This window comes from Aplidium turbinatum, chromosome 15 (assembly GCF_918807975.1).
Source record: "Aplidium turbinatum chromosome 15, kaAplTurb1.1, whole genome shotgun sequence".
Taxonomy (NCBI): domain Eukaryota; kingdom Metazoa; phylum Chordata; class Ascidiacea; order Aplousobranchia; family Polyclinidae; genus Aplidium; species Aplidium turbinatum.
Genome location: NC_137486.1, coordinates 1997793 through 2141971, shown reverse-complemented (window position 1 = coordinate 2141971; position 144179 = coordinate 1997793). Strand labels below are relative to the sequence as shown.

General features: G+C 39.9%; 3 protein-coding genes and 1 pseudogene across 3 annotated transcripts; 2 read left to right on the top strand and 2 right to left on the bottom strand.

Moving 5' to 3' along the window:
* Nucleotides 1–5571: 5571 nt before the first annotated feature.
* LOC145784677 (general transcription factor II-I repeat domain-containing protein 2B-like) lies at nucleotides 5572–6012 on the bottom strand. Its single transcript, XM_082596544.1, has one exon. The coding sequence runs from the start codon at nucleotides 6010–6012 to the stop codon at nucleotides 5572–5574; it is 441 nt and encodes a 146-aa protein (XP_082452670.1).
* A 1411-nt stretch (nucleotides 6013–7423) lies between these two features.
* On the top strand, nucleotides 7424–10438 carry LOC145784676 (piwi-like protein 2). The gene has a single exon (XM_082596543.1). The coding sequence runs from the start codon at nucleotides 7424–7426 to the stop codon at nucleotides 10265–10267; it is 2844 nt and encodes a 947-aa protein (XP_082452669.1). The 3' UTR covers nucleotides 10268–10438.
* A 13104-nt stretch (nucleotides 10439–23542) lies between these two features.
* LOC145784891 (fibrocystin-L-like) lies at nucleotides 23543–124139 on the bottom strand. The gene is made up of 90 exons (XM_082596729.1): nucleotides 123992–124139; nucleotides 120376–120453; nucleotides 119844–119976; nucleotides 119454–119559; nucleotides 117731–117933; nucleotides 116428–116618; nucleotides 115074–115174; nucleotides 114536–114713; nucleotides 114057–114235; nucleotides 111034–111205; nucleotides 110716–110910; nucleotides 109876–110010; nucleotides 107218–107449; nucleotides 105297–105432; nucleotides 104689–104878; nucleotides 104257–104385; nucleotides 103894–104025; nucleotides 102938–103005; nucleotides 102590–102780; nucleotides 101974–102157; nucleotides 99526–99685; nucleotides 99268–99420; nucleotides 98975–99091; nucleotides 96244–96474; nucleotides 94357–94543; nucleotides 92689–92912; nucleotides 91186–91368; nucleotides 90630–90802; nucleotides 90038–90137; nucleotides 89825–89941; nucleotides 89506–89663; nucleotides 89046–89206; nucleotides 86725–86846; nucleotides 86301–86459; nucleotides 84830–84937; nucleotides 84335–84556; nucleotides 83677–83840; nucleotides 77871–77955; nucleotides 77441–77599; nucleotides 75925–76090; nucleotides 75532–75640; nucleotides 74508–74645; nucleotides 73925–74071; nucleotides 72922–73113; nucleotides 71640–71757; nucleotides 71395–71484; nucleotides 70818–70945; nucleotides 70517–70659; nucleotides 70202–70299; nucleotides 69130–69288; nucleotides 68400–68631; nucleotides 67459–67717; nucleotides 65631–65769; nucleotides 64213–64361; nucleotides 63118–63310; nucleotides 62345–62498; nucleotides 61579–61791; nucleotides 61081–61204; nucleotides 60574–60723; nucleotides 60294–60396; nucleotides 59909–60092; nucleotides 59374–59543; nucleotides 58863–58952; nucleotides 58487–58720; nucleotides 57472–57575; nucleotides 56409–56544; nucleotides 55822–55991; nucleotides 53790–53959; nucleotides 48022–48170; nucleotides 42637–42802; nucleotides 42010–42121; nucleotides 40289–40415; nucleotides 39995–40171; nucleotides 39564–39741; nucleotides 39149–39303; nucleotides 37123–37294; nucleotides 36403–36486; nucleotides 36033–36141; nucleotides 35498–35594; nucleotides 35137–35264; nucleotides 34111–34230; nucleotides 33486–33548; nucleotides 32132–32311; nucleotides 29966–30196; nucleotides 28817–28872; nucleotides 27388–27533; nucleotides 25927–26099; nucleotides 24759–24882; nucleotides 24279–24378; nucleotides 23543–24147 (listed from the first exon to the last, which is right to left on the bottom strand). The coding sequence occupies exons 1-90, from the start codon at nucleotides 124056–124058 to the stop codon at nucleotides 24075–24077; spliced, it is 13365 nt and encodes a 4454-aa protein (XP_082452855.1). The 5' UTR covers nucleotides 124059–124139; the 3' UTR covers nucleotides 23543–24074.
* On the top strand, nucleotides 107754–108743 carry LOC145784638 (zinc finger MYM-type protein 1-like; annotated as a pseudogene).
* Nucleotides 124140–144179: the final 20040 nt, after the last annotated feature.

Genomic DNA, 144179 nt, shown 5'->3' with positions numbered 1-144179 from the left:
GCCGGTAAACGCCAGCATGGTGCCGTTGAAGCATAGTAACAATGATTGAATAACGTTTTTCTTGATTTCTTCTGCTTTGTTTTTTCTTGGGAGTGTCAATAACGAGGTGTGGTTTGCTGTTTGCTCAGTTTAGTATCTACGCGTATTAAAAGCTAAAGTTCAAACTGACCAGCGTATAGGGATGGGCAAAATAGAATACCAAATATAGAATAACCGGTTGTGAAGCCTAACCGGTTTCAAAATGCATATGAAATCGGATAATTGAAACCGTTTTAACGATTGACTCCGTACCGCTACGTCTGGTCGCAACAAATTCGCTGCAGCGAAAGTAGAATTGTTTATCGATTTAGTGCAAGAAGGACTATTTTTAGTGCAATCCGGCACAGAAAAAATGTACGAGTTTGGTTGTTCGCATTAAAGAGATCTTTCTTGTCAAGCGCAATATTTTTGTGTAACTGCCACATCTGCTTCTTCAGAGAGATGTTTTTCAAGTGCAGGTTTAACTGCCACTAGTGTTGGGCGATATTGGAAAAAACAAAACGATACGATATTTGAAAAAATACTCGATATTTCGATACTTTTCCATATTTTTGTTCTAATTCAGAAAAAAGTTTCTCAGTCTTTAAAATTAGCGTCGGCAATAAAAATGCCGAGGCCACACGAGCGTTTGTAAGGTTAGGTTAGACATTCCTGCCAGTCGTTATATAATGCCATCAGCCATAGATTTGTTCCTTAGCCTAGTCAACACCCTGATGGAGCTCTGAGAAAGAGGTGTGTGGATGGATATCAAAGCATGAAAGCCGCAAAACGTGGATGCTTCATTGCGAACGGCGAAGACGGAGTAGATTTACAGCCAAGCGATGAGCCTCTTGATGTGTCTGTTTCCAGTGATGACGCGACAACCTCATCCTCCGATACAGCATCTGATGATTCCGATTCTGACAGCTAGTTCTTTATCAAATAGACTTTGTGTTGCTCGCAGTATCCCAATTGTGCCGAAACTATGTTAGTCATAGGCGCCGAGTTTTCAAAATAGCGGGGCGGGCGAACACATAGGCTACTGTCACTTCATAAAGGTTATTTTGTGCGTTTTTCAAAAAGGCGATTTTGCTAGGTTGTTGGGCTAGCCTAGTTTTACATTTAAGTCAATGTCTTCTCTAACACGATTTGGAAACAAGCAATAAATATAATTGGTACACAACAACGTCTGGTCCTGGTAATTCAGTTCCGCATATTTTTTGTGATTGGTATGTGCGGGTTGCGGGATGAAACTTGCGAGTTTAATATCAGTGACGTAACAGACGCAACTGTGATGATTGAGATGACAAATTTAGAGCATTTTGGCAGCAGAGTTAATTGATAACGTCGTTTGAGAGAAAATTACTCCTTTGAAGAACAATGCTACAGTTTTTACACTGATTCAACATCTGGCGATGTTAAAACGATGTAAAAGCAGTGGAAATTGCGGTCAGACTTTTGCCGCGAATGAAATTCGTCACAGGTTTGCGCAATTTACTTGATTTATAGCACTGGGCTACCAGTAGCAGAGTGGAGACAAACGGCGCGGCTGGACACTTTTGCTCCTTTAACGACGAATCAACGTTGTTTGACGTTGCATGAATGTAACATTGGCAATAACTGACGAAAATTAATCGCTTAATAGGTCTAGTAGGGCCTATCATATGGCGACAAAACCCTGCGAATAAGGTAAGTAGGCTAGTATCAGAAGGTGGCAGATGGTTACAGAAAATTTGGGACTTAAAATTGCATTAAATTTTTTTTTTAATTCCTGAAATGTCCGGCAGGCGCGGCCCGCCCGGGACTCGGCACCGGTGATAGTGCATACGTAAATCGAGGCAATCTTCTCGCAGGGAGTTTTTAATTTGTTACCGGTACCTGGTTGAGCAATTAACATTATTTTATCATAATTCAACGTCGCTAGATGTCGAATTAATGTAAAACAAACGTAAATTTCTTATTGGGCATTGTTGTTATGCAATATAACCCGCCAAAATATTAAATCGATTTGTGCTGACTCGAATGTTGAATCAACCCAAAATTAACTTACTTTTCCTCCCCGTGAGTTATTTAACGTAAATTACCGTAACAATATGCGTATCGCGTTGCTCGCTTTATCACTACTTTTGGCATTATTACATCACAACAAATCAAACAGTGCGGTCGTGATGGACTACTCTAGTATATTTTTCGCTTTTCGTTTTACATGTTTTGGTACAATTTTTTTCGTAATAAACGTTTAAAGCAATTGCCGAGAGTTCGAGACATTTTCAACTTTTGCAGTTTGGCCTCGGCAATGTTTTTGTAAGGGTTTGCAGTTACGAGTTAGGGCTGTGATAGTTAAAACATTGAACGAAATTTAAATAAATATCGATAGTGAAAAGATATCGTATCGAAAATTTTAGTTCGATATATGACTCAACACTAACTGCCACCAAGGTGAGATCCCGTTTGACAGGTGAACATTTAAAAAGCCTAAATTTGTTACACTGCAATAAGCAATTTTGTGATGTTCATTGTTTTTATAAAATCATTAAAATGTTTTGATGGTAAAAACGGTAAATTATTCTAGAATAGATATTAGGGTGTGGCTGGTGCCGTTATGTTATTCAAATCAGCTCTTCTTTTAGCATACTCTGTGGATGGGTGGTACAAACTCATCTGCAAAATTTCAGCTGATTTCGACAACATGTAGGTGCAGCACACGGGATTTAAAGATTGCGCAATCACGCGGCATCGAAAATAGTCAAAAATCGCTTGTTTTTTTAACAATTTTCAATAATACAAGCATATTTTCAACTATAAAATGCAGGCCTCGAAATTCGTTTTTGTTGACGACGGACAAACGTGTCCGGTCTGAGCAGCTATCTCGGCGGACAAATTAAGTCTCACTGCGGACACACCAGTTTTAACGTCGATCGTCATACTTAATCACTTTATCTTGATAATTCTTCGCCATTTGAGAACCATAGTTACGGTTTAGGCTTTTTAAAATTTCAACAAAGTCACTCTAAAAGGCTTTCATCAAACCAACGAGGTGCACTTGAAGAGTCAAAGCGCCGTGTAGCTGCTAAATATAATATGATGATTGTTAAAATTTTGAATTTTATGGACTTTGTGTCTGATGCAAATAAATAAAAAAATAAAATAATACGCCACATAACTGATTAACTTCCACCTCCGAGGTAGTATAGCTTCTTGCATCACAATGCTCTGGGCACAAGTCGGAAAACTTCTACACTAACGCTATTTTCTGCTGTGCAAAGCTTCACTAGGCTTTTTTCTTTAGGTTTATTTTTGCGTGTCATGTGAGCGAAAGTGACTTTTTCTTCTTCGTTTGAACCTTCTTCGCCACTCCAAGGGTCGAGGGGCTCTGCCTTTTACCACCCTTGGGCAGTGGCGGCGACGCGGTCTAGATGTTTGGGCAGGTGTCGAGCAGCCATTCAATTGATTTGTCATCCAGTTCACGCAGACCACGCACACCATTTGGCGCATGGTAGATGGCGCAATTACAAATGGTGTGGTCTACGGTTTGTTCCTCCTTGCCACACTCACAAATCGCGGATGGAGCCATCCCCCATTTGTGCATGTTCGAGCGGAATAGTCCGACGCCAGTACGCAGGCGGTTGAGCCGCACTCAGGCCTTCCTTGGCAAATGCATTCCGGTTGGGTGGTTGCTGGTGTCGGAGATGAAACTTTGGAGTCTTGAGGAGTTCTTCTTCCACTCCGAGCTCCACAGCGAAAGTGACGAAAAGAATAAACAAAACATTAGAAAAAGCACGATTACTTTTTGCTTTCTCCGTGATGCGGTCACTTCTCCAAAATAGTATCAGTATTTCACGAGATCACGGCAGGCTCGGGGCTATAATCAGCGCAGTCAGGGTCGTCCAGGCATATGCGCATGAGAGCTTCAATAGTATCGATCTTCAAAAACGTGCGCCAATCTCCACGCGATCATTGCTTGTCGTTAAGATACGTAATACCGAGACCTACTCCGTGTCTTCTCTCCAGACTGGCTAACTGAGGGAAAAGCGTAAATGCGCGCTCTTGTTTAGCGATAAAATATGCGATTTCAAACCACCTCTTAATTTTGATTATTTTCGTTGTCACTCATGTTGTCGAGGGCCTTGGTGATTGGAAATTGATGGCTTGGGGTATTGTCGGCCAGATATGTTGAAGCTGCAGCCATATGAGGTAACGATGTGTTGTGATCTTTGACAGAGCTAATCCTTACATTCGTTGTTCCTTTAATATATGCGTCTATCACCTATAAATTTCCTGGGTCTGCTACTATTCGGTGAGTTCGATTCGGTGAGTCCGATTCGGTGAGTCTGATTCGGTGAGTTCCTAACCTCTAACCCCTAACCCTAACTCCAAACCCCTAACCCTAAAACGGCAATGATAATTAGGCTACGGTACCCGATAATTAAAAAAAAAAAATTGAAAAAATCCCCCGTTAAGGGATCGGACTCACCGAATCAGACTCACCGAATCGGACTCACCGAAACGGGCCATTCCGAAATTTCCTAGTAGTAGGTTCATCGCCCTCATTCTCACTTTCAGAATTTTTCCTGGGTCTTTTCTTTCTTACTGTAATACCAAAACTTAAGTTTTGCTGCATCTTGCTGTAGTAACTTACTCGTATTATCTAACTTTGTAACCAACATTGCCTTATCAATATTACTCAGAGATCAAAGCCAGACATTGTGACATAAGACTTGAACTAAGTTGGGCGCGATTAGTGTAGAAGTAGCGGTCGGTGCTCCCATCGATTCTTAGCGAAGAATTCACCTTTGTTACGCTGATTCAATGTCATCAATCGTAGAAGCAACGTAAAAATCGAAAGTTTTCCTGCTTGAATGGAAGCTAAGGGATACAGTATTAAGTTTTTCTAGATGCGCGCTGAGAATGCGATAATTTCGCATTCCCAGCGCAAATTATATTCTTGCAACAATTGTTCGTGCTATGAATGACGATTTGCATCGCTAGTTCCTGCGTTATTTCTCGGCGGACAAATATGACCGATCTAAAGGGTACTTCCTGCGGACATCACATGCTGTGACGGCGGACATGTCCGCCGTGAATTTTGAGGCCCGAAATGTATTATTGGCCTATGTCAAATAGTGTGGTCCTTAGTTTCGTCATAAGAGGATGTGACTGTGTTTGCTGAACGACGCATTACATTTCTGATCTTAACAAGTTGGTTTGGTGGCTGTAAAAAGTTATATACAATACTTTTTAAAAAAAGTAGTTTCATCAATGTCAAGTTTGTCAATGTCAAGTTTGTCAATGTCCGCGGCGCATGCGATGTTTCTCGGGCTGGTACCCCCAAGGGTATGAGTTCGATACTGCCCAGAAGCGTTTTATTTTAAACTAAAATTGCCTGCTAAAAACACTGTCTAAAACAGGGGCGTGCAACTGTTTATCGCAATGGGCCACAACGTACAATTATAATGATGCTGAGGGCCAGTCTATCAAATAACACATGAAATTATATGAACAATTTATTTAATAGAAAAGTACACACAATCAAGTTACACATTGAGTGAGTGATTAATGAGATGTCTGATATCTTCTCTGTCCAGAGATGTTGCCAATGTCAGCTTTGACGGAAGAAGTGGCAACTCGAAATTGACTTGACAACTGCTCATCTGTAAGCTGATTCCTGCATTTTGTCTTGAACAGCTTCATTTTTGAAAAGAACTGCTCACAGCAGTATGTGCTTCCGAAAAGAGAGATAATTTTTCTCGCGTGATTTTCTAGATTTGTGTAATTTCCATACACGTAGCTTCTGTAAAAAGTAAGCAAATCATTTTCATTGTGGGCTCGTTTGAGATCGACGTTAGCTTGCAATTCCAGTATTTCTAATTGAAAGCTAGATAGAATATTTCCCACAACCAGGTCAAATGGATAAGCGAAAAGTTGAAAGTCGGTATTGTGTTTTCGAAAATCTTCAAAGCGAGTTTCAAACGCCGAAGTTAACTTTTCAACCATTCCAACATATTTTTCACAGTCTTGAATTTGAACGCTTCTACTTTCCAGACAAGGAAAGTGAGTCAGAGATGCTTTGCTCAACTGAGATCGAAAGAGTTGTAGTTTTGCTTGAAATGAGGAAATATGTTAACAAATAACAACATCCTCCGATCTAACAGTGAAAAGTATTTAAAAATAATGGGCTACTTGATGAAGAATGTGCGGGCCACGTAAATGGGTACCACGGGCCGTATGTTGCACACCTCTGGTCTAAAAGTTAACTGAACATTGATGAAACCATTTTTTTAAAGAAGTATTGTAACGTTTTACAGCCACCAAACTAACTTGTTGAGAGCAGAAATGTAATGCGTCATTCGGCAAACACGGTCACATCCTCTTATGACGAATGGAAAATTACCCAGAGAGATTTTCAAATTCCAGCAAATTAAAAATACTCTAACTTTATTACTTATATTTGAAAAGACATAAAAAAGCTACTCGAATTAAAAATTGATCACAAAAATGCAGCAGCCTAATAATTAAGTCACTTTGGGAGAAAATTTAGTTAAAAAAAAAGTGCTTCTGGGTAGTATCGAACTCATTCCCTCAGGAACACTGGCTAGAGAAAGATTGCACAAGCCACGGACTCAGTTGAATAAAACTGTTGAATTTAGAACTTATATAGGCACTTTTTTCTTCTCTCGTCTTTCGCTTTGAAAGTAAAAGAGAAGAATGAATACGTCATGACCGGTCAAATAGTGTTTCAGATTCAAAGACCGGAGCTAGTCAAATAGCCACTGCCTATGTCACAAATCACAAATGCAGAAGTTTTGAACCAAGTACATCAAGATAAGGAACTATTGAACAACATAACTCAAAGGCAACTCAAATTTCTCGGTCACATTATCAGAAAGGAAGATTTCGAAAATCTCTGTCTAAGCGGCCGCCTTCTCGGGAAACGTGCTCGTGGCAGACAAAGAACAACATTTATATCCAATTTCAATACATCAATCAGCCAACCAAGAACACTTTGGGACACTGCGCGACAAAGGGAACACTGGAAAAATTTACGAACTGAGCATCTAGTTCATCAAAGGCCGCATCGGCTATGATACTGTTGATGATGTATAACTTTTAAAGTCAGTTGAAAAAAGCTGTTGAAAGTTATATAGTATATATAGGCACTTTGATTTCTATGGCACTCTTATTGACCATGTGTATACTGTATAGTCATGCACACAATCACAGCGACAACCATCATCATGTTCTACCTTAAGGTTGACTCCAGAAAAGTTGAAAACAGTGATGTGTTGTCCTCTCTCAGGTTTTAAACCATCATGCCTGCTTTGATAACTGATCATTGATTTTTTATTTTAGGATATTAGTTTTACTGTAAACATACGAAAGAATATCTTTGTGCTTTTTATTCTTTATGGATCCAAGTGACAATTTGCCGAAGCCTGGCTTGGGTAGAGGGGGAAGAGGGGCCGCATTATATCAACTACTCAAGAACAAAAATGTTCCTATTGCTGGCTCTGCACAAGCTTTAAGTGAACCTAAACCGAAATATGCAATAGGACGGGGACTTGGAGTAATCGCATCTGCTCCAACTCCAAAAGTTCCAGGGGTGTCAGGTAGTGTGGTGTCTAAAGGAGTTTCAATCTCAGAGGCCACTGGAAGGGGTCAAGTATTGCAGTTGTTGAAAGGAGAAGGCCGGGGAAAGCTCATTGCAAGGGGACGTGCGGCATTGCAAACTGAAACATCAGAAGGACTTTTATCTTCAGAACATAACAATGCTTCCAATCATAACACTTCTCACAATGGATTGCAAAAGCATGTAAATGGATACAATAACGGGCTCAACTCCTCAGAGTCTAGCTCTATTTCAGACAGTGGCATTGCTGGTGTTCATGACATTGCAGAATCTTTGAATAAAGTGAAAGTTTCTGGTCTTGAATTGGTGAAATATCATGGAAGTCGTGGGGAACCTGTCAAAGTTAATGTTAATTGTGTCAAATTGAAATGTCAAAACGAAGCTGTTTATCAGTACTTTGTGTCATTTTCCCCAGAGCTTGACAGCAGAAATATGCGTATGATCATGCTTAATCAGCACAGGGAAGTTATAGGTTCTACCAAGACCTTTGATGGGCAAATGCTATATCTCCCTAAATGTCTTTCACAAACTGAAACAAAGTTGAAATCCGTTCGACATACAGATAATTCAGAAGTTCTTATAACTATTCGTCTCACCCAAGCCATACATCCTGCCTCACACTTGCTCATTCCATTTTACAATACTGTCTTGCGCCGATGCATGCACAAAATGGAGATGTGTGCTGTAGGGCGCAACTACTATGATCCTCAATCGCCAAAGAAAATTGACAAGCTTCGACTGAGTCTCTGGCCTGGTTATGTCACAGCCATAAAAACATTTGAAGGTGGCTTGTTGCTGAACATTGATGTTTCCCACAAAGTTTTACGAAATGACACAGCAAGAAACATGATGCAGGATATTTACCAGCAATCTCGCAGTACATTCAAGGAGGCATGCACAAAAGAATTGGTTGGTGCAGTTGTCTTAACTCGGTATAACAATAAAAATTACCGTATTGATGACATTGCATGGAACATTTCACCATCCAGCACATTCACCACCTCGAAAGGAGAATCCATCACATTCAAGGAATATTATAAAATTCAATACAAAATTGAGATTCAAGACATGCTGCAACCAATGTTGATCAGCCGACCCAAGCGCTCGACACAGCGAGTACAAAGAGAAAAAGAAGGAAAGGATATTGAGATTTGCTTGGTTCCAGAGTTGTGTTTTTTGACTGGTTTGTCTGACAAGATTCGCAATGACTTTCGTGCAATGAAGGAAATTAAGGAACACACATGCCTGCATCCCATGGATCGAAATGTGTCTATTGAAAACTTTTTACGACGAGTTGAAGCAACTCCGGAAGCACGAGAAGAGTTGCTCAAGTGGGGTTTGCAGCTCGATAGAACAACGGCCGCCACAACAGCTCGTTGCTTTCAACCAGAATCGGTCTATGTTGGCAATGGGCAACGTTTCACATGCAATGCAAATGCTGACTTTTCAAGGGATATTTGTCATTCTCCTGTGATTCGTCCAGTTAACATTGACAACTGGCTTATTTTCTTTGTAAGGAGAGATGCAACAAAAGCCAGGCAGTTTGTAAACAAGCTGCAAGAAGTGTCAGTGAAGTTAGGGATACGTGTAAATCAACCGCATTTTGTCGAGTTACATGACGACAGGGGTTCATCTTACAAAAATGCTATATCATCAGCCATAACACCTCAAGTTCAGTTGGTTGTTTGTATATTTCCCACATCACGTGATGACAGATACAGTGCGCTCAAAAAGTTGTGTTGTGTCGACATGCCTGTTCCTTCGCAAGTGATTATTTCTCGTACTCTACCTGATGATTGCAAAGCTGCCAAATTTCGATCAGTGACTACCAAGATTGCATTGCAACTGAACTGTAAATTGGGAGGAGAACTTTGGGCGCTGAGCATTCCACTAAACGGTTTAATGGTTGTGGGAATTGACGTTTATCATGATGCTGCTGGAAAGGGAAATTCTGTTGCTGCCTTTGTAGCAAGCACTAATAAGCCCCTGACAAGGTGGTACTCCAGAGCTATCCTGCAGAACGCTCATCAAGAGGTTATAGATGGGCTGAAGCTATGCTTCACAGAGTCTATCAAAAAGTTTTATGAGATCAACCATTGTCTTCCAGCACGAATCATCATCTATCGTGATGGAGTAGGGGATGGCCAGCTTAAGCATGTCGCTGAGCATGAGATGCCACAGATGCAGGCATGCTTTTCAATGTTTGATAACATCAATAACGGCACCTACAAACCAAAGCTCTCCGTGGTTATTGTTTCAAAACGCATCAACATTCGCTTTTTCAAAGCAGGTCAACGTTCCTTAGAAAATCCGGGTCCGGGTACAGTGCTAGACCATACAGTCACTCGACCTAACTGGCCGGATTTTTTTCTGGTTTCTCAACATGTTCGACAAGGCACCGTTTCGCCGACTCACTACATCGTTGTGTTTGGCGAAGATCAGCTCAAAGCGGATCACATGCAACAGCTGTCTTATAAACTCACGCACATGTATTACAACTGGCCTGGCACTGTTCGGGTACCGGCACCCTGCCAGTATGCTCACAAACTAGCCTACCTTGTCGGCCAGAACCTTCGCTCGGAGCCATCACCTAAGCTTTGTGATAGGTTGTTTTACTTATAAACTGTTTCTATTCCATGGTTTTGTGTGATTTGATTTACCACTGCCCTGAGTTGTGACAAGTGAAAAGCTCTTTGAATATGTGTGTAGGGCAGAAGTTTTATGATATTGCTTTTTTGTTATTTGTTGCCAGAGGTGGGCAAAAAGTAGCGCCTCTCCCGCTACCGCTACTTTGGAAAAAAAGTAGCGCCGCTACTGAAGACATTATTCCAACTAAAAAGTAGCGCCGCTACCGCTACTTTTACCAAAAAAGTAGCGGTAGCGGGAGAGGCGCTACTTTTTGCCCACCTCTGTTTGTTGCCACTCTATCGGAAGAGCAAAAAGTGAAAATTTATAATTGTTGCGATTGCAACTACAGTCAGTCTCGTTTCATCGGACCACATCTGGACTATAAAGCCTAAAGTGGTTTGTTGAAGCAGATGACTCCATTATATGGCGAAAATTATTCAGCAAAGTGGATTTCGGACTGACGGAAAGTGATCTTCGTTAAGTGTATTGACTTTAAATTTTTCATTTGTTCAACCATTGTTGTTTTGTCATTAATTGTGGATCTTTCATGCATTGATACGGCTGGCTTAGGTTGCCTGTACATATTTTTTGCTATTATGCTGAATCGCCAGTGTTAAGGGTGCGGCAGATATTACTTGTATTTTCCTTTGTAGTATTGCACAAGTAGTTGCTGCACCAGGGACTGCTGCTTTTGGCATGGTTAATGAAAACGTGGTAAAGGGGGGCAGAACAATTTTGCTGATCACATTTTCTTTACAACTTTATTTTAGTGCAGCGGAATTTGCCACCTCTAGGAGGTAAAGAAAAAGTGGTGAATTCAGAAAATTGACTCATTAACGTCAACATAGAAACACTCGGCAATATGCCTCACACTTTTTAGTTTATGTTGCTGTGGTGAGGTATCCGCACAGACAATTCAATGATCACTTTTCTGTTTCAGGCTTCACGTGAAGTCCATCTATACCGCACTTCAGTTTCCAATAATGCTACAAATAGCCTACTGCTTGCGTGCATTTCAAGTCTAAACATGACTAGCCGAATAATTGTGCTCATTAGAAACTTAATATATATGTCACAAATTAACCAATTATTACACCAACAGGAGTTTACAAAAAGAAGGATTGCCAAAAATATGATTTTTGTTAGCTGAGCGCTACGTTTTCCAATTGATTATAAGATTGTCACATTGACTTGCGTCACATGTGAATACTTTCATTTAGTATCTTGGTTGGTGTTTTTACATTTTGCATTGAAAGCAATTCAATGTTTGAAATGGTGAGATACCGTTTTGTTATTCCCACTTGGTAGATGTGCAACGAACCTTTTACTGAACTCTTGGTACTCAAATTGTTGCCACACCGGTTTGATCTGTGTTTGTTTGAACTTTTCTTAGTTTAAGACAAGAAGTCACATCAATTTACCCAGGAGCGATCCATCACATTCATTTCCGTTATACTTTGTTACTATGTATTTTTACACCAAAATACATGTCGAAACAGTATTTTGGTAAAAAGTGGCCATGACAAACCACCTACGTCACGCGTATTATTATTTCTGAGCATACAGAAAGTCATGTGGCTGGTAGGAACATTTAATGAAATTTTGATTGTGCAAATGCTTTCGCATTAGTAGCTTGAAACAGAAGATTCCATGAAACTTCTTTAAGCGATGTTTTGTAATCGAAAATGATTTGGCAACTTATTGAAGTTATGCCTTGTGAATTTGTTGTAGTGATTTTATTGTTTTATCTTCAAGTTGCTTTTTGTGGAGAAGCTTGTCAGAGATGCAATGGGGGAAATTGAGAGTCATTGACCGTGACTGATGTAGGGAAGCCCCTGATAACAACACTTCACGACAATGTTCTATTCTACCATTTCTAAGGTTGTGAGTGTGATTCATTGACTTTTACCCACAATGATCAATGAGTCATATTCTTTCTATTGGTCATGAGTAGGGCGATTGTTTTTTGACCTAAAAAAACGACAATTTTTGACCTAAAAATTGAAACTTTTGACATTAAAAACTTTTTTTTTGACAAATTTTGACGTATGAAGAACTCAAGTAGTTAAATTACGCATTATTGTACGAAATGCTGTACAAACAGCTGCCGCAAAACGACTTAGGACCTACTAAATTTTTTTTACATGTTTTGAGGTGTGTTGAGCACCATACCAGATTAACCCAAATACTTCACCTAATGGCTTATGATTCACAATAAGTGGACAATGGTCCATTTACGCCAGTATAAAGTGTGCTAAAAAGGTGGTCGCATACTTGATTCAAGTGTTGGGTATGAGAAGATAAGGTTCTCATTGTACTAAGCCTTCGGCACTAAGGAAAGTAGGGTGGCCAGTTCCTTTCTCTCGGCCGCCTTTCCTGCAGCAATTATGCCCACCCAATTTATTACACCCTAGGTAGAGGTGAGCGGTGTTTTCAACAACCAGCTTAAGCCGGGAGTCGAACCAAGTTTGCATAATAGGAAAGCCAATGCCTCATCCCTTGCGCGAAAGTACCATGATGTAGGCTACAAGGTGTAAAATAAAAACCACTGACAGTGCAACCTCTACGACACCACCACAATGCAGTTTGTAAACAACCTAACGCTAAACATTTTGACAAATCTTTGACTTTTTGGCAAGTCAAAAAATAATCGCCCTAGTCATGAGTGATAACAAGTTTTAACATGTTGTGTTAGCAAGGAAACAAGAAGTGTAATGTAGCAGTTAAACCTTGATCCGACGACGATATCTATATTTGTGCCTGCAAGGGTGTCACAATATTGCGCATAGTAACATCACAATTCATTGAATCACAACGAATTTAATCGAAATTTTCTATCTATATGATTAAACGTCACTTGTTCCCCGTATTGCGAGGGTTGGACGCCAACGAATGTCTACTTTGTCTGATGGCATGTCACCCGGTTCTGAGGGTCGACTGAAACAAAATCTTCCAATCGTAGATCTTCCCGAATGTTGTCGAGCCAACGCTTCTTCGGACGTCCTCGAGGGCTATTCCCATTGAAAGTTTATTTTCTGCAATTTTTGTATATCAGGCAAACTAAAACAAGCCCCAGCATTTCTGAACAGCAAATGTTGTTGAATTATGTTCAATCGCCGCAAATTCGTTAGCACCTTGGAAGTGCAGAATGCTGTGCACTCGAGCATAAAACGTCGAGTTAGTCTGATGAGTACAAGCAGTTGGGAGTCCCGCTTGAACCAAAAAAGTGACGAGTTAGACGGATTCTACTTACCACCCAAACATCTAATCATGTGTGTTGTGAACTCCTCACGATTTTGCTCGTGATTATTACTGTACTATCTTTTTCGTCCAAATGTGAATGACGAAGAATGAAATGAGCAGACGCAGTTCAACCTATACAGCCTACTAAGGATCAGGATGCTTCCTGGAAGATAACCAACCTGGAAAGTGGATCATTGACGTATGACCTATTTTTACCTTTGAAATTAAAAACAGCATTTTCAGTAAAATTTTCTTTGATTCATTTTGTAGGGGTTTATGTAGCCTATGGAGCCCTTTTTTAGTTGAGATTGCGTAGTCAAATGCTCAAGCCCAGCACGACGCTGGGAAGAGCGTTCTGACTGATATCGAGGCCATGCTGTTGTACCCTTGGTGAGACAAAGAATGGATACGGAGATTAACTTTCTTTCCTTTCCGTCTATTTTATCTGAATCTTCTACCGCTAGGCATGACCTTGGATATGACGAAAATCAGGATGGAAACATCTTTAACATATCTTATACGAACTGAACTTACCGAGGAACACGGAAGAGTCAAGTTTTTGGCGGCTTCTACTTGAGATGCGATGTCTTCTTCCTAACTCTTCATGTTATGAGTAATAAAGTCCTTCTGATGTCTCTTAAACCTCTGTTCTGGATGTTAGGAGAATTACAGATTTAGATTTTATTAGGATCCATGTATAACGATGCAGCCAAACGAATCAATAAATAATACATGCAGGTTGGGCAACAATAAAATTTATTTAGAGTCTTTGCCGTGGTAAAGGAGGCTTCGTCAATACTTGTATTCAAATAGAGTCTATTTAAAGAGTATTGATGAAGCCACTTTTACGACTACGAAATTCCATGTTATACTCGGAATTACTCGTTAACTTCTGCCACGAATATGCATTTGCTGTTGTCACTACCGTATGGTTTCGATTGCTTCATTACTGCTCATATTACTTTCTGCCAGACAACAAATGGTACATTGAATGGTTCAGCTGTTGTTTTTCTGACAACAAAGGAAGTTCGCTCAAGAGAAAAGACCAATAACCATGTTTTCGTGATTGCTCACCATTTCTATGGTCAAGATGGACCATGGGGTCACTCTGCGTCTATTTTGTATTGGTAACATTTTTCATACTACAGCCGAGATATAGCTCTGAGCTTTCTCTAGTCAGACACTCAGACACACTTTCTAAAATCTACCATTTTCTTTCCCATTTTTTACTTGTAAATCATTTTTACGCGATCAGAAGTTTGTGTGCTACTTCCTTAGCGGCATAACTATTTTACCAAACAAAAATACAGCTATCTTTAGAACAATTTATCAAATGCACAGTGCAATCAAAAAGGGATATAGGCCTAACCCACGGTTTATGAAAAACACGCATTGCACCAATCTTTACTTGCAATGCATGCATAGTTGCTGTTGAAATTTTCCCCTAATCGGCTGCGCACCGAATTGTGGCAAATCGAGTTGCTCGAGTAACCATCTGTCCTCCCCAATGACATGCTCCCCACATCATTGGTTGTGCACCCCGACCAGTCAAACGTTGTGATAAACTTCACTTTAATAATCCATAACTGTTGTCTTGGTTTTTGAATTTCAATGTGTTGCTGATGAATTGTACAAGTGGTCACTAATAATGAGCACTCGACCATGTTATCTATTGGGGCAGGAAAGTTTTCCTATGAAACCACAGCTGTGTGTGTTGAGTGATATTCGTTTCAAACGAGCGATCCGTTGCTGAGGGCCCATATTTTGTCTCTTGTGCTGCGTTGTATCATGACTAAGTTCTATGTTCGGAAAGGATTAATATTTGTCTCACCACAACCGAGTGGACCACCGACCGACAAAGCCCACATCTTGAGTACAAGCCACAGATTAATCTGTGGCGGCTGCAGGAGCCCGGTGTGGTTCATGACATCCATTCTCGTAAGCAACAGCTTTCGTGCTGTTGGTTACATCGTCCGAGTTCCTCAGTGCGCGGTTTGCATTACGGTAACTCACAGAGGTAGGCAGCAGCGCGCTACTTTTGTAGTAGCGGCTCTATATCTTCGGTGGAATAGCATCTTCAGTAGCGATGCTACTTTTTCCCCAATGCAGCGGTACTGTAGAGGCCCTACATTTGCTCCAGTCGTACTTCCGCTACCCTCTACTTTCCAAATAACAAATGTGGTACTGAACGGTGATAGCCTTTGTTTTTAAGATCATTTTGACTTCACAATGTAGCCTACCTGAATAGAGGTTTCCAGTGTCAGTTTAAGACAAAAGTAGCGTGCGCTCTTTTTGAGATATTGTAGCAAAAGCGCGCTACTTTGAAAGTAGCGGATACTCATCTCAGCTCGCATATCATTTGTATGTTGCCTTCTTGAATTGTATGAACCTTGAGCCTGGCTGTTGTAACTCAGTCAATGGATTGTTCGTTGGCAGCAAAACTTAATTGATCGCTTGTAAGTTTACTCTTGCCAATTTCCGATTTATTTTTCAACAGCTTCAAACATTTTGTTATTTGCCTTGTGTTGTTGCCTTAAAAAATGTGGCGTTTTTGTTTTGCTGTAACCATAGGCTACATCACAGTACTATTTTTACACGGCTTTATTTGCTTGCTACTCGTAGGTATATAGGTATATAACGCATGTACGAAAAGGAAGGTTGACGATTTTGGAATGCCACCGGGATTCGTTGCGGTTTCACGAAGCTGTTAGTCCGCCGCTGGTAAATCAATCATTTGAGGAACGATGATTAAGATTGTGTGATGCGGCTCTTCATTTGCCTCGCTTTTTGACAACAATAATTGTAGGCTAGCCTACACGCCGTTGTGCTATAATTATGTGGATGGTTTTAGTGTATCTGCTTTTGTAACTTTTTACCGTCATTGATAAACTTGGCGCTCTGATGTCTGCTTTGTCGCTCTGATGTCTTCGTTGATCACCATGTACAATTTTCATTTTATAAACACAATTCTTTCTTACATGTTGTCGTGTTTTCTAAACTTTATTGTTCATTGCGTGTGCAGACAATTCACTAACTTACGATAGCCTACTTTATCGTGAACCTCCCACCCTCTTAGGGACGGGAAGGTAAAATTTTGATCGTCGCTACCTTTTTCTAGCTGCTCTAGTTTACAAGGAATATGTCGAGAAAGTATTTTTAGAACCTTTTGGCAGCGTCTTGTGCTCAACCACAGGAATTTGGACCGTCCAATATCGCCATCGAGGGTGGATGCCCACCGGAGGCTGCGCATGACGCAACGTATTTGAAAGAATGCAGACCAGGCATAGGTGCAAGCGTTTGCAACCATGAATCAAGATATCTATCAGCAACTGATACCGATCATAACACTCGGATGTCAAGTGACTTATTCGAGATTATTGTAGCTGAAGCCAGTTAAAAAGATTTTACGTGGCTTTACAAATCAATTCAATTTATTTTTCATTGCTGGCTCGAACATGTAGAGAACAGTTGAGAAAGTAGTAGAGAAATCATTTACGATAATCTTAGCTTTTGTGAAGTCCGTTTGTTTTCAAGCCCCCAAAGTGAATAAAACAATTACGCAATAACTAGGAAAGACCACAAAAAGTCCGCTATCACCCTATTTAGCAATTGCTAGTCATACACGTACAAATGAGTCTACATGATGCAGCTTTGTACAGTAAGAATTAACCAGGCATATGGTATGGAGTATATTAGGCAAAGTGATGACAAGTTAATTTATCGTCAGCCCCCATAGCTCGGTTAAATAAGCGCCGGATTAACACAGTAGCAGCTGCTACGGGCCCTGCGCTTGGTGAGCAACACATTTTTTTGCAAAAAAATGTCGAACATAGTTGATAAGTAATTTTTGGCTTGCAAACTAGAATGGCATAGGAGAATATTATATTAGTTGTAGGATTAAATTACTAGTCGTAACGTCTTGCCCCTTCCTAATTATTGTACACTTTAAAAACCGATGATTTCCGCTGGAGGCAACTGCCTGATCGAGTGCCACGATGCTAGTCCTAGTTGTTTCCACTGGTAGTGGAAGTTTTTCTTGCAGTATTGTAACTTACTGCCTATAATCGGCGCTGGACAACGTCACAAGGCATAGGCCTACTCCCATTTCAACACACGGTTTAGTTTTTTTTTGCGAAATCTGCCTGACCTAACACCTGCGCAGATCCAAGAAAGTGCTGACAGACTTTTAGAAGCATATTCCCAGGATTTGGAAGACGGATTGAAAGATGAACTACCTCAGTTTTCAGAATTCGTAAAGCACATTGCTCCTCTCCAGAACACAACTATTTCACTTTGATTAAACAAAACAATATTGACACCACGTTTCCTAACATTGACAATTTGTTAGGCATTTAACTATGTAAGTTATATGATGGTAACTAATTGTAGCCTACTGGAGAAAGATCATTTTCAAAATTGAAATTGATTAAACACTATCTGCGAAACACGATGGGGCAAGAACGGGTACACTGTCTCCTTTGAATGTTGAAAATGACGTTCTAAAGTCACTGAACTCATCTGAAATAATTGCCAAATTTTCAGAGATCAAAATGCGTCGAAAATAATGTGAATGATATTGAAGTTTTATATTTCTCCTTGCCAATAAAACATTACATTAGACTTTTGTTATTTTTGTTGTAGAATGTAGATCAAATCCATAAAATATTCAATTACTTCCCAGTCATTATCTATACATCAAATCAATCTCCTACAGGCCCCGCACATAGTTAATCCGGCACTGGGTTGAATGTGCGACTTTGTGAAAGAAGAAACGTCGGTTCCACTTTTGGAGTGTGCGTTGAAGCATTTCCATGGTTCGCTTGGTTCCAGCATTTCCAGCGTTACTTGGTGGAAGAAATGATATTCCGACAACAAGCGAATTCTTTACTCTTTATCAATTTCGTTGACTGATGGCTTACGTCACTGGTTCAAAGCCTCTGTAAATATGTGGAACAGCCAAAATCAAGCTTTCTCAGTATGAGGGTAGGCCTATGGAATAGATTCCCACAACAAATCTTGTTCAGCACAATTATAACGGTCCATACTCAAACTTTTTTTCAGTGCGACACACTCGGGAGAATTTGCTCCTTACGACGCACTAATGACTGTTGTAAAAATGCTTTTTTATTGCGTTTCGGTTAGCCTATATCTTAGCCTATAGGCCTACTTGTAATTTTATTTGTTTGTTATAAATTATCCAGGCTTGCACCCGGGAATTCTTCTTCTGTTCAAAATCGTCGCAGGTCACATTGTTGGAATGTCATTTTTTCTTGTGTAGGCTACACTGCGGGAAAAAGCATATTCGAAGGTGCTGTATACAAGTGTAAAGGCACTTGTTGTAGCCTACACCCGGGAGTAGAAGATTTAGACTAGGCTGCATGGACGGGAAGGCAAGGAACGCTATCTATGTGTCCACCTTCAGGCGTTACTTTAAATGTCCTGCCAAAGACACAGCCACATGTTCTCAAGCGGTGCCGAACCTGCGTCTTTTCGAACGTCGAGGCATGGCTATATAGCTTATCAGTATCGCTGATGTTGCAGTGGCTGGTAATTAGCGTTGCATATTGTGGACTGTGAGCGTATCTTACTTATTAGGCTACACTATTTTGTGCTCTGAATTTATAAACAGTTTATTAATGACAGATAAATAATAGCCTAAATATGAAAAATAGCTCGCGGAAACCAAGAGCATTGTAGCCTAAATAGCACTCCAAAATAGCACCCCCACCCACTTTTGAAGGCCAAATTTCTTTGAAAATATAGCGAAAATGGCAAATCAGAGAGAGTTCCAAAAAAAGGTCTTCACTCATTTGATGCACACTAGTTTGATTATTATCTTTGATAGCTCAATGATGAAATCCAATCTTCAAACTTTTCTTTTGAGCCCACTATTGATGGGCAGCACGTGTGGGTGTGGTCGCGTGTGATTGGTGGAGCAATCTATTGATCAATCTAATTGTTCTCTATGGTTAAAACAATGATATCATTACATATGCAGTGCATGCACGACTGCACGTAGGCCTACTGTATAGCCTAATGCTGCAGATTATTTCTCCCAGGTTGGTATTATAACAGTCTGTGTATTCTGCCTTTTTATTTGTGTGTACCTACACCGCCATATTTTGTAGCCTACAGCGCTATAGAGCAATTTAACAATTTTGTATTTTTTGACCAAATCGGGGCCAAAAATGAAAAAATTTTGCTGGTTGGTACGAAAGGGACCGTTCAAATATTACGTAACACTATCGAGGGGGAGGGGGGGTTATGAAAAGCGTTACGTTAGCGTCACATCGGAGGGGAGGGGGTTCAAGCAAAACGTTACGTAACGCTTACGAGTTCGGTAGTTTATTTGTGCTGGCTGGTATCGTCGTTTGGATACTAAATTAAGCTGAAAGCATAGGCCTATCCAACAGCACATATTCAGCACCAACAAAATCTTTATCAAGTATCAACTACGGTACTGTAATTCCATACAGGTTCTAAGTGCTTAAAACCTCGCATTGCAAAATTGCAAAGCAGCATTCTTACAGTAGGCCTACTACTATACTTACTCGTATACCGGTAGGCTACCTCACAAATAGCAATGTTTAATTGTGCACAGGAAGTAAAAAAACCTAATAATTAATTAATTGTTTGTTAAAGTGATTATAGTAGTCTTGAACTGGGCACAAGAAACTACGCGTGCAAAAGTGCAAAAAACGTCAAAATTGAAGTTGATTTAATCAGGGCCGGATTAAGGTTTTATTGGGCCCTGGGCTGAGCTGAAAGTGGGGGCCCTTATCAAGTGACATTTTTCGCTAAATATTAATGGTGGAGTGGGGGCTACGACACGGGCCCAGTTTGCATGTATCTGTGGCACCGAGCCCCAAACAGCGGACCAGTGGCGTAGCCAGAAACAAATTTTGGGGGGCCAAATATTTGATGAATTGAAGAGAACAACAAAGTGTTTGATTTAAAACCATCGCCATTTGATGTGCAGTGGCGTATCCTGGTGGGTTGAAGCAATAAAAGTGGTAGGGGGGTTAAAGCGTGCCGAAGGCACGAGTATTCTAGGGGGGTCCGGGGGCATGCTTCCCCGGAAAATTTTTGAAAAATTACACTCAAATAATGGATTATAGCGCTTTTTGAAAACACTTTTAGGGTAATATTTGTATGAAATTTATTAGCAGATAAACAGCTATTAACTAAAGATAGCTCTTACACACGAACGGGCAAAACTGCGGCTAAAACTAGAGAACACTAAAAACTCAGCTACACAAAAATTCAATAACTATACAAAAACCCAACAGAGTAAGCCATTCTGAAATTGCTTCCACAAATTAGTTCAAAGAAACGTAGGCCTAGCCTAAATCGCGTAAATTTTGCGCGATTTACAATTTGCAAAATTTATTGGTGTCTTGCTGTGTGTCTAAAACAAGTCCTTAGGGGTGTTAATAGCCAGATGTCTTGGAAAACGATATAAATTTCTACAAACTTTATTATATTTTCAACAAAGGGCTCAACTTCAGAATCCAAACTCAGAAAATTTGAGGGAGGGCATGGCCCCTTTCGCCCCCCCCCCCCCTGGCTACGCCTATGCAGCGGATCACTTTCTTGTTTGCTCTCGGCTTGCCACCCGGTGCAGTAGGTGGGACCTGTCAGTGCATAACTCCGTTGCGAAAGAATGTGTCAATCTGTGGTGTATCAACGAACTTTAGAAGACTCGATAGAAGAAGAACTGCATCATATCTAACTGACCATCTTGTATCAGATAATGTCTTCAAAACAGGCAAACCGTCTAAGAATTTTGGATGGACTTGCCAACGATGAGTAGACGAGACGAGCCATGAATAAAGGCTTAGCAATAATTCAAAAAGCTCAGCGGCAGAACGGCATGTTTCTACAGGACATTTAGGCTACCGATTAAGTTAAGTGAATGTACTGTACAAGGGACATAATGAGCTACACTACATTTCTCGCGCAGAAGAGCTTAAAGACTGTTATACTTGCCACTCATATTGGCAGCATTATCATAACTTTGACTCGTAATCCGTACCATTTTCGGATATGAAAGTATCAAATAAATACGTTTTTTGTTAAAAAAAAACGAAGAAAAATTGAATAACTGGGGCTGGGCAGGGGTGCTGCAGCACCGCAGCACATATGGGTGAGCCGCCCTTGCTTGTTTGAGATACGAATTAAAGCAGTAATCTCCAGCTGTGCAACTAAAAAAATTAGTAGATTTTTTTCTTTGAGGTGGGGGCCCCAAAAAGTGGGGGCCCTGAGCTTCAGCCCAGTCCCCCCCTTAATCCGGCACTGGATTTAATGGCTAGCTTGTTGTTACATTGTTTCGGCAAGTTGGACATAACGTGGTGTTAGCTCTTACTCTTTTCTTCCCCGCATTAAAGAATCAATGTCAAGTATAGAGTTTTGTTTGTTTGACTTGATCTCAACAAGACTGGAAAATCCTTCTTCACACTAATAAGTGGTAGGCATCTGCACCAAGACATCAATGGCTTTTTGCGCGAGATTTTTGTATTCGGGAAATTCAAGAAGAGAAACCCAACATTCTGTGTAATCCACTTCTCGGAATGAATATTTTTGATTCAAATCAGCCCGTAGTTCCAATAATTCCTCATCCTCAGTTGGTTCTTCATTAAATGGTTGGATAATCCACGAGTTTGCTTCCAGACATTGGTCGTTATCTTCAGGAAAATACGTAGTCAAATTGTCGGCAGGTAATTTCAGGTGACCAACAATAAGGGCAGACAAGTTATCTTCAGTAGAAACGTCCTCAAACTCCCAGCTAGATACCCAGCTTAACACCCAGCTTAATACAGGAAAGTCATTGAAGTTCCTCGACGAAGCATTCTCTTTCCAGAGTACTATTTTCATCTTCAGCGCATTGATCTTGCTAGTTGACCGAAATATATCACCCCCCTCTACCTTGAAGACTGATCTTCACTTGGTTCAAACCAGGGATACCCTGGTTCAAACGATCAAAAATCGACGCCAAGTATGCCAATTTTGCAATCCAGAATAGGCCTATGTCACGAAACTTGGAAGCCCTTGGGTCTCCGTGCAGTGTAAAATGCCTCTAATTGTGCGCGAAGTATATTCGAGCGTATCTGTTTCAAAAGCACAAAGCAGGTTGGCGAGTAATAACCGCACACCAGTAGGTTCGGTTAAAATTTACAAATATGCCAATTGATGTCTCTGTTGTGACTTCCACTATCACAGATCTAATAAGCTGTATACCCTTCTCCAGCTGTATACCCTAGTTTTGATCTGGTATACACTTGGGTCTTGAGTATACAGTATACCCGGTTGAATAGCACTGGTCTAGGCCTACAGATGTTCGTTACGAACCAAACGACTTTAACACAAACCTCTCAACAGGTATGCATCAAGTTCGAACCACACAAGCGAGAGTACTGCTCCAATATATAGAAACATTTTTGAAGCATTGATGACCCCATTCGAAGATGATTAGCATTTCCTTGCGATTTCTTTTGCGCTTTTGTGATTATTAGGTCAAAGTGAATTTTCATTAACTTTGACTGCTGTGCCTTTGGGCCCACCTACTTTTAAAATGGTTCCTCCATGCCTGGCTGGGGTGTGAAAACAAATGTAGCGCCTCTCCGCTACCGCCATATAGAAAAAAACTAGAGCCGCTACTCCAACAAAAATGTAGCGGCGATACAAAAGTAGCGCGCTACTACTCATCTCTGATAAAAACCCAAAGGCTTAGATTGAAACATGGCCATGCCCACATGGTTGCTTAAGCTAACTCTTTAAATTAAACCTCAGTCCTTTGTCTACGCTTGTCATCCTTGATCACCGCCCGTGAGATAGGATATGTTTAGTCTTTTCCTATTGGTCTATCTGCTCATAACCTCACCTCATCCATTCTGATGGAGCCGGACTTCACAATTAGTTATTTACAAACTAACTGTTCATAAAATAAATAATCAGGTGACAAAGATGCTCTTGGCTTCCCATCCCTGACGTCAAGCTTATGCGACTGAAACATCGAGCATAATCCAATACAGTGTAAAGATTTTATTGAAAGTCGTGAAGAAAAAGTTATTTTAAATTCTGTGAAGTGAGAAAGATCTATTTGCTATCAATGTTATTGGTATAGGAATAATGTTGCCGAAATATCAAATGAGTGTTAACAATATTATAAGAATTCGACTTCTGTCACAATTGTGACTCAAACATACGGGCAGTATCTTTACAAAGCTACAAAAATATATTTTTTAAAAACTAAGATATAAAAAATTCCATGCATAACCCATAGCCTACGACCTTACATCATGTGAACAATCGTCTTCAATGGGACAACAGTTGTCCGAGCATGTGATGAACGAAAGTGGTTAGTATCGAAAATATCTACACATGATTTTACATCACAACGTTCTGGTGGTATTGAAAATTCACAAGTTATTTTTATTTGTTTAATTGTTCAGAATTTTCATCCATTTAAGGGCGTAGAAGGCGTGCAGGAAGGCAATACTCGTGGTCATAATTCAGTTCCAAAGTTGTCAGGTCGGAGGTGAAAAGTTAAAGGTCATGATCACGTTTGAACGGGGGTCAGACCAGTACGAGGGGAATAGTACTCCCCGGTAGGTGTAGCCATGCTAGGTGTTCTGCAATGGTAAGATAGTTCGTAAAACCGTTGAAGAGTTTTGTAATTCACTGATTTGACAATAGAACAAAGGGGTAGACTACCTATGCAGTAATCAACCAATCACAAACACGATAGCCAGGAAATACTTACAAAGCGGTGGAGCCTGTGTAAAAGCTGTCGCCTAGAGGAGTTGACCCTCGGGAAGACGACGCATCGAGACATCCTGTTGCTGACACTTTGTTGGATTGTGCTGTAACAAAAACGCCACTTTAGATTTTGCATTCGTCATAATAACGACGTTACAGTTTTATGTATTGTCGCTCTACAACTGCTAAGGTCTTTTAGCGACAGCGCTCATTTTACATTTTATAGCCTATCAGATTAAGGATGTAACTACATTTTTACCCGACTTATCCTCACTGCTTTATACAAAAAGAATACAATCGGTTGGTTACCGCTTTTAAGTCTTCGGTTTGACCCGACTTGAAATCGAACCTAGATCTATCAGCACTAGAGCCAAAGGTGATAACCACTCTGCCAAGCTGGTCGCATCTGTTATAACTTGGTAAAACTGACAGTGAATGTCAAATGTTCTTATTCAATTGCTGAGACGCCATCCAAGACTCATACCTCTCTTAAGAAAGCATGACGTAGCAATGAATGCGGCTGCCAGCAAGATGGCTGCCACCACTCCAACGATCACATACACCCAGGCCTCTATTCCATCGGTGGGCACGAGAGAGGACGTGTTTGTCTGAAATATAAAGGTTGATCTTGTGTGATGGTCACGTCTACGAGCCCGATTGTTGTTTCAGTTGTAGGTTTAATTTTTCTAACAAGGTTCTTCAAAACAAAAGTAGGCTACTTAAATTTGCGTCGACACAAATTGTCTAGGCTTGGTTTCATTTTCGTTTAGATAAACAATTCTGTTTCGTTTGTGACTTCGAAACGCAGACGAATATCAATGAAATATGAAAGCTCCGTAAAATTTTATGTGCGTAATCTTGCATCAGCAGATGCTTCAAAGCTGCAATAAAATTTTAGAGCCGAAGATGTGTTTGAAATAAAACTTTTCAATAATATTTTGATTCCAAAACCAAAGTTACTTTGACTTAAAATTTCTTTGTTTCGGTTTTGTTTCAAATTAAGTTTCTTAATGAAGAATCCATTAAAATTGGCTTTGAACATTTTGCCTTCATAGTCTTGCAATTGTAGCCTATATTCAGAGTTTCGTTTAACAATATATGATAAGTTAATAAATATTAACAATAATAACTATCAAAGTAATGTAAGGTAACAAAAGAAAGCAACCCATGAACTTTTTTTGCTTGAAGTGATATTTCTCTCTATGAAAGGAAATGAAGAAAATTGTTCACAAAGAAATTTATTTTTTCCCAGTCGGTAGGCTATGAGTGTAATGTTATTAATGAAGTAGGCTAAGTTACAGTATATTTGACATTGCCGTGTAAACCTATAGCGCCAAGAAGCATGTTTCATCGTGGATGCTGCGCTACATAAATGCTACCCATGCTATTAACAATATTAAGTCGGAAAAGGAATAAGATGCAACCAAATTTTGTCGCAAAAAAATTTCGTATTGAAAATATTTAAGCCCAAGCAATAACGTTCGAAAATTTCATAACAAAATACAATTTTGTATTCCGAAAGTCAATTTAAATTGAAATGAAGACAAGAAATTCTGTACTTGAACGAAGTAAAATATTTACAACATCGCCAGCTTGGTCTGTTCTCAATGAGTCAGTTAAAATTTAAAGGTTGCCACTGCATGTCACCCCACCTCACTAGTGGTCCCGTAGCAGACGTTATTGACTTCAAAGATGCACGATTGGCTCGCCACAGTTACGCCGGTGGCCGGGAGTTCCCCTTCTAGACCAGTCTGCAGATTTTCCTTCGCGATGTTGATCTGGCCAGCCGTATCAGCCGACAAATCGAACTCAACATTGATGTTTCCTGCAAAGCATAGGACAAAATTGACTGCACGTGTTTGCTCAGATGAAAATAGTAGAAAACCTTATGTCATGAAGGCCCTCATCTTTCAGCAATCATGTCACCAATCAGCCTGCATTGCATTGGGTTAATCACACTTTATTTTGGTATACAGAAAACATGCTGCCGTCTTCAGATGGAAGAAGAAGTTCAAAGAATAGGTTCTTGAAGTTTAGATTTAGCAAAGACTGCACAAAAGCGATGGATGGGTGGAATTCAATGCAACCAAGTTCAGTTTGTCACAGGGCAGCATAGAGAGAAACTTACTCTCTTTTTACAACGCTAGACTTCGTATTATTGTACTAGGTCTAGCTCACTCCACACAGGTCAAAATACGTCTCCCTCAAACCACAGTGGATGTAGAAACAATCAATTTTAATTAACTGAAAACTACTTGACTAGAAAATGTTTGATTTCCCCCTATGCGGTATACCTGAGTTTGCCAATCTAGTATTGTACTGTAATAAATTGATCAATGCAACACGTGAAGGCAAATCGATGTATTCGAGTAGCCAACTTGAGTTCAATACTGTAACATCCCTAGAGAGATACCATGCATAGAAAACTTAAAGGTTGAAGCCATTGGAGAAATATCGTGTTTGATAAGTTTCCTCATTAAGTTTAAGGGAAGATGCTTAAGTTCAGTTCAGTGTGTTTTAATTTCTGACCATTAGGCTACAACGAAAACCAATATATGCCAAACATAGCAAAGGTCTATTTTCAAAACAACGGTGGCAATGGCCATGACATATGGCATGAAAAAGTTTACGATGAGGCAGAGGATAGCCTACGATGCAGGGGGGCAGAAACGAAACTAATGAGATGGTCTTTGAAGATGGCAAAACTAGGAGGCAAGCACAGAGTAAGATTACCAGAAGACAATTACAACTTGGCAAGATGCGGAATGAATAGATTGAAGAGGCTCGAACGCTTGGTTGGAAAAACCACAAAGAAAAAGTTGCAACAGTTGGAAGTAGGAACGAAAAAAGATGTCGCCTACATCAGAACGAAGACATGCGCACTGCGTAAAGGCGGATTTGGACACGGGGAGTTTGAAGAGTAAAAGTCATTAGAAACAGTGCAGTCATAATATATAACTCGTGCCGGGAAACTCATCTACAGAAGAAGACAAAGGAGGTTGAATGAATGGATCAAGATAATTTTATTTCGACACTTTATCTGTGATAACACGATACGATGCAAAATGCAGTGTTCTCAACAGATGATGTTGTTTGAGAACAGATATTCTCACCACCAGTTGTAGTACTCGTCCTCAAATTGCTGATGCGCGCAAATGAATCGATGATTTGTGTCACCAGGAAGTTGTATATGAACGTTTCGAACATCTCAGTCGACTCGAAGGTTCGTGTTCTGTATTGGACACCAGCCACCTCGATGCTGCAATGAACAACGTTGAAATGCCAAGTCATGCAACGCACCAATTCAAGCAGGACTTCAAAATAAATAATTTGGATTTATTTCGAAATGGTGAAAACGTTTTCAAAAGTGCACTGCATGATGTCGGCGCACTCTTGTGTGTTGTTCTCACAACAGGAATCCCATCACGGTTGCAGTGGCAATATGCACAAAGATGATTTTGGATGTTGCAAAATTCAATGGTTTAGAATCTTTTGATGTTTTAATGCACTAATGTTCGAAAGGAAAATTTGTTACAACCGGGGTTTGACCAAACACTCTAAAGTTTTAACTCTTTGAAGGTTGGGGGGGGGGGGGCTGTCAATTCAACTTTTTTGTATCAACAGTTGTATCTCTAAAACCAATGGGGCTGCAACTACGAGATTTCTTGACTTCCTAACTTTTATTCACCTCTATTGAACTGAAATTTTGAGCGAATAAAGGTTATTAATTGAGAGATATAAGGCATTTCTCAGCACATCCTCTGAAATATTTCATATTGTTCAAAATTTTCCCACCAGCTGGATGAAAGTAATTAATTTGGCCCATGCCTCGTTAATCCTAACTCGTTAATCCTAACTAATCCTAAATGCATGTTCTTCATTACTCTACCAAAAAATAATGTGTAAACTCACGCTAGAATTTCTTTAATCGCAAAATAATCCTAAGTCATAAGTCACCTCAACATTTCAACGTATATGAGCACTTCTAAAATTCGGATATGCTCAACGCGAATAATTTTACAAAGTAAATACCAAATTTTGAAATCGTGCCTTATAAAATAACAGAGATATCACTCCTAAAGCATAAGAAGAATCGACAGCCCCCCCCCCCCCAACACTGAGCAAGACTCGGCAGCAGTGGCCGAGTGGTTAGCGCGTTGGGCTTGCAGTCGAGAGCCTGCATGTTCGACTCCAGCCACCCGCACTTGCTGTTGTTTCTCTGGGAAAGAAACTTTACGATAATTGCCTCTACCCAGTGATCGATTTCGAGTAATGGGTAGTACCAAATTTAAGTCATAAGTAGAGTAGACAACCGGAAACAGACGTTGTCGTCGGCTGCAGCGTGGGTCAGGTGTACGTCGGAAGGCGTACACCGATGCATAGCGCTCAAGTCCGCTTTCCCGCAATGCAGGATAAAGATAACAAACAAACAAACAAGACTCCAGGAGCCCAATCTTCAAAGGGTTAAGTTAAAATATTTTAGACTTGAATAAGGCTCATAGACGCAGTTAACACACATTGTGGAAGTGGTGCAGTACTTACCTAATTTTTTCCAGAACGTTGGTAGGAAGAGCGATTGTGTCATCCGGCGAATAAAACTGAAACAAAACAATTATTGCCAACTTGATGTGAGGGGCGCCATTTGCGGGGCCGACTAACACAACTTACTTGAATATTGGACAGAAGTAAACAAGCGGATTTTTTATGATCAAAAAGTAAATAGGGGAAGACGGGGCAAGTTGTGCAAGTCCCCGTTTGAAAGGAAATAAAGAGCGTATTGAATCTTTAACGCCATTATTGTATTTTACCTATAGCCTAATGCCTTTGAAGCACGTGAATCGCAGTTATGTTTTTTGCGCAGGTCAGGCTTGATCAACGATATACGGTGTTTAGGTCTTAGGATCTAAATTCGGATGCAAACGAAATTTTGATTTTTTGGATGGACAGTAGAACTAGTCAAACTTTAGCAGTAGGGGTCAGTTAATAGACATATGATGTAGTTGTATTTTCGCAGGTAAAATTTGTTCGTACATTTGTTACTTTTCTTGAAATCTTTTGTTCTTTAAAAAAAGTGTGGATGGGGCAAGTTGTGCATTTGATGACAGGGCAAGTTGTGCAACTGTTCCTGTAAACCACCTTTGTTACAAATACTGTAGCCTATTAGCCATTTTTACATAGTTTCAAAGTCTGGAAATAGTGAATGAATGTAAAAATAGCTGATTTGTTAAATTGTCTGTACTTTTGCTGGCCGTAATATGTTGCTCAACTTGCCCCTAATGTTGCTCAACTTACCCCATAGTGCTACACAGCTTGCCCCATGGTGCTGCACAATTTTCCCCGGAAAAATAATCCGGGGCAAGTTGTGCAATCGTTACTTAAACTTGAATACAGTGCAAAATAATAAATAAAACCAACCAGTTTTTGTCTTAAAACTTGGCTTATTAGCATGTTTTTGAAATGCAATACTTGAGTCTTCGAAAAAGTTAGTGAAATAAAATAAATTAGATTTGAAAAAAACCTGCTCAACTTGCCCCGCCTTCCCCTAAACCTAAACGACGTGGAATTTTATTGTCTTCGAAAATAAAATTTAACCCTAACTAGTTCTTTTCACAAACGCTTTCAACATTGCGGACTTCTTTTACAACAAGTAGTAGGGTCTGAACCTGGATGAAATGACTGGCACCCACTTACCGGGACAGCCAACGAGGTAGTTGTGATGTCATATAAGCCAGGTTCGGTGTAGACGCGAAACTGTAAGTTGTATTTGTGGAAGCTCTCTGTGTTTGACAGCTGCAAGTTGGTTGTGGTTAGCCTTCCAGTGGAGGGGTTGAATATGAAGTTTGTGGTGGCGGTGGAAGCAACCCGGACTGGATCGTAGATCGACGGATGGTCCAGTGACACACTGGCCTTCCATGTGTGACCCTGCATTGAGAAGAACATGAAATTCAATTTTGTAGCAAATTTATATAGTTAGGGCTGCAACAAATTTCAAGTACCCTTAAGTAAAAATCTGGTGGCCTATTTGAAAAAAATAAAGCTTTGTAAATGTTCAATCACAACGGGAAATCCAAGTGATCTGCATTGTCTAATACACCAACAGCATGGTGGACACCAAACCACAGAACTACAAGGAAGCTTCAGGAGTACAAACATAAAGCGGTGGTTGCTTTGCACCACGGATAAATACAAAATAACAGCAATAAACGAAGATATAGGATTACTTCAATTTTGAACCATTTCTACATGTTTGTAGGGTTTTTAGTCCCGGACTAGCCCCCAATGTAGGGTTTTTGATATCTTAAGTCCCAAGAGTAGGATTTTGAGCTATCTGATAGCCGTAATTTTGTTTATAAAAAGGATAATTTAGGCTTTCTGTCTTTTGGTTATTGAGAGACTCTATGTCTCTAGCTACAAAAAGGGTAATTTAGGCTTCTGTCTAGTCTAGGGGTATGATTTCCTACAAAAACTAAACAAGTAAAATGTAATGTTAAATATATTTTATTATTGTTCAAAGTTACAATTTTGCTATTCGGGGAATTGAGAAATTTCCAACCAATTTAATTTATTGCAACGGGTGTCTGAAAAGCGACATTCTCCCGTTGTGAAATTTACCTTCTCGTTTCAAAGTTGTTCAGTCTATTCGCTTTGCAAGTCTGTCTCTGAGAGTGAGCAGTTTTCAATTCCTCGCTTACTTCATAATATACCGGTAAAGCCTTTTTATCAACAATAGCTCTCGTGAGAGTCAAGGGAAGCGATACCGGTTACATAGTTATGTTGCACTAGAAATACAGATGTGTTGAGCCAAATTTCATGTGAGTGACATTTGTTAAATAGGAAGCGTGACCTAAGTTTCGTGAGAAGTTAGGTTTTGAATTTGCAGCGTTGAAAGGCTTTTTGCAATTCTGTTAAGTTTTGGGTTAAATGTAAAAATATGAATTTGTTGGTTAAAAACATGGTACATGTTACATGTTCAAGCCGATGCAAAATGCATTGGCATCAGCCGTGCGATTGTAAGCTGGCTTGGGCGTACTTTGATAAAACACAAGCAAGATTCAAACTTTAATTGACATTGTACTTTGTCTACAATTGCATTACAATTGCAATATCTTTACATGACACGCACAGGGTGCTAAAAATTTCCCGCAAAGGAAATGCTACTTTGGAAATGATATAGTGACGTCATCATGGCAGGTCAGGAAAATAGGGGCTCACAATTTTTTCTATATCCCAGTAAACGATAAAGGAATTGTTTAGAAATCATTCATTGCTAAAATGGAAATCATATAAAATCTTGTGTAACTGGCTACATGACGTATTTAATTGAAATCAGCCGATAACTTCATTTTGTGGTTGTTTTAATGTCTTCAGTTAAATGCAGTTATTTCGATAGTTATGCAATTCCAGTTTTATGAACTAATCTATTTATTATTGCTTAAAAATTAGGCTACTATTCCATGATTATTTCGAAAGCATAAAAAGCAAACACTGGCCATGTCACAATATTTAATACACTGACAAAAATGAACACCATGAATGCCCGGATTTTATTTAATCCAAATTGTATTGTTGGTTATGATTAGGTCGCTTAATACTTTGGATATAGTTTAAATTGTGTAGTTTGCTGCGTGCAACCAGATATCTTATGTAGATCTTCACCGCATTGAACTTAAGCGATCAAAAAATATTTTTTGTTTGTGCCTGATGGTGTGATATGAATTAAAAAAAAAAAATTCGACACAGTGTCGTCTAATAAAGTTTTTGACACTTTCTTTGGTGTGATTTCCGGTGAGCTTGCATTAACTGATGGTGATGCCCTTGTGCATTTTCTTGATGAATGTTCTGCTTAATCACACCAACCTTGTAGCCTATGTTCTCCAGAGGTTCCCCGTTGGAATTCTGCAGTTCCAGAGTGATGGAAATATCGCCTCCGTGCATCACGTAGTCGCTGCTTTCCACGAAAGCGACACTAACAGTTCGCGCCGATACGACGATCGGGATAACGGCAGAGGTGACCGATGTCGAAAGCGGTTGAGAGATCTATGACGCAATGATATCGTTATAATAATAATTGATAACATAATGCCTGACATTTCCTTCAGCTTCCTTGATGTTAAAATAATAACGATTCAACCAACACCTCTAACTGCATTAAAATTGCTATCACGAGCTGAAGCAAGAGGGTTTCAAAGGCATTGTTGCATCTGAAGCTTTATTGGTGGTGATGGGTGAGAGGGTCACAACCCAGACCTGCATCAAGTGGGGACATGAAGCTTTGCAAATCAGTTTTCCTTTATGCTATTTGTTGCCATTTCATCTCTTTCAAATCGACTTTTTATCACCTCAAGTTATAACTGCACGTTTCAAAATAAAAATTGGTACCAGCCACCCACAAATGCAGCCTGACACTCACAAATGTAACCAACCACCCACAAATGTAGCCACCCACAAATGTAGTCGCACACAAATGTAGCCGGTCCTTCAGAAATGTAACCAACAACTCGCAAATGTGGCCACACACCAATGTAGCCAACCACCCAGCAAATATAACCAACCACAAATGTAGCCACACACCAATGTAGCCAGCACCCAGCAAATATAACCAACCACAAATGTAGCCACTCACAAATGTAGCCAGCCACTCACAAATGTAACCAACCACCCATAAATGTAGCCAGCCCTTCACAAATGTAACCAACCACAAATGTAGCCAGTCACTCACAAATGTAACCAACCACCAATAAATGTAGCCAGTACCCAACAAAAATAACCAACTACAAATGTAGCCACACACAAATATAGCCAGCCACTCACAAATGTAACCAACCACCCATAAATGTAGCCAGCCACAAATGTAGCCGGACACTCACAAATGTAACCAACCACAAATGTAACCAACCACCCATAAATGTAGCCAAACACAAACGTAGCCACACACAAATGTAGCCAGCCACCAAAAAATATAACCAACCACAAATGTAGCCAGCCACTCACAAATGTAACCAACCACCCATAAATGTAGCCAGCCATCAAAAAATATAACCAACCACAAATGTAGCCACACACAAATGTAGTCAGCCACTCACAAATGAATGTAAAAGCCACCCATAAATGTAGCCACCCACAAATGTAGCCACCTTCATTAAGCAAAACATTGAACCAATTTGGAGCCGTTCAAACTCAGTCATTAATCTAGCAATAAGATGGCGCTCACTTGGAAATTGATATTGTAGGATCCACTGTGGGTGATGAGCAAGTCACTGAACCGGGCCACTCCCTGCAAAACAAACCACCGATCAGCTAATTGTCGTTACTGGCGAGCTGCTTGATTATCGCAATTCAAATCAAAGCATTTCATCACTAAGAAAATGTCATTTTAGGCTATGTTGTAGTATTTTTTTAATCATAACCCTGCAAAGTATTTCATGTTCTAACAAACTTTTGAAACTTATTCTGTTTCACTTTTTACTTGAAAATAATAATAATAGGACTTTCTAAACTATGAAATCGGTTGTTAATCGGTCACATCAGTCTAATACTACTACCACACTTCAATGTTTGTGAAACCTCCTGTTTCACAACAGAGACTCTCATATTATGTTAGCGAAGTAAATATTACAATTCAAATTTTAAAAGTTATAAGAATACAAATTCTGTTGTTCCTACTGGCATCCATATTAATTCATGAAAAAGATCATTTGAAGATGGTGGCTGTAGAACAAAACAACTTAAAAACTTCAGAGACTAAGACTATTTAAAAAACTACAAAAGTTGGTTAGAACAAAGATTGTCGTTAACCCTCTTGAAGCGAGCTCACGATCCCGCGAGACAAAACTTACGTTGGAAAACATGAGTGACGCTGTTCCGGTCAACTGGGCCGCTGCGTCTGCTTGGGCACCTGACTTGTCCAAGGAAACGGTGACTTCGAAAACTTCATCAAGAGTGTTGACAGTGTTGCCCTGTATAAAATAAACATCACACTATGATTCAATTTCGAACACATGATGGGGTATAGAATATCTTGCTACCACTTTGGGCCATATGTTGCTACCACACTGGCCCATATGTTGCTACCACCCTGGGGCTGGGCCATATATTTCCAGCCTTCTGGCCCATATGTTGCTACCACTTTGGGCCATATGTTGCTACCACTCTGGGCAATGTGTTGCTACCACTCTGGGCCATATGTTACTACCACTCTGGGCAATGTGTTGCTACCACTCTGGCCATATGTTGCTACCACACTGGGCAATATGTTGCTACCATTCTGGGCCATATGTTGCTGCCACCCTGGGCCATATGTTTCTACTGCTCTGGGCAATATATTGCTACAACTCTGGGCCATATGTTGCTGCCACCCTGGGCCATATGTTGCTACCATTTTGGGCCATATGTTGCTACCACTCTGGCCATATGTTGCTACCACTCTGGGCCATATGTTGCTGCCACCCTGGGCCCATATGTTGCTACCACTTTGGGCCATATGTTGCTACCACTCTGGCCATATGTTGCTACCACTCTGGGCCATATGTTGTTACCACTCTGGACCATATGTTGCTACCACTCTAGACAATATGTTGCTACCACTCTGACCATATGTTGCTACCACTCTGGCCATATGTTGCTACCACTCTGGGCCATATGTTGCTGCCACCCTGGGCCCATATGTTGCTACCACTTTGGGCCATATGTTGCTGCCACCCTGGGCCATATGTTGCTACCACTCTGGCCATATGTTGCTACCACTTTGGGCCATATGTTGCTGCCACTCTAGGCAATATGTTGCTACCACTCTGAGCCATATGTTGCTACCACTCTGGGCCATATGTTGCTACCACTTTGGGCCATATGTTGCTGGTACAAACCTCTTCGTCAAGCAGTGTGACAACCGGTTGTTCCGCAAAGGGTAGATATTCTTCTGTGGTTGTAGAAAGTGGCGAAATAGCCATAGACGTAGGAATAGTGAAAAAGACATCCGTGTTGTTAGTAGGATCTGTTGAAAGTTACAAGCCAAGATTTCAATTTGATAAAAGTGTTGAAAGCAGAAGAAGAAATGCCGCTCCATGCAAATGATACGGCCGACCAACGTAGCACCACAAGCCAACATTCTAAGCGATTAAAACTGGGCTTGCGACATGAAATCAATAAAGTAAATAGTGTAATGCAAACTAATCTACAAAAGAAGCAAAATTGCTCTGCTGAAAGATAAAATATTCTAATCCTTACCTGTCGTCCCGTTGTCCGAAGCTTGCGTCACAGACAACGTTGTAACGTTTGCGCCAAGCATGGAAGACAAGCTGCCGGTTTGGTGGGCTACAACAATCTGCAAGTGCGCCAGAGAGTTACGATTGTAACAGGAATGTTTTAAAAAAGTGCAAGTTAAAAACAATCTAAACTCTCAGCTTTTCATAATAATTACTTCAAAATAATTACAAATATAATTACAAATAATAATTACAAATAATTACTTCAAAAAAGAGCTGATATTTTCCGGATGATGTTTAGAAAATGATTGGAATAAAAATAAACATCCAAAATGATTGAAAAAATATATAAAGTGTGAAGCCATTGGTTGACAGTGGAAGAAACACACACTGTTCTGAAGTTCTGCAGCGATGAAGTTGACGGTTCCATAGTAAATTATTTTCGCAAAATCGTTGTTTCGCTTCACTTGCAAAAATTTCTTGCGACAGCTCACTCCCTTCCAAAGGGCATTAGTGGACACACCTAACAAAATGAGACATCACATGTGGCCACTTACGACTGTTGACCCATCGTTGAGCAGTGCAGCGTTGTAAGCTGTGTCGTTTACTGCTGTGGCGTTGCGGATCTCGTCACTGTACATGATTGTGTACGTCACTGTGTCACTGCTAATCATAAAAAAACAACAGCGGTCAGTTGCATTAACAGGTATCTTTGACACAACAGTCAAATTACCGTTGTCATAGTGACTTAAATGTGAATTCGCTAGATTAAATGACATCTCTGAGTCAGACTCGTCTCGATGCAAACGCCTTTCACCGTTTTCGCAGTCAAACTAATCATGAAGCTTTGTTAGACGGTGCTGCTTGAATAGTTTGCACCAACCACACATCTTCATCACTAGATGGCTAGCATATGTTTGCTTTTACCTGGTGTCTCGCTTTCGTCTTCTAGAATCAGTCTCCCGCACCACTTCCACAATCCGTATCTTGTATGAAGGAACTCCAAGAAGGCTGCTCAAACACACGCGTTACACACTATCAACAATGCAATCGAAGGATGGCTGCCTTCATTTATGTTTGCTTGTTTATTAAAGATATTAACGCAACAGCACATTTTAGTGTAAACGAACATCTAGTGCATGTACTTCAATTGGCTACTTCTGCTGCGTAGGCTATCAATCTTAGCAAAGATTTGATCTGACAGGACAAACAAAACCATGAAGACGCTTGAAGTATCTACCTTCCAAAAATAGATATGTTTTTGTGGTAGTTTAAATCTATAAAATGAACTGATTCTATTTGAATAAGTATTTTCTAATGATCCCCCTTTTAGGGTAAAACAGGCAGTAGAGGTTTTAGAGAGTAGTAACTACTGTATATTTGATGTAATTTGCTCTGCTAGGCTTTTTGCTTAGCAATGAGCACTTTTTGTAGTAGGCTACTAATAGTATTTTTTGTTTATATAATGAACTGTGTGCTTGCAAAATATAACCATACGTGGTCAAGACACAAAGTTATTAGGTACCTTTATTAGAGTTCAAGGAGCACACACCTTCGTTTGCTAAGTTATTTCTTCACAATGCACAGCAGAAAATCGTACACGCACTGTGGTCATTGAACGATTGCCCCTATGTTGGAAAGACTTACTTTGCGAGGTTGGAAACCAGTTTTTCTCCAAAGAAATCATCGACCGAAATCGAGGGAAATCCGAATGCAAGAAAGACGGCAGGTACCGTCACAATGTCGATAGGCTCCGGGCCGCGTAGGGTCACGTAGAGAAGTTTCGTTCCCATGTCCATGTAGTTTGCTCCGTGCACACCTAATTGTTGCAAAGAACATTTGTTGAGTGCATAAGACGATATAAATCGATGGCGTTTACAAACCTATCTTGGATGTCTACAATGTTGTTTTAGGCATTCATCCTTTCCTTGCAAAATTATTTTGGCAAGGTCTTCATGCCACATCACTAACCATACAAGCTTTTTCGTTCGACAACAAAATAATTTTTCGTTGAATGTCACATTTGTATCCTAAATGTTAATTTTAGTGAAGATTCTGCACATAACTATTTCGCTGTCTCATAAGTCTATTTTAATCTCTGATGTATATTCAGTCAAAGCCCCCAAAGCAACAAGTCCTAATGACCAAAGCAAAGCATTCCAACAAATGCTGTTTCTCAAGAAGTTTAACCCTATCTGTAGCGACACGGGGTTTTATGAGGACGCCCCACTCTAGTAGTGAAATATTTCTCAGAAGGAAATATGCTAGAAATTTGAAATTTCTTGACATTTAGTTTTTGTTCTTTGCGAATTTTCTAAACCTAAGCTGGTCATTTTTCTACCTTCTTGCCTTTCACAATAAGCATTTCGTCTCAGGTGGCTAGACATTTTCGTGCAATGCTAGATATATATATGCAGAGATGCACGTATACGCCTTAAATTCTACGCAGCAGACTTGCGGCGTAGACTTTTTGTTTACGCTAACGCTTGCGGCCACATTTTTTTGGATAGTTTGCGCTTGAGGCTACGCCGTAAAGTTTTTGCGGTTTTTTAGCGCATAGCGTCAACGTATACTTTTTAATATATTTTTTTCGCTACAACACGCCAATACCTTCCAGCGCTGCAGTTGAAGGAATGTTTTCAATGGGCAAAGACATATTGAAACCAAAACACAGCAAAATGTCAGATGAACACTTTCAGATGCTTGTGTTTCTTCGTGGAAATTCAAAATAAAATTTGTTTGTTTCGAGTGGTTTATACCGCGTGAATGTTTGGCACCTAGCAAACAAAATTAGTTTACGCTAGTGTATGCGCTGACGCCGCCAACTTTTTTTACAAGTTACGTTGACGCATACGGCGTATGGTTTTTCGAACGTTTGCGTTTACGCTGACGGCGTCAATATTTTTTGTATGCGCGTACATCACTGTAGTTAATGTAAACAATGAAAACTATTAATATTACAAAAAGTGCTCAATGCCAAGCAAAAAGCAAAGCAGAGCGAATTAAATCAAATATATTTATTACTATCTAAACCCTTGACAGCCTGATAAGGACCTTCTGATGATCCTCCTTTTAGGTGAAACAGGCTGTCAAGGGTTTATAATAGATAGTAATAACTATATTTGATATAATTTCATTTAAGTGCAATATCAATGTTAGTGAAATTACTTTGAAATGTAAAAACGCCCAAAAATGCCTTAAATTTATGAGAAAAAGTAATATTTTGTTTAGTTTAGCATTACTTTATGTTATAATTCAAAAATTTCAAGTTTGAAGCTATTTTTGGGAAACTAGAATAAAAACCGACTTTCTGACGTCTTTTCATTTCAAACACTTTATTTCAATAAATTTGTTGGGTAAGAATGTAATTTCTATACGCACAATACTCATGGCTATTATCTTGTAAAATATTTCGGCTGTGTGATTTTCATAGCTCCCGTTATTAGCGATTAATTAGCATGGGGCTAAGATAGCCCGTGACGTGCTTTCCGCGTACGAAAACAGCTCGTATCAAGATAGGGTTAAACAATTTGCGAACTTTATCAGACCAATGTAGAGTGGATGAGGAAGTATCAACATCGCGATGAGTGGTTTGTTATATCACAATGTGCGAGCTTCTGACTGCTGAACAAACAGAAGTTTATCATACCACGCAATGTCGCGAAGAACTCACCAGAATCTATCGGGGGCTTAAACATTCCTTGGTTCAAGTTAGTCGCCGGTTGCAGAGTCCAGAAATCGTTTGTTGCGTCATAAATCGAATTTTGAGGATGAATGTAAAGTCCGGATTCAGCGCGGATGACGTCAAGTCTCTCTGGTCTGGCGTACCTGGTAAAACAAGAACAAATAAACAACCAACCAAGAACAACCCGTTTAATGACCATGGAACAAATAAGACACAGATGGAGATTTACGCAGATGATTTTGGTTTGTTTGTAACAGACAGTGGGAAAACAGGCGCTCTTCCAAGCAACTTCTAAGAGTGCCAATGCAAACCAAACGTGGTCATTTCTTTAAGCAAGCCAATGACTATTTCCAAATTTTGATGAAACAGCTTATGACAGTGTCTCTCGTGTTACGAAGCTTACCAAATAGCCACCCGCATGGTGACGCTATTGTCAACGTTGAGAAGATGCAATCGAAGATGCTTGGGAGCGTATCCAGTAAAGAAAATGTCAAAGTGGTTACCACTTGCAACAATGGTGTAAAAAGTTGAGATGCGCTTCTGGCAAGTGTAGCCTGCGCACCAGCCGTGATCTTGCGGTCCTGCGTTGTTCAAGTGAAACGTCATCACTAACTTTAAGTTTGCATTTGTTCAAATTTAAGTTGAAAATTTAAAAAGGGAAAGATCGTAGTGAATAGTATTTGTGGTAACTGCCCAGCCATCCGTCAATAAATATTCAGGTTAGATCACGCCCTGGTTTTTAACCAGCAAATGAGCACTGAGCAGTGCAACTCCCCTTCAGCTTTCATGAACGACTATCCAAGTAAACATTTGCTGTCTGCGATGCAAACCTACCGTTGTTGAGGTCGATGTATCTGTTGCCCAGCAGTGCAACAGGCGATAGTCGTCTCAGCTCCGTGTCTTCGTCCATGCTTTCAATGACGAGCATCTCGTAGTTCAAAGCGTCGCTACCATGACAATCGTAAGCCTGCCACGTGTCCTTGTATGTGCATCCGGGAGAGCGGATGATACCTGCAATTGGCAATGTGATGTCACAAACAAGCCCGCGATGAACTCCATTTCACTCCATATCTGCGAATACTTTTCAATCAACTTCTATTCAGGAAAGCTTTTACTAAAACGTTTTACCTCGTTTGTCTGCAATATCGGACACGGGAATGCGCGTTCCATCTGTGGCCGTGAGCAAGGTTTTCGGAATGCGGTAATCTCCGAGCCCTCTCGATATCTCGCTAGGATCGTCCCAGCCAAACTCAGCCTGTGCATAAACAATTGGATGAATAACTCGCCTGTATTCCCTCAAGCTGGGTTTTAAACTCCTTAGTTTGTTGCTCAACTCATTGAGCCTTTGATAGTTTGGACGCTTCAATTTATACTACATAGAAACAATTGACGAGCCTTCACCAGTCTATCGGTTATAATCATTCATCTTCATAATTTGTTCGGTCGATTTTGAAGTTCGATAACTTTATTGATATTCTCCCTTCACAGCTCTCGATTTCTCACAACCTCCTTTAGATTTTCCATGCCTATCCATGTCAATCGTCACTGTGTCAAGCCACCTCGTTTTGGGACGTCTTCCTCCGCTGACCAAACAAAGTATGATGTGTTTTTCCAGTGATGTGCTTTTCATGATGTGGCCAAAATAGGAAAGTTTCTGTTTGACTATTCTAGCTTCTAAGGATATATCCGATTTAATTTGGTCCAAAATATGTTATTTTAACTGTCCAAGGAACTCGCAGCGTTCTTCTCCAACACCATCAATCAATTTGTAGGGGAAAGTGGTGTAACGTGGACCAGTGTGTAATTTGGACCAGTCCCCTAACTCAAAAAATAAAAATCGTTTTGTCAGTATTTTTGAACAGCTTGAAAGAAAAAATAATAATAGCCCGGATGTGAAAAACTCAGCTCATTAGGTTTAGAAACGTGGACGGGAGATTGGAATTTGTGGTTTTGGGTATGCTGATGTTATTTTGGGGAGTTGGTTGCTAAGTGCTGAGACGTTATTGGCATGACGTTTGAGTCTGATATGATGTTGGTATTATCTTTAACCTATAAGGAGATGTTGTGCTCAATTACAAGACTTGTAACCAAGTGTGGAAGTCATAGTTGGTAATTTTTAACAGTGCATGACAATGTGTAATTTGGACCAGTCATCTCACCTATGCAGCATCGCGTCAGTTCAAAATTCCCAAAGCTGTAGTGTTAAAACATGTCCATAACACGCTACCAATAAATATGCTACACAAGTGTCAAAAACCATTGGTCGACAACTTGATCTTCCCGAAAATATTGAAGATCAACTGGTCAAACATGTTTTGGAAATGGAGTGAAGATTTTATGGTTTAGGGGCCATAGATTTAAGAAAGCTTGCATATGACATTGCGTCTGCCAATAATATCAATACCCGCTTCAACAGTGAAAAGGGTCTGGCTGAAAAAGATTGGCTTAAGGGATTCTTGAACCGTCATCCAGAAGTTTCATTTCGAAGACCTCAAGCAACTTCAGTTGAAATTACATACTCCAATGGTCCAAAATACACACCCCAATGGTCCAAAATACACACCATATGTGTAATTTGGACCATTTTTGAACATTTTTTATTGCTTAATTATTCTGTATTTTTGTATTGTGTGTGATTTATATTTTCTACACTGGTTTGCAAGTACCTAGACTGAATCTGGGGAAAAAATAATACACATTGACCGGAAGTTGGCTGAGTTGTGCTAATTTTTCTTTAAGGGGTTCAAAATACACACCTTTCCCCTACATAGTTTTACATTAAAAATAACGCCACCTTATCAACTCAAGTTAATTATAATACAAAGACTTTGACATCGGTATGAAGCTACCTGGGGAACCACCGCCCCTCTTCCTCCCAGGAAGCCTCCATCCAGGTCCTTAATCAAAACCTTCTTCATCCCGTCGCACTCCATATCAACGCAGTCCGATGGGTTAATTTTCCTAGAAAAAGGTTTAAAAATTGAAGTCACCCAGTTTGAGATACTGTAGCTCAACAATATTGAACCGGGATTTCTTATTCTTCTTTGATTGAGCTTCTGAGGTAGAGGGCCTACTTTTTACAACTCCAGGTTCACGATATTTCGGGACTACACTGAATTTCATTGTTAATGCAGTTAGACTACTTAGTTTATAGATTATCATGGCTACGGTCACGGTTGGTACGATTCCTTTTCTTACAGGCGCAAGGCACAGGGGTTAAAAATTGCTGTGCTTGCCCGCACAACTGCTTATATTTGGTTGGTTTTGATGAGAGAAAGAAATGTGTTTTATTTGCCCTTCCAGCACGAGAAGAAAAAATCGAGTAATTACGCAATAGAACACATAACAATGCATAAAGAACTGGCAGCAGCGAATAATTTTGTGGTTTTTTAGTCGAGGTGCTGCCTAGAAACCATCTCGCAATCCGCCGATTGGTCGTAATACTCGCAAGTACAGTAAACTGACTGTTCACTAACTTTAGACTTGGACGATTAAAGAAAACTTTGCTCGCGTCTTCCACGTCTAAAATAGTAGATCCCTGGATGATGGTGGGGTGGAAGATGTCCTCATTCGCGGGGTTGGTGTAGAAAACAACATCTCTTGTACCGTCGCTGTGGGATTTGTAGCTCTGGGCGTGAAGACCTGAGGTCGCAATGTAAAAAGTATAGATGAGGCGCAGCCAACTTAACATCACGATGATTATATTGGATATTCTGCAGTTTTTGTAAGGAAAGTTTTCAATCTAATCAAAGTGTTTTGGAATATTACTTTGTCCACGTCATTGTAGAATTGTGTGGATTACAAAAGATATGATCAACTTTATCAATTACTTTTCGAACAAGTCATTGACATGTTTCGCTATATATATGCATATATAAACAATGAAAACTATTAATACTACAAAAAGTGCTCAATGCCTCATATCCTGGTATAGCATGCCTTTCCAAATGCCACTTTTGTAAATTTATCCTACATATCATATACTGTATTACTATATTATACATTAACATATCTTACTATATGTATAATATATCTTATATATTACCCCCGACCGGATAAGGATGATGATTACTATCTGTACTCTTCCATGAATAAGCTACTATACCATTTTGTATAATTTAATATTTGCCAGATAAGAATATATCACTAAGTTACTACCAGCTTGCATCTAACTACTCCCTGATTATTATAAGCTATTATGTTCGTTCAGAGGATCGCTTGACTTTTCGTAAGATTATTATTTAGGTTGGTTTGGAAAAGATGCTTGAAACAACTCAGACACTACATCCTTCATCGGCACTACCAAAGAATCTCCACCTCTCATTAGCGATACCAAAAACACTCCATCCCTCATTGATGCTATAAAGATGATTCAACTCTTATTAGAAATACCAAAAACACGCTGCTATATCATCATGCTTCTTATTCTCTTACATGTGCAGGAAATTAATTTAAAAAACAAAGCTTTTTTAACTATTTTATCTTGATAATGAGCTGCCATATTATGTATTTGTTCTGCAATATATAGGCTACTTAATATCGTTGCTGCGAACACTTTTTTTCTGTATGAAATCTGTAAATAGTCCTTGTTTTGATAGTCCGTTACGTAATTTCAATATGTGTGTGTAACTGTGTATATTAGTTTGTTTTTGTGATGTTGGGTTCAGTCGTGTTCTCATTGCTTTAACCCTATTCGGACTAACGGGTGGACGGGTTCCGTCCATACTAAAAATTTCATCGATTAAGTAAAAGTTACTGGCTCAAATTAGCTGAAGTATTATGACTTTTCCTAAAAATTATTCATCTTTGTTTTAGTAATAAAATGATATTTTTATGTGGTATAGTTTTTTGGTTATCAGCAGTTTTTGACACCCTACTCCTAAAATTGCCAGGTCATCTGAAAAACTTTATCATCTTGTACAAGCAAGTTAGCAAACATTTGTATCGTTTTGTGCTTTCCAAGATTTACTGCGTGACCTACATGACTGCTGACCATTTCGGATTACATGCATGACTGGACCGTGTGCCTTTAACGAAGATATTAGCGATTTCAGGAGATTATGACGGAGACATCAGAAAAATTAAAAAAAAATGACTACTTTTAGCAAAAAAGCAATAGCAAAAAACTGGTAGAGTATGTGTGTCCACTTAAAATTTTAACCAGTATGTCAATAATTTTGCTTTAACTTTGCGAAAAAAGCAACCTCGTAACGTTTTTATATCAAAAGTTATTAGCAAATGAAAGTGTGGATGGAATAAGTCCACACGTCAGGCCATTACCTCACAAAAATAGCTTAGTCCGAATAGGGTTAAGAATTGGCGCTCCAGTTGTTCCAGGAACGAGGAGGCGACTGATTCTTAACTAATTCATCAACTTATTTTAAAGTATCAGGTTTGGTGGCCGTGCTTAACTATATTTATTGATGCATATACCGCAATATTAGATCCTTTCATGCACGTCTTAAACCATTAAGGTTTTGCCACCTTTTCCTTTTGTTAGTTTTGTTACTGTATTTCTTTTTCACAATATCATTTCTTTTGCATTCTGACAAAGAAAAATAAATTGAATGAATTGAGTTGCCAAGCAAAAAGCAAAGCAGAGCGAATTAAATCAAGTATAGTTATTACTATCTAAACCAGTGCTTCTTAAACTTTTTTAGTTTTGTTCACCCCTAGCATCTATCTCCAGATTTCATTCACCCTGGTCTCATGATCAGGGTTGGAAAAAATGTTTAGCTTCCTGGGAATTTTTTAGCGAAGAAATTTTCTGCGGTTTATAATCACGATAATGATGTTATAATTACACAGTTTAGTTTTCTGGCGAAAAGCCTCACGCAAAAAATATATTATAGACGTCCATCTGTAGCTTCATAGTTCCAATAAACAGTCTTGGTATCGTATTTTATTCGTAAGCAGGCATGGCTCACTGTTTGTGTCTGATGTGCCCACTTTGATCGGAATAAATTGGAACAACAATAGCCTAATAGGCTTAATAAATTAGACACCACATGCTTAAACCTTAGATCCACTGACTCACTGAGTCACCGTGTGAATGTCATGAAACAATAATACGACATCACGAGCCGCTTGTTACGTGCGGTACTTGACAAGTTGACAATAACAACACTTCATGCTCGAACGGGTTGATAGTATGTGCATTGTGCATGAATAGCAAATACCAGTAATCAATTACAAAAAGCGATATAGGCATATGGCACAAAAAACGGCCAGACGGCTGAATGCACAACAAGTTTCGCTGAGTGAGAACACAAGACAATGCGAAAATTACTTCTGTAACCTACAAAACAACCAGTCCGCTGCACGAAGAATAACGAAATGCATTAATTAATTTGACAACAAAATCAAAATTACGACGCCAAAACAGCTGTTTTTGTAAATCAAAGAAACCGCAAGCAAGTTTTGCCCATGCGAAATTAATACAAATTCACTACCGGAACATAAAGGATGGTGACGATTTCTTGTTGTTTGGTCTATATACCACAGCAGACACTTGGTACATTTTCGAGTGAACGTCATTAGTACTAAAATGCCATGGTTTTCCTTTGAAATTTAGATTAAGAGCCTGTTTCACGATGCTATTACACTTGCTTATGTGTGGCCCATTCCAGTGAATGAGCAGCTTGTCGCTAATGTCTTTATTTATTTTTTTATTTGTGGATGTTTTTGTAGAGCTTCGGTAGAGAGTTTGTCTTGTTGAACCATAGGCATATGAAGCCGAGCAACGTGATCAAGTTTTTGTACCTCCGCAAACATTTCGAATTTTTTCAACGACACTTCCCAATTCCCATGCTTTTTACGACGCTTTCGGGCGGACTACTGCAATATATTTGTGCAATTGAGCTAAGAACATGCTCAGCTCTGAGGTACCAGTTGGAGGTTGTAAATACGCAGTGATACGAATCTGAGTCGGAACTGCAGTGTGCCAGCAAATTACGATGACGGTGAATGAAAAACGTTAGTAACGTGATTTTTAAGGAAAAAATTTTCGCGAATCGACAAATTTCCCGGAAATGTCATTCCCGGATTCCCTATTTTTCCAGGCCTGCTCGTGATATGATAAAACTATCTCGTCTATATATAACAAAATATTTTTGTTATATATTTTTATTTAATGTTTATAAAAAAAATATTGAAATTTATAAAAAGAACAATTAGTTTTGATTAAATCATGAAAAACTTAGAATTGATTTTGTTTTCGGAAATTCTCATTTGTTCACTGAACAGGTTGAACACCCGGAATATTCGCCCTGTTCGTAAGCTATCATCCATTTCTGACTGTCACAATCAAGGTGCAATGTCTCACGATGGCTTGCTTTGTATCTTCAACGAGCGTGTTGTTTTGGTTGTAGAATTCTGGTGCGATGTGTTATTATCGGTTATGACCTGAAGTAACCTCTGATTACAAAATCTGTATTATGTAAAACGTGTTTTCTGGAATCATTTTCCCTACGTGACATTCTAGAAACTTCTGTTGTTTACATTTAAATGCTGCTTGATAGAACAATGGTTCTTTATGATGTAACCTTACGTAACCTTCTCGAAGTTACTGGACTGAACAACCAACTATAAATAGTGGTGTAGTTTGTGTAATGTTTATTATTATTATTATTATGATTATGAGAGTTGTGCTATGAGTTGTGGATTGGTAGTTGATGCAGAAATTATTGGTGATTGAGACTTGAAGTAATTGAATACAAGTAGATGAGAATTGGTGCTGATATAAATTGTGTTCGAAATTAGAGTTATTTGAGAAGCCGTTCGTTAAAGTCCTTCAAGAAGTCAGATTATCATTTCACTAGTAGAATTATTCGACATTTAATTGACTGCTTTTCGGTTTGACCCATTAAACTACGTCATTGAACCTTTCCAAGTCTTTTTCCTGGTAAGAGATAGAAAGAAATCGTGACACTGACGGTTTACCCCTTTTGTTTGGTTCACCCCTGCACAAATTTTATTCACCCTGGGATGAACCATTCACCTGTTTAAGAAACACTGATCTAAACCCTTGACAGCCTGTTTCACCTAAAAGGATCATCAGAAGGTTCTTATTCAAATAGAATAATGGTATTACTGCCAACCTTGCCAAAATGCTCAAACTGCAAGCAGTGAGCTTTGCGCAATGCATAGCAAGGTGCCTCCAATAAAGTGCTCAATCGGCGTAAGCCAAGAGCGTCCATAACTAATGGTAGGAAAGAACCTAAGTTTACAACGAGAAACAACAATTACAATTGTTTGAATGCTTAAGCCATTGTTAAAAAAGCACTCAGGCGAACAACTACGATATCCCGTATTATAAAAACAAAATTACTATTCAATTTCCTCTTTCATAGTCTTTTACATTACATCATCATTATTATCATCATCAGCCATTTGCCCCTTCTTTAGTAGATGGGGCCTTGTGTTTGTCCCCGCTGGTAGGGGTCAGCCAGTTTTGCAGCCCCAGCTGTACATGCTGCATTGCGTTAGAAACAAACATAGCTGTATTTTAAAGTATAGGCATTTACCCAATAAGACAACTCAGATATGACGATAAAAGGAAATGACTTTCACAATACAATTTTTATGACTTTAACAATATTTCGACTCAAACCTTGTCATACCGCGTGTTTAAATTATTGTGCATATAATTTGCTATATTGTAGCCTAATGATTATACCACTCTTTTCATACTCAAACATGCAGTGTGTCCCTGGCACACTGTAAACAAATTAATAGACACCGGACGAGCAAAACCGCGTCATAAACAACTTCCATCCCATGTCATGTCCTCTGTGATTGTCTAAATGCAATGGAGGTTGAATAATTACTGTTACTCGTAAAACCACAAACAAACTTCCTACCTGTAATTTTTAGTAATCCTCTAATTGTTGGATACTTGAGATTGCCGTGGAAAGGCTTGAACGGGGCCCCATTGCTGGAACTCTGAAACAGGGGAAGCATGATACAGGTCTTGCCGTCAGTGGGCGTTCGAGGGGCTGTTCTGTCTGGCCTGTAACAGTCAAAAAAAAATTGTCAAGTTAACTCAAAAAAAAGATTTTAACCTTCTGGACACGGTTGTTATAATGCAATGCTTGGTGACTTATAACACGCAAAATTACTAAAAGGATATTGTCTGAAATATAACATCATGCAAATAGCGACGTTGTAAAAAGGTGGCCATGCACGTTTGTATAAAAAGCCTGCTTGGATTTAACATCATCTTGGAATAAACAATTTTTTAGGTTTGTATGTTCATTTATTCATCACTAAATCTTTGCAATTAAACTTTTACAAAACTTGCTCAAAACAAGTGGTTCTCAACTTTTTTTCAGCACAGAGGCCAAGTTCAAAACCTAAATTTTGTAAAGGATCGCAACAGAAAAAATGCAGTTTAATGTGAAACTTAATGTTGGCTTTGACTTTTAATAAGTTTCTTAAAACGAGGGCAATATTGAAAGATGCAGTACTCAAAAGCCGGTTGAAATTATGGTTCGTTAATCGGTTGTAATATTTGGATTTAATTCTAATCGTTTTGCTGAAAGCTGCTTCACACACGTAAGTTATGTTGAACCAATTGCAGAGGCACTTTTTCTGTGCATTGGCTATCAAGTGAGGATACTTCCCTCTGGGGCGACTCCAAAAGTAGATGATCACATTTGAATGCTTGTGTCAGCTTCACATCTGACTGTAAATCTAGCAGCTCCAGCTGAGTATCATTGGAGGGTGGTGGTTACGTCTATTGCTGTAGGTAGGCTATTGCAAATATTATCATCAACATATATATAGCCTATCACTTTTGTTGTATCTTGAATGAAACGCAAAGTGAGAAATTGCTCGCAAATGTAAAAATCTGGCGTAACTTCCCTGATAAACTAATTGCTCTGTATCCGTGAAACGTGGTTTCAAAGCAATTTCTTTGCTGGCACGCAAGTTATGTAACCAACATTTGTTCGCGCCATTTTGGGCAGTTCTTCCAGCACAAATAATATTTTGCTGCATTGTTGAGGGTCGTAGGAAGAATGGTTAAGCCCCGCATGCGGCCCATGGGTCTTGGTTGAGAATCACTGCTTTAAAGCATTGCTCTTTTATAAGGAAAATTTTCACATTTATCAATAATGGATTATCAACGTTTTGTTTTTTGCAGACAGTTTTAACACAAAGAAAACTTGCAAGTAAAACGTAACCACTGAGTCATCTTATTTTGAAGGTTAATTTTAGCTAACTCCCTATATGCAGCTGTTTGTAACTTGAGTAATGTATGAAATGATTGTAAATGTATAAAAATAACTTCGAAAATGAAAATTAGATTAACCGTATCTGTTACTGCTTCCTTTTGGCGGCAAGAGTTACTGGCCGAGACCATCAGCCATCTGGCATAGACCTGCATACGTCTCTCTTATTGCTAGTTACTCCGTCGGCTTATATCAAATAACAACGGGAGAAAGTATGTTGGTCAATAGGGTGCGGTGAAAAATTAAAATTTTAGAATTTCAACAAAAAGTATGTCTTAAATGGTGGCCCTACACCTAAAAACATGTATGATGGTGTTTTGGAGTTGTTGCACCCCTAACTGTCCGTGCAACCTTGGAAAGCTGTATGCGGGGGCCCCAAAATCATAAAAAATAGCATAACTCATGATCCATGTGTCGTAGAAAGTTAGTTTTTGGCTCTATGGAATCAGAAACACCATGTTTCTATTTGTTCCAAGAGAACTTTTAACTCTAAGAGCAATAGAATTTAAGTTACGCGTAAAAATCGAATTTCAGTGCCCAAGAGAACGAGGAAAGTTCAGAAATCAGAGTAAACGAAGAGAACTTTTTTCAGCTGGTTGATGCAATTTATTTTGATGGCAGAAAGGATTTAACTCTAACCTTGGTAAAAGAACAAACCGGAAAAACTTCAATGTCTACAAAACTGGAAGAACACTACGTTGTTGTGGGTGAGCCAGAGGAAGTTTATTTGACACACTTTACAACAAGCAATAGTAAAGGATAAACACTTGCTGAAAATTTGTATAATGTCTTGTCAGGAACTGATCTGGAGCATAAACTGAAAATTACTGGTTCTGATGGAACTGCTGTGAACACGGGCAATATCAATGGCTGTATTGTAAACCTGGAGAGACACCTTCAACGCCCATTGCAGTGGGTAATTTGTTTACTTCATTGCAATGAACTGCCATTACGACATGTTTTCTCCTTACTAGATGGTTGCACAAAAAGTCCTGACAGCTTTTCAGGTGCAATTGGAAAAGAAATTGGCGGTTCAGTTTTCGAATGGCCTATTGCAGAGTTTCAGCCACTTCCATATTTCACTTTCCCGACTTTACCAAATGACGTTACTGATGATCTAAGTTCAGACCAATTCTACGCTTACAGAATTTGTTGGTGCATCATTTTAGGAGAAGTGGATGAAGATTTGAGATTTATGAAAGTAGGACCTATCGTGCACTCTCGGTGGTTAATTTTTGGATGTAGAATTCTTCGAAGATATGTTTCAACTTCAACACCATCCAAGAACCTTAGAGTTTTGGCTGAATTTTGTTTGAAAGTATATTTTTCTTCTTGGTTGGACATCAAACTGAACAACAAGATTTCTGATGGCAGCAAGAATATCTTCAGAATGTTGCAGCGTGTTATCAAATTTTCAAATCAGCAAGTAAAAGATGAGGCCTTGAAAACTCTTCAAAGAAATGCTTATTTTGGCCACCACAAAAACATCTTGCTTGCAATGTTGTGTGACGAGGATGATGATATTCGAAGATTGGGTGTAAATAAAATACGAGCATTACAAAATGGCTCTACATTGGGAAAAGTTTCTGAATGGCATCGAGAAGAAGAAGATGTGATTGTTGAAGATGTTGATAATTCCAAACAAGCAATTCGAAAATTTGTTTTACCAAAACTTAATGTCAAGGCAATGTCATATCATGAACTTACTGATTTGGCACTCGAAAGCATCACAGAGCCACCTGCTGTCAAGGACTTAAGTGATGCTGATTTAAACGTGCTGTTTGACAGCCCTTTGAGTTTAAAGCATCCCTGTTACAATCAAAGAGTAGAGAGACATGTCAAGCTTGTTACTGAAGCTGCTGGAGCAGTAGCTGGTTTTGAAAAACGAGATGACATGATACGCCAGCGAATCAAATCAAGAAAACTTATGAAAAAGTTTCATACTAAGCATCAATTTACTGTCGACAAACTCTCTTAGAAAAAAATTTGACAACACATCGTATTGTGTGTCCTGATGCACTGCTTCATCATCATCATCCATCGTCGGTTTGTTCCCCACTAGTGGGGGTGGCCGATTGTTTCCGCGCAGCAATTGTTTTAATCTTTTTCTCCATTTCACCCTGTCCCTTGCATCTTCCTCCTTCAGTCCGACTTTTTTAAATTCATCCTTCACTTGTTGTTTCCACGTTCTTCTTGGACGACCGCGTTTCCTCTTCCCATCCACCTTTAGATCTAGTGCCTTTCTAAGAAAACTTCCCTCCTCCCTCCTTATCACATGTCCATACCATCTTACTCCATTTGCCCTTGCCAGTTGGTCTATGGTCTCTCTCATCTCTAGCATATCCAACAATTCTTCAGACCTTTTTTCCCTTCTCGTTTTCACCCCACACATTGCTCTCACCATTGACCTTTTCCGTTCTTCTCAGGATTGCCAGTTCACTCTATCTCAATATCCATGTCTCGCTACCATATAGCATTGCAGGCCGCACACAGTTCCGATATACTTTCCTTTCGTCCTTAGTGAAAATTTTCTGCCATACAACATTTCCCCACATTCCCTGAACTTTGCCTAGCCCAATCTTGCCCTTGTTGTCACCGCTGCGTCGCATCCACCACTTCCATTTATCCGATCACCCAGATAACAGAAGTCTGTCACTGTTTCGATGCCATGGCAGAACTGCTTATGATTGTGTAATGTATTGCTTATGATTAATGTCCCACACGTTGATTAGTCAAATGACATTTAAAGAGCTTAGCTTAAGTACTGGTAATTAGCCCAAACTACAGAGTTTCTTGTCCCAAAGTATTTGAGCGCATCATACACAAATTTGCATCATTGTTTTGTACAGTATACTATAAGCCAATGCTCCATTATCGAAATTTGAAGTGTAAGCTCAACAGTCAAGCACTGACACATATGACAAAAATGAAAATTTTTCTTGTTTAAATTTAGTCATTGGTTTGTCCAAACTTGTTGGCAATTTTGTGATATTTTTGCCCACAATATGTCTCAAATTTAGATATTTGAGCATAACTTAAATTTTATTGCTCTTAGAGCTAAAAGTTCTCTTGGAACAAATAGAAACATGGTGTTTCTGATTCCACAGAGCCAAAAATTAACTTTCTACGACACATGGATCATGAGTTATGCTATTTTTTATGATTTTGGGGCCCCCGCATACAGCTTTCCAAAGTTGCACGGACAGTTAGGGGAGCAACAACTCCAAAACACCATCAGACATGTTTTTAGGTGTAGGGCCACCATTTAAGACATACTTTTTGTTGAAATTCAAAAATTTTAATTTTTCACCGCACCCTATTGGTCAAAAGCCTTATCTATCACTTCAATCAATTTATTTCGCAAAATATATTCGTGATTGTGTATTTTAGGTAGAAAAGGTGATAAAGACTCAGTTTTTGACCTATTTTCTCCATTTCTTGGTCAAATTTCTCAGTTCACATTTTATTTTGAAAGTCTTCTTGTATTGAACACAGAATTTCATCAATTTTCTTTTTCCGCTTCTGTGCAAACAGTATTCCATGCACTTTTTGCACTACAAAGCAATTTGCGCAAATAACAAATCACCTTCCTAATTATTGTCTGCCAGCGAAGAATGACTCATATCGCGTCAGAGACCGTCTCTTTACCCAGACAGCAAAATCGACGTTGAATCAATGTAAAAATGACGGATTTTGCTGCCTGGGTACAGAATGGAATTTTAGCGCCGTCGCGTTATGATTAACAAACACAAAATGAAACCGCACGCTAATAGTAAACTGTCAATCAAGCTATTGAATATCAGCAAATTTCTTGCATTTCATAACTGGCTGTGACAAAAGGTTTATTGTGAACTTCACAATTATCCGATACCAACATAATCGGGATTAAAAGTTGGGGCAAGAAAAAAAAGTAAAAGTCAAGAAATCTCAGGTTTCTAGCGTCACTGCTTCTATGTGAAATTGCTGAATTAGCAGAGGGCGAGACCATAGGGTCTACGCCAGTAACAGATACGGTTAAAACTGAATATTAAACAAAAGCATTTCTTAGACACCACAAGTCCAAGACATGGTTCTGTATGTTAAGGCATGGATACAAACTTTCTATTTGACAGTATTGTTCCTATAAGGTTGTTTAATTTCTTACTGATAAGGCTAAACAAATCAAACCGAAATTTATTTCACAAAGGTCTGTATAAATATATTGAATGAAACGAAATGAAAACGAAACAGACGAACTTTGCATCCAAACAAATATCTTTTAAAATATTTACAAAGTACTGAACTTTTGTTTCAAACAGCTCTATTTTTGTATCAGTAAGCAAACTCTCATTCCAAAAGCGGCTTTTCAGGATAATTTATTTCTATGTTCGTGTCATCATATAGCTATAGCGTCGTACCCGGCTGCCCTAATCTTCAAGTTATCGTCTCCACTCTCGTCCATGAAGTCGTGGATGGGGTCGAAGTGGGGACTGCGGCCAACACACAACATATCCTCAATCGTAGCAGACTTGTCTTCGTACACGTGGGACAACGATGGCGGCTCGAATATTAAAGGCAAATACCCGACCTTAAGTAAAAATGTTAAGGAAATCAAAATGTTAAAGTTAAGAGTAGCCGGCTTCCATCCGTCAATGCATACAGAAATTCAAACTCGCATTCATGTAGGCTATATTTCGACTACATAGTTGGTGTGAGAAAGACTGTGTGGGCACTATCTCGCGTCTCCCTTGAAATCCTATAGTTGGCCGCTATTGTTAGTGATAGCGCTTAAAATATTTTTCAAATTTGTTTAAAAAGTAGGGCAAGAAAGCTCAAGATTAGACCTGCAAACTATATCATTGTAGGAAACAAATTCACATACGGTACATCATTGTAGCAAAGAGTAAACAACTCTGAAAATTTTCTCAAAAAAGAATATTAAATATGCTGACAATGCAATAGTGGATCTGGAAAACAAATTGGGGACGAACCAGTTTGGACACTGCCAACGTTGATGTCGGAAAAAAAGTTTAAGGGATCTGGGAAGCTTGCCTTCCAGAGAATTGTGAGAAATTTAATTATGTTTTGATCAGTTTGTGTGCAAACATAATCGGAATAATTTTTTCTTTTTTTATCAAGACGTACACTGTGTAACAGCAGTGTGTATTTGATCAAATTTATCCAACTATAATTGGATTTCCAAAGAAGTTTTCATTTGAAATTTAAGTTAGCTTACCTTTCCAAGAATATTTCCATTTAACGCTACAGAAGGTTTCCAAAGAATTTTTCTCTTAAAAGTTTGTAGCCTACAGCTTGGCGTTGCGTAGCCTTTCAACAGGTTAGATTTAGAACGTCAAAAATCTATTTGAGGTGTCCCCATCTTCAGCCATAGTATATACACGGCACAATTTATTTTATATCACTAACACTGAAATTTATCTATTTAATTGTTAACTGGGCTATTTGGGTGAGCAAAATGTTTACTTTGGAATGTTATATCATTTTCTTTGTTTTATTGGACACAAAAACGTTTTTATTCCTTAAATCCACTGCTGAAACTTTATATGTACAATGTCGGTTTGGTTAAGAAAATGTTGTTGAGCGAACGAGAAAATTTTGCAAAAACAGGAGAAAAGTTTCATGTTTTACTCGATTTTAAATGGACACGTTACCAAGTTCTCCTGCTGGATCCGCTGCTGGTTTGCATTAAACTTTAATTTTATTTGCTTTGGTGCTGATGTTTAAATTGTTTTAGTTTATTCATGACACTTATGTTGTGCTACATAGATTGTGAATGGGGATCAGAAACATCCGATTGTGACTCGACACCGTGTTTGTCTTCGTAACAATGCAATGAGCTATGGAGTTCAACAAAATATTGGAAAATCTACTTTTGTTACGAACACGTCAAAAAGTTTTCGATTTAACAATTTTACAGTGCGAGTCTTCCAAATGCAGCAGCCCTCTTTAAAAGGAATTTAATGAATTTGAGCCAATAAAAGCAAATTAGATCTGAAAGTAAGCGCAATAGGTTATGCCCTGAACCACCCTTGTCAACGCTGCTGGCTATCAATATCCAACATTTTTGCCATCATTATAAGAGCGTTTAATGTTGGACCTCTCATTCTATCAACTGTTGAAAAACCAACTAAATTTGTGTGAGCCCCCAGACAAAGATAAGCCTCCAGCCGAGTGTGGAAAGCTGCAAATAGGCCTTGCATGATTTAAGCTATGGAGTTTCGAGAATCTGTGGCAGCCTTTTTATAGCCAAAAGCATGTAAATAGATTAAAGTAACTGGGCCTCTAAACAAGTGTAGGCTCTCCTTGGCAAATGGGAGGGGGTACGGAGAGAGGTTATTGCGGCCCTGGTTGTAAGAGATGTTGATTTTGTCTTTTGGTGACGACTTTATCTGATATCGCAAACACAAATGGAAGAGCCGCGGGGTTTACCGTGGAATCCGCGATGATGGTGTTCCGGATGACAACATTTGTTCGAGTCTGGTGGTAGATTCCATAATCCCAAGCCTTGTATATGGTGAAGTCTCGGATCATAGAACAACTTCCAACACCATCTTCTATGAAGATCTGTACTCCATGAAGGCATCCATGGGCGACGTTATCTACATAATGAATGACAATCCAGACATCAAGTTTCAGCATCTTTTAAAAACCACGTATTTTCAGTCTTCAAAATTATTGGGTAGACAAGAAAGCAATAAATTCAAGTTGAAAGTTGTGGTGGCCAGCATTGCGTCGTTCCAGTTTTCTAATTCAGTAGTAACATGATAAGCACATGCTAGTGATAATTTATGCCGACGTTTGTCAATCAGACCCGAGTGATTTCTTCAGCGGGCTAGATCAGGTCAGCACCAGCTGTCTAACGTGGACGAACAAAGACCGATGTCAATGTACAACAACTAACTACATATTCAACGTAAATTTCCATTTTGAAATACATGCGCCAAATTTCTGAACTAGAAAACCATCAATGGTAGCAAGACAATTGTTGAATGTTCAGTGATTTAAGTTGATCTCACTTGTCCACTTGTTCTCGTCGGAAGCGCCACAAGCCTCTCCATCAACATGGAAGCACAACCTTTCGCTCCCTGCAGCAGTGTTGCCAATCATGATAAGGTTTTGAGCATCACTTACTTCAAAGCTTGCTTGCCAATCCTTAAAACAAACCGTTTCAATTAAAAATAATGTCTTTAATCTGACGAGAGATATGACGTACAACAAATATTTATCCACAAATAGTCAGCAACTTTGCATTAGCTACTTCCAGATAACTCCAGTGATGACGGAGATCCTGAACCGGATGTATGATGCTCTATTTGAAAAGCTGAAGCTATTTAGCGAAGAATGCAAAACTACGAACATGCTGACGATTCCTGTACTGTACTTTCGAAAAGTAAACTACCAAGCTGTAGTTTTTCTTCCGGTCATTCATGCTGGTCAATTAAAAGCGGACAAACATTAAAACGGTTTTCCAGATGTTTAAAGTCACTGGTCAGAGATGTCACTAGACAACGTCAAAGTTAGTTGGGCCTTAGACATGTTTAAAGATTTAGGCAAAATTGTGTCTTGCAGAATGTAGTTCACAAAAAACAAAATTGCAAGTGAAGGAATTAAAACAGGCCTACTGGGGAAGAAGACAGATGGAGGAAAGGATATTTGTTCAAGCTAACAAGCTAAAAAATATAGATCTGCTAATTGGATAACGATAACAACTTGTGAAAAACACAAAAAAAAATGTTTACAATTGAAAAGTTTATAGCAACTGTAAGCGATGGCTATGACTAATATAACATGCTTATCCACAGACGTCTCTTAACTCAAGTAGAATAATTGTATTCGTGTTACAGAAACTCAGTGAAATGACTTTTCTACGATAAATATTTCGGTCACTCTCCCAGTACAAGAAACGATTTGAGTGAAAATCTAATATAGACATCCATTTATTGTTTAGATGCTGTTTGAACCTCTTCAACATATCCAGCCATGCAAATGATGAGCGTCTTGTGGAAGCTGGCTATCTGGAAGTGCAATTAACAATCAGCCGATGACCAAATAATCGTCTGTTCCTAGCTCCTGACCTACCTTGAAGTTGGTTTCTTCATAACGATCCAGGTAAGCCCCGCGGAAGAGTGTCACAGTCACAAGGTTGCGTTCAAGTATATGGTTGCTTCCAGTGATGCGGATTCCTGTAGATAAGATGCTTGGCTATTGTGACATTACAGTTATCTATTATGAATACATAGTCATCATTGGTTAAATAATTACCACAAAAGGAAACTGCGAAAACTCGTGTAGCCTAATTTTAAAAACTAAGAAAGTACCAAAGAAAACGGCACAAAATTAACAAACACTCGCAGGGAAATTAATGAGGTTTTCTTGCACAAGCTTACTGTAGCCTACCTAGTTGAAGTTGTAATGCCAATGTTTCAAACACTTGTAAGCTCCAGACAGTTTTACTCTATAAAGATCTATATTAATAATTCCATCAAATGCAGGTATTATTCACTGAAAACCTTAACACTGTTTCACCTTTGTATTAGAATCATCAGAAGGCTCTTATTCAAATGTTTATTCAAATTTCAATGTAATTCGCTTTGCTTGGAATTGAACACTTTTTGTAGTGTGAATAGTATTTATTGTTTATATTAATAATTCTATTGATTGTACAGTATAATATTACGAGCAATACAAGTCTTTGAAAGGGGACAATATGGAAAAAGTAAATGCGTTTATGGGGCGCCTTAAACAATTCTAATAAACTTGTCAGTGAAAGAAATGCGCAGTAAAAACGTAATTTACAAAAAAGCAAGTAGCTATATTATACAACCGTAAAAACATTTAAAATTTTGCAGCCTTTTGTAGTAAAATTGTAATAGAAACCTGCCTTGAAAAAACTACAATGCTACCCTTACCAGAGAATCAACCAAAGAACTAGGCTACTAAAAGGTGTTAAGGTTCCCTAGTGGGTTTCAGATAATGACATGTTAAAATATCACTCGTCCTTACCTGACCGTTGAAAACAACTAGTTGTACTCAGGTCGGTTCTCTATGGGAACTTGTAAATTATTGTTGTAAAACACGTCACAAGAAATCTCACCGTCGTGAATGGTTCGATGGACCACATTGTCAGCAATCTCAATTCCCTCAGCTCCAAACGTCCCAATGGCTGTGGAGTACCCGTCGTGGAACGCGCACCCGACCACAAAAGATGGGCGGGAAGTTGATACTGGCCCGGTGTTGAGCCAGGCCAACGAAAAGCGAGGATCCCAGACTTCAGTCCAACCTTCTTGGCCAGTTTGAAAAAACTCAACATTACTGAACCGGCCCCAGCCTGTGAAGAAGATGTTGGCAATGTTCTGGTTACAAACTAATAAATAAGAACCAGGCAACTGACATTCTCTGATTCCCAACCCATAACCTTCACTATATAAGATCAACATCATTATTATTTCAGTTATTTCTAAAAGACTTACCGAAGACATCAGTGTTGTCAGAGGTCCGTATGTAGCCCACTAGCACGCGAGCCCCGAACGCCTGCTCATCAATGTTCGGATAAGATGCGCCTGCAAGTCATGTGGTACAAGTTATAGAAACAAATGAAAAGCCCCATGCAAGCATAGTATCATTGAAATTTAATTCCAGGCATAATGCTAGTCGAGAAGAAGGACAAATCCTTGCTTGTAGTCCAGTGATGATTTACAAATCAATTCAGCAAACGCAACTAAACTTGATGTTTTACGTTCAAAACATCAAATTTAACCAAACGCAACTTTGAAACATTTAAATGGCAAAAATAAAAATTAGGTGAGCTTAAAAGACTCGCACACAAATGCTAGACAATAATAAGTTATAACAATACTCCAACCTAACCTACTTTACTTTGGTAAGATACACAGATGTTACCAGTAAATAAAACCAATAAACCGTTTGTGCAAAACAATTGGTTCAGTAACCACCCCAACTGTCACCGGACACAGGTCGTACCTTTGATCTTAATGTTACGGCTGAGTAGGCCGACTTCGGCACGCATGTCATACTGCCACCCAGCAGCCTCGTACGACTCCCCCATGTGTCTGTAGAGAAGGGGCGTCTGCAAGGTGATGGTTACTTGATTGCTGATTGATGTTATGACATTTTTCTCAGTTTCTTCTGACCTGGAACGATATAATTTAATACAAAACAAAATCGAATTTGGATGATGATGAATAACTAACATTCAGTTTGACTGACTTCATGATGTGACAGAAGCTCATTGTGATGGCAAGGAGCTTCCATCGCGTGGAGAGAGCAGGCCAGAAACTTTGGTTTCAAGCTTACATGGAATACCAATTGGTGGTTGGCTAGTTATTTTTACTATAAAAGTAATTGTGATGCAACTATCAGGTAGAATCACTCTTTAAGAGTAGCGTCAATCTTCTATACAACATCCTTCGAACCCGACCACATATGTGGATGCTTGTAATGTGCTGCCGTCAAACAATCGCAAAGCAGCGGAACGGAAGAGGTTGTGATAGCTCACCGGTATCCTGTAGTTGTGATGACTATTTCGTCCCCTACTTTCCAGTCCACCCCATCAGTTAGCGTTATTTGTGTGGAGCCAGCGTTGGAAGTTTCAGCAAGATGGGTCCAGAAAACATCGTGACTTTGTCCATGAAAATCACAACCACCAAAACAACCCAGCGCCTTTGATCCCAACTCCACTCCTGCAAAAAACACTCATGAATCATTTTAACCGCTTTCCTGCAGGTCATGCACTGACAGTGAAGCCGATCATGACACGTGTGACGCAATGCAGTGGCAAATAGTACGTTCATTAGTTTTAGTGAATTACTGCACATGCAGCTATCGCTATTATCATGATAAAAGGATTCTCAAAGAAAAGTAGTTGGCCACCAGCATCTTACCTGGGAGAACCAACCCTGGGGTGTCGTGGTCTCCTCGCAGTTCTATTGTGAGGTCATTTTGATACGGTTCCGCGCTTGAAAACCCGGCAATGATTCGCCCACCCTGAAAGTGAAAGTTATGTATGCAATTGAAAAGGAATACTTACCGAACTACGTGGCTTGAGACTTGTTTCGGTTGAATGATCAACCAAAGTAAATAGAGTGAATAAACGATCTACTTGCATCACATCAATGCCACTTGTGCAATCATCAACCCTTTTCTGGATGTCATGGATGTTACCTTCACTAAGATGTAAATGGCAGAAACTTGGGCGCTCTCTACGAACTGCAGCACTCCTTCCACGGTGATACTGTCGACGTCGATGGTGTCCACGTCAACAAGTACCCAGCACAGGTCGATGTCAGTAGCGCTTTTTTTTATGACGACGGCCTATAACAACACAACAAAGTAAAAGGAACCACGTAAAATTTAGAAAAGGTCGTGTTGTCGTATTGATGAGTAGCGGACTCTCCGTGGTGCCCGCCTAACAACGTCACTTGCTTCTGTTGCTACATTCCTTGTTGATTTTACACTGTTGTGCCAATGATGACACTGTATCCTCTCTAAAAACAATCCATGCTAGGGGCTAGGGACTGCTATCCCTCGTGCTTATCCCTCGCCATCACTACCATATGTTGTTCGTGACCATTTTCGAAGGCGACCAGTGCTTCTGATCTGATACCAGAGATCGTATTTCTGGGTCCATTGTAAACCCAAATACACCAATGAGAGTTAATTATTTCTCACATTTCCGATTTTTTCCATGCATGGGTTGTCCGCTTGCGACCACGCAATGGCATTTTCAGGCTGTTCTCTAGATGGAGGAACGCTGTCCGGGTCCACAGGTCCAATACAGTCCAGATACACACATCTACAACACGTGGTTTGTGCATTAAAACAATTGTGTACTTTTAACAAATGGTGAAGTAAGCACAAAGTAGTAGCCTTCTTACAGTAAGAAAACATCAAAAACACGACCATGTGAAACACAAGTGTGAAAAACGTAAAAACTGATTTAACAACATTTTTCGATTATGGAAATGCATTTTCCATAATGAACAAATAGACCACCCCAACCTTTTTACGCTTACACATTTATTCAAGCACTTCCCTAAAAGCCCCAATAGAACAAATTTCCTTCTTTGTCCATTTAATATTTTAAAAATCATTTTGATGTGACAAATTGCCACTTCAAGAGAAGTGGGCTACAAGCAACTATTGTGAACTTGAATGACAATTCATTACCTGTATATGTTAGGAGTCACAGTGACGTGTCTGTAATCATCATCAACGATTTCAATTGCCGCTCTCTTCCTCCTTGATGATGTCTTCCCGGAAACAATGAATTGAAACTCGAGTGTCTCTTGATCGAACGACCAGTCGAGGTTGTCATTGTCGGCTGTGAGTTCGTCAGTGGCGTTTTCAACCGCAAATTTCTCCACTCCATTGATGGTGATGCTGCATGCAATAAGATTTCTCATCAGAAAGATATGCGGTAGATCTCAACACACAAATACAATCCGTATGCATTAATGCTTAGGCTAATAATAAAAACATTGCATTTTTGAGAAAAGCGTTTTGTTTCAAAAAAGTTTTGGAAGTTATGCTGCCATCACGCGACTGGGAAGCGTTTTCGTACAGAAAAAAAACTAAAAAAAATAATTTTTTCAAAACTTTTAAAGTGGTTATTTATATAACAGAGAGTAGAGAAATCTAAAAATCATCAACAACTAACAGCTCCATCCACAACAGCACGTGCCGTCTGATGATACCAGAAGTGATTAAACTAATCAACTTTCCGGTGCTCTTACATCATTGAACCATGAATTCAACAACTATAGAATACATCACTAAATCAATCTTCATAGCGTCATCAATAAAATTAGTCTGACAACAATCTCGTGAAATCGTTGATGACTGCCATTTCGTGCAAAAATACATTGCTAAAAACAAAAATAAAGCAAGTGTTTCCAAAAAATGTTCCAAAATACAGCATCACTCATAAACTCACACGTCTGGCCTTTGTTTGAGCAGGTGGGAGACGAATATGTAGTCGTCCTCCATGAAGTCATAGTACCTCGCGTTGTAAGTGATGTTGGTGAATTGCTCCCCGTTCTCAAACCACATCAAGTATTTCTCTTTGCTGGGAAGAAGCAGCATCCACCCTGCATGAATAAGAAAATATGATGGAAATAAACTTGAGGACCTGCAGCGGTTACATTGCTCTAGCAACAATCAGATAAAAAAATGAGGAACCACGGGCCGCTCATAAACAACACATGAGAGTTCATGCATCTTTTTCACAGAGTAAGATGGCCATCAGTCCTTGGATGGCATGGCAATGATTTCATCAGCAATACTTAAAGCTTTCAGCAACAAGTTTGTTCTTGAGAGATGTTAATTTGCATAGAATTCAAAAGAATTAAAAAAGTTATGCAAGTTGTTTACGCTATGTTTCAGTCGCTTTAAATAAATGACAAGCGTGTTTCAGTTTCCTTGGCTTCGTTGCAAAGAGTATCTCGCAATGCTTGACTTTGCAAGGCAGGAACGCATTATAAAGTGAAATAACCAAATTATACAATTGCCAGTCGTTCAGCAGTGTTATTGTAAAAGACCATTGTAATAGAATCTTTTCGTAGTTTGCAACACTACAAATCACATTGACGCATGGAAGATTGCAGCTTTGCTTCCGAACCTGAGAACTCATTCTAATGCCGAGGAAATCCATGATCAGCCTAGGTGAAAAGTGGAAAACAATAACAACCGATTTAAGGTAGGACGTGCCTGGTTTGTGAGTAAGCCTCTTCTTTTGGTAGGTGCTGGAAGAGTTTCCGTGCTGGTTGGAGAACCACAAATTGTTTGCTTCCAGGGAGCTTGGGATCGGGTTGTTGAGCGCAATGCGGTGGAAACGGGTGCCGGGAGTGCAGATCGCTGATGGAACAGCCGCGTTAGAGGAAAATAAGTCCCCAGATTGCACCTGCAACATGTAACTGGTGATGAAACGCACTCGATCGCTATTGATTGAATCTTTATCCTCAGATTGGGACTCAAGTTGTCAACCTCCTAATGGTGAGCTCTGGTAATTGATTTTTGCAATCAAGCGAATGACAACAAATCGAGAAAACAATTGTAGCTCACGGAGTTCCATGCAACTCCATCCGGTACAGAGTAATGCCGACCCAGAGCATGCGCCCTTCATGTCTAATAGCCGTTCAGGGCGGGTAACTTCGGTTGTCGTATGGGAAGGCAATACCTTGCTGCAGTTGAATGTGGAAAGCCTGACCAAGTCTAAAATCGACATCTTAGAACAACTAGTGAAGGCCAACCAAGTAACGGCTATTCTACTATCCTCAGATTGAACTAGCTTCTATGAAGAGCTTAATTTTGGCAGTTTCGTATACTTGTAGAAGCAACAAACCACTAACGCTGGGCCCAATCACCGAGATTGACAGAGTGGAGTTTCCGATGGCTGAAGTGTTATTGTTTGTGAATAATTCTGTCCATTAATAGCCGCTGATGAAGAGCAATTCTTAATATGCTTTACTCAAGCGTACATCCCTAGGATCGAACCAGCGCCGCTTGATCGTACAGTTTTTTAGTCCGAAAAGTCAAACGCTATAGGGGCGGACCGGTCATGCGTTATGTCGTATATCGCATTCAAGGCGAGTAGGTCATGTGCAGGTTGATATTTTTATTTGTAATATACTCTTGATTACTCTTGAGAAAGATATCGTATGTTTTCGCGTAACTTCTTTTAGCTACACTTTTAGGTAAGCGTAAAGTTAATCACAATCAGCTAAGCGCTTCCGACAATAAGCACGGTAGTCATCGCTATCGTCACGTAACAAAAGGTTGATTGTGACACCATCGTTATCTTACAGTGCAGACACTGGTGTCCATTAGGTCGGTAAACGGAACTACAGAACTCCCATCAGCTTCTCCAGTCAAACTCCCGTCCAGATCCTTCAGCACGCCCTCATGTTCCCATCTCCATTGCACCCTCCTTGTGACGTCAGTGAATGTGAGCTCTGAGAGAAAAAAACAATGTAAACCTTTGTTTAGCTTTAATCTTTTAGCAACAGGTCGTTTCAGATTAAGTAAAATAATCTTTTGGTTAGTTTCACGGTCTACTGTAAAGTCTGTTTAGAGAATATAGTGCGACCATTGGTTATATGCAATATCCTTGGACCGATGTAAACATCGTTTGAAAGTGTTACAGTTTCGCATTGTGTAGGATTCGAACTACTGACACAGGCCCACTGAACCACCAACATGATAATTAAACTTAGGGCTTTCTATCAGATAACTAGAATTTCAAAAGAGGCAATGACTCATTTATTGTTAGGCTATTAGTGATCAGCAAACCGTGCAAGATTTGGAAGCATCTCAATCTCGTCTTGTACAAGCTTGATTTCACTACAAGCCTTCACTCTGGCTTGTTTCAAGCATCAGTAACTTCAATTGATTGAGTTCAGGATACCCCAAGGACTTTCTTAAACAACCACCCAGACGACGACGACACCAGCAAAACAGACAAACCCCCCAGACACCATATAACCCAATACATTTTGAATTTCCATATATGAGCGACGACGCGGACCGTAAAGCAAAGAAAGTTTTCAAAGACCTGGATCTGCCAGCGCCTTTTTCGACGCTCACGAACCCTCAGAAACGCCCTTCAAAGACCAAAAAAACCCGAACCTTGCCGGCTACAAAACTGCCCACTACGGAACGATGACATATGTACCACCAAGAACTGTGTCTACAAGATCGCATGCAAGAAATGCAGGGAAAGCTACATAGGCAGCACGATTCGGCCACTCCACTCCCGCATAAAAGAACACCTCAGTTCAGACAAAAGTTCGGTCTTTAATCATCAACAACAGTGTCACAGCGACTTTGAATTTACAATAATTGCCCGAGAAAATGACGCGGTAAAATTACGTTTCAAAGAGGCCATATTCATCAGCAGACAAAATCCTAAAATCAACAACCGTGCCGAAAGGGAAGAACTACGTCATCTAATCTACTAATCAACTGAAAACAATTTTGCAACAAAAACGCCTAACAACACAGAAACTCAACAACCAGCAGCCTCAAGCTAAACGAAAGAACCACAGTAAAGAACCACTCACTGACTTCAACACCATTCATCAAAGCACATGACTAGGGAACAGTGTTCCGAAAGCTAGCGCAACTTACTATTGCCACAGCAAACTCGCAGCATCAGGCTAAGACAGATCGTTTAAATCTACCTTGTGAAATCAGTAACTTCGCCAATCTAAACTGCATCTCACCTCGCACCCAGTAGTAGAAACCGCCACAAACGAACGTGCAAGTGCCTGATATGTGGGTCACCATGAAAGCCACGCCACCTTGGTTGAAATTGACGAAGTGAGCCTTGTTCACGTATAGTCCAGGGGCGAATGGCAATATCTAAACATGTTATTAATATACAGTTGATCACCTTGGTAATGGCTCATGACATACCCCAAAGTAGGCCAACGACTTCAGCCATAAATGTATCAACAATTTTGTGGCTTGCAACAAAGAATTGAAATAGGGTAACAACCCGAAGGTGTGTATACCCGAAGGGCAGTAACCTATTTTCTAGTCACATCTAGTGCATCAAACAATCCTTTGCCGGAAAACTTAAACCTATTAATTAACTATTATTGACGCAAATATGATTGATGATGATTATGCGCCTGATCTGATACAGACGTTGGCGATCATGGTCTTCCAAACTTCTTTGTCATTTGAAATCCGTATAAAATCGGTAGTTTTGATTGTCGTGTTTGTGGCGCATTGGTTCAAGCTGTCTTTGACAATCTTTGCTTCTTTTCCCTGCATCATCTCCAATAGTGCTAATTTTTCGAAATCTTTATGTCCAGAAGAAGTTATAATGTACCCAAGATATTTAAATTTATCAACTTGTTTTACTTTAACATCGTAGAGTGTCAGGTTGCATTTTGGATAAGTTGTATTTTTTTAATGCAGTCATGTATTCTGTTTTTCTTGAAATTAACTCTAAACTCATTGCTTTACTTTTATTGACAACAGAATTTAGTAAGTCCTGTAGATTGTTTGCAGATTCTGCTATCAGGATTGTATCATCAGCGTATCTCAAGTTTGTTATGCTTTGTCCCCCAACCTTTACTTTATTCATACCTTCGATGTCTCTCAAAATCATATCAGCTGTAAACGTTGCAGAGGTTGAGAGATAGGACACACCTTGTCTGACGCTTCGTCGTACAGGCCTGACTTCGCTAAGATCGTTATTTATACGTATTGCAGCCGTTTGCTTCCAGTAGAGGTTTCGTATAATTCTGAGGTCGTTACCGTCGATATCAAAAGAATAAAATATTTCGAATAATTTAGCATGTTGAACCTTGTCAAAAGCTGTAGAAAAGTCTATAAAACACAAATAGAGATCCTTGTTCTTTTCTATGCATCTCTCTGTTAACATCTGAAAATTCCATTTCTGGTCCTTTTTCTGCAACAAATGCAAACTGTGCTGTTGAAATTTCTGGTTTTAATTTTGGTCTCAATCTCATCATTATGATTCGGAGTAGGATCTTTGTTAGATGACTCGAAAGGCTAGTTTTTTTGTGGAGTGATCATTCTATGGCTCCAATTTTCTTTGGTAAAGCTATGAATATGGAACGTACCATATCACTAGGGATGTTTCCGGTGTCATAAATATGATTTAAGATCTCAGTGGTTAGGTCCAAACCTCATTCAACTAAAGCTTGGATAATTTCGACTGAGATATTGTCTGGTCCGACTGCCCTTCCATGTTTCGTTTTGTTTATAGCGATTCTGACTTCTTCTTTCATAATAGACTAATAGACTTCCATAGATTTGTTTTCGCGGTTGTAGAAAAACAGCTCTTCAATGTATTTACACCAACATTGTAGAATTTCTTTTTGGTCCAACAAAATTGTTTCATCATTTGCTAATTTGCGATTAATATGATTACAATTTGCTAATTTACGATTAATATGATCATAATTTGCTAATTTACGATTAATATGATTACAATTTGCTAATTTGCGACAAAACTATAGATCTGTTTGAGAGTGTGTTTTGGTGCAGTAAAGACGCAAAAATATAAATACGTACAATTCCCACTGGATTTTTTGGGTTCGTGTCCAAAGAGATGGCGCTGCCAGCTATATGCGCATTTTTAATCATAGCCCCATTCTCCTCGCCCCATTCGGTGCCCTCAATCAGTTTGATATCAATGGCCGAATCTTCATTGTTGACCAACACGAAGTCATTAAATTGGATAGCTCCTCCTTCCACCCATTCAGCTCCTTTCTCACAGTTCCAGGTCGTGAGAGTCCTGAACTTTGCTGGGCTCGGTTGGGTTGAGTCGCACCTGCAAAATTCGCCCATACATTGATATTGGACATCTAACGGTAATAGAATCAAACAAACGTTTGTGTACCTAACACAACATAACAGCAAAGAGTCAGAAAACGTGAAAATTTTGTCCGCCCAGATAGCTCAGTTGGTTTTAGCGCGTGACTTCATGAACAAAGAAGCGTCAAGATGAAGCGGTGCTAGTTCGACTCTCGGGGCTCTCCATTCAGAGGCACATAGTGGATGGAATAATTTCCCGGCAACAAGACTTCAACAATTGGAAACTTCACTCTGTCAATCTAAGTAACCGGCCCTGAGTCAAAAGCCTCTACAAGTATCCGAAACTACCAGGAATAACTTACCAAGGCTTTTTCAGTCCAAGGATAAAGATTCAAATCCAACCAAACCAAAAAATTCAATAAAATTGGGCGTAAAAGTTCCAATTCAGCATTAATTGTTTTCAAAGGAGTTTGTCTCTCGATCAAAAATGACAGACTTGTTTGCAAGTAAGTCTGAATAACTTGTTTAAACAAGCTACAGGTCAAACTTTTTTTTAAAGAAAATTTCTTTCTTTCAAAGAACAGCGTGATGCAAGTAAATTTAAACAACGCTTTAATAACACAAAGCATTGCTGCAAAAGAAGATAACTACAATAACACAAGTTGGGAAACACTGCATTACGTCATATGAACTCTCACCCTCCCCCGACCATAGGATGGTAAGTTTGGAATATCCAGAGTCCAAACCATCCCTGAGAGTGAACCGTGTTGTTTTCGAAAGTCCCAAGCTCCACGTTCTGCTGGCATATGTTGGGGTCAAAGGAAGGGCCGTCCGGGTTCTTGTGCATTCGATACCAAAACCCAAAGTGGGTTCCTCCCGCAGCGTGATTGTGACGTAAAATGTTGTCGGGATTGGTGACCCAGTACGCGGCTGTGGAGTACAGCTCATCATCAAAATCCATTGTGAATTTTTGCCAATAACTCAAAACAACAGACTTTATTGTTTTGTGGCGGCCAGGGAACGTAACCATGCGACGAGCTGACAAACAGCAACTAGTTCTACTTCTGGTGAACGTGGTTTCGAAAATTTTGCAAAAAACATTTCATTCAAACGAAAACACCGGATAAAATTGCAAGGGTTCTTGGTCAATGAGGTTTATCTGAGATCTGGCTTTTGGCAGATTGTTGTAAAGAACCTTTATGCCGTCGACCTATAAGGTACTTTTCTGTACGTTTTCAAAAAGCTGCATAAAACTCCATTCCGCCTCGCCTTGATACGATCGACGCTTGCTGCTACAATCACGTCATGCCATCTGCTTTAAGAAATATTCTGATCATCGTCAAGTGATGCGTTTACCGAATCATGATCACACGTCATCGCTATATTGCTTCAACACACGTCATAATGCAAGTGATGAAATCAGCTTACCGGGTGTGATGTCGTCATTGAGCAAAGACGTGCTTTGACGTACGAATACGGCGAGGTTGTATTGGATGATATTGCCAGTCTCGATGCCATCCTCTATGAAGATGGCGCCTCCCATGATGTCATAAACCACGTTCGATTCCACCAGGAGATTGTGCGTCCCTGTGTGAAGAAAGGATAACACTGGTCTACAAAAAAAAATCTTTTTTTTTTTGCTCCATGAACTTCGAAGATTGATTTAGAGTAATTTTGGGGTGCTGAATTTGAATCTGATGTCAGATTTATCCAATCACGTCAGTTTTGTGTGATATGATGACCACAAATTGTTACTTTTGTCAAAAGTGGAAGATTTGGCGTTGCGTTTACCACCAACATATGCAGTGCTATAACGAAAGGTGAGTGTTAGACAGGCCAAAACAGCCTAAATAAGGTTACTGAACAAGCGTCGTCATAGACCTGCTTAAATCTTTGTGGTTTCATGCAAAACATTGACGGAGAGAGGAGGTCAGTTATACTTTTAGCCTCCCTTTTAGCTTGTTACTACTGCCTTGTTAATAATGTTGCTTAGAAAAAAAATTGGTATCAAAATTATAGTTGGTGGGTGTATTTCAGCTACTTATGCACCACATGGCCTGGATTTCTGGTTGTAGCACAATGTGTATGTGTGATAAACGCAACATCAAATCTTCCACTTTTGACAAAAGTAACAATTTGCTGTTATCATATCTCACAAATCTGACGTGATAGGCAAAATCTCAGATCAGATTCGGATTCTGCATCCCAAAGATACTCTAAATCAGTTTTCAAAGTTCATAGAGCAAAAATTGTCTAGACCAATGTTATCAACTGAACGCGGCAGGACGTAGATTTTATTACAATAGTTACCAACAACCAAAGATTAACTCTAAGGCAATTAACGTACTCGCCAATGTTAACAAACTGAAGAAACTTTTCTTTAAATTTTCATCTTGAGAGCGACACTGAAAATCTTCATCTTTATATCTTTGCATTGTCTTCCATCTTTCTAATCTCTAATAATAAAACATATTAAACAACACGTTGGAGGGACACCTACCGTGGATGGTGATCGCTCGGTTGAAAGTCTTGTGGATGGAACAGCTTTTCACGTACATGCCCTGCACATCTCCCATTAAGTGCCAGTGGATTGGGTACCTGTAAATAATGGCAAACCTCAAACAGCATAGCCAACAATGCATAGCCCAACAATGTACAAAAACTTACAATATACAAGTCACAATAACCTAGAGAAACCATATCCTGTGTATGTTGATGATTGGCGTCAAGAATTCGATGATTGAAGATGATAAATGACAATCATTCTGACAAATTTCTCTTCTTTGTTTTGACGTGATGCACACTTCTGACCTACCGTCCCAGTCTGAAGGCTTGTCCGGCGTATGTCACTTCAATGTTCTCGATCCTAGACATTATAAAGGGGGAGCTTGGTTCTTGGGAGTGCATCATGATGGAAGCACCGAACTGGTCCGAACCAACTTCCTCACCAAATCGACCCTGGAAACCAAACGAACGTTACGAGGTAATTGTTTCATGGCGTCACTAAACAATTGGGTACTTTCTTTGCTTCCGTTCATACTCAGCTTCATCAATTTACTGTGCAAGCGGTTTAGAAAACAAAAATGGAAAACTTTGTGTCGAAATCCTCTACTAACCTGGAAGCAGGTTTGCGTGGCAAACATCCCTGTGTTGAAGCCCTCCTTGCACTTGGCTATCTCATCGTGCCAGGCGTGGTCATCGGAGCCCCTGAAGACGACGTTTCTGGTCAAGAGGCCAACCTCGGCTGGAGAAGACGGTTTGTTAGCCCATGGTGGTTGGTGAGATCCCAAACCACAGATACGGTCATGTGACCACAGATACGGTCATGTGACCACAAATACGTCATTAATGTGTATTGCAAAAATAAAGCAAAATGAAAACAATTTTAAACTTCTCTGCAACTTATGCTTTTCTCGTATAAAACATTTTTCAATATTATCTATTGGTGTAAAGCAAGGAACAAAGTCGGCTTGACAAGAGAGGATGCTTTGGACGGGTCAATGCAGAGGCAGGGTCTGGAGGCGATTGCGGCCCGTGGAAGTGGATCCGGCCACTTTCGGTAACGGGGACGCCACGGATTAAAATAGGACATACACAGTTACACACACACACACACACACACACACACACACACACACACACACACACCTTCATGTGCTAAAAGCAACTCTATGAGTTGTAAAACCAACCAACCTCTGAAATCGACGTCGACACCTCCGAGAGTTTCCGTTACGCCAAGATGTTTGTACGTCAGAGCCTCAGTGAGAGTCAGGGTGCGTTGATCTGTGAATGAACAATCAAAATGCGCTTCTTGCCCACTGCACTGCTGTATGACTTCCACCAGACGTAATGAATGCAGCCCAGGTGCAAGCTTGTCATTGCTGATAAAAAATATGTGACACAAGCAAATGCAAAACAAAAATGTTTCCCATACAAACCTGACGATATGGCCGAGATCTCCATTTCTTCGTTCTCTGATTGAGAATGTCGCAGACCAGTTGTCGCTATAACGATTTTATCTCCGACACGCCAATCAACGGGGATTTGTAGATTGATCTGAAAGATAATATATTGTCATGTTTCGACACGTTGCACCGATGTAACAATGAACCTAATATCGCAATCACAAAACATGTTGATGAACGCCTCACAAATACGCGTCACAACAGCAAATGTGCTAACTAGACATTTATAGATATGCGTATGACTACGTACGAAACATTTGCCTTGGTGGTCTTCCCCGTCGTAACCTACTGCTGTCTGTGCATGAAAGCCGTCAAAAAAGTGCACAGACGGAGTCGCGACGAAGGAAGCAACTACCCTCTTTTATATTGTCAACATACAATCTACACACTCTTGACAAGTGTGGAAAATTATTATTATCATTATGACGATACGTTCTAAGCCCGTTGTCACGTTTAATTTCTCTAAGACTTCATAATTTTAATAACCAGGCCGATTTTTTAAGTTACTTTTTATTTGTTGGGTCACTTTTTTTTGCATATTTTTTGCCTAATCCCCTATTTATTTATCTTTCATTGCTACTGGAGAGATGAATTTACATTCTATGTAGTGTCAAAACTTTTAATAAACCTTCTACTATGGTTATGGCACTGTTCTACTTCGATAAAACAAATTGTGTTAACGACATTTAGTCACTTGTTTTCCCTGCAACAGCTATAACGTGTTTGATTTGACAGAAACTTCCTGCCAGAGAATGTAAAACAATACATACAGTCCATTGTGTAATTTGAAAGTGTGATTATGATTTGAGTACAAATTGAAACTAATTTAGATGCTTTTTTATGTTGAATTGCTGCCATTTTTTTCGTTTTCTTGTTTTCGCAAAATTAAAGTCACCTTTTTGAGTTTTTTAGGTTACAAAAAAAATCGTCCTACTAATAACATATAGCGCCACATCCACAGTGCAAGCTATACTCTTGGGCGCTGCAGGCCTATATGACGATAGTGATGAAATAATACATTCGAGATTGAAAATGAAACCATTTTGTCCCCTGTACTTGAGTCCAGTGTTTTGTGTTTTCTTTGGGTGGTAACTATTCACTAATCACACATGATTTTGGCGGCCAGAAACGTGTGCCAGGTGGAACTTGGCCCTAAACCATACCATGACCCCTACTCCGTCATAGACACAAACAGTTTTATTCTCTATCATTTTACGGATCTTCAAGCAACTGAAATGAATAAATTGCTCTTCACCTCTGTCGCTCCCGCTTCAGCAGTTGACGCTAATCGTGCCCAGGTGTTGTCCACCGGCAACCCGTGTAGGTCCAGAGTACCGTTTCGCACGGCCAGAGTTTTGGCCCCGTAAATGGGAAGCTCGGGTGATCTCAAGTTGCCATACATCACAATCTGAGCTTTCTTCATGAATGGTGAAGCTTCCGTTCCAACCTGAGTGAGAATATACCTTCAACAGAACATACTGTGGTTATGTAATAAGATGAACAATCTCAGGCTGTTTCCACTGGGCCAAACATCCCTGAAGCTCTTCGTTTCCAATTACGCGGGTGCAGCTGTCTCATAATTAATTGTGCTGCGTAAGAAACCAACTAAAATTTGCAGTTTGGTAAAATACAGTATAAAGCATGACTTTGGTTTTGGACCGGACGTGTTTACAGATAGATAAGTATTTCTCAGTTCACTTTCATTTCATTTATGTCCACCACAAGACACAGTAAACGCAGAAGCACAGCTGGAGTTAGAAAATAACAAAAGCAACAACACATGAACATTATAACGTGGCCACAAATTTCATAAGATAATAGACAAGTATGTTGGCTTGATAATATCATCTGCGTGAAAAGTAAATCAGAAAGAAACTGTATAGTTAAAAATAAATTATTCTGTTCAAACAGGTAGTTAGCAATTACTAGCCAAGTGATCAGGGTCCACTATGAACATTGCCCAAAATCAACATTAGAAACACAACTTAACGGGTCCAGGTTGGCCTGTTAAAACAACTAAACCACCGTAGTATTTACTATGAGTCATCAAGTAGACGCTGATGTCTCTCGATCTCAGTTCTGGCTTCCCGATGTTAAGGTAAATTTTAAGTTATACAACGATCCATCAACCACCATGCAATCAAACGATTAAACATAACAAGTGAATAGACTTGGTCAGGTTCACATGGACTTCAGAAATACAAGTGGTATGATCACTTTGAGATGTTAAAGCTGGATTGGTTCACAGTTACGCTCACCTGCAAGAGTCCCCCGTTAGTGATGAGGATGTTCTCAGCGTGCAAGGATACTCCAGCACCATCTTGCTCGTCGAATATCAGCTCTCCTCCGTCGATAAGCAGCATGGTCATCACTGCTGTGTCTGTGTCCAAGAGTACAGTCTGGCCCTGACAGTAAGGTTGGTGTTTAAACAGACATTCTTTTAATGACAAGTGGACGAGATCGACGCATATTGCAGTTACACTCAAACAATTCTCTATCTCATTCCCTACCCGATTGACACAAGCTCACCAAATCCCACCTACTTGTCAAAGTATTTTATTGCTTAAAATAAACGCTTATCAATTACTATGAGATTAATCTAAAAGTGCATGTCAAAATTTAGTACAAAAAGCAATAGTTGGAATAAGGAATGGAACACTTGGATACTGCCATTGAAAAATAGCATATCGTTACACGCCATGGAAAGCAGATGTGCTTACGTCCTTGCAGACACGAGCGTTCAACTCGGCCAATCTAATAAAAGGTCAAAGAGAAGCATATTTTGCTGCATCTTGAATCATTGCAGCCTGTCCATGTCCAAACTATCACACAAATCCTTACTTTTTGTATAACGACAAAGTCCTTGTCAACCGGAAGGCTGGTTCCTCCCCAAGTGAACACGGAGGACCATCGATCGATGTAATAGAAGTCTGCTGCATTTTGCGTCGCGATTCCTTTTGATCCAACATTGACTTCTACCTGTTGAAGAGAACGACATTGTTCTATATTGTTTCAAGGTCCACTTCATTCATTCATCTCAAAGTTAATCACCTTCAAATGAAGTAAAAGGACATTTACCAAGTCGCAGTTAACCGTGATTTTCTTAACGAAAAGTTACTGTTTGCAAAAGCAAAACTTATTTAAGTAGAAAGCAATCTTTTTGTTGATCCATATAAAGTGGAGAAGCAATTTCAAGTTTTGAAGACAGAGGCGCTTCGCCATCTCTCTAAGACAAAAGTGCATCCATCCATTTTCTAATAGCTTTGATCGAAGTATGAAAAACGTTCAACTTTAGCCTACTCTGGGCATCTCATGCTTGGATCGACTCACCTGACGCAACTAAATATATCCAATAATTTAAAAACTAAGTCGATCAACTTCTATAACACTCGGGGACGCAGCTTGGGGTGGTATATACTTTTGAAAGCAAACTCGGGCGAGGATTACATTATTTGGAGAAGTGTACGTATATTCCGAAATAGAAAGATAAATAAAAAAAGAACTAAAATCATTTTTATAGGCTAACAATCATTCGCTTGCTAAGTTAAGCTTTTTTTCCTAACAAGTTAGCATATTAATAATAATTGATAATGTAATATGCCATTTCAACAGCAACGTCGTAAGCCAGCATGTGTTTGATGCAGTGATGCCGCCTAAACAAAATTATGAAAACAATATCTAATCTTAGCCAATCCTAAAAGCTAACCGTTGCCTAAACAATCTTATAAAAAAAACATGACGTTCGACCGGCCTTATTTTGCTCAACTGTTCTGGGCTAACGCAGCTCCGTCAATGAGTCTGGTATTTTTCTGCTCATGCTGCAAGAATGAAATAAGCCTATAAGCTAATAACCTCCAGCACGTACCTTGGCCTGCATGGAACCCTGGTGGGAATTAGTTGTGCAAGTAATCGTGGTGTCGGCTGCTGTCACAACATCACACGTGCTCCCGTCGATGTTTACAGTGGGTGTCGAGCTAGAAAAGAGCAGAAGCGTTATCGTTGCGATATGGCATCTTCTGATTTGTTAATAATTGTGACCAGTAGATACATCTGTGCTTTAATTAACCTCTAGTGGAAAATATCAGGCAGCGCCTTTGATGATTTTTTTTTACTTTATAGGTTTGTAAAGTTGATATCGCGCCCAAACAATCGTTGCATGGAACGTACTTGCCGCCAGTGAGAAAGTTGTCACTGTAGTCAAAGTCTGGCCGACTATGGAAATGTCATGAGTTATTAAAACAAAGACTTGACAACTTACGAAAAACCTGATCCTGTGATAGTGATCAACGTTCCCCCTCCTGTGCCCCCTATGCTGGGGTTTACTGATGTTATCTCTGGGGTCATGCTCGATTGGTAGTGGTATGATATCGTCGTTGAGTAGCTATCTTCTCCATTAGCAACTGTGATTGTACAGTCGGTAGTTCCTGCGTTTTTGCATTATTATCAATTACAATGACTTCAATGGACATGTTTTTTGTTCACGCTAGGGTTTGTACAAGTAGCCTACCTGCACATCAGAGGCTGCAATTTGTTGCTTTGCCTACTGCAAGGTTCCGTTTCATGTTTATCAATGCAAGCCAAAATTGCAAACCAAAGAGAATATTATGAAAAGGTGACTTGTGAAATATTCAGTTCGAAATTCATCTGTGGCTGTTCTAAAACTTTATTGAATTTACTGATGACTTATGACGATGTGACAAACGTGTCCTGATTACAATTTAGATAGTCTCGAAAATTCACAAAAGTATGCATGGGATACCCATAACAACCCACCTTCACTATTGATAGGCCACACTTCCTCTAACCTCAACCAATCATTTAAATTTTAAAGTTATAACATTGTATGGTTTCAGCAAAATATACTGCTACGTGTAATACAGGCTAGGCTAGCTAACACACAACAACATTTTGGTATGTTCCCAAGCCGATGTAATATCCTGCTAAGCCTAAACTCTATTAGTAGCGAGGTTTTGCCCATCCGGGTTTGATAGGTGATCACTGCAGGGCCATTTTTTATGACCTAAAAATTGAAAAATATGACTTTATTTTTAGAGCATCAAATTTTTGCTAATCTCCTTAATCAATAACTCGTTTGTAAGTTTTTACATGTATTTTAAACAACAACACACTCGAACAACTAACAAAACACTTCTGTTTCACTTGAAAATCACTACAAAAGTTCAAATGTTTAATGCATGTACCTACTAAACCAGCTACTAAGTAATAAGAGTCAAAGCTCTGAGCTCGAAAAGTAGCCTACCCTTGGCTCTTAAGATCTCAGCACTGGCTGCCTACTGCAAGTGTTTATAATATTCAGAGACTAGATAGTCTGATGATGCCACAATGCAAATAGATAGGCTATCAAACAGCAAGCGCTATTACTAGGCTACAGAAAATAATGAAACTGTTGCTTCCAATGCTTCGTAAAACTCAGCTTGAGAACTCTCACTGCTTCCCTCATCCACAAATTACCAAATTTCAATGTCTACAGGAGCAGCTGTTTGAACTGCATTTACGAAGTTACTAGGGTTCAATATTCACATTTTAAAGTAAAAATGCAAAGTCATACTTTATGATCTGAAACAGAAAATATGACTTTTTATGACTTTATAACTTCTTAAATTGACCCCCCCGTAACAACGTCGTTGTTTCACTGTTATCAGTTTGACAACTTTCTGTACCACCGAAAAAAATATGACTTTAGTGACTTTTACTGGCCCTAGACTGATCAGTCACTTGCTGCTGCTGACCTTTCCCGACCTGAAAGTACTAACCGTCAGCAAGGTATCCGTTGGCTGGTGTGATGCACATGACACTCGTCGAGGCCAAGGACGCGCCATCTATCTCACAGATGTTGCCACAGATGGTTATGACAGAGTTTTGTGAGAATCCGTTACCGGTGACTTCGACGGTCTGTCCTCCCCCGTAGCTCCCTGAGTTGACATTGCGTCACTCTCATTCAGTAAAATGTCAGTCAGCGTAATCAAATTAAGCTATATCATAAAATATGGGTTAAACACTCCACCATAGCCTACATGCACAATGTGCATTCAGTGCAACGCAAGCATAAAGTCAAGCAATAGTCAGAAGATAAATACGTCGCTGTCCAGTGGTAGGAATATTTCCTTTGCAGCGTGCGTCACAATGCGACGCTGGCGCTTTTCACACCAATAACAAGAAAGTGACAGAGAACTTTTCTCATACCTTCGTTGGGAGATATACTTGTGATAGTCAACAAATATGTGAAAGAGGGTATCACATCGGCTAATCCTTTCCCAGCGACATTGATCTAGAAAAGTATTGTAATTTGACAATAAGTTTTCTTCCCTAAAATATTAATAAGTGAAATGTTAAAATGTTAGTTCTTCAAGCAAAAGAAGGGTGAGATAAAACAACACATTTCAACTCTAGACATTTGTTATGAAGCGCAATTTGAAAGAAGCGCTCCATTCAATGGAAAGGAATACTTATGGCTCACTGGTACAGTTTTAATTTTAACTGAACGATTAGTAGAGTCATTTTCAGAGGATCCGTGACCGTGTTGAGGATACCAAAGTTTCTCAGTGGATTTAACAAGGACAATTGATACTAAAAAAAATAAGCTCCCATATACCTCGCGAAAATGGAGGGAAAGTTGTTATTTTTGACGTTTTTCAAAATGGCCGCCACTGTCATCTTGGAAAACTGATAAAGTTCTATTTCTTGACGTGGATGGCCAAAAATGACAATTTAGATGTCAATTCCCACTAATTTTGGTGTCAGAAACACAATGGAATGGCATAATTCATGATTCAGAGTCCTCTTGACATCAAAATCCAAGATGGCAGACGTATTCGGTCCCCTACTGTATTAAGATTCACTATCACTGCAGGACAAATATGATGCTTTTAAATTAACTGAAAAACTTTGGTACCGTATCGTAAACACGGTCACGGATCCTCTGAAACTAAAATGTAAACCAAGAATGCTGACTGATTGAGATTTCTGTTTACTTTTTGCAGGTTTATTGCTTAAGATTCATTAAGCATGGATAGTAGAGAATAAGTGATGTGCCTAACGCAGGGCCTGAATTAAAATGCATATTATGTCAACAACCGTGTATAGCTGATGATCGTATGGACAATGCATCTGATACAAAGTGGGAGAATCTGAAAAGCAAGACTTTTAGGTGTAAGGAACTTGATAAATTTCAGCATGCCTATGCAGCAATGGAAGGGGACAAGGGGCCTAAAGGCCTATACATGCATAGTAAATGTTACATCCAGGTCAGCAGTAATCGCTATATTCAGCAAGCACAGAATCGTAAACGGAAAACTGAACAATAAGAAGAAGCTCAAGCATCAACTTCAAGTCAACAACTGCCAGAAAATGTGCCTAAAAAGCTTCGTTCTAGTACTGGGGTGGTTCATGATAAGAATCTCTGTGTGTGGTGTATGAAGGGACCACAAAAAACAGTAATCCTGGCAAATCCAAACTTTTGCTTCTGTCAACAGAAGACGCGTGAAACCAGTTCAACTTGCATACAGTTTGTCTGTTAGATGAGCTTATAAGAGAAAGATTGAATACCCTATACTCGCATCTATCCCAGACAGTCGAACGGCGTTTGGATTGGAAATTCGTTATCATCGTGGATGTTGGCGCAATTATGTCAGCAACCCTCTGAAGAATTCTTTGTCTGATGAAAATACAGAGCATCTGCAACAGGTTAATCTTCGAGAGGCCCAAGCAATCTTCTTTCATCATGTCCGTCAAGTTATCTTTGAAAATCATGAAATTCGTACACTGCAAGGTCTACTAATGGATTACAAACGCATTACTTCAAATTATGGATACTATTCCACAGCAAAGTCCAGTTTCTTAAAGGAAATTCTGATCAAGGAATTCGGAAATGACATAGCATTTCATGAACGAGGTCAGAAGAATGTGAGTGAACTGGTATATGATACGAGAGCTGCAGGTTCATATCTTGAGGCTGCAATATCCTCTCTAGGTGTAAGCGACGATAACCTGGTGAAAAATGTAGCTGGGAGACTCAGAGATCAGATCATCAAAACAAAAACTATTCCTTGGCCTCCTCCATACATACATGAGTTAGAAAATGAAGACCTAAATGATCTCCTCTTGAAGCTCATCACTTGGTTAAAGCACCCCACCAAGTCTGAAGTCGATGACACGCCCCCAGTCAGATCAATTGCATCTATTTTGACCAGCTACATCACTGGAAGACGTACTGCATTTGAGACAAACCTATATGTACTGCTACATGGTATGGCAAAGAGCAGAGAAATGGTAGACATATTAAATAAGGATGGTCTGGGAATCAGTTACAATGATGTACTTATGCTTAGAGATTTCTGGTCAGTTACTGACCTGAAGCATTCAACTGAGTGTCCATTTGAACTTTCTGAAGGAACACCCGCAATATGTATAATCGACAACGATGACTTCAAAAGTGACACTTTGACTGGAAGTGGCCAATCACATCGTACAAATGTCATGTTTGTCCAGCCAGACCTGCCTGAGTTAAATCTACCCACGCTGATTGAAGATAGACCAGTTGTAAATACCACCTTGCCTTCCTACCTCTCTGCTAGTCTCAAAAAACTTGAAAGCCAGATGCAAAGAGTTGAACCATACAAAACAGTCAAGCGTGGTGACAGGTGAACCACCCATCAGACCAAGGGTAGCGGATGACCAACATCTGGACACAGCTCCTCAAAGAATGAGAGGTGTTATCCATGCATTGGCCCGAGCTAAGGCAGACGGAACAAGACCAAAGCCAGAAGATCAGACCGTACCAGCCTTTTGATCAGAAGATCAGACCGAGTCTATTCCAAAACAAAGTCCCTTACTGCTCGAATACCATGTAGTAAAAGAGGTAATTTTGCAACTCAAGAAATCGAGAAGACAGGACGTGAAAACCTGAGGCAACTGAAGAAATGCAGAGTAAGGCATTTTCCTCTGTCATCAAACTTGTTGAGGCAAGTGATGACTTAAACATCGAAGACTTATTGCAGCATCGAGTAACAGATGAGTGCCTTTCAATATTTAATGCAAATGGTACTATGCGTACGTACAGAAAAAACTGACAAGAACATGCATGCCTTACCATGATATTTACACATCAATAGTAGACATTGGACTAATATGGCGTCTAACAACCCCTACTACTGAAGACAGAGAAAAAGCAGATGGAACCAAGTTAACGTGGGGAGAGTATGGTGAGAAACGTGTAAACTTTGTCCTGAACCGACATAGGAATGCAGAACGTATTATCTTGGTGAATGACTCGTACGAGCAAGACTTCTCCATCAAAGATAATGAACGACAACACCGTCAATAAAATCAGTCCATTCGCAATGTGTTTATGAAGTCAGAGGACAAATTTCATTTTAGTAGAGACTTTCATGCTCTTCTTAGTAAGCCAGAGAATAAAGTTCGCCTTCAAGCATTCATCGAGGCTGCCTTCAAACAAAGGGCATTTACAATCACTACTCAGCTCATATATTGTGTTGTTGGCAAACCAGCAAGGCATCTCACCACATATGAAGTATTGCAGAATCTCAGATGCGCCAATGCCGAAGCAGACACAGCTCTGTTCACACTCTATGGTAAACTGCGATCCGAGGAGTATTCAGAAGACGATGTCATAGACACTAAGGATACCGATAACTATGTTCAGGCAGCCTATGTGGCTCGGCAACTATCAGGACTATTGTGCTTGAAACGCAAATCTCAGCTGATAAATGCTCGATGTTTGTGTGATAAGGCAATGACGCAGTCTTTGATCCCACTTCATGTTCTTACCGGATGCCATCATAACTCCTGCTTTTATGGAGTAGGCAAGAAGACTATTGTTGACCGTGTAGAACAATCGTCAGAAGCTTACAACCTCCTTAAGAGTTGTGGCACAATCCTCCCGGTCACACAAGAAATCATCAATGACTTGCAGAAATTTGTTATCCGGTACATCTATCGTGACAGCAAACACAAGACACTGGGAGAGGTGAGAGCAGCAAAGTGGTTAGTACTCAAGAAAAAGACGATCATCAGAGTGGTACCTGACTCTGACAGACTACCACCACACTTAGAGCGCACCAATTACCTCACATATCTGCAGAAGAACTTCTAGCTTCAAAATCATCCATTACCAATTGGCCATGGATGGCACCTTGTAAATGACATATGCCTCCCAGTACGCTATACCCAACCTGCACTTCAACCATCCCTGGAACTTCCAACAACTCCAAGTCATCTATATAAAGGGAACAGCGATGACAATAGCGGAAGTGATTCTGACAGCTATGCATCATACTTGTCCTGCAGTGATAGTGAATCTTAATACAGTAGGGGACCGCATACGTCTACCATCTTGGATTTTAAGGTCAAGAGGACTCTGAATCATGAATTATGCCATTCCATTGTGTTTCTGACACCAAAATTAGTGGGAATTGACATCTAAATTGTCATTTTTGGCCATCCACGTCAAGAAATAGAACTTTATCAGTTTTCCAAGATGGCGGTGGTGGCCATTTTGAAAAACATCAAAAATAACAACTTTCACGCCATTTTCGCGAGGTATATGGGAGCTTATTTTTTTTAGTATCAGTTGCCCTTGTTAAATCCACTGAGAAACTTTGGTATCCTCAACACGGTCACGGATCCTCTGAAAATGACTCTACTAGATTTAGAGTGGTTCTCTGTGATCAAACAACAGACCAAAGCGTTTGGGTGTAGGTCTATACGAACTGTCTGTCAAACCTTTCAAAACACCTTTCCAATTATACGCTGCAACCGTGTTTGAGAAATTAATCTAGCGGCTGTGCTAGGCAAGAAATGTAAAGAAGAGCTGTTATCCTGCAAGTGCTTTAAATTTCTGATTTACTGGGTTGATGCGGATAAGTGAGGCGGATAAGATGACTTGTCGAGACCAAGACCCACTTTTTTCTTCGAGGCAAGCCAAGACACGAGACCTACAATTTTCTAAAATTACAGTCGAGACGGGACACAAACGCGCCGAGATCGAAACAAGGCATCGAGACTTTGGACAAGATTTTACTCTACTAGCTAGCCTACTTCTTCTTGTGACTGTGCAGTCAGAACTCAGAATATAACCTAAATACGCAAGAAAGAATTCATTTTTTCACTCTCTTGACCTCGTGCACTGTTCCGCTTGAACGGAAGAAGGTCACAGTTTAATAAGATTGTCACCACAAAAGCCTTTGTATTCACTAGCCTACAGCTTCCAAAATGTCTCGATGTCTCGACGTAAATATCGAGACATCAGATGGCCGAGACCAAGACGAGACTTTGACGGTTCGAGACCGAAACAAGACTGAGACGTTAAAAACAGTGTCTCGAGACACTCATCAATGCAAAAAAAACAACTACAAAAAGAAGAGGCCATAGGACCAACACCAAAAAAAAAAAGAATAAACAAACAAATTTAGAAACAGTAACAGGCAACGGCAGGCAGCGAGGTGATGGTAAACAAGATGGGGAAGTTAAAATTCCAGATCTAATTGTTGTACTATTTTGAGAAAGTGGTTTTTTAATTCGTTTTTGGAACATCTTCAGGTGTTGTTTTTAAGGTCTACAATGAAGGTGCTCATGAAATTTTAATCTTAGGACTTTAATTTTTTTTTCTTGTCTGTTGGATTTGCAACTCGATAGGAAAATTTCTGTATAATTTTCTGTCGAGCGTTGTATTTATGAACGCCATTTTAAGCATTTGAAACATTTGGGAATTGATCAGGCAACATATTGTGAGCAGATTTCAATATAAAAACTACTCATTCAAGATTAAATATATCGTTCAATTTAAGGACATTAAATTTAGAATATAAGGAGTTTGTTGAAGTTCGCAGAAGAGATATTAAACAAGCTCTAATAAAAATATTGTGCATTGTACGAATTCGAGTAAGTGACGTTGTGGAAGCTCTATTGTGACGTCTTAAGAAAACGACGATACACCGGCGCATGGTTGACGTCTATGACGCTGTACCCTCACCTCTATGACGACGGTACCTCCTTCTCTCTCTCCGAGAATACATTCAATCTGATCATCTTTTACTGACGTCACGTCACAAGGGACTTCACCCACCAACACGGAGACGTCATCAACAGCAGTGCCGAAACCAGAGCCGTCGATTGTGACTGTGCTCCCACTGACATCTGCAAACAACGCTGTTTTGAAATCGTTGCTTTCAGCAAATATTTTGCAACGACTTTCATAATAACTTAATTGTATCCACAACACTTGAGCAACTATTTATCGTTGTTTGTTTGGTTCTTATATTTAGACTAACGCCTTGTGAGTTGTTTGGCCTCAAAATCCTTGTTGAAATCACAGTCACAGCACGTCAGATTTTGCATCGTTCAATGAATCTCGAAGGTTGCCAATGAGCAGTTTACATTGCTCACATCATTAAAGCATAAACCGTGTTGTTACTATTGAAATATGTGCGATTTCTTGGTAAGACTGAGACTAAGATTAATGCTTTTAAGAAAAGCAATTCTCTACGTTAAACCTCTTGGGTGGAAAAAAATTCAGTTTATTTTCTACCCCACAGCGAAGTGTTATGTTATGCATCCAGTCTGTCTAGCCATCAAAAGTAGCCACGCTCCCAAATTGGACCTGGCCAATGTTTAGAAACAATCTGCTTCACCTTCAGATGGTGTGATCGACGTGACAGTTGGTGTCGCACTGTCGGAATAATCGAAGTTGGCGGAAGGATATGACTCGTCATTTGACGTCACTTTGACGTCAACACTGCCAGCAGCGCCAGAGCCAGTGACGCAGGTGATCAAGGAATACGTAATTGAAGTGATGACACAAATTTTATTGCCAATGGTAACTGTTGTAGAATCATCGCCGATGAATCCGTTGCCTATGACAACAAAAACAAGAAACTGAAAATAAGTTCGGAAGCATTCAGAGATTTTGTTTGAGTCGAATTCCTTGTTTCTTAAATTTACATTTTGGAAGTGAGCCATCAAGGAAGTCATGTAGGCGATAAACCTTATCTATGTTGGCGGCCAAAAGTTGGTGGCCAAAAGTTGGCTGCCAAAAGTTGGCTGCCAAAAGTTGGCTGCCAAAAGTTGGCTGCCAAAATGCAGTTTTAAACCATTTTTCATGGGCGATTGTCAGGAAAACGTGTTACCAATAATTGTGAGTTCCGTTCCTCCTTTAGTGCTTCCGCTAGATGGCGTCAAGTTAGGAGTCAATGCCGTGTTGTCGATGATGGCGGATTCACCAAATTCTGCAAACCCTGAAAAGCGGAAAGACCACCAATCACTTAGGATGTAGTGCGATTTTAGCGTCATTTCAATTGCTTGCACGAGCAAGAAGAACGCATTCCACAGATTCATAAATGCCATCAATTGTCGGCTGCATAGCCGAGTGATGAGAACCTTTGAACGGCAATCGAAAGGGCGCCGGTTCGACACCGCTCGAGAGCATGCGGCTGTGTCTGTGGCAGGACACTTAAAGGCACGCCTGAAGGTGTACACGAAGATTGGCTTCCTTGCCTTCCCGTCCACTTAATCTAAATCTTTCAACAACCGGGTGTAAGCCTGGGTACGACAAACAAAACATTGCCATCAATGTTTACAAGACATTCCTTTAGCTGCATATTGCATTTAATTTGCTAAAAATTGAATTCAGTTTTAATGAAAGTTAAACCACATTTAAAATACTTGAACTGCCACTCCTTGACACAATCAGTCAGGTATGCGCGTTGCAGCAAATTCAACAAGCAACATCTAATGAGAACAAATCAGCATATGATGCACAAGAAACCAAGCGCCTGCTACAACCAGGGAGTCGAACCGTTTGATTTTTCCGGTTCGGGTCCGGTTCTGGTTCAAAGATTGTTTCAAAATTTGGTTCAGTTCCGGTTCAGGTTCGAAGAAACTTAAAACCGGTTTTATAAGTTCCGGTTCGGGTCCGACAAAATTAGGCCTAGGCCTACTATTGCCCAACTACTAACTAGCCAAATTGGGCGTGAAAACCGCAAGGTTGGCAACACTGATCTCAACACTGCTTTGCTCAATTAACTTGCCTTTGTTGTTTGTTGCACAAGTTACAATCAAACTATATTGTCTATGATGTCACAGAACAGAAGTTGTTTACCTCAAAAAATTCCTCTCCAAAGCATCGATGATAGTGGATCGTGTGTTACGGAATAGGCTATAATTCATCAGTACAATGTGGCCTCCAAGATAACAACATGCTACGTACAGCTTCACTTACCACAATGCGAACAATGACGTAATGCTGGAGTGAACCGCTTTTTTCAACCGGTTCGGGTTCGGTTAGGGTTTAAGCTAACTCAAATTTTCGGTTCAGTTCCGGTTAAGGTTCAGACAAAATCGCACCAAAACCGGTTTACAAAAATCCGGTTCGGGTTCGGTTCGACTCCCTGGCTACAACGCGAAAGCAATTGCAACAGAAATCTTAAAATTCCTCATTCGAACTTCATAGTTAAAACAAAATTTTAGAAATCCTTTTCATCGTCGATTCATTACAACCAAAAGAGCGTAAACGTTTGTACATGACGACGGTTAACAGAACAGTTAAACAAAAGTCTCTTTATAGAGATGAAACAGAAACATCACAAGTGGCCGATGTACCTTTCCCAGCGACACTGATAGATATCATATTTGGACCGACCGGAAATTCACTAATGCTGCATACCACCTCAGTCTCGCTCGCTGACGTCACTACACAAGACTCCGTGATTTCATTCGATGTCAACGCAACAGTGATATCACTGTTGTCAGTTGAGAAGCCTGTAATAAAATTAAAAGCAATTTGGTGTTAGGTGAAACCCAAGAGATTGTTAACCGCATTCAAAAAAATAAGTAAGTGATGCTGAGGAAACGTCAAGAAGCAAGTTCGTGCTAGCAGGGAACCTTGTGGAGCTCAGCTTCAACCTCGTGGCAACTTTGCCCCGGGTGTAAGTTTGAGATCATTGAGGTAAAATCATTTATAGGAATGCCAAGATTAAATTTACAAACAATTCCTGTCACTATCAATAAAACTGCAAATGAGCACCTGATCCTGTGAACGTCATCGTGAGGTCAGCTGCGTTGTCACTCATCCATGACGTAACAGATGGAGTTGCAATGGCGGCATACGCAAAGTTGCAAGTGCTTGCACAAGTCGAAGGCACGGAACTACCAATGTACGGATGAAAGTTTGTCAAAGACTTATTTTGATCAGCAAAGCTTGTTTAACAGAAGGACCTAAGGGCTGTATTTTCCTCGCTTTAAAAGAAATGTTTTCACCTTTTGTGGTATTAGGTCGAGAATTTGGTTAACTGAATTGCGTGAAGTTTCTGAAAGCTTCCAGTTTAACAGAAAACCGGATTTTCAGTTTTGGGGTGAAAAAATAAATTTTTGAGAGTTTAGTCATAAGGTAATAATTTTTGTTATTAGAGATCTTCACAAAACTCTACATTTATTAGTGGTTATGTGGTAGGCCTATTAAAGTCTAAACTAGTGCTCTTCATCTGGTGTGCACGGTGCAAAAACGGTGCTATTTTGAAGAGGTAGATGCACAGATGTTATCCATTTAAAACTATTCAAAATTCGAGGTTTAACAAAATTATTCTAAACCAATCTGAAATCATCTTGCGATGATATTTCAGTTCATTTCAGTTGTTTTTATTTCTGACCATCATATCAAAACATTGCACGTCAACATAGAAAAAGTCGAGAAAAAGGTAGAAGTGACAAAACGCGAACGATAAAACGTGCTTGTGACCGAAGTAAGTTATTAGTTGAAGGATTTGGCAAGGCGGTTGCAACATCTTCTGCATATTTGTTAACTTACGTAATGTAAAAAGAAACTCCAAGTTTAAAAAATATTTTGGTAAACCTACTAAAAAGGAAATTTGCAACTAGGTCTTGGGATTATAAGGCATCAAGAGTCAAGAGATAAATCCAATAATTTCTTTCTGGTTATAAGTTCTGTACGTACAACGTGCTAACATTATTATGCTTTGATGAATTTGATTGAGATGAATCTTGCTTTAAACTAATTTCTGAATAATTGTCAATGGGCAACACTTGGGCTACCATGCAGTAACATAACACATCAGCCCAAAATTAACACATTAGCAACTTCATGAAAGAACATGAACATTTTTAAAATCAACTTTTTCCATTTATTGATGCCCATCTTCGTTGCAAGAAAATTTGAGAACTATTTTAATGCTGAACAGCATGCCACAATTAATGCTTTTTGTTGCATTTCATAACCTATCCTTTGTGATAGACTAACTACAGAATTTGAAGATTCAATTGTAAAGAGATACCATACACTGACTTGGGTGCACTTGTGCTAGAATACAGAAGCATATTACATGAAAAGACAATTTTTATGCTTGTTCAAATGCCAACGACGTCTTTATGCGTAAGTGTTTTTTATTTCTGTGAAATCAAATATCAAAAAAGAATTTCAATCAAACACATTGATGAGGGAAGAGATTGAAAGGGATTAGGCATTTTTCGGTTTGATTTATAAGTTCGTTGTGGTGGTGTGAGCGTCTGGGGCCAAGGGTCAATCCTTTTACCACCCCAGATTCACGATGTTGATAAATGTCCGCCGCGTTAGCTCAGTGGTTACGCGCCCGGCTCAACATCACGCGGCTCTGAAAGACCTATTGACTTTTGTATGTTTTATCAAATACCCGTACCATTGCTCATGGAGGATTTCTACCATAAGGTTACAATAGACAAAATCATAAAAATTATTCTACAATTTAAATTTTTTTCAAATGATTGGTTGCATGATTGTGGCATGAAACAGCAATTCAGGGATAAACATTTTTTTCAAAAAGTTCTGAATTGAGCCAGCATGGCAAACAAGACAGGTCAACAATGACTGTCTGTGACGTTTTCATAATGAATTTCCGACTTGCAAATCGCTTCACTTCGTGTTTGAATTCATGTGCATGTCAGTGTAGGCTAACGGCCTTATGTTTATATGCGAACAAAAGTGATGGTGATCAAATCAATATCTCAACTAAACGGAGATAAGAAAACAATCTATTTTGACATAAAAATACGTATTTCTGACATTAGTTTGAGAAAATAAAACTAAATACCCAAATAAAAAGAAGAAAGCAGTCTATGGTGAAAGGCGATATAGCATGAACAATAAAACTTTTTTAAAAACTTTCAAGATGCCAATCCCAATGGTGGTTTTTAGCTCCTTTCCTGCCTTGATTGAGACACATTTAATAAAATAACAAAAAGGAAAAAAGTTTATTGGAGTAAATTGGTGATGTTAAGGCGAAACATTTTTAACTAAATTGCTTTGAGACTTCACGCAGAACCAGCATTGTTCAATTATCCTCACCACGTCCTCACCTTACTGTGACTACGACCTCTCCACTAGAGGCGATCGGAGGAGCCCTTGTAATGCAAGTGATTGTGTTGTAGTTGCTCTCTATCGGATCACAAGTACTTCCTCCGCTCATTGAGATTGTTAGCGAACAGTCAGCAGAAGAAACATCGCAGAATCCGGATCCCTGGTGTGATAGTCGAACAAGAGTAAGCGAGGTGGCGCGCTAGGATCCGTCTTACAAGGAAGATGGCAATTTCGTTGTTGCTTAAACTTTCGTAAAAAGATTCTGACTAACTCATCAACAAAGTCCAATCGTCGCCAACAGGAAAATCATATTAACATTGCGATGATGTTTAGAAAAATCAACAAGGTTTCTGACGACAAAGCGTGGCGGAACCTTTGTAGTAACGTAATAGTTACCGTTTATCGCGCAACACAGAATGCTTTGTGTGTAAATAGAAAATCGTTGTAGAGGCAAGATACCTGAATGTAAACTTTAGTTCCACCAGAAAGCGAACCCTCCGTTGGAGATATTGACGTCACAAGAGGTAGCAGCACGAATGTTCGATCTTTAATGTTGCGGATTTCGTTTCGTGCTCTCCCAGTCCCGTCTACTGTCACGACCACCTCGTGATAGGTACCTGCAGCAACAGAATAGTTTGGCGTTAGCATCATTGTAAGTGTGCACTATTGTTAAAACGGTAGCTTACACAATAGATTTGACTATGCTCATAAAAATATTTAAGCGATCCCATCTGATTAATTCAGTACAGTTATGGCATTGCATTAATTTTCTTCTCACCTACAGTAAGACCTTCGGTTGATAGGACCTTGCATGAAGCAGAAGTCGCAGAAGAAGAGATTAATTCACATGTTTTTCCTCCAACAGTCACTTTTGGGCCGGCAGTGAACCAAGAACCTGACAATACAAACGTAACAATGCATGAAACAACGGTTTGATAAAGCCGGTGAAGCAATCATCATTATTCTGAAACAAGTGCTTTAACTATCAAACCTGTTATCTGAATGATGTCGTCAGTGGTGCCGCTTCTGGGGGTTATGTTGGTTACTTTGGGGGTGAGGCTTGTGTCAAACGTGAATTCATAACTGCCAGACTAAAATAAGAAACCATAACTTGATTGAGGTACAAGGAAAAAGAATTAGCTCCTTGCTAAACAGTACACTTTTACAATAATTTATTAAAATCTATGTTTGATGCTATTTAATGCAATTTAAAAAAAAAAACAAAAAAAAACAAGTAATAAATTAGTCAATAAATGTACTCTTGCGCCGTTATAATGACTTATTTAATAATTATGAAGACTTTCAACTATGCGTGGTTCGATCACAGAATAACAATTATTTCTTTAGTCCAGTTAATGCGACGTTTATTCACATCATTTCAACAGGTATAGTTTCATAGTATTCTTTACGTTTTCGGTGTACACGTCAAAACTTATTGTTTTTCTGCAATTGCGTTTACCCATCAGGAAGTTTTACACAGCATTCTATGGACGCTATAGCGCTTCTTCGCGCAATGCGACAGATTAATTATTTTCAATCTACGTTTGACAAGAAAGCATCACTTCCTATAGGTTTCCACTCACCGAGTATGAAGCCTCCTGGCTGTTCAAGGACACAATAAGTGTGCGTGTTAGTGTTGATGCGGCGACGGAGCGTATGATTCCACGCATGAACACACCACACGTTGTTTCATCATCCACGCATCCGCTGCCGTATTGGATGTCACCAACCGTGTTGATAACGACAGTGTGTCGGCCTACACGATCAACAATTTGTTTAGGCCGAAAGTATTGAAATAATCAATATCGTTTCAAACTGTTAAAACAAAACTATGTTTAATCAAAAAATAAAAATCCTAAAATGCAGACACCCAACTCATGTTCAGCAAACGTTTCGAAAACTAAACTGTCTTCATCTTCAGTGCGTGTAAAATTTTCTTCTTTCAGTGCATTTACACTCACTAAAGATAAATGCAGCATACTTTTCAAAACGTTGCTGAGCATGAATGTGTAGTATTTACATTTATGATTTTAAGCTCTTTATTTTTTGATTGGATTGACCAGACGTTCCAACCATTTTACTCCAAAACTATGTTTGTTATGAAACAGTTTGAAAGCTCTAAATGGAAACTGGTCGCACCTGAAGCAGATGGTTCAAATTGAAAGCCATTATTGTCATACTCCTTGCTTGAAGAGTCGGCGGTAGTGAATAATCCAATCGCGGCACCCGACACCTCGATCGGCACTGACCACGCCCATGTCACGTGATCACCGACGACGACTCTGCGTGTCGAGGGCGACCAACCGTATCCGATGCCGAAAGCTGCAAAACAACAAATTATTGTTTGGGTTAGCGCCGCTACTTCGATTGTAAGCGATTTATAGTCACTGATTGTCAAGGCTTCATCACTAATTTTAATCCTAAAATTTAAGAAACAAAAGAGAAAGTTTGCTTCCCAACAAATTCCAAACACACAGTTGGCAAAAAGATAACAATTACAGTGATAACAGAACACACAATAACAGCCGCTTCTCAGATCCACAAAAACATGTTGGCGATACGGCTGGAGGCATCGAAAAAATTAAGCAGTTAGAAATTTGAACGGGTCTGATGTTACGCAAAAAGTACAAATTAACAGAACACGGATGACAATCAACGCATTCCACCTGGTAGCCTACAGTAGCCTATGTGATAAAATTACCTCGAAACTAGCCCACTCTTTAAAAAGTACTTTAATATTACAACCAACTTTTATAGCAAGGGTTGATTCTGTATCCTCTTAAAGTTTAGCTTTTAAGAAAGGTAATCGCCAATTGGAAAAATCTCCCAGAGATTAATCTCCTTAAAAATATCCACCAGAAAAATATCTCTCTAAAAAATGTCCAACAGGATAACGAGGATATCAAAACTTGTTAATCGGTTCGACTTAACTACTCACTGTGGTACAGTAGGCCTTCTGGTGCTTTTTCTTGATTAAACGTCAAGCTGTAATCATGAAACGAAACCTCTCACAGTATTTTGAGCAGCTTAACACGTATAAACAAAATTACAGTAACTTCAAATTGCTGTTGATATTTCATGACACACTTTAAAATTGAAAGAACACAGTATCAACAATGGCAACTCTGACAGTGTCCAATACAACTACACTCTACTATTACGGATAACTTTCAATTGTTGTAGCTCAACTGACAGAGTAGATATTTTTTCTGGGTTGATATTTTGTGGGAGATTTTTTTCGAGGAGATATTTTACCTACATTTTTTACCTCAGCGGTGGCAGACAATTTTTATGCAGTAACAAATTTACTAAATTTAAGATTTACGCTTCGATAGTTCAAGGCATTGAACAAAAAACTCGAAAGCGAAAAATCACAAAAATAGTCAAATGATACAAAATTATACTTGGATGTCATAAAAAATGACGAACTCATGTTGCAGAAAACTATCTCAGTGTGGCTGTGTAAATTGAGAAACTTTAAATAAATTGAATCAAATTTATAAGCAATTAAGTAGAAGCTCGTAAAAACAATATATCATCTTTCTAATAATGAATTCAAATACAACATAATAAAATCCATGATCAAAAGTGGAGATGACGTCATCATCACAAATGTTGTCATGATACCAAATGACGTCTTACTTGGATGCAGGCCAGAATTCGTGATGGTGTAGCTCGAAGCCGCCGATGACGTCTCGCAAGTCAAACTTGTGCCGGTTGCGGTTAAGCAATTACACGTGACGTCACCAAACTTCAGTGACGTGTCGCATGTTAATCCTTGTCCGGTAATGGTTACTATGGTTCCCCCAGCAAGAGATCCCGAGGTGGGGCTGATGGATGACACTTCAAACGTGTAAGAGACTGACCTGTGAAACAAAACATTGTATGTACAGCAGCAAACTTTCATGAATGAAGAAACTTCTTGATCAAACGGCGCTGGTTCGACTCTCGGATTGTGCGCTTGAGCAACGCATTCTAAGGACAGCTCTCGGTTTACCGCTACCTAGTGGATGAAACAATTTGCAGACAATAAGCGGAAACAAGCGGAAAACTTCACTCTGTCAATTTCGGTGAACGATTTCGGCGCAGCACCGCACATCCTCGTCGGAAAAAATAGATCCAGTACACCCAAGAAAACTTCAAAAACTACAAATAGTGTGAGAAAAAGTATGAGAGATATAACATGATGTTGCATGGCCACCTGGAGATGCGGCCTGATTTGTCACATTTTGCAGATTTTGATTACAGCTACTGCTAATGCTTGACTGACATTTTTTGAGATGTTTTTACTTTTTGCGGTTTCCTAATGACATAAAACTTTTTTGTTGCCTTGGGGAAGCAGTAGCAAATGAGAAAAAGTAAGTTGAAAAACGCAAAATCAGACTGTTATTGAAAATTAACAGTCTGACTAAAATCTTCGAAATCAAATTTTCTTTGTTTTTCAACATGTGAGGATGTTAAAACCTATTGTGTCATCTGGGGAAAAGAATAAAGAAAGCGTAAAAATCTAATTTTTAGAAAAATTTATTTAAACGTTCGCCCAAAGTTAGAAAAACCTGGAAATGTCTGCAAAATGTGACAAATCAGGCCATATCTTTAGGTGGCCATAGATGTTGTTGTGCATTTTTGACCTATTTCTTGCTCTATTTATTGCTTATTTAAAACCTACTAGGTAGCCTACTAAAACAAGCTATTTTCTACAATGGCTGGAAGTCATATTAACCTGTAGCACATTGCCAAACTTTATCTTCCCGCTTTCTTAGAACAGTATCTACAGCTTAATCGGCTATACTTATAATATTGTTTTTCATTAGGCCTACCGCCCTACCATAAACTTGCCACCACTATGGTACGCTTCCTGTTGCTGCCTGTTATTGTTTCTAACTTTGTTTCTTGTTTTTTCATTGTTATTTTTTTCCTTATTGTTTTTTATTTTTTTTACTTTGTTGACCCTGTGGTGTTTTGCTGCTATCTAAGTATGCCAGGCCACCAGCATCGTAATCGACGTCTTTATATATCTGGGTGTTATAACTGTAGTTTACGCGCTGTCGTGCGAAAGAAAATAAAAAAATAGTTTGAACCTTCACCACAAATTCCTTTTTAAATAGGCTATAAAAGACATCAGCATGCTTGATTGATGTTTCATAAAGGGATAAAGCAACATCATGGTCAAAGTTACTTCCACTCTTTCTGCAATGCAACAGGTAGCAGCAATTTTCACTTATTATTATCAATGTAAGATAGAATCCTAAACACACATCAATAAGTAAATTGATACAATTCTTGTTTGAACTTAATGTTCTGGATTACTTCGGTTCCATGCATCCGATTGGTTGAAGCACGACTTTGACATCATAAGTGCCATGCGGAAGCGATAGAGTTGTGAGAACGATCTGGGTGTCGGCCCATGACGTCACATCGTCAATCAAACTATCTCCAAAATAAACTTGTCCTTTGGAAGTCCCGAATCCGTCCCCGTCGATGGTCAAAGTTTCACCTTTTGTAAGAATACCACATCAGCAATTAACTATGCAAACCACACGGCGGAGTAGTGAAGTTGTACAAATGATACTTTTGAAATGGTTTCGCATTTGATATATGAGACGATTTTCTATTCATTGATCCATTGCATATTCTACGTCATCTTTTTATGAAAACTTTTCCTGGACAAACTAAAGCATTATTCTTAAATTATTAAAAAAAGGGGGCAATTACTTTAAAGCCGTATCAACGTAAAGTCAATCGAGGATCCGCGTAAAGCAGATACAAAAGTATCAATAAATTTGAGCAAAAAATGTGAATACTATAATATAAACGACGACCTTTAGGAGTAAGTTAATATTATAGTATTCACATTTTTCTCAAATTATTCTTAAAGTTCGATTTATAACAAAAAGCATGTTCAGCTCCATCCCTTTTGAAGCTCGATTGCGGCTGATGTGTGGTTTTCGTATCATGTTAGGTGATATTAGTGGTAATTAGGTAATTTGGATAACTTTTGACTATTTTTTTTTTTTTTTATTTCTTTAAACTTATTTAATCTTTAATTTTTTGGCTTATTTTCTTTTGCCTTTTTAAACACTATTTTTAAAGAAATAAAAAAAAAGAGTCAAAAGTCATGCAAATTTCACTTTGTGTCGAGCTACATATACTTGAGAGGTTACTGTTATTTTTATTCACTTGTTGATTTATGCATATAACTTTGCATCTTTTGTGGATCCTTCTCTTGTATCATGGGCCAATCCTATAGATGTTTGCTGGTACTCCTCTTCATTTTCTTTCAATCTTAATACTTACATGTGCCGCTAGTATTCAATTTCTTGTATTTTGGATTCATCTCAGATGATTGTTATGTTCTAGCTTAGTGACAAAATCCTATCTTCTTCTCAAGTTTTTATTTTTAACAAATTCCATTCATTGCTTAGCACAACTTTTCTCAAAAAAAAAACACACTTTCAATTGGCGATAAACTTACGTTTCGCTGGAGTCCGAAATTAAAAATTAAATCAATTCTCATTGGCTTATGACAATCACTTTTAGAAACTATCATCCCAAAACTTGAAGACAACTTTCTACTTTGATTTTACTGCGCTAAAGAGATCGGAAGATCGAAACATTGGCCACTGTCCGTAGTTACTTTTAATAATGTCTTTTTAGACATTATTTTTAAACAAATAAAAAAGAGTGAAAGGTCATGCAAATTTCATTTTGTGTGGAGCTACATGTACCTGAGAGGTTACTGATAGTTTTTCATTAATTAACTGTATGTAGTCTATATTCGTTTCTTTTAAGATTGTCTGATAACATTTGGTGGGTTCAAGTTTGACCAATCAACAAATTCACCTGCAGAGTTCAGAGTCTACAAAGCTATCAGGCTTAGCTTCCGAAGAAGAAAGCTTTCTTGGTATGAGGAGATTCATTTTTCCTCAATAAATCACAAGAACCATGAAAATTATTTCCATCAGGATATCTTTAGGTGCCATGGGAGGTTCTAAGAATGGCCTTTAGACAATTTATCATTACATCCAGAGATGCACCACCTGGCTATAACCAAACAAGTTTACACTTTCGGCGCAATGCTAAACTGCGGGGAGTGTATTATTGGTTGTGGACTAACGTAGGCGCTGTGATTTTAAATAACTTTAGCTTAAAAAATTACAGCACTTTTTACACAACTTGCAATTAGAAATAAGTCACCTCCGGCAGCAGAAAGGGCTGTCACAGACAAAGCCGCGACTCTTCCAACGCCTGCGGTTGTGTATTCAAACAAGCTGCTTGACTGCACTGATACACCAGCAGTGGCAACATCAACACTGTACGACCCAGCCGCTCCGGATGACGTCATGCATTCAATGGATGAATACGTTGGAGTACCCGTTACGAGGCAAATGTTGCCATCTATGTAAACTTCAGAGGAACTATCAAAACCTGTCATTTAAACAAAAAATACATCATAAATAAGTCATCAAAGAAATAACTTTACAATTAACAGTGCAAGAAAATATTTGTGATAAAGATTAGCAAGTAAGCAACACGTAACAAAAACAAATAAGTTTATCTTTTTTCCATTCGGGCTGTAAAAAGGTAAAGGTAGTCCCATACTTGATTCCAAGCATCAAGGGTGGGAAGACACAATTCTTATACTGTAGCCTACTAAGCTTTCGGCTCTAACAAGAGTGAGATGGCCAGTTGTTTTCTCTAGGCTATCTTTCCTTAATAAGCAACTACGCCCACCCAATTTATTACACCCTGGGTAGAGATGAGCAATGTTTATCAACAATCAGCTGAAGCCGGAAGTCGATCCAGGTTTCAATTCTTGGAAAGCCAACGTCTTATCGGCCACACCATCCCACCTCTATACATCAGTAGCAGTATTCCATCCACACACTGCAGCCATTGATCTCTGTAGCTATCAATTGCTGTAAAATTTGCATTTTCACTCGAGTTTCGCAGATAAGGCTGATTCATCCTAACGTTTACTCTGTGCACTTTCGAGGTTAAAATTGGATTTATGGAGATGTAGCATAGCGAGAGAAAAGTCGGCAAGAACTGAGGCGTTGAGCCCCTAAAAGGTTTGCTTCGAGAACCAACTGATGGGCTGTGTTAGTTGATGCGCCAATTGGTCTCTCCACAGATTAGCTTGAACCATCTCTTATTGTGAGCTGCAGGTAGGAAGTCAATGAGAATAAGACGAAGACAATTGGTGATCATTCTCATGGCGTTATTGATGGTGACATCAACCTCAGCGACGTGTGCACTGTGACATCGGGCTGGAGCAGCATATTCGGCGGTGCTATAGACCAAAGCAAGAGCACTTATACATGGCGATTCAGCCAAGCATTGTAGCAGATTATTTCGTGCTGACAGTTTGCATAATGAGTTGCAATATGCTTTTGTCATATAAGTGATTGAGTTTTCCTTTTAGGTATATGGGTTTTCTTTTGTGTGGAACTGAAGTGCCGTTGAGAAAGACTGAGGTTTGCCGTTTCGATTGCTTGATGTTAAGTGGAACAGTGTTCCCCTGGTTTTCTTCAGGCTTAATATGCGTTTCCACAATCTCACATGCTTCGACATTAAGGCCATACCAGCTTTAAGTATTTCTTCCACATTATGCCACTGTTCGTCAGAGTAGGCGTTACTTAGATTGTGAGATGTCACTGATGTAAACGCTGAAAAGCATGAGTGACAGGCACGACCCTTGAGATACCGATTATTTCATTTCGTAGGCTATGAGAACAACTGCATTTTCTATCGCTGGTTTTCAAAACAAAGTCCTATTTTCCAACTAACATTAAACCTTAGCGCCACGATAGAAAGCGGTATGATCAATCAAAATCATTCCTGCCTTTTTACTCTTTTCAAAACTGCCTCGATGTTAGGCTATTGGTTAGCTTGACTACTTGGTGACTGGTGCAACGTCAGTGTCCTGACATGATCTTGTACAAGGACGCAGAGCAGTGGTATAGGGAAGTAGCTCCTGGAGCCACCAAGGGGGTTGTTGGGTGCCAAGCCAAGGGGAGTAGCTGACTTGAAGACTTGTATGTCATTTCGCTGCATCCTGTTGTCTGTTGTACCACGTCTATGATCGCAGTGTTCTGTAGCCTATGTTATCGCGATGGGCGCAAAATAAAACATGATTATTATTGTTACCATGGTTGCAAGGCGCTGGTCCTGGAAACTAAAATGGTCCTGGGCAGGTCATATAGCAAGATATCAGGACAATAGATGGACTAAAAAATTGACAACATGGACACCACGAGAAACCAAAAAAAAAAGAAAGGAAAACCAAAAGTGAGATGGAGGGACGACATTGACAAACAATGCAATAGCCTACAACCAATTGGTACCAACTAGCACATAATCATGTAAATTGGCATGAAAAGGGGAAGGCTTACGCTCTGCAGTGGGCTCTCACAAGCTGAAAATGATGATGATGATGATTATTGTTATCATGGTTGCAAGGCAACTACAGTAGCTTTCCATCATATTTTCAAAATTGCTTTTCGGCTTAAGCAAGTTGTGTAGACTTTCTTCAATCACATCAGGTATTTGTAACCACTGGGATTTAAGAATTTGTATGGGATGTTATCGGGACCTTGTGCTTTTTCGCATTTTATTTGGTTAATGGCACATGAGAGCTCTTTGGTGGAGAACGGAGAGCTCTGACAAATATCCATCCACAGTTGTGGCACTCCAGAGTTTACTACACTCTTGCTCGAATGCGAGGGCACGGTCTTGTCTGCCCAAACACGTCTATAAATAACTAATAGGTTACAAATAACATTGTATAAAGAAACTAAATAACTATCTGGAACTCCTGGTGAACAGCCTCATTCAATTTTGACAGAAAGAAACTGTCGAAATAAAACTACAAAACAATGTCCTTTACATGCAAATTTACGCCATTGTGCTGATGATGCAACCTCACCTGATCCAGTGATGGTGATCTTGGTACAGCCGTGAATACTCCCGCTTGATGGCATGAAAGAGTTCACTTGGCCATCTACCGTAAACGACCTGAAAGCAGCATCAATATCTGCTGATCCTGAAAATGAAAATAAAAAATGTTTCGACAGTTTCGCATCCAAACTGAGTAGGCTAATAATCACTCAATAACGAAGTTGGCAAAAACCTGAAAACATTCTGAGATATCTTCAATCTTGAAAAATAATTTTAAAGATACTTTTTAAAACTTAAGGTAAATCTTAATGTTAAACTTACCTTTTCCGGCGACAGTCACTGACAAGTCATGGACTCCAGATGGGGAAGGCCCTAAGCTGCATTCAATTGTGTCTTCCGATGATGTCGTCACTTGGCAATCTATTCCTCCTATTTTGACGGTGTTGTCATTGTTTGTTGTTGAAAACCCGCTACCTGAGAGTAAACAGATATTGCAAACCACTCTTTACAACAATGCATAAAAAAACATGGACGATAAGTCATTAAAAAAATGAATTAGAATCAAATGCATCAATTAACCTGTAATAGTGATTATGCTTCCAGGAGATCCGGTGGAGGGAGAGATATCAATGACTGAGGGGGTTGCAGAGGCCGCCCAGTTGAAGTCGCAAGATGAGTCGACGTCATTGTCAAATGCTCCCTTGCAATGGGATGGGACGCCGTTAATGTAAACTTGCACCTAAATGCAGCAAGGTTCAATAAAAGAGGCCCTCATGTGGCTGACTTAGTAAACTGTTTCAGGTTTGGCTTTTAAATTTTTCGAAATGATTTCATAACGGAGACTTAGTTTTTACAAGTTACGTTAAAATGATGACAAACTTGAAAAAACACTTTAATGAAAATTGAAAATAATTAACTGAAAAAATGCAAAATACTAAGAAATGTCGAAATACGTTCAATCCAAATACCAATGTATTATTCAAATGCCTTTTGTCGCTTGTTGGGTCAAGTCAATGTCAGTTTTGTGTATAAATTACGTCAGAAATGTTTAGCCCAGGTTAAAAATTTTAATGTTGTCTCCTCATTTATTGAATTTGAAAACTCTCCACAGGAATTGTTGCTAAACATATTTCCAGAGGGTTAACGGGATGGGTGCGGTTTGCGGTATTGGGTGGTGTGTGTTGTTAGTTGCTGGTTGTACTTAAAGGGTGACAGAAGCAGACCTGGTCCGGCATTATTAAGCAATTTTGATCCAAAATTGGTTCTAAACTAATTGCATCTTAATTTTGTTAGAGTCACATTACAGTTTCAGTTTACGAGAATGTCCATCACTATGACAACCCCCCCATCACTATATGACAATCCCCCCATCACTATATGACAACCCCCCATCACTATATGACAACCCCCCCATCACTATATGACAACCCCCCTCACTATATGCCAACCCCCCAATCACTATATGACAACCCCCATCACTATATGACAACCCTTCCATCACTATATGACAACCCCCCATCACTATATGACAACCCGCTCATCACTATATGACAACCCTCCCATCACTATATGACAACCCCCTCATCACTATATGACAACCCCCCATCACTATATGACAACCCCTCATCACTATATGACAACCCCCCATCACTATATGACAACCCTTCCATCACTATATGACAACCCCCCATCACTATATAACAACCCCCCAATCACTATATGACAACCCCCCATCACTATATGACAACCCTTCCATCACTATATGACAACCCCCCATCACTATATGACAACCCCCTCATCACTATATGACAACCCTCCCATCACTATATGACAACCCCCTCATCACTATATGACAACCCCCCATCACTATATGACAACCCCCCATCACTATATGACAACCCCCCATCACTATATGACAACCCCCCCATCACTATATGACAACCCCCTCATCACTATATGACAACCCCCCATCACTATATGACAACCCCCCCATCACTATATGACAACCCCCCCATCACTATATGACAACCCCCCATCACTATATGACAACCCCTCATCACTATATGACAACCCTCCCATCACTATATGACAACCCCCCCATCACTATATGACAACCCCCTCATCACTATATGACAACCCCCCATCACTATATGACAACCCCTCCATCACTATATGACAACCCCCCATCACTATATGACAACCCCCCCATCACTATATGACAACCCCCCATCACTATATGACAACCCCCCCATCACTATATGACAACCCCCCCATCACTATATGACAACCCCCCATCACTATATGACAACCCCCCCATCACTATATGACAACCCCTCCATCACTATATGACAACCCCCCATCACTATATGACAACCCCCCATCACTATATGACAACCCCTCCATCACTATATGACAACCCCCCCATCACTATATGACAACCCCCTCATCACTATATGACAACCCCCCATCACTATATGACAAACCCCCCATCACTATATGACAACCCCCCCATCACCGACAACCCCCCATCACTATATGACAACCCCTCCATCACTATATGACAACCCCTCCATCACTATATGACAACCCCCCCATCACTATATGACAACCCCCCCATCACTATATGACAACCAACCCATCACTATATGACAACCCCTCCATCACTATATGACAACCCCCAATCATTATATGACAACCCCCCATCACTATATGACAACCCCCTCATTCTAGAAAAATGCGTTGTTCAGAAAGTAGTGCAAAGAATCTTGTTTTCTTCGGTTTAATTACATCAGGAAATGACTTTCAACCTGTTTCGCCATCAATCAATTTCTCGTGTTTGGTATGGAATCAAAATAAAAATTTGAGGTCTGCATACAAGTATGCGTTTGAGCGCTATGTGTAGACAGGTGAAGGCAAGAAACGATTTTTGCGCATATCACGTTTTCGTTACATACAGTTTAGTAGACCTACGACATGGCATTCACTTTTTTTTTTGCATCTGCAGCTATGAAACGGTTGAACTCTCACCTGGGGGTTGGAGTGGGCTGTGCGTAGAAAATCGCCGTATATTGGGATCATGTATAGCCCTCCTTGAACGGTAGTGGTTATTTTGATCGTGGCTGCGTCGGGACTCGAGATGAGACCTGAAGCATCGGCCATCATTTCAGGATAATTTCCTCCAGGAGACTTGAAGTAAACGTCCCATTGGTATCTAAACACAAGCATTATTGTCAGAGCAACTTTGAAATAATTAGTCACTGCAAAGCAATGAATGATTGTAGTGATGGACCAAACCGATGCTACTTTTCTCCTGTCAATATGTTCAATATTCAGAGTAAGAAAGTGCGGCAATTGCAAAAGTTTTACAAAAGTAGATGTAATTTTAAAAAATGACAAGCTGCGAGTTAACACAAAAGTGTGATAGCGAAAAAAACTATTTTCATTATTTCACATAAAACACACTTTTTTACAATAGCTAGGTTGTGAAAGATAAAGCCTGTCTTAGTTGTGGACCTTGTGACATCTCATGCTGTACATTAAGTCACTGAAGATAAAATTTCGTTGTTTTTTTAAATGGATTATAATTGAAACAAGTTTCAAACAAAACTTATATCAAAAATCCTTCTAGGTCCGTCCGTCTCACCCAGAACAGGTTCCGGTTCTCGACACTTCAACCTCAGTGATTTGTTCTAGGGTTTCCAACTTGTTTTTAAATGAGTCTTCTTCTATGTCGGCTGGAAAATTTGTAATCGCAAGAAAGGAAGAATCGGAAAACGAGATGCCAAATGTTCCTCGTACTGGAGGAGAAGCGGCCTTTGTTCGTTCTACATGGATCTAAGAAGACGTGATGCAATATGAATGTTGTAGGCTACTCAAGCTGATTTGTAGACATCGGTGACCAGTCGAGTTTAAACAATTTAATAACTTTTATAAAAACTAGCTATCGTAATATTCTCTAATTTTTGCTTACACCTGTGACCATTCGTATTACCTGTGGGGTCCCATCTGCAAAGCTGTAGACGCCATTATTTGAAGAGCCGCTCTTAGTGAAGGCAAACCCTGAAGAACGTAAAAAAACGTGCATAGTTTATCAAGTTCGATGTAGCCTTGTCTCAGAACAATGTTTGGCAAACTGGCGACCGCATCTCAATTGTGGGTCTTCAGCAATGCTTAGTGGATCGTAATTATATCATTGTTTCAGTTTCATGAAGTAATTGTTGGCCCTGTTCTAACCGTGCGATACATTCATATTATTTTAAAAAGTTAGTACTGGTATTGCCAAAGGTTTACTTTTGGCTTTCTGTTGTATCATAGTTTCACTGTAGTGTGTAGTTCGATGGTCCAAGCAAGTGCTGAAACATTAGTAGACCTACCAAGCGATTGAGGTTTATGTTTAACAATATTTTTAGTGTCAAAATGGTTTCAACACCAATTGAAAAGTGCTTTGGGCCACAACAAAAAAGCTGCTGATCACCGACTTAAAACATCGTTACATGGTCTTAGTTCCTCCATTTTATGAGATCAATGATAGTTTTGTAAACACGTTATTTCTAAACAAAATGATAGTATAATGTAAATCCCTTTTCTTTGTATATGCAAAGTTGCTTTCAATCCTTTCACTTCTAAGTTTGGGAGAAAGTTAATTCCTGATGAACTTCAAGCATACGCTCTTGTATGGGGATTAAAAAAGCACTAAAAGAATCTTACTGATGCTTTGGAAATGAGCATGGAGAGATAATTGAAATCAACGTGAGATTTGGGACAGGAAATCTTTATTTTCACTCTGAGAAAGCCAGTTTTGAAGCTTTAAAGATTGTCTAATGAGGTGGGCAAGTGAATCTAAGAAGATGTCAGAATGATATTTTCGGGGAGGTACCTACCAGCTGTTGTTACATCTAAGCTGAATGTTTTATTCAGTTTAAAAATAGAAGCAAAGACAACACTTACCCAAAAGAGGAAAGTTGTATCCACACTCGATGGGGTTAAAGGTCAATGTATACTCGTCAGAAGTTTTCACAACGTCAACTGACATCAATTTGATGTCCGGAACTGCGGATGGTACAACAAGACGGATCGCATCTGTGAGTACAAAAAGCAAAGGATAAAACCGATTTGACGAAATTTCCACTTTTCTTAAATCTTGATAAAGATCAGAAGAATTATCTATCAAGATATGAAACAAAGTCTAAGGTGCAGTTAAAACACATGTGAGCATACGGCCTCGATCCCCACAAAAATTAAGGGCTTTCACCTCTTTCATCATTTGTAGCTTAAGCTAGTTATTGTAAAGATGACATTTTTTGATAAAACCTTGTATTTCATCGGAGGTCAATGACGTGGTCCCGATGAAGATGTTGTCCAGGTACAAGTCGGTTTCTGGGTCGGAACCTGCTGTCACGTGGACGCGGTTCACTTTGAAGTTGTGTCCCTTCGGGTGGTCTGGAAAAATAGTTGTATGCTATCATTGTGGAATTTAGATAAAGTGATGATTTTTCTAATGTGGTAGCTAGGATGTATTTGTCTATGTTATCATTGTGTTACAAGACAAATAAAAACTACAATTTCTACAAAAGATACAAAAGTTGGTTTATCATGTTCCTTATTTCTTGTTGCAAAGCACAATTGTTTTAATATTGGTAGGTAAAGTTTGCAACACTACAGCAATACAATGTGCCGATGTGCAGATATTATTGTATAGCCTACTGCTCATTCACTGTAGCCTACAAGGCCACGGGATGTTACCAGCGGCAAGCCTCGCGTTGAGGTCATAGCAGATGTGGCTCCATTCGTCATCCAGAGTAGAAAGACCAACATTCCATAAATATCTTAGTGACTCAGTGTGAAGCACAGAGGAACCGGTGTCATCAGTCTCCGAGTACACGTAGGAGACGCGGAGATAGTCAGCTATGTCTCCTTTGTACCCGAAACACACCTGAATACATGGTCACGTCACAAAATGTCACTATCACTTGATATGTAGCATAGATGCCTCCCTCACGTAAAAAGTTCTAAAATCATCTTGCAATTTTTTCTATCTGCACAAGATTGGGTAGCTTGTAGACCAGACAGTGGTAGCACAGGGTGTCGTAGGCTGCTGTTAATCCGAGAAAAATAGGCTCATATTTTCTCGCTATCAAAAGCAGCTTTTTTGGTTAGATGTAGCAGCAATCGAAGCAACTGATTATTTCAATCAACAGAGCATAGAGCTTCATGATTTTTGCATGAAACAGTATTTTTAGATGAACTTTGAATCAGCTTTGAATAAAGGTTTTTGAAATTTTAAAATGAACATTTTGTCACTAGCATTTCTTTCCTTGTGCACAAGAACACCACCACTTGCACATATACACCTGTTTGTATATGGAGAGTATGTAGGGATTGTCGTCTTCGTTGAAAAGATCATTCGGGTTCTTCAAGGAGTAGCTCCCACAGAAAGATTGTTCAGCGGATCGTGACCCGCTCGGGTAGGAATCCGTTTCACCATCGCTGTGACGTCACATACAATGTTAGTCATAAGCTACTCGGGAGGGGGTTTGCAAAAACCTTTAAACTTAACTAGCTCTGATTTTCGGATACACAAGATATTCTGAATGCTTGTGTTATAATTTTATTGAAATGTTCCTCCGTCTACTTCCTCTATTCCAAAAAGTATTTTTCGGGAAGAGTAATATTTACAACCCCGTAAAAATCGATTCAAATTGTGTTCACATTATGTTTATTTTTAGCAATTATTGGTCAAATGCATTTTGATACTTTGCTAAAACTCATCAATATGCTGCAACCGAAATCCGTTTTGTTGCAGTCTTTGTCATAAAACAAGGTAAAGTTGTCGTAATGCTACTGCGCATGACTACGCGCATGCGTGAAGCCGTGACGTAAATTATTATAGCAATGCGCATGTTCCCGTTATGTAATTGTTGTCCTTATGTAATACTTCTACTTTCGTTTGTATTTGCAACCTCGTCACTGCCTAATTCATGAATTATGAAATACACTGAGCTTGTTGCTGTAAAACCTTAACTGGACTTTATCTGTGGATGGATACACATTTTGACCTTGTTCTACAACTACTAGGCTAGACGAACAAGCCATTATTTGTTCACAAACAGCAAGCCTACTACTGGGCATGATCAGCCATGAACCTTGACTTTTCATATTAATCAAGAAAACACAAAAACAAGCAAACATTGTTCTTCAAATGTCAAATAAACAACACCTACGCAAAAAAAATTAAAAAAGGATGTCTATCCTAAGATTAAGCATATACAGTAGATATCCAATGCTACGTTAGGGTATCAGCAGTATAAATTTTGTATAGTTAACTGAGGGGTAATCGGCCTAATTTCATGGGACACATATGTCCCAGCGGTCCTCAAAGGGTTAAAAATAAAATCATTTTGTAATAATCTACAATATCACACATAAAAGATGATTAGCCTATATGGTTGCAGTTTCTAAAATAACTTTCCACGGCAAAAAGCTTCATGAAAAATGCGACGTTGTCGTGCTGAAAATTATTTAGGCCAGCGGTACAAAAGTAGGCTATTTGGATGCTAGGACATGAAGAAGATTAATTAATTTAAACATGTTTATCACGGAGGGATTTTGATTAGAAAGCAAAATGTAACTGTAGTTACAGCCGCATAAACTTAGTCAGCTCCATAGAAAGTTTTTGCATTTACGTCACGTTTTACGCATGCTCGTCATCATGCGCATAAGTCGTAGCAGTAATTTTATCTTGTTTTGTGGTGAAGACAAGAGCAGAAACCCGTTTTCTACTGTCTTGCAACATACAGTAATAGCGAGTTTCGAAAGATAACAAATGATACTTGACCTTTAAATGCCAAAAACTAAAATGACGTAAATATAATACAAGACGATTTTTACGGCGTTTTAAACATAAAAGCAATTTTCCAGGTAGGCCTAAGGGGCTTTTAATGAAAATTTCAAAAACATTATACCAGAGATATTAGAATATTTTGTGGTATTTGAAAACAGAGCTAAAGTTGAATTTGACACTAAAAACACCCATTTTTTAAATAATTTTTGATGTAGGCCTACTCGCGTGGTGACATTGTTATCATTACAGAAACTAAGCCATTGACAGAGGGTTGCACGTTATGATTGCATTCTCGGTCATTCTGATCAATTATGAACCGATGAGAATGGTATCTTGTTTTCCTGGCCATTTTTTTGCTAAAGAACAGAAGAGCCGCAACTTTGCAAAGAGTAAGCTGCACTGCAGTTTGCCACAAACTATTGTTCACTTACTAGTAAACCATTGCGTTCCCCATTCCACTTTGGATTTTCGTCGGGCATGTTGGGCCAAAGAGATTCAAAACGGCGGAGGCCACATCAGACTCGGAAGCGTCCACTTGGAGGCGTGGAGAGACCCTGTCGTTCACCATAAAGGTGAAAGTGTCGAGCTTCGGTTCACCGAGTTGTAAACTGGTCGCGGTGATTGTTAACGGGTCATAGCTGAAGACTTCCAGAGGCCAGTTCCCTGCGCAAAGCATCAGAGATATCAACATAGACCGACTTGAAACAATCTGAAGTTAACACAACAAACTGTAGCCTACATCTTTCATTGCGTTGCAGCAATGCAAAAATTAAAAACTTGTTATTGGAAGGTTTTGACCGGTCAAATTCCTGTTTTCTTAAAACAAATATAGATGCTACTCTCCTGAAAACCTTAACAGCCTATTTCACGTTTAGTAGGATCCTCAAAAGGTTCTTATTCAAATAGAATACAATACGAACAGTTTTTATTTTATTTGAATAAGAACTTTCTGAGGATCTCAATAGAGATGAAATATGCTGTTGTGGGTTTTAGGAGAGTAGCTCCAATGTTTGCTTCAAATCGTCGACTTGTAGGAGCTTTATCGTCTAGTAGCCTATGTATTCCCTTGCGCGCTTGGGTGTATCTTGTCAATGGAAATGCTTGAAACTGTTACTTTAACTTTAATTGTTAATTGAGTAATTGAGTAATGGTCGTGCAAAATGGAACGGTTTCACAAAACTAGTCGGGCGCTGTAGGATAGCAAAATTACTTTGAATAAGGCAACAAATTTGCTTCAGGGTCTACATGATTTTGTTCAACATTAAGATCCCAATTTAGAGAATTCGAAAAAAGGGTAGAGTAGGTGGCTGTCATCATTATATTGAAGAAACTTCAAGAAAGAAGAGAAGAAAAGTATGCTTGGATGGCGAAGGTGGACCTGAAGACACATCACTTGATCCATCGAGCAGATTCAAAGTAGCCTCATATTTGCCAATCATTGACCAAATTATTTTGTGTATGAAATCCCGAATTGCAGCATACGATCGTCTTCAAATAAGATTTTCGTTCCTGGCGGAATTAAACACCATGTCGAACTGTAAAATTGAAGAGAGTGCTAAAACATTGCTTCACTATTATCCAGATGATCTAGAAAAAGTCACTGCCTGAAGAGATGATTCATTTTTCTGCACTGATAAAACAACACCATTTTAACAGCGAATGCAGCAAAAAAACTCAAGTGTTTAGATTCATCAATGAAAATGAGTTTATGTATGCATTTCCTAACGTATCTGTTGTATTAAGAATGTATCTTTGTCTGATGATTTCTAATTGTTCAGGCGAGCGCTCATTTTCAGTGTTTAAAAGGGTAAAGAATCAACTGCGTTCATCCATGAGCCAGAAAACGTTGCATTCCTTAGCTCTACTCTGCATTGAAAACGAAATTTTGGAAAAAATATACACTGATAATGTTATTAACAGCTTTGCTTTGTCTAAATCCAGAAAACATGTCATTTGAATGTGTTTAATAAGTAAATACTGTATTTCGGGTATAATTTTTGTTATTTTATTTTAATTGTGATTGGTACAATGAGGAGAATGAAATATAAGCCTCAGATTACCATATAGCCCCAGGTTCATCAAAACCTTAATCCGGCCCTGGTCACAAAGTTATAAAGCTAATCACCACCAGAAGATTCCGAGTCACAGTTTACAATAAATAAATCTATGCTTCTATTTGAATGGTGCTGACGAAACCGCATTTACGGGGACGAAAGCTTTAATACAAGTTTCTAAAGCTCTCTTATTTTACTTAGGCTACTTGTAACAATATATTATTTTAAATAATATCGACCGGCAGCTGTGGCGTAGGCTACAGCTCCTTTTTTCTACTCTGCATTTCCTTATTTATTAGTTTCTCGAATTTTACTGATCTGTAACATTTCATGTGACCTGTTCCACGCAGTTTTGTGTAGTTTCCACTTTTAAGTCTTAGTTCCGCTCATGTTCAAGTTGAGCTGGTCAGAAGTGTTAACAATGATAATAGTTTATACAAATTCAGTCTCTATTTTTGTTCTTTGAATGTAGCTACATATTGTCGTTGTTATTCCTGACTACACTGGGAATAACGTGTCTTCTTCTTGCTTATGAGGCAGTAATTCAGGCAAAATATCTCAACTGCTGCAACCAGTGCACTGTATCAGTGTTGAGATCTATTACGTCCACATGTCCTGTAGGTCGGAAAATTGAACAATAATGCATAGTGCACTGTGCTGTTGGTGGTATCGAAAATAACGGTCCACGTAAATCTTTATAAATGTTTTTTTTCAAAGTGTTTAAAAATTAATGAGTTGAATGGGCTGTGGTTGCTTAGCTTTATATGTTTTTATATGTTTGTGGTCGACAAAATGAATTCTCTACTAAAATTTTATTACACCAAAAGTAAATGTGGATTATGGACTTTATAATGATGACGTCATGAGAGCAATACAAAAGATTTGCTTTTGTATTTATTGTTTTCAGTTTAGTTGTAGCCTTCCTTGTTATATTCAGAAACGTAGGCAAAGCCACCAATTTCATCATGTTTCTGCTGAGTCACACTTTTGGTTGGCTCTGTATCAGCAACTTTACAGTTGAAAGCTCAATCTCACCTCTAGTGGACTTGAAAGTGATTTCAAACCCGGAAGTAGTTTCACTGACTTCCACTTGATCGCCATCGAGAGCTACCAGCTTGTTGACAGCAAGTTGTATTAGAGGAGCGGTGGTCACCCCATATTCAAAGTTTTCTAAACACATAATGTCAATTAGTCAACTAATCGGTAACATATTAGGAAATTGTAGTTTATCAAAATCATCAACTTTCCTGGTATCGGTGGCACACTATGCTGTGTTCCAAGTGTCACCCAGTGGCGAGCCTCCTTAATATGGACCTTCCCCGGTCGAGTTGGGTTAAGCATAATAGAATTTAAACAGGAGTTGGCCGCTTTCATTCCAATATGTACAAGTGGGTTTTGGCTCCCTCAACAGCGTGCAAATGCGGCGCGGAGGAATAAACTGCTGACCATGTCGTTCTTGAATGTCCCATCTACAAGGCGCCAAATGGAATGCCTGGCATATACTACAATCACTTGGCTTTCCATCCCCTGCCCTAAAATCTGAACAATTTTGCCTCACACGAAAGAAGATCAACTGTCCTTGTTTTCACGTGTAAGTAAAAAATGATCTTATAGCAAAACGAGCATGTGTTGTCCGTTCCACAACACGAATTAATAGTAATCCAACAAAACCACATGCAAAAGGGAAATAAAACTTCATTTGTATTCATATTCACAAGTAGTTGAAAAAATCAGGCTTCAAACAAGACAAAGAAATAAAAAAGAGGAATCAATACGATGAAATTCGTAGTCCGTTCAGAGATAAGAACATAGAGTAGAGAAAAAACAAAATTAGGTTATGAAGACTTAAATAGATTAACTAAGTTACATCCTTACCTGTAACGCTGCCAAAGATGGAAAAGTAAAACGAGCTTCCCACGCACCCCCCAGGTCCATTCTGGCACACCAATGTAACTTCCCACTTTGCCTCTATCTCTGTCTGCTCCCCCCAGTTCTGGAATGTGAGCTTCTGTATCTCTTTGTCAACAGTTGAAGAGATTGTCACGGTCTGATGCTCCGTCCTAGAGGAACCTTGCGGCAAAAAATTACAACGATTTACCACTCATGATGACAACCCCATTATGATAATAATATTATTGTATTATATTTACAATTATTTAAATATGTAAGTAGAGCAAGTGGAATGACGCTCACTTGTATGGTCGGCAGTGTAGTCAGTCTTTTCCACGTAAACGCCCAGTTTGAAATATTGGCTCCCCGATATCTCCACGTGATGAACTCGGAAGTAGTATTCCTGGCCGGCATTGAGCGAGTAGTTCGGTGTGCTGACAGCACTGCTGGCGCTTGTGGTTTGCGCAGCAGAAACCTTTGAATACGTCATAATTACAACAAATAAATGTGCATAATTGAAATTAACACTTTGCTCTTCAGATTTGGCCCCCCTTCATATTTCCTTTGATTACTTAAAGCACAGTATCGCCATGCACTTGGTTTTTCTTGACTTTTCCCAAAACTGCTAGGCGGATCTGATGATATTAAATTTGATGCTAACAGTTGTGTAGTTTTCTTGTAAATCCAAGATTTTGGTGAATTTTGTTGTTTCTAGCTAACTTCCAGCAAAGCGTGAAATGGATTACATTGCGCTTACAAGCCATAAGCTCATAATTGCTTCGTGCATCAATATGCGCGAGCAGAGAAGAGCATCCTCCAGTTTTCCATTGTTTGGTTTGACCTCAATAATACAAAGCGCGTTGTTTCTTATGGTACAAGAGAAATGCCAGTGATCACAAAGTTGTAAATAAGAAACAATAATAGCAAACGTTTTTTGTGTTATCAGCTCTTCGAAAAATAGCAATCCACGATCAAATTAGTGTGTAGACCACAAACAATTCAAATAGTTGTTTGAACTAGCAAATATCCATTGACGAATAACAAAAATTACAATAAGAAATCGTTCCTTGGGTAAAGACACAAAAAAACTGGTTTCGAAATAAACGTTCTATGGAAATGCTCTCATTGACAAAACTTGCAATTGAGAAAATGTATCACTGCAAATACTTTTGGGAGAAGCCGGAGAAATGGCGTTTTTGCAAACAGTAAGTGTGAGATACTGTATAGTCAACATCATGAGATAGGCTCCACTTATACGTAGCAGCTAACTCGATGGCTACATGTCCCTTCCCTGCTTTCCCTGCTTTATGTTGTTGTTTAGTTGTTGTTAAGCCTGTGTTTTGCATTTTTGCTTCAACGTGCACTGTGTGTTGTTCCAAGGAGCGCAAAATAAAGATGATAATGCCTCAACAGTTCAGGGGAAGACACTACTTGAAATGATGCACCACACAAAAGATTTTCAATGAAGACTGAGTCTGTAAAAAGCGATGTGGATTGTGCTGCACAGTGACTTCAAGTTTAGAACAGAAAAGGCACAAAAATATCACATTAAAAACAAGGACCTTGTGGGAAATTTGCAGGAATCATAACACGATGCAAATACCATAAACGCGTAGTTTGCATGCTGCTCTAAGCTGGCCGGCAACCACAAAAGTAGACAATACAGGCAGTTTATAATTTGATAGCAGTGCAATAAACATTATAAATACGTAAACCGACAATTTTCTTTTCAAACGTTTTACGTCTAATGGTAAATTTTCCCCCAACAATTTTTTGTGAAGCGTTTACGAACCACGGTTTTGTAAAATAATTCATCATTAATATTTTTTACTTTTCGGATATTGTAAAACATCATCAGAAAAAATCACAAACAACATTTCATTACTTCAATGTAGTAGGCCTAAGAATTTTTTATAGAATTGTAGCCACGTTGTTTCAACAAAGAAGCCATTTTTTGGCAATAAAAAGTTATAGAAAATAATTTGCAATCATGCAAATGTTTGGAAAGAATCTAGGAAGTCTTCTCACAATCTAGCACAAAATGATTATGTTTAATGTATCTCTGCAATATTTTTTACGACAAACTTTGAAGCTTCGTTATAATCATTTTTATCTTTGAAGTCAAAAGTTAGTTTTTTGGCCAGAAACATAATCGCTGCCTTGCTGATGTATCGCTTTGTCGCCTTTACGCGTATGTTTGTGTTTCAAACAATAATGACCCAGTCAGCAATTCAGTCTTTTTACATTGATTCAACATTTGTAAACGTTAAATTAATGTAGATTTGTTGACTGTGGGTTTATTTCACATTTCTTTTATTTACGCATGTTCCTCAATTCGCTGTTGCATTGTTTCGACGCTGGCTAAAAATGTATTTTCAAATTAATTGACACAATCTTCAATAAAAAGTGAGCTTCGAACTTAGCTTTGTTGATGTAAATGCTGTATTTTTAGTTGATGTAATACATGAGTCATGTTTATAAACACCCGTCAGCCAAATGACTTATGACGTGGTCTGCATGATATTTGTGATGCGACTTGACACAAATCCACAATTTCAAAAGCACCTAATTTGAACTTAGAAATTTCAGATAATTTCAACAGCTTGTTCAATTGTTTTCTCTCTAATAAAAATATTCATACTACAAGCTCAATTGTAGACCTAAAATACACAAACGAAGATGTAAACAGCTATTCAAGTAGGCTAAGGTGTTACTTATGAGAAGTTCGGTTCCATAAAAGTAGAAGCTGGCCATGCGTTTCGGAAAGCAGTAGTTTAGGACAAATATATAAAACAACAAACGCATTTTTTTTCAAATTCGGGTAACAATATTACTCTGATTGTAACTATTTTAGAATTAATGAGTAGGCCTAGCCTACAATAAGATTTGCTCGTAAGTCGTAAATCTTTATCAATGCAATGAGTCGGCACACCGCACACACACTTCCTGCGGTTGATCGAGCTCTTTGTTATTCAGAACTTTGCATGAAATCAGATTAGCATGGTAATTAAACGGCGGCAAGATAAAGCAAAATTGTCGTTTTTGGGTACCTTTGCAAAAATTTAAATATCAAGTTTAACATATAAAATTTTAGAATACTGTAATGACTTTTCAAACTTGTGGACAAATGATTTTTTTCACACCAATGCAACTTCTGTTGAAATAGCACCAGCGGAAAACACGTAACAGCTGATTGAATTTAATCCAAAAACGCCTCCCCTCCCCCCTTTGAGCAGTTAACTTCCAAAAAAAGGTCAACAAAAGCTTTTGACTAAAACTATTTGGAAAAACTTGAAAAGCGAAACAAACAACGAAGTAGGTCTCACAGCTTCGTCCTTGTCTGCTCCATCGGGATTAAAGAAAAACTCCATTTTGTCGTCAGCTTGTAGAATGAAGTAATGCTTAGCGGTCACTGAAGGAATGAAGAATCCTTCAGAACGCGAGAAGAAGTCGCTGCTTTCTTCGAACTCGGTTGGATGCGCATAATCGATGAATTTAGAGGGAGCTAAAGAAACAATTGCGTCTTTTAACGCTTTAAAGAGTATCAAATCTTCTTTGCAAATACATTTAAATTGGTAACATGAGGAATCCGTACAGCACACATGTTTCCCACTTGTGCGCACAACCTTTTAATCTCACACTGAGCGGCGTAAAGCCAAGGATTCTGAAATTTTAACTTTGCAAACAGCAGCATTAGCCTAAAGAAAAAAAACTAGAAGCTAAATTTGAAAATATAAGTTGAGTCGCAAAATAGAAAAAATGTGAAACAATTTTGCTTGATGCTGGTGTTTTGTAGGTCACCTACCTATTACATTGTTTTCATTTAAGGTTGCAGATAAATCAGTGATTCCAGGAAAAACATCGATTTTTAATCCTCTCCCGCCGCTGTAGATGGACTTTACGGAGGGCTGGATAGGAGTGATGCACTTGATCTCAGTATCAGTGACACTCTGCACTGTGCATTCCTCACCGCCAACAAACACCTTAGATGTAATAAATACAATGTGGCAATTGACTTGCACACAATAGTTTTCTTCCAATCAGTAAACAACTGAGGAAAATTCTTCCGTTTACAAGAGCAATGGCATAACCTCAATAACACCGATGATGAATGTTTCCTTTGAAAGACGCGCACATCAAACACATCAAATTGAAAATCTCGTCTGATATTGAATCGAAAAAACAAATCTCATTTTGAAACATTTCCTTGGAACATGTTTGATTGGCTTTTTTTTACCATCAAAAGATTACAACTAACGAAGAATCTTTCGATTTATGAGCACTCCAAGGTCTGACATTTCACGCATCTACTCTAAGTTACTTCTGAACAATTAGTTTCTCACCTTTGCCTTTTCGTCAGATAAATCGTCGAAATGTCGTCCGGATATCGTCAGCATGGTGCCTCCCACTATGCTCCCCATCTTTGGACTCACATCAGTCACAACTGTTGCGCCATAATTGACAAAGTTAAAGATGACAATGAATCATTGTAAAGAATCTACGCAGTCTCCGCAAGGTGGCAGTTTGCGGTAGGTTTCATGAGCAAATGCGCAAGTTGAGCTCATTGCTTTTATTGAACCACAGATTTACAACCAAAAACAAGCCGTGTATAAGAATTTTGAATTTGAAAAAGTTGCATGAACACTTTTGCTCGTTTTTATTCAATATCATGTAATTTGTGGATACATGTTTCAGGTATACTTTAAATTGGTATTGTCCACAAATAAAAACATAAATAAAAAACCAACAATTTGTATCTGATTGTTCGTGTAACGTCTTGAATATAATAACACATTGTTACATCAAATGTTATGTTTTACATGTTGTGGGGAGTATCGATCACTTTCTACGTTTGTATGCTTTAAGTATTATCTCTCTCTCTCTCTCTTTCTCGTGTTGTCGCTATATGTCAGGGCATCCTTTGGTTAACCACTGCCTGGTGTCGTCATCGACAGAAACCAGGCCTTCCATACCATGAGGACGTCTGTATAGCCGGCAATCCTTGATAATGTGGGCTGCCGACTGCATTTCACCACACTCACAAGCAGCACTCTCTGCCAAGCCCCAACGCAACATGTTTGCACCATAGCGTCCAATACCAGTGAGCAAACGGTTACGCCTTGATGAGGCAAGTCTAGAGAGGCCATGGCCCAGCTGGTTCTTGGGCTGGATCTGAATACTTGGTGAAGTGGGGATGTGCTGCTTGACCATTGTTAACACCACGCCTCGTGGTACCACTGTTTGCTAGGGCTTCCACCAGAGGCTGCCAGAAGGTCTTGTGCAGCGCGTACAAATGGCTTTCTTGATTTTAGCCGCTGCAGTATCACCTGATGTGTTTGATATACAGACATTGTATGTTGTTCTCTGACTCAACTGCATCTAATTATGAGTTTAACTAAATACAAGACACAGTAGATAACTACAATGGACAGAGGCCAAATCGAATCTCTACACAGGCAACGAGTGTAGTGCGGCTCTCAAGCTGCAGTTTGCCGCCCGTGGCGGCCAGAAGCTTTCTGGCACAATTTTCATTCTCTTTAAGCTTAGGCTACGTTTCAGTTGTTTTGTACTTCGCCATGTCCCAGTGTAGCATGTGATCCCATTCTTCGGTGTAACAAGAGGCAAAACATAATTACACAAAACAACAAGATAGCCGATTGCTTCCTAATGGTTGCAATCATTCATATCGCCGCTGACCTGCGTAGGTTTGCACCATGTAGATCCTGTTGTCGGCGCTGACCCTCTTGACAGAGACGTAAGGATCGGAGCGGCCGAAGTCGCTGTCCACGATAAACGAGACGTTCTGATTGCCCACGTACGAGCTGTGTACCTTGCACTGGACGGACCCCCAGTTTGACTCTCCTTCGTCTGCGAGGGTGATCCCATATCTTAACACATAAATAAGTTTTACAAAGCATGTAGTTGTAAGCAAAGGTTGCAACAGTTGGTGAGTGCATTTGATACACTAGTCATTTGATTTTACAATTTATGACAAATTTTTGTGAAGCAAATTTTCATTTGAAGCAGAGAGCAAGAAAGCTTTTCATGTGATGAAAAAAGTGGTTAATCTATGTTGAAATCTCCAAAATTACAAGCGGAACTTATAGGCTACAATGTCAACTTTAACCCACGTTAGTGGCATCCAGGCAACAATTATTAACATTGGGTAATAAAAAGACGGACCTTTGGCGGCAACATCTCAAACGATGAACAAGAATCCTACGAATCCTAGATGCCTACGAAAAAAATAAAGGAACTATAGCTTCCTTTTTAATTTTTTTCAGATGAAATAGTTTTTTACTCTAAAATCACCATACCGGTCAATTGGCCGGTAAGTGGAAATGCTGGATACAATTATTCATGTAGATATCGAATAGTCAAACTTTATTTTCATGTTGAAACCCGTTATCCTTATCTGCATTCTAAAATGTTGTCGTTCTAGGATCTAGGTAGGCTATATAGATATTTCAGTAGTTTTGGAGTTTAGATTTTTGTTAACTTTTTTCTGATACTACTATATCGAACAACCAAACCCATTTGATGTCAGCTTTAGCATTAGTTTTGTCACCAATTACAAACGGGATAATTTGTTTTAGGAACATTTGAAAATAGCGCTATCCTTATCCACGAGTCAATTGACCGGTGCGGTTTTTCTAATGTATAACAATTTTCCAGTAGTTCTAGTCATCTAGTGTTAAACAACTTCATTGGTGTTTTCATAATACCTTTGTTAAAAGGCCCATTTAGTTGTCCACACCATGTTCAACATAAAATCTTTTTATTTCGTGTATTACATTTATCAAATCTTTCTCGAAATGAAATCAAAAGTTCCTAATTAAGTTATAAAAATACCGCTGCTGTTGCATCAGCTTATGCTCTTTCAAACGTTTCCAATAAAATTGAACAATTTTATTTCATAAATGAAGTGTTCATCTAAGAAATGAGCATTCCATCTTCGAGTATTCCGTTTGCTAGAGTCTTAAGTTTGTTGGTAACTTACTCTTCATTGTTTTCGTCATAAAGCAAACACGTTCCTGAAGTGAGCCACACCCTGGTGATGGCTGCGGTGGCACCGTTGGTTGATGTGGCCTGGTTTGAGGAGACGAGGCTAGTGAACAGACGGCCCGAGATGCTCAAGAGTTTTTGGGGTTCGTTGGTGTACCAGTTCAAAGATGACAGCAAGGGTGTTCGCCAGTTGACAACCTTCAAGACGAAAACAAATCCGCCATCAACACGTTATCGAATGAATATGAGAATCCTAAGAAGACTAAAAAGTGAAATCTATCTAATAATTACGATAAAACTATTCTTCGCAATGATGCTTTCATTTATTTTATTACTAAAGTAAAATTTTTATATGCGAGTACTTCCATCTATATTGAAAACGAGTTGGGTTGTTGAATATTGTTGCTGACTGTTCACAACTATGCAGTTTAAAACAACTTCTGTTTTGAATATTTAGAATTAACTCTATTGTGAACAGACTCCGTGTAGAGACGAGCATGGAGGCGTTTGATGCAACGATAGCCTACAATCAATAATCACATAAAATAAATGATTTTTCATTTTGGTGCAACAAAATAGAATTACAAATATCATACAAAAGCACAAGCAGAAGTCACAACACGTATAAATAGAATGGGAGTGCAGGACATATGGAGGATAATTTAGCAAAACAAAAAAATAGAATTTGCGGGTCATATTTCGAGAGGGTCGGTAGCCATCTACATCATTGACTGTTGAAGAAATGGTGAAAGAAAAGAGATGCTGGGGAAGAAAACTCGGGAAGGCTGTGTGGGCCTACCTACAACAATAGGTGGACTAGTCAAAGCATCAAAGACATTAAGAATATAGAAGACCTGAATTGTGGAAACAACTTACAGCCAGCCTTCGGTTTGAAGATGGCGCATGATAATGATGCACTACCAGAGAAAATGGATCACTTAAACTTCTTGCATCAAAACCATGAGGATCTGTGACTCTATACAAGGATCTTTACCGTGCTTTTAAAGTTTTAAAGATTGAAGAATTAATTAAACTTGAATATGAAAAATGTATGTTTAAAGTTGTGCATGATATGTTGCCAAACCTGTATGATGCTTACACTTCACCAATTTAAATACTATCCACTGTTACAACACTTGCCATTACAAAAAATGTGTTATGTTTTACCGGTGTGAAGTTATGGAGTGACATTTCTAATGAGCTCAAATATAATACATATAATAATGTCTTTATAGCCAAGCACAAGTGTTTTCTTCTTGGTCAATATGGTAATTAATTCATGTTTGCTTTAATGTTGATAATTTTTCGTTTTTTCTATGGTGTTCGTATTTCCGTTTTTTTTAGTGTGGTTATTTGTTTTTTTTTTGTTTTTTTTTGCTATATTTTTATTATTATTGTGTAACCTGCAACAGGCTAGGGAGGCAGCTGACATAGATGACCCTACAGGTCTTTCGTTGCTATCCTGTTGTGCTGATAGACACTCAGATTGTATGAGCTTCTTGTTTGTTTATCGCCAACAAAATAATAAACTGAACCGGACTAAACTGTAAGCCATGCGCCACTAAGGCTGGCGACTGCTCATCGACGAGTTTGTTACCAATTGCTGCTCATTGATTTACGATTGAAATTTCTTTAATTTGTTATTTCTAGGGTGCAGCTAAAATGTTTAGATACAAAACATGGGGCAGGGTCATCAAGGAAGATGTGAAACTGCTCACATGGAACTTGAACTGGTTGGCCATTTTTCCTCCGTTGTATTGACTTTCCTCCAACCAAACTCCATTGATCTTCATACGGGCATAGTAAGTTCCTAAATCCATTTTTCTGAGAAAAACAACATTGCAAGTGAGAAATGAAGTACCAGATACAGCAAGCAAATTGCAGCACTCATAGGTTTCTGCCAAATGTTCTCATAATTTAAATTTGTTCTTTAGAAACATGGTAGCCTACATGTTACACGTACGTCGTAACCCGTTATCTCGGTATGTTGGAGTTCACTGTTCAAAACCGTGTTTGAGTTTGTGTTGATCATATCAATAATATTGTCATTTACTCTGAAAATAAAACTCTGTTGTTGGCATGTTACATTATAATGCAAGGCGATTTACCCGGAGTAGCAAACGGTCTGTCGCTCGTCGCTTTCTGCCTCATGTACGTCGCAGACGTATTGGTTGAGAGAAGACACCAGAAACACTTCTTTTGTTTTGACGTCAATACCCAAGTTCAAGTTGGTATCGAAACCTGTTGAAACGATGAACAATTCCTTGACGTTCGTTAGCTGGATCGTTTGTATCATACTGAGTTGTTTCATCGGTTGTGTTATCATTAATAAAATTAAGTTGCATTACAAAATTGTATTTAGTAACCCACTGTCAATGGCCTCCATAACATAACACAAACTTGCATGCACTCAAGCGTCGTTCATTGTCCAGTGATGTTTCATACAACTTCTTAACTCCATCACTCAATGTGATGATAAAAGCGAAACGTTTTCCTTATACTGTACATTAATGTAAGACTACGCAGTTAATTTTGTTAAATTATTTTGAATTAAAACTGCTAGGAGAAAAAGGCAATTAAAATAGCTAGGAACATGCTCCATGAGATTTGCTTAGCTGATGTTATGAAGAAGAAACTTACTCGTGCCGAACACTCTCAGCTGCGTGGCTCCGTTCCTGCTCCCGTACTGTGGAGTGATGTAACTCACGAATGCTTCATCTGCAAAACATCTACTTTCAACTGGGAATCATAAATCATTCCAATAATTAATCACACGATGTAGCAAACTAACTCATTTCCAAATGTACCATCACCCTCACTGAAATCCATAACAACACTCGAACAAACTGACAAGTTGCCTTGTTACTTAACGCAACAAACAGTTTACCAGCCTCATTAATCATAAATCGATCGCTATCACAGCATCCTCAGTTTAATCATGCCAAGAGCAAATCGTCTTGCTCTTGACATCGATTTATGATTAAAAAATGAGGCTGGTAAACTGTCTGTTGCGTTGAGTAAAGGCTTATACAAATGATACGAGACAGTCAACCGCTTAAAGAAAACACTTTGCTGGGTTGGTTCACAAAAACAGAAAAGTTTTATTTGTCAAACTTCGACAAGGGTGAAGTTAGACAAGGGAATTACGTTTAGATTTGGAATATTCAAAATAATGAAATGAGCAATATTTCAAATTCGACACTGAAGAAGCTAAATTATGCGTAAAGCAAAGTAGATTGTGTCGTCACAAAGCGACCGCTTTTTGTTAGGAAAAATTAACGGAGCAATGAGTTGTGTTCAGTAATGGCTCGGATAGAAATTTTTGAAGTAGGTTGTTGAAATTCGTAATAATGATATCTCAAAAACTTCTTTGTTCATAAGGTTGTGTACCTCGATTGGGTGCGCTATGGAAAAAGACATAAATGAGCATTGCGTGTTTTAGTTTAATATATCGCTATTTTGATGCATGTTTGCTAGAAATTGTTCAATGTTGTTTTGAAGACGAAGATTGACCACTTTTCGAAGTTCTTATAATTGTAGACACAAAAAGACCATCCTTGTAGCCGCAGCAGCAAGATATAGCAAATCTAACGATGTAGGCTACACAGCACTGTGCGATAGCGGGAAAGATGGCCAATGAAAACCGAAACTAAAATTTGTACAACAAATAATGACAAATTGCTTTGTCACACCTGTGTTGTCCATTTACAAACATAGTTTAGTTGTGAAACACGCGGCACCTTTTATTGCGATTTTTGTATATTTTTGTTACTTTAGCGATGAAACAAAATAAGCCACAATTTCAACTGTTTGCTGTGGAGATAAAAAAATAAATATGTGTTGTGCATTGTCTTGTCACAATGGATGGTGTAATATTACATCACTGTCATCACCACATCGCTGTGTTGTCAACACAGAAAGGCATTGTCTTTCTTGAAAGCACTGATTTTAAACTTTCTTGTACATAATGCATTGTTTCGTAACAAAGCTTGTCCTCTGAAATAGTCTTGTCATAATGATGATTGTATGTTTTATTCCCAACAACAAGCCCATCTTTCTATAACTTGTTTGACAAAGGTTTGTATCAACGACAAACTTGCTTTGCAACAAACAAAAGATGCACCAGCCCTTTCCCATCTCGAGAGTGGCATCATTGCAGCAGGCACAACCCGATCTAGGTTCGTTGTGGTATGGCACTTCCTTCTAAGTGAATTAAATTTTTATGAAAGAACCTCCCAAAAACTTTTGACAAATCTCGCATTGTTTTGATCGCTATTTGCGCATTTTTTGTATTCTACCAAAAGTTCTGTATTTACTTTCATATTATGTTGCTACTAGCAGTACTAGCAACAACTGTTTAGCCTATATTTTCAAAACTTTTTTGCTATCTATTTTGAAACTAAATTATTATGAGGTAAGCAATCGTTATTGTTCACTTTGAATGGGAGCTCGACTAAACGACGCACTCGGGTAACTAGCGCTTGGTGGTTAGATTTGTGTTTGAAGTGACTGAATAGGGAAGATAACGCCTTTTTAACATGCAGCGATGTCATGCAAACGTACTGCTCGTTGGTGTAGCGTTAATTCTGGCTGACAACCGTAAATGGCAGCCACAGCTTCAAACTGTAAACCACCAGCTACCAAGAGCTGGTCAATCGAATTCAAGTTTGATCAGCCAAAGACAAAAATAAAAGCTGTTTCAAGCTTGTTACAAATAGACAAAATGCTTTGATGCAAAGGAAATTATTTTGAGTTAACCCATAGTCATACAACGCTCTCTTCTATAATTGCCGTCTTTGTCCCGCGGTCTGGGGCTAAGCTGTTTTGTGATCACGGCATAAAGGAAGTTGCCATGTTACAATTATTTCTTCGTTCTGTATGCTGTAGTGTTTACTTCTTCACTGCAGCAAGAGAACAATCTCACCGGCATATTTGTCATTCTAATTCTTACCATCATTGGCAACAATCGATGTTTGCAGTGGGGTACTTCAGTTGAGTATTATTCGGTTTCTATCGAGACTTATCATCGAATGCTATTTTGCTTCATCGTATTGGATAAAGAAAACATAAATGTAGACAATATAAACATTTCAATATCCCCCAAAACAGCAGCATCAAGTACTGGACTTAGCTCTTCAACGCCTTAAACTTAGTTCAACTGCTCAGTAGCAGCATCACGCCCGGGCACTTATTTCAAGGTCAGCCAAGTGAATCTAATCTAGCACGGAAATATAAACAAGCGCAAGAGAATTTGCAGTTTCCTAGATCAGCGGTTCCCAATCTGGGGTCTACCAACCCCTTTGGGTTTAGAAATCCATGAAAAGTTTAACTGAACTGCAAGAGTGCATTGATTATAGTGAACGTGTTTAAATTTAGGCACTAAACATGGCAAGGCACAACTTCACAAAACCGTCACTCAGGTTCGCTCTTAGTTCATGAATCCGCATCTTATTATATGAAAAGGATTCGTCACCATAAAATGTTTAGGAACCTCAATCCTAAAAGGTTGCATGCCACCTGGTTGCACTGTGAATCTCACCGCTTGGTATCTGTGTTATATCACTAGTTTCAGTGTCTTCTTGTGTATAACATTATAAAGCTGCGCTTTTGCATCGCGAATAAAATATAATGCTGGTATGAAAATTGCGCCACTGGCTATCGCGCTGTTGTCGACAGCAAACCTTTTGTGGATGCAGCGCAATTCAGCTGCACATCTCATGTTGAGCGGTTGAGCTTTCATTTCCCAGGTGATTGACAGGCTGGTTACGACTTTTATGGCGACAAAGATCATAAAATTGAAGTAGGTTACTGGACAATGCTATAAAAATATGAAATCGTGTGGGACCGTTGACTTTTAATTACAAAGCAGCGTACATTAAGTACAACCGCAAAGTTATTACAGAAATAAATAATCTTAGAATGTGTTTCCTATCACTAGACGACAAGTATTTAGTAGCTCAATAAAGTGAAGGAACAATGCGTTCATATCGCAAACGTTGCATAAAAACTGAACGAGATGGAAGCGCAGAGGGCGGCGAGTGAAAAGAGGATCAATCTGGTTGTCACACGTATTTATAAAACCTTTTCATAGATACTATATAATACCTGCTTGAGAAAAATAAAATGTCAGGTCCGATATTTAAAGCAATTGAAAATATGCCACATCAATTGTAATGCATACTGTTCACATGCGGCAAAATTAAAATGACTTGATCAATTTTATAAAGTTCATTGCGCAGTGAACCGCTGCTCTTACCTGACGTCACGAGACCAGAGACAAGAAAAAGGAGGAAGGCGGTGACAACTCCCCCGTGCCCAGACATTCTGGCTCCAAATTCCTTTCAGTTTATTAAAAAATTAAGTTCACGATTATTTTTGCTTGGTTAAGTAATTTTCAATCACAGGATTCTGAAGAGAAACATTTTGTCATACTCTTGAAGCTGCTTTGCAACAAAGTAAAACTTAGATCGTTAGTCCGTTAGGTTTTTTATATCAAGCGCTCTCTGCGGCCGCACCTACGCCAGTGGTTTAAAGGCGAAGCCTCTACAAGCATGCGAAACTGGCAGGTTAAAGACCCAAAGAAACTTTCTCAGTTCAATTATTTTTGCAATGCAGCACTAAGGTTTCACGACTATCACCATCTCTTTCACGTCGACCAGCTGGTTTAAATACCACGTTGTTTATGAATCACATCTCAAGATCCCTCGTGGTCGCTGAGAATTTGTATAAATGCTCTTTATCTAACCTAGCAAGCAATAGACTGTGAACTAATGAAACACACTTTTCATCTAAGATTAGCCATCTTTGCTTCAAATAAAAGTAGCCACCTTTGATACTACTGTAGCAAAACGAACCATCCCTCAACCTAACAAAATTGTCGTTGTGGGCAAAACTATGCTTACATTTTCTCAAAGCCAAGTTTTGTTCAAATGCATCATTATAGAATAAAAAGCATAATTTCTTGGCCACTTCAAATAGTCATTGCGACATGGCTAGACCAGGAACCAAACTATTGCTGTTAGTTTGCAACACGATTGGAACCCGCCAACGGCCTGACCAGTTCACAAATGGACAAATGTTTCCATAACGCAATTATTTATAGCCTGGTCAAAGATTACTTGCCAGGCAATGTTTGTTTCTTTGAAGAGAAAATTGATACCTTCGTTCTAATATTCGCCATTGTTACGTTTGATGTGATGTTATGTAACAAGCTCCTTCAATTGTTTCATCTAACGTCAAGCAAGCTTTAAATCAACATTGAATCAACGTTTCTTGGAATAACCTTGAAGTAAAACATTCTGGCTTCAAGGCAGTCCTTCCAATTGACGTTTTCCAGCTACAGGCGTATGTGGCCAGTGCCGGACTATCCATAAAGCTGAACAAGCTGAAGCTTCAGGCCTACGACAATTCGGCCAACCATTGATAAGAAAGTTACTCATGAAAAGAAGGTCAAATATTTGAGAATATTATTCACAACTTTGCAACTTCAAAAGCAAGAAAGGATACCGTCTTGAAATTTTTATAGGCTGTAATTTTGATGTGGAAAAAATTTGGGCCGTTGAAAAGACAATTTGGGCCCGGTACCAATAAAATCATTGGGTTCGATTACAAAAGTACCCCTTGGACTCCCCTGTCAACGTTACTGTGTGTGCAAGTTACTTATAATTTGAAGTAGGCAATTAATCTTTGACTCCTTGTACTGCTTTGATGACTTATTTTGCTGCAGTATCTATTGCAGGCTATTAATGCTTTGTCAAAACTAACTGCTTGTTTGAGTCAGTGGCGGACACAGAAAAATTTTATGGGGTGTTGAAAAATTTTGCATGAGACCATGTTACGCAATGGTGAACTGCATTTATTTGATCTAAGACAGGTCACAAACAAAACAAAGCCATTTACGATCGGCTGCCCAGAAACATGTTGTTGATTGGATGGTCTAAGACAGGGGTGGGGAACCTGCGGCCCGCGGGCCGAATGCGGCCCGCGTGACTTTTCCATGTGGCCCGCGTCAAAATTTCTTTACCCAAAGTATATTGGAACAACAGCTCAAAAGAGACTTAATAATTATTCGCTATCTCCGCTTGCAGCAGATTACGCATCAACATGGGTTACTTGACAGGGTTCCATGTGATTTTATGAGCCGTACTGCTTCCATGCTGGCTCAAGGCAGATTGGAAGAGTGTGATATGTCACCAGAGTCAACAAAAGAGACTTAAAGCAAGATTGTTGGACATAAAGAGTAAAGAAATGAAGTTAGATATTTTTGCCTCTCCTTGTAATGTGGTTGCAACTGATATTCCTAGTAACTTCCAACATGAAATAGTAGAGCTCCAGAGTGACGGTACGTTGAAAGCGATGTAAGTTTACCAAAACATTCCACTGCTCAACTTTTATCAACGCTACATAGCCTAAATGCTGATGATTTTTCAGTCATGCGGAAACATGCTTTGAAATATGTGTCTCTGTTTGGAAGCACCTACTGTCGTGAGCAATTTTTTTTTCCAAATTGAATCTAACAAAAATTCGACTTCGCTCCAGACTGACTGATAAAAACGTGATGCAGTTAAAAGTTGCAACATCTTCCGTGTCCGCAGACATCACACGACTCACCAAAAATAAAAACTTTCAGCCATCCCACTAGCTGTGAAAGTGAAATAAATCATTGTCTACTTCGCTGCATTTTTTATCTGTAAATAAAATTTCGAAATTTTTAGTGGCCCGCCTGTGTTATTTCTCATTTTATGTGGCCCGCAATACTAAAAAGGTTCCCCACCCCTGGTCTAAGGCGTGGAAGCTACACCGTTATGGTAGGCGAATCGCAACTGCTCGCTGTAGCCTACTGGCGAGTGCAAATTGCACAGCCTTGTGCCTATTCTTATCAATTCTTGCTATAATTGACTGCCGAGAAACAAAGCCATACGCAAGTGTAAGTATTTCGTTGTATTATAGGCTGCAGCCTGCATATCATGGGATATGATAAGTTAGACTGTATAATGTATATTGTATATTGTGTATAAGTTATCTGCTTTTCCATCAGAAATTATTACATTCAGAAACATTATAAAACACAGCTGCGTAAGTGTCAAGGATGAAGCTGACGTCTTGATTCAATATTCAGGTCAAGGTCAAGTTAGAGGCTAATGGTAGACAAGCAAAAAATGTCACGTTGGTGGAAGTCGCTCAGCCATGATCTCATGTCGTTCTTGTTTAAGTTCATAATCGAGAACGTCTGCTCACACAAATACATTAAACCAAACAAGCTCAAGCATTTTTTTTTTTTGGTAAAAAGGCACGACAGAAAGATGTTGCTGTCGGCTTCGCAGAGAAGCTTGATTAGCAGCTGTCGTTGAATTTGGGTCGTCGGACCACTTGGCATGCGACGACCAGGGAATGGGATGGAATGGAATGAAAGACATAACGAGAAAGTGGTATATTCGTAAAAATGTCAAATGGCCTAACTCAAACGCATGACTTAGGCCATTTTACAAATATTTTTAATTGTTTGCTGGAAATAAAGCTTTCCTCCAACAGAGCAGATGGTCAGAAGACGACGATCTAAATTGTATAGAAATAGAGCTTCCACTTCATCACAAGTCTAGACGATTAATTTAGCACAAAACAATCATGTTTTTTTCTATTCTATGTATCGTAATCTTGGTCATTTCCAAGTAACTACCCTACTTAAATCAATCTGTTTTTTTTCTATTCCTTTGAGAAGCTTCATTTTCCTAGCACTCTGGTAGTGCGACTTATCACCTCACACTGTGATACAGGTCAGATCTTCTCAATGCACCGCTTTTCGGAGTCTTCTTGTACCCATGGCAGGTTTTTGTAGAAAGCCATTGTTGGATACTTAATTAATTCTCAGCTTAATATCACACTTAGCAACTTCATAAGCTCGTTGCTGGTTCTCCGCCATCATTCTTCAGTTTCAGTGATGGAAGAAGGAGAGTAGGCCTATAGATTTCAAAACGTTTGAATTGACTTTTATATGTAGGTAAATGTGCCAAAGTGGGAACAGAGGAAAATCACTTTTTGGCGAAATTTCTCAATAACTTGCCTACTGTAGATTCCCATTACTGTAAAAAGGTCACAACGTACAAAAAGAAGAAATTCTTGTACCCTGGAACTACCATAATCCAACTTCGTCGGCAATACAAAGAGCTTGCTGAATCATCAGGAATACGATCATTGAGCACAGCCTATTTTAATGAAGTAGGCTACTTCATAATGAGAACTTCTCCGTCTTCATCGTCAGCTCCAGCTCGTGTCCGAGCATTGATTTGTCTTCAAATTGAATTTGGCTTTGGATGATGATGTCGTATGTGGCTTTGGAGGCCCAGTCTATGATGGAAAAGACGTGGGCAAAAGGCACTGGGAGACGATCACCATAGATCCGCCGCCAATGTGTGAAACCGAGCTGGAGGCTTCCAACTCTACCAAGCCTTCCCCCGTTACCCGTGATATCATCGCCATTGGGCTTTGTTTGGTCCAGGTCCAAATTGAGACAAAGGCCATTCGCTTGTGTGGTTGTTTAAGGTGGTCGTAACTACGCAAGGGCTACGCACACACTCTTGGCCAGCTCCATGTCCACTGCGGTCCAATAAGATCAAAACGTGCAGCTTCAGGGGAACTGGTTGCAACGGGCTGCCGGGTGCTCTGTTCATACCACGTAAGGATCAGTGCGACGTGTGTGTTTCATTCAAACACAGTAATATTACCAAGGAACAATACGATGACCATATCAAGTTGAAGTATGAAGCTTGAGATGAGAAGATGAAAAACAAAGAGTCCGCTAGCACAGTAAAATCCGTACGGACAATGGATTCACAGGCTGTACTTCTGTGTCCCAAAACTAAGACAAGCAGTATGTATTATAAATCCAAGCTGCAGGTACACAATTTTACACTATTCAATCTTGAATCAAAAAATGCTTATTGCTCTATTTGGAATGAAACAGAAGGTGATTTACGCAGTGAAGTATTCGCTTTCTTGCAGTTTAATCATTTCAAACGGGTAATTTGTGGAAGCCCCGGTCTGGAGGAGATAGTTATTTGGAGTGATGGGTGTGGACTGTGGATATTAAAATAGAAACTCTATTATCGCTAGTGCCTACAGTGCCCTTGCATGGAAGCATGGCATCACTATTACTCAGAAGTAGGCTACCTCGTGGCTGGTCACACGCAAATGGAGTGCGATAGCATGCACATCGCACAGTACTATCGAGTGAAAATTGGTAAACGACATTTTTACGACGAGAAATTACGAAATTATCATCCAGAATGCCAGGATCAGACCGCATCCCAACAATGTACAGAGAATGCAACACAGTGATTTTATGAAAATCGATGGATGATGCTTGTTGAGTATTAGGCCTGGAAAGAAAGCTGGAGATCCCACGGTTCATGATCTTAGATGCCTGAATCATGAAAGCAGTGGAAAGGTATTGTACAAGGTCCCATTATGTGAGGATGCACCGTGGGAAGATCTGCCACAGCGGTCACAAACAAACTTAGGTGACACTGCATGGATTCCTATTTTTTCAAGCCATCTTCCAATCAAATTGAGGAAATACAATGATCTCCAATCTATGAAACATGTTATGCCAATAGGGTGCCACTCCTTTTTTGATCATTTGCCTCATCACTGATAATTTATTCAGCTTGTCTTGCCAACTCTGAACTGTTTTGGGGCGAAATATGCAGTCTAGCATGAAATAAACTCCTATCATTAAATTGGAGTTGCTACTAGGGATTTTCCTGTTAATTCTAATCGTATTATTAGTGTTATTATGTCACCGTTAAAAAACTCATATTGATAAACTCAAAATATCAAATGGCATGAGTCATGTCGGTGCATTCGGAGAATGGCCTAAGTCATGCCAGACCATTATGGGATGCAAAATGAAACAAATCAAAGTATACATGCTCATTGTACTTGTGTCAACATGCTATTTTCGTTTAACTGTACAATAAATATGATAAAAACAACCGTGTAGACAGTTTTTTTCGATTATCTCAAAACAAGAAAAAATGAGTTACGCCATTAGTTTATTAGTTTGACGATATTTTACGATGGAAGATGACAAAGATGGAAAAGGATGGAAAATTTAGATGGTGGGATCAGGGCCGGATTTAGACCATGAGAGGCCATAGGCTATTCCATTTGTGAGGTCCCTCCCTATTTTTGAGCTCAGAATATTTCTCTCTAAACAACATCACATGTCACTGCTTAATGTCAAAAATATGAGTGCATTAAACTTTTTGTTCTTTTTATTTTCCACATTTATGGGTGCAAATTTTTAATTAAAAGAATAAAAATTTAGTTAAGGCAGTTTTGCTTTTAATATTAATTTCTTTGATCAAACAATTCTATTTGAATAAGGTAAGTCTCACGAGCCTTATTCACTGCGAACGATTATCTGCAACTTGGTGGCCTTGGAGACATTGCTGCCAAAAAGCGTTTAACAAGCAAGCCTTGCTTTCCTCGCTAGAGCGAGCGAGTGAAAGCGACACCGGCCTAACTTTTACTAGCCTTTTTAGATTTTTTTTAAAGTCAGCTAGATAAATAAATAACTAGAAAGTTTAGAAAATAGCCTAAGTCAGCTAGATCAGTGGCCTCCTTGCTGGGAACCACTGATCTAGGCGAGTAGTTAGCCTTTTTTCCCTCCCTAGATTTTTTTTGGAGTCAGCCTTTTCCCCTTAAGGGAATTAACTGATTGCCACGTAGAAAGTAGGTCAGGTGAGAATAGCCAGTTAGCTACAGCGAGTCTAGACAGTACGTGACCAGCTTTTAGGGTGTGGTCAAGTCAGAATTAGCTAAATTTTCCTTCAGAAGGAAAATTTGAAACCTTTAAAGCTTGAATTACGGTAAGTCCGTTTGAATTTATTTCTTACTTACCTTAATTAACATCTCTAAATACTTACTTCATGATGGGCGATTCTAAGGCCAATGAATTCAAGTATGAAAGAACCTTGGTTGTGCAAGCATCAAGCCAGTCCTGGCTTGATGTAAGCACTTTCATAGGTTTCTTTATGGAAGGCGGTTTCCTTGCCAAATATGGAAAGGAGCTAAAAGCTGTGCGTGCCAAGAGCCTGCGGCAGCACATTTTCACCGTTACATTCTCAGCTTCTGAGAACGAAACAAAATCCTTGCTGATGGAACAGCTGGCGCTAGACCATCGGTCACCCGTGACCTACAAGCACAAAGAAACTGATTATGTAATCAAAGTATGGCGCCCTATGCCACCATGCGACGTGATTACTTTATACCCAGTGCCAGACGAGTGGCATCTGGACTTAATCAACGAGTTTGCTTGCCAAGCAAACTGGGGAACAGTCTATCAAATGACCAAAGGTAGACATAAGCAGCACCCCACCATCTGCAACGAGTTTCTGCATGTCTACCTGCAGAACACTCAACTGAATAACATCCCAGAAAAGGTGCAGATGTTTGGTGAATGGATATCCATCACCAAGCCTGGGGAAGGACATTTGCCTCTCTGCCAAATTTGCAAAGCCCGGGGCCATTTAGCTTCCAAATGCCCCACGAAACAGAAAAAGACCCAGGCCAATCCACATCGAGACGGGGCGTCCAAAACTGATCCACCCCGTGACCGGGCGTCCAAGCCGACCAGAAACCGGACGCCTAAAAGAAGAACAAAACACTCCCGGGACAGGAGCGACAAAGTATACTCAAAACGCTCCCGGGATTCGTCACCGGCCAGGTACCATCTCCCCTGCCATGTTTGCCAATCAACAGGCCTTCACAAGCCTGGATGTGACGCAAGAGAAAAGTTCCGGAAAATGTGTAGTGGAAGAGGAAGAGGAAGAGGCAGAACCCCCCCCCCCGCCCCAAACAACAGGAAGAGGAAGACCCCCCCCCACGAGCGACGATGGCTTTACCACCGTGGGCAAAGGAGGGAAACACAAACCCAAAACCCACGTGCGCAGCATCTTCTCGCCAGATGCTGAATTGGATAAGCCCATGTCCAACACAGAGTCCAAGACATCGACTCCAAAAGAACTCGCACACACGCGGAGATCGGTAACCCAACCTGAATCTCCGAAGACGATGAATCCCAGAGATCATGACGCATCCCACGCCAGCTCCAAGGATGCGTCGGTCTCAGTTGACAATGACAACTCGTCAACTGATTCGAAGTCCGTTTCTTCGAGAGAGTCTCCGCGGGCTGGACTGCCCGGGACCTCTCCTCCCCATCGAAATGTTTTCAGTTCGGTGGGTGAGCTCACGGACTCAGACGGCGACGACCCAGCCATCTACACGGTCTAGTCCAACCTCTTAAACTTTAACCTGCTGCTTTCTCTATCTATAATCATGTTCGCAGATACGGAGAGTGACGATTCGGACGCCGGACTGGGCAACCTCAAGGTTGGCTCAATGAACATCAACGGAATATCCAAGAAATTGCGAGATGTCAAAAACTTCTTTACATCTCACAGACTCTCTGTACTGGCAATACAAGAAACACACAGAATCCCCACCGATCAACTTGAGACGTGGGCACAACATAACAATTACACAACATACACCAACATAGAACCTGATAGAACCCCCTTCTATGCAGGGACAACGTTCATCGTAAAGAAGGACATACACGATAGGTCCGAAATCACACATCACACCATAGTACAAAATCGAATACATCACCTCAACATCAAATGTGGTAAAAATAACATAAACATATTCAATGCATACCTTCCGCAGAGCAGCGGAGAGAGAAAGTCATGTTTTGAACTGCTCTCCGAGGCTATGCTGGAATATGAACATGAAAATGTGGTCTTACTTGGTGATTTTAACGTGATACTTGATCCGTTGGACACTGCTAAGCCGCAATTTTTCTTCACTACACCGGATAAAACAGCACTTAGAACATTAATACGTCATAACCAACTGATAGACATATTCAGACAAGAACATCCATACAAAAGATTGTTCACGCGCCAAAACCACAACAGTAAGACCAGGATAGATAGAATATACATAAATGAACATACACTTGAAAATTATCATAACATTAAACATGAATATTTCACATCATCAGACCACTGCACATTACCAATAATTCATCTCCAATATCAACAACACATCAAATGGGGTGAATATTCATACAAAATCAATAACAGCATATTAGAATATGCTCACGTCATAACAGAGCTCGAAACGGCTTGGGAAAATTGGACTATAAACGTACCACAAATAGAACCACAAGACATGCTTATAAGGTGGGATCTTGGCAAGAAAATGTTGAACATGATCGAACTCTCGCAACTCTAGAATTAAACAGCCGGCAATTTATTGCAGTTCATCATCATAATCGATCTACTGTATAAAGTCTAAAAACTGATGAGCTCGTAATGTGCAATGACACTTGCCTAGGAGACTAAAGAAAGAATTTAAAGAAAAAGTGAAGAGATTAGTAAGTGAGCCAGGTGATTTATTGCGAAAGTGCTGAAATAAATAAAGAAAAGGCTACAAAGAAAGCTTAAAGTTAGATTCAGATCACCGTTCTGTCGTGCGGATGCTTAGTTCCAAATCTCAGTCAAGAAAAGAAAGAATTTAAAGAAAAAGTGAGTTGTTCTGAAAACCCCCCCTTTTTTTTATCCCCACCCCCATCCTAGTTAACTATTTCCACCCCAATCAAACCATGGGATCTGCAATTCCAGCCCGGGCTTGGTATCCCTATCTTTTCCCCCGAAGAACAAGGTTTAAGAAGAAAAGGAAAAGCATTTCACAAGAAAGGAATCATATAAAACTGTAATTATTGATGTCGTGTTAATTGTATACTACAGTAATTGCTATATGTTCATTATTTAACCTAAATTTAGCTTTATCGAGTTTTAAATTAATTCCTAGCCTATTTTTCCATTTCACTTTGTTGTTTCATTTTTAACCTTAATTCTAATCAGTTAGTATCTTGCTACTTAAATTAATTAATTCGTAGACTTGTGCCTCTATTGCAATAATAAATCCATCCGAAAATCCTTTTTTTACCCAATTTAAACACCCTTGTTCAGTTAATTTTCGAAATCTCGGCATTCAAACTCCTGCATTGGTAATCTAGTGTTGCCAGTTGTCTGCCAAATCTTCCTTTTCTTGCATCTGAAACACGCATCTTCCATAACTTCCTTTCTCCTTGAAGTGTTCACTTGAATCATAACCTTATCTTGTTAATATTCTATACCGTATAATTTGAACAATAATCCTCTCTTTATCTTTAAAGTCTTTTGAACAATTATTTATATCGATCCTAACTAATCGTACTTCAAATCAAAGGGTCACCCTATTTGTTGGTTTAAGTTTTCAGTAGTGACGTCACAATTGACTTTTTAGTCAATTGTTCTCAAAGCATTTTTTAACCTCCTAGCTCATCAAACTTATTTGCAGTACCGTAATTAACTGATATTCAAAGCCTAATTCTAATTGCATTTAGTAACGTTGAGTCTATGTAAAAAAAAAAATAATTATCAAATTTTAAGTAGTAACCTCTGATTCAACCCTCTTGTAATCCGCCAGTAGTTCTTTGTTTTTGTAATCCGTTACTTTCAATTTCTAAACTTTGAGCTGTCGCTGTAAATTCCGAAACATCTTAAACTTAACCAACTTTTTATATATTATATTTATACATTTTCTACTGAATATGTCACGCCATTTAAGTCGCACAGGTTCAAAGACTTTTCAAGATAACCTGGCCGGTGTTGATTTTACCTCCCCGTCTGCTGAGTCCACTAGTTTAGGCTGGCCGACGAGGAAGCAGGTTCCTGTGAGTGGGCACTCAGTCCCACTCAACCCAGATGGTGAAGCCTCACCGGTAGACTCTATTGCTTTCACGAACTCGTTGCTTCGTCGTGGCGACGAGTGTCCGATCCGTGATCCCACACCACACAGTGGCTTACCTGTCGCATGCCACGAGTCAGCTCCACTATATCTGAGGTCGAATAGACTGCAGTCCGTCTGCCCTATTCGCCTCACCCTCCCCAATCTATTCCCCCTTCTCTGTCCTTTCTCCACTTGCAGGAGGGCATCTCGACCTTACCGAGATGTGCAGGCGTATCAGGACCATATGCGAGCATTCCATGGTTCGCGCGCCGAGTTCCTGATCACCTGTAGCAGGTGCTGCCGTGTTCTCCCTCGAGCTTACAAGCTGGATGGGGCCTTAGAGCACTGGCGATCCTGCCCCAAGGGCCTTCAATTGCCAACCTGCCTTCCCTGGCCGAGCAATGACCCGACGCCGTCGGAGAGCCAAACAAGGCCCCCTATGATGACCAAGCCTGGGCCTTCCTACGCCTCTGTTGTTAGGCATGAAAGGCGCCGGCCCTCGACTGCAGGCGCATCGGTCGAGGGGTCATCCCTTCCTTCCTCTTCCTCTGTCATCCGCTCTCAAGTCTTCTGGCGCCAAGACCTGGAAAGCACTTCCACTTTGCCCCCCCCACCTGACTTTATACCAGAACTTTTCCGTACTGTTCTATCCCATTCAGGCAAGACTTCGCTCAGCCCAGCTGATGCTGACAGCTTGCCTGATCTAGATGTGCTGTTTCTTCCTCGCCTGTCTTCGGCCGGACCTGGGTCGGAAAGTGGGGACTCTTCCGACTCGTCCGACTCGTCGAACAGCAAATCTCTTTCCTCTTCCTCCACTTCCTCGCCTGATAGCCCAACCACGAACGGTTACGGCCCTACTGTCAGTGCGAATCCTTTTCTATATGCACCTCTACGCAAGCCGACCTCCACCGGAGCCGTGGCAGTGGACTCGCTCGGTTTATCCAAGCCGGCTTCGCGCCCATCTTCTCTGCCTCGGACGGCTACCACCGGAGCTGAAGCTGGGGACTCAATCAGCTCTTCCAAGCCGCCCATGCAGACCTCTTCTTCCAAGTCTCTCCAACACTACCCATCTCACTCCTCCTTATCTTTTAATCCTGTTTCCATCTGCCCTATACAATCCTGTACCTCGACGCTGTCTGCCGAAGCCCGACCCTTTACCCCACCTACCCAAACCACCCACAATGAATTCCATTCCACTATCTCTTCCCAAACCTTGACTCGACCCCGAAGCGACACCATGGCATGCAACCAAGCCATGCATGACCCCGGACTCCCACAGACTACCCCAGGGATGTCCATCACACCCAACACTCAACGATCCATCCAAGACCCTGTTGAACCGGTCAGGGAAAGTAAGACGAAGAGCTCCAGGCGGGCTCTTTGCAGTTTAGTGAACCTTACTTTAGCGGGTGGCATAAATTTCGACCAGTTCTGCATTGAATTGGAAGAGTGGACCGCTGGCACTTCGCCGCCCAAGAGGACACGTCCTCGCAAACCACGCTTCAATCGTGGCGCCCGGGCTCGCGCGGCTCGCCGTCGTTCGAACGGGGGTTCTCCTCGGTCGGACGGCGGGGGTTCGCGCGGGAACGGAGCCCGATATCGTAGGGGAGTGGAGTTGCGAGCCGCCTTCTCGCGGGATGCGAAGGGAACGGTCCGTCGGATCGTTGAAGGAAAAAACTGCGACCTTCACTGCGAAATTCCCCCTCAAGAAATTGAGGAGAGATTTCGACGTGACATGGCCGCTCCTAAAGCTGGGAGTTGCTCGCAGATGCCTGAGTGGATGAACGCCCACCGTTACGAGTATGGCAATGTAAACCTCTCCCTCATCGATGACGGTGAAGGTCCCATTACGGCCCGGGAGGTGGAGGCGGTCCTCCAGTCGCTTGATGTCGGTTCCGCCCCTGGTTCTGACGGATTGTCCTACGGTTTCTGGAAGACCCTGGACCCAAGAGGGGGACTCTTGGCCAGCCTTTTCGAGACCTGCCGGATCAACCGTCGTGTACCGGACCAGTGGAGAACCAGCAGGATCACACTCATATGCAAAGACCCTGAGGGTGATCTGCACGACGTCAGCAACTGGCGGCCCATCTCCATCTGCCGAAACATATATAAGATTTACGCCGCCGTATTGGCCCGACGCCTGCAGCGATGGGCGGTGGAGGGGAATGTTATCAGCCGAGAGCAAAAGGGATTCATGCCCACGGAGGGCGTTTACGAGCATGTGTTCATGCTCGACACCATCCTCTCGGATGCACAGTCACGCAAAAGGCCTGTGTCGGTTGCGTTTCTGGACATTCGAAACGCCTTTGGCAGTGTCCGGCACGAATGCATAGCCGAGGTCCTGCGTCATTTCGACGCCCCCACAGACCTTATTGAGTGCATCTCCGACATATACGTCGACAACACCTGCACCGTCCGCTGCGGCAATGGTGAAACCGACCGTATCCCTGTGGGGCGGGGAGTCCGTCAGGGCTGCCCGTTGTCTGGGCTGCTATTCAATTTGGTCATCGAGGTGCTCCTCAGGGGCGTCCGTGACAAAACGGATTGCGGCTACAACCTTCCTGCTAAAGAAGACATCAAAGTACGTTGTATGGCATATGCGGACGACATCTGTCTCGTTTCTTCCGATCGCGAGCAGATGATCTCCCTCTTATCTACTACTGATCCCTTCTCTTCCTGGTCCGGGCTACGGTTCAACCCACGCAAGTGTGGCACCTTATCCTATAGGAAGGCGTCGGCGTCTCGTCTGCGGGTCGACCCGGAACCTTTCTCCCTAGCCGGGGAGGAAATCCGAGTCATCCCCAAAGGCGAAACGTACAAATATCTTGGCGCTCGAACCGGTTACGCCTCGGATGCGTCCCTTACCCAACCTTTCATCTCCACCCTGGAGAAACACATTTCCTCTTTAATGAAATCTTTCCTTACTCCAAGCCAGAAACTTCTGGCACTTAATTCTATCATTCTTCCGTCCGCGTCATACCATCTGCGAGTGCGGCGCTTCAGACAGTATGAGCTTCTGAAGCTCGATCGACTGGTATTGCAGTGTTTGAAGGTGGCGTGGCGTCTTCCCAGGTGGGCGTGCAGCGCTTTCTTTTACTGTAAGCCTGCATTGGGGGGCTTTGGTGTGTTGAATCTGTGTCGCGAAAGCGACACGCTTTTGATAGCCCAGGCCTTCAAGATGCTGACGTCTCCTGACGACCGTGTCTCTGCCATCGCTTTCGGGCAGCTTAGGCGTTGTGCCAGTCTGAGGTTCGGCACTCCAGATCCTACCCCGTGCCAGCTAGCCAGTTACTTGAATAAGGACCCCCCACCTGAAGGTGCCCGTTCTCGACCGTGCCCAACAGGCGAAAGCTTGTGGGGCCGCGTCCCGGCGGCTACCCGTCGTCTAAATGTACGTTGGTCCGCACGCCCGGATGGCGGTCTCGAGTTGACCGCGGGGAGCTCCAAAATCACCCCTCCCCTAAGAAAAAAAGTGGTTCCGACCCTCCACCAACACAATGACTTGTGGTGGAGGAGACAGTGGGAATCCAAACCTGACCAAGGCAAGACGGTCAGTGCCCACTGTCTGTCCGGATTTTCGAATTCTTGGACTCGGCGACCGGAGCTCCTGGATCACGCGAACCGTGCATTTGCTTATAAAGCCCGCCTAAACCTACTTCCCTTGAAATCAAAACCAAGCCATGGCCACCCATATAAACCTGCCATATGTCGCGCGTGTGGGAAAGCGGAAGAGACTCTCCCTCATATATTGAATCACTGCCCTACCGTGATGCCTGTTGTCACGGAACGACACAATTCGGTATTGTGGGAGATCGTGAAGCATGTACCTGCCGAATGGCAACCCTTGCTTACCATAGATAGTACGGTTCCACAACACGTGGAAGCGGGCGGTGCTGATCTGCGCCCTGACATTGTCCTGCAACGCCCTGACGGTGTCACGGTTGTATGTGACGTCACTTGCCCGTTCGATTACGGCGCGGATTCCCTTCGAAAAGCCGCCGACAGGAAACACGACAAGTACGGCGAGTTATGTGTAAACATATTGGAAGACAGGAAGCGCCCTTGCAGGGACGTCCTGTCACTTCCGTTCGTCGTAGGCTCCCTCGGGAGCTATGCTCCGTTGAGCTCTCGGGCTTTGGCGGCCTTGGGTGTTCCTGCTCGTGGGGTAGCAGAGGTGGCTAGAAAAGTGGCCTCCCTCTCAATCGAAGGTTCCCTCCGTGTCTGGAAAGCTTGGAACGCCGGGCTCACTCGTGGAGGGGCTACGTCATAGAAAAGACGATTCCAGCGATCAGAAGCTCAATTCCCCAACAGCAGAAGCTCTGCAGTAAGCATCCGAGCGCGCAAGACAGCAAACCTCAAAACCCGCCAGTAATTGTGTGACGTCATAGTATGTTAAATCCATTGTTTCATTATCAATTTACCTGTAAACAATTGTCGTTTCATCAGCATGCTGCAGCTCAATGAAGAATACAATCATCATCAATAAAATAAAATAGCAATATATGAATTAAGTATATATTGCATATCGTGAATGGACTCATATCATCATCAATGACGTAATATCATTAACAACACTGGATCTGTATTTTCATATTTCAATATTTTAGATTATCACACACTACCTTCTCCCGATATGCTGCTCTTTCCCGCTCGGATCAACCTCGCGTTGCTTTTAACTCATCGATAATCATGATTTCCCGATCAACTCGATGCAACCTCCAAAGTTTCATCCCACTATTATATATTTTTCCTGGTAACGTAGCCTAGTCATATCTACGCTTCGATCGCTAGTCCCCCCGACCCATCTGGGCGAACCTGCCTCAACGTCTGGCCAGTGCACATCCGTGCTCGTTGGTTCAACGTCAACACTTTTTCGGTAGGTAAAGCATACAATATATTCCCACTTACCATCTTTTTTTTTACACCAATTAATTGAGCCTTTGCTCCAGATTTTAAATAATTTTCGTCTCCCACGAGTATTCAAATCGTCCTTGTAGCTAAGCTTCTCTTCCTCGTGGGAGACCCCAAAGTTTATCCGCTCTGCCTACGGGCAGACCGGGTATAGGAGTCAAACGTACCTGTGTTACGGTCACGTGATGGAGACGTGGGCGCTGCCTGGCTTTATAAAACTTCTGTCGCCCGGCCCGTCGTGAGCTGACCTTTTTGCGTTTGCAGAAAGCAAATCCCGTCTCCCTGGCCCGTTCCGCCATTCTAACTTTTGCGGACGAGTCGCACAAAAATCTCGATCCACACTTTCCTTCCACAGGTACCTAGACTCCCCAGCCTGGCCCCCGCGACCTAAGCTGGTGGATTTCCCTTCCGGGTGCATCGCCACCCCATAATCACGCCGCTCCCCGCCTCCACGGGGCGTGGCAGGCCGGTTCTTTAAAGTCTCTGACCTGGCTATGTTTATTGTGTTCTTCTCGCCGTGTCAATTATTTTGTACTCGTGCGTCGTTGACCAAAATAAAACAGTTCATCATCAATAGAGAAGATTACAATCAAGTGAAAAATATGCTCCACACTCTGGACGCTCATCCAGACCACGTCTTGGAGAAAGTCAACAACTTCTACGATTATAAAGCAATCGGATCGCAAATCAGATCCAGAACTATCCCAACTACCGATGAAGAGCCATCAAAAAGCTTCTTCAAAGCAGAGGAACAAAATTGTAAAAGTAGCTCCATCACTGAGATACACGACGCAAACAACACAACACTCACCAAGAAAGAAGACATTCTCAAAGAAGTACACAGCTTCTACCACTCCCTATGGGGTGTAAAAGACAACATAAACTCTCAAGAACAAAACAACTACTTAAACATTCTTGGAGAGGCCAAAATTGAGGAAGACGCAGCTGAACAAGCGGAACAGCTGATCAGTCTAAAAGAAGTAAAAACCGCCATCGATTCTCTTAACAAGGATTCTGCACCGGGATCAGATGGTCTCGGCTCATTATTCTACCAAAAATGCTGGCATTTCCTGAAACACGACATTCTAGAGATGCTTACAAATTGCTACTTGAGAAAAACAATGACTCCCTCAATGAGAGAAGCAAAAGTGAAGTTAATCTTTAAAAAAGGTGAAAAAGAAAAGCTCAAAAATTGGAGACCGATCTCTCTGCTCAACACAGACTACAAGATCTTGAGCAAAATCCTCTCCAACAGATTACCTGTCATTAGTTTACCACAAAACAAAAAGCAAGATATAAATCAATGGAGCTTTAACAAAACGAATAAACGTTAAAAGGGGCATACGACAGGGTTGTCCCCTCAGCATGCTCTATTTCATAATCTGTGCTGACGTTCTCACCCGACGCATAGAGAAAAACCATCTGATCAACGGTTTTCGCTTTTCCAAGCTGACAATCAAAATCCAGCAATATGCGGACGACACCACATTCATCACAAGAGACATTCCATCTCTCAAGGAAATCAACAAAGAACTAGCCATTTACCAGACGCTGTCCGGCCAGAAAGTGAACCAGGGAAAGACCCAGATCCTGGCGTCCAAACCTGACCTGGCCCAAAGAGCTCAGCAACTCTTTCCAAAAGCTGCGATCTTGAACAACGTCAAGATCCTGGGCATCTGGCTAGGCACAAACAAAACACAACTTGACAAGATGAACTGGCAGACCGCCATTAAGAAAACTCAAACGATCGCCAACATCCACAAACCACGAAGACTCTCCCTCTATGGAAAGATCTCCATCATCAACACTCTCTTGGTACCCGTCACTCTGCATCTGAGTAGAGTCCTGATGCCAACACAACAACACATCAAAGAACTCAACAAAATCCTTTTCAACTTCCTCTGGTATCCTTCACCATTCGAACAGCTCCAGAGAAGCAAAACACTTCCTCCTGTCAAAGATGGAGGCATCAACATGGTGGACATCCAATCAAAATTTCAAACAAGCCGCATCGACAGAATTCGCCACCTCTTCTCACTAGAAGACGCCACCGAAATCTGGCACGAATGGGCCATGTTCAATTTGAGTTACAGAATGAGACACATTAATCCTCATCTGTTCTCCAACAGCATTCCGCATGCCCCAATTCCAAACGAAATGTATGCGGACATCTTCAAGTCCTTTTGCAAACTTAAAGGCTTGAAACACGACTGGGAAAATACTTCCTACAAAAACATCTATCTCAATCTGAAAACGCAATATGAAAAGAAAATTGACAAGATTGATCAAAACGGAAAGAAGATTCCTTGGAATGAGATCCTCTTGAAAAACAAGGGAATCAAACTCCTCCTTCCACCTTACCTATCCTCCATGTGCTTTCGGATTGCACATGGAGGATACAAATGGGGAGACTTTAATAGATCAACACACTACGACAGAATAACAAATTGCAAATTCTGCAGAAAACCAGAAGACAATGTTGCTCACGTCCTCACCAAATGCTCTTTTGCGCTAGGAATATGGGAGCGCCTGAAACAACAATATCTTGGCCTAACCAAAGAAGACATGGAGATAACAAAAGACATGATCCTCTACAACCAAATCCCTGACGGACAGAAGAACAACCCGATTCTTTTGACCATGATGAATGTCGCCAAGCACACCATCATCCAAAAGAAGATATCTCTGGACATAGGCGACACATATATACAGGACACAAAACGGTCCACCATTCAAGTCCTGTGGGTCATCATGACAAAAACGAAAAACATAACACAAAAGCATAACATTCCTTTGTCATCTGACATTTCTACTCCTTCCAAACCTCCTCCTACGGTCAGAAGAAAGAAGAACCAGTCGAGATCCACTCTTCAACCACCCTCTCAGTCGTCCTTGGTGGTAGGGATGACTGATTGCAGCGGTGGATCTCACTAGCACAGTACGGTCGTAGATCATCTTTGAAGAAGCTTAGACAGCCAAGGGCGTAACAACCCACCTTTAACCCGTCCCTCTCACTCATCTGCAACGGCCTGATGCCGGAAGAGTGATTGCAGCGGGAGATCTTTAACCGTCCCTCTCCGTTGTCCCACTCGCTCTGGGATGACAGGATTGCAGCGGCCCATTCCAAGATGACTCTGGGGTCAGCGAAAGCTACCCTCCCTCTGGCCGCTCCTCTCTGGCATCTCCGCCAAATGAGATGTCAGACTGCAGTGGCCCGTTTTCTACAAACAGGTGCCCTTCTTCAAGCGGGCAAAAAGAAGATACACACACACACAAACAAACTCAAATAAAATTAAAATCAACTCTCTACCAAAATGAGCTAGTTCTTGAGCTTGACCCGCCATCTCCTAGACCAGGGCTTCTCAAACTATGGGTCGCGACCCCAAATGGGGTCGCGTAATGAAATTTTGGGGTCGTATGAAATAATGAAATAATTGGTCGTAATAACAAAATAATAATAAATAAATAAAGTCGTAATAATAAATAAAATAAAGTAATGAAATAATTGGATAAGCACAAGGAATGAATACCCAAACCTTTCTGACCTAACCCTTGACAAACTCTTGCTTTTTTGCACAACATATTTATGTGAAGCGGTACTCTCAAAACTCACCACCATCAAGTGTAAAAACCGATCCTCTCTGTAGGGAGGATGAGGAAAGTTGAGCCACTTTTTACTTAAACGCTTCTACTAAGAAAACCGCTTGGTTTACAATTAAAGTGAAAGTGGCAGCATAATGGTTGATGCTTTGGCCTTAATTTAACAAAAAAAAATTTTTCATAACTCATAAGAATATTGAAAAAAACATGTTTTAAATATAACGTCATTTTGGCTCAACTTACCTACCCCACGCGGTAAGTTGAGCCGGGGTGTGAGGAAAGTTGAGCCACTCGTTTAAGTTCAGTAACAAAAGCTGTAACCTACATATAAAATGCTATGCAATACATGTGTTCACGAAATTATTGCCCAGCTATTTGTCCCGAATTGTAACATTGTTTTCATTCGTTGCTTTTTTCATGTTTCATTGTTGTTGTTTTCATGCTCCTTTCGATATTGTTTTACTACTTCAGTAAGAAAATTATAAAGTAAGCCAAAAAGAACCGAAACAAATTGAGACAAAAGAACTAACCCCGTTTTAATGTCATTGACGTGGATGTCCCCATAATGGGGTCGCATAGAAATATATTTTTCAAAATAGGGTCGCAGAACAAAAAAGTTTGAGAAGCCCTGTCCTAGACTGCTCCAAGATCAGCAAAAGGAAAGTTGAGACAGGCAGATCAGCTTGAGGCAGCCACTAACCAAACATTTACATCCACAGATTACCATCTACCGCGGTGGGTCCCTTCGGTCGTAGTGAGTCCCTCGCCTCCCTGGTAGGTATCTCCCATGTAAGTATGGTGTGCCTGCTGAGTGTTTGGGTGTGTGGACGGCTCCCGGAGCGGACGCACTAATGATGAGACAGGAAACAAATCCATTCCATATGGACAATTTGTAAACCTGCAAGATGTAGTGGTATCCATCTTGAACTCTGAGCGTTGCGCGAGAGAAATAAAAAAAAAAAAAAAAAAAAGATCAAACAACCGTTACAATAATTTTAAAGTTTATTTACGAGGACATAAGAAATAGTTACAGCCATCAAATAGAGTAAGATTAGGCTAGCAATTTTTTTTTCTAGCTTTTGTCAAAGCAAAAT

Excerpts from the sequence above, each read along its gene's own strand:
- LOC145784677 (XM_082596544.1), bottom strand. The coding sequence starts at position 6,012 with ATGGTTGAAAAGTTAACTTCGGCGTTTGAAACTCGCTTTGAAGATTTT.
- LOC145784676 (XM_082596543.1), top strand. The coding sequence starts at position 7,424 with ATGGATCCAAGTGACAATTTGCCGAAGCCTGGCTTGGGTAGAGGGGGA.
- LOC145784891 (XM_082596729.1), bottom strand. The coding sequence starts at position 124,058 with ATGTCTGGGCACGGGGGAGTTGTCACCGCCTTCCTCCTTTTTCTTGTC. Across the intron at positions 70,946-71,394 it reads TGTCGACGTCGATTTCAGAG|CCGAGGTTGGCCTCTTGACC; the intron begins GTTGGTTGGTTT and ends CGTCTTCTCCAG. Across the intron at positions 53,960-55,821 it reads CCATCATCGCGGATTCCACG|GTCGGGTATTTGCCTTTAAT; the intron begins GTAAACCCCGCG and ends TTTTTACTTAAG.